Source organism: Aplidium turbinatum, chromosome 6 (genome assembly GCF_918807975.1).
Source record: "Aplidium turbinatum chromosome 6, kaAplTurb1.1, whole genome shotgun sequence".
NCBI classification, from domain to species: Eukaryota; Metazoa; Chordata; class Ascidiacea; order Aplousobranchia; family Polyclinidae; genus Aplidium; species Aplidium turbinatum.
Window position 1 is genome coordinate 18,633,932 of NC_137477.1, and position 144,179 is coordinate 18,778,110.

At 37.3% G+C, this 144,179-nt stretch overlaps 4 protein-coding genes across 4 annotated transcripts; 1 reads left to right on the plus strand and 3 right to left on the minus strand.

The window, feature by feature from the left end:
* The first annotated feature begins 590 nt into the window (after window positions 1–590).
* On the plus strand, window positions 591–7,206 carry LOC145771861 (uncharacterized). Its single transcript, XM_082583606.1, has 8 exons — window positions 591–754; window positions 1,810–1,898; window positions 3,215–3,407; window positions 3,951–4,145; window positions 4,702–4,767; window positions 5,777–5,899; window positions 6,246–6,393; window positions 7,064–7,206. The coding sequence occupies exons 1-8, from the start codon at window positions 688–690 to the stop codon at window positions 7,194–7,196; spliced, it is 1,014 nt and encodes a 337-aa protein (XP_082439732.1). The 5' UTR covers window positions 591–687; the 3' UTR covers window positions 7,197–7,206.
* An 86-nt stretch (window positions 7,207–7,292) lies between these two features.
* On the minus strand, window positions 7,293–14,021 carry LOC145772472 (tripartite motif-containing protein 2-like). Its single transcript, XM_082584349.1, has 8 exons — window positions 13,628–14,021; window positions 12,302–13,246; window positions 11,574–11,806; window positions 11,049–11,266; window positions 9,470–9,628; window positions 8,643–8,845; window positions 8,001–8,141; window positions 7,293–7,587 (listed from the first exon to the last, which is right to left on the minus strand). Exons 1-8 carry the CDS (start codon window positions 13,994–13,996, stop codon window positions 7,438–7,440), a joined length of 2,418 nt encoding a protein of 805 aa, XP_082440475.1. The 5' UTR covers window positions 13,997–14,021; the 3' UTR covers window positions 7,293–7,437.
* Window positions 14,022–50,016: 35,995 nt separating this feature from the next.
* Window positions 50,017–119,008, minus strand: LOC145772652 (centrosomal protein of 290 kDa-like). Its single transcript, XM_082584519.1, has 53 exons — window positions 118,788–119,008; window positions 118,354–118,458; window positions 117,797–117,994; window positions 117,160–117,306; window positions 116,554–116,736; window positions 115,912–116,124; window positions 115,045–115,206; window positions 114,066–114,234; window positions 113,682–113,767; window positions 113,410–113,589; window positions 112,583–112,713; window positions 112,152–112,290; window positions 111,280–111,417; window positions 110,717–110,878; window positions 109,726–109,872; window positions 109,335–109,449; window positions 108,867–108,979; window positions 108,444–108,561; window positions 108,002–108,136; window positions 107,454–107,605; window positions 106,714–106,884; window positions 90,192–90,326; window positions 89,497–89,634; window positions 88,703–88,856; window positions 87,975–88,100; window positions 87,378–87,525; window positions 86,598–86,730; window positions 86,210–86,293; window positions 85,675–85,776; window positions 85,135–85,241; window positions 84,812–84,935; window positions 83,534–83,674; window positions 83,245–83,336; window positions 82,813–82,951; window positions 81,906–82,105; window positions 81,304–81,388; window positions 80,669–80,797; window positions 79,623–79,760; window positions 79,050–79,189; window positions 78,495–78,725; window positions 78,021–78,180; window positions 77,283–77,396; window positions 76,651–76,817; window positions 58,078–58,223; window positions 57,313–57,461; window positions 56,045–56,146; window positions 55,494–55,667; window positions 54,785–54,955; window positions 54,277–54,401; window positions 53,458–53,599; window positions 52,506–52,582; window positions 52,249–52,354; window positions 50,017–52,137 (listed from the first exon to the last, which is right to left on the minus strand). Exons 1-53 carry the CDS (start codon window positions 118,956–118,958, stop codon window positions 51,865–51,867), a joined length of 7,587 nt encoding a protein of 2,528 aa, XP_082440645.1. The 5' UTR covers window positions 118,959–119,008; the 3' UTR covers window positions 50,017–51,864.
* LOC145772617 (uncharacterized) lies at window positions 91,561–98,623 on the minus strand. Its single transcript, XM_082584481.1, has 6 exons — window positions 98,269–98,623; window positions 97,651–97,743; window positions 94,304–94,377; window positions 93,505–93,660; window positions 92,819–92,957; window positions 91,561–92,430 (listed from the first exon to the last, which is right to left on the minus strand). Exons 1-6 carry the CDS (start codon window positions 98,285–98,287, stop codon window positions 92,273–92,275), a joined length of 639 nt encoding a protein of 212 aa, XP_082440607.1. The 5' UTR covers window positions 98,288–98,623; the 3' UTR covers window positions 91,561–92,272.
* Window positions 119,009–144,179: the final 25,171 nt, after the last annotated feature.

The window sequence follows — 144,179 nt, forward strand, 5'->3', positions numbered from 1 at the left end:
TTGATAGAATTTCCCTACCAGACTTTTGAGTAAAGCATAGTTCATTGGTACCATACCGTACTTGACTTAACTCAATAATTCAAAGCAGAGGGTTCATTCTGAAACCAGTCTGTTGCATTATTGTGCTAATGTAGGTAACATTACAAAGTGGCAAGAACATTTGCATTGACTTCAATAGGCTACTTTATTGTCCTGTAATTTAAATCTTAATATCAAGCATAAAATCTAGACTCAATTGAAAATAAAGTTAGGTACAGTATCGTACGTAAGTTAAGCTAATATCCTTTGAATGCAAATGATTGCAGTCCTATAAAACTCTTCTTATGCGAGGCACAGGAAATAAAGATATATCTTTTGATCAACCATAATTAGCGTTGATGTTTGTTTGGACTGTGTCAAGATACCACTTGCAACAAACTAATTTTAGGCCTGACCATTCTAGAGATTTAAACCTTCAGCCCTACTTGGTCTTTTTGTCCATAAATACAGTTGATTTGATAAAATATTTTTAAGTGCCAGCAAAGTTTTTAAAAAAAAGTTGATCAGAAGATGAACTAGTTTTTATTCACTGTAAAATAATTCTCAGAATTTAAAGATTTCTAAACATAAACAATGATGAATAATTGTGGTCAAATTAAGAAGCATTTTTGATGTCACATTAAAGTTATCTTTATTATTTCAAAAGACATGAGTGAATTGAGTGATGCTGAAATCTCAAATTTTGGAAAAGGTTCCAGCACTTCCAAACTTCAAGGTACAGTATATGTCATTGGTTTGCTTGTTGGGAAACATAATTTATGGGTAGTGAAAGTACTAAAATGACATCATATGATATACCTAGTTACAACTCCTGACAAAAAAGCAGTTGTAGTTGTACTGGAGCAGATTTCAGAAGCTTTAACATTAGCTCACAAATGACAAGAAATCCTAGTGGAATGTTGGTTATGGGAAACTTGTTGGCACTGTACTTGGTTATCTACATTCTATATGATCAGAAAATATATGCAAAAGCTATTTTGCTTAAAACAGTCCCAGCAGACAGTATTATAATGTTAAAATACTGTAATCCGAACATAACTGTTCAACACAATTTTTTTGCACCATCCTAAACAAGCTACCCTATAATGAATCACAAACTTATTTAAAGTTAAAGTTCGACCATGCAACAATATAATGTGTTGATGATGTAGTCTTGTTGTGTGCATAGCTTGTGTGTTCTTGTTTCAAATATATGTTGTGGACTCCAAAAATATGTAAAACTGGTACTTAAACATATTTAACCCAAGGGTTATACTTTATTTTTTTGCATAATTTGTGACTAAGCTAAAGATTTGCAGATTTTCAATGTAGGCCTACACTCAGCTGTAGGCTACAATTATATATAAGTTTTCACGATAAAAGTATTTTGTTCAATCAAAGATTTAGTTCAGTTCAGTTTGTGTATTTTTCTGCTGGCAAATAAACAAGAATATACTCAACACAATAAACAAAAATAATTCGCACAGCAAGGATGGCAGCAAAAGACCAAAAGGTCACCAAAGTCAGCTGCTTTTAGTGAGAAAAATAAAACTTTATGTATAGTCTAAGTGTTTTTGAAATTTTCAACACAATATTGTGTGACAGTTAAGATGCTTCCACAACCATTACTACACGTAATTTCACAGCTGTACACTTGTACAAATGTACAGGGTACGCCGGTACATTGTAGCCATTTATTATATTTTACTTTTTTGAGCAAAGGTGTAATTCTTTTTTGGTGATCTTGTTTATGAGCAACATAGTTGAATGTAAATTTGTGCACTATCATAGATGGAAAAGCTGCCATCGTATGCTTTTCTCAATTGCATCCACCCTTTGTGGTGAACCTGGAAGGCACCAACTCTGGAACAATAACGCGGGTGAGATATCAGTATTGTGTGGTTGTATTTGATTAATGAGCTTGAGCAAACTTCACATTCTGAGGTCCTTTTTTGTTGTTTTTCACAATTAAAACAGCACATAAGCAAACACATACACAGCACACACGTGTTAGTATTGACAGATTAGGGGCGGGGTTGGCTTTTTTTAGTTCAACTTTAGCTCGGGTTTTAGAATACAACAGAATATTCCAAGACCTCTGGTAACAGATTTTGAAATTTCTATCAAACGTCCAGAATGACCACAATTTCAATAAAGTTAGAAATTGTTTGATTCCCGCTCAAAACAGCATTGATATCCGCCACTGATGATCCCAAACAAAGGTGAAACGAGTATGGCTATTACTATGTTCTTCTTTCGATCATTGTCTTAATGGCAGAGCGTAGCGTATACCATACGATAGTATGTTTTTTCTGTATTCCTGATGTTGCCGATATTGAATTGATTTTTGTGTGTTGTAACGTGATGGTTTTTGGTTCACTTTTTAAGTTTTGAATAAAAATAAATAAGTTTACTTGTGTTTTGTACTTTTAGTTCATCTGTCTTTTAAAGCGTTTTCAAAATACTCAAAATTTCAGCAATAAAACTATATTATATCAACTTACATTTGGAAGAAGGAATGTTGATACACAAAGGTGATCTTTTTTAACATTAGTTATTCAAAAATAATTTCCTGTAAAACCTGAAAGTAGCTGAAAATATTTTGGCAAGAAATCAAGTTTCATTGAAGCCGTAAGTGATTTTTCGTTGATCAACCAGAATTCTGTTTAAAGTTGTGAATATGATAAATGTATCAACTTACCTTCTCTTGCCTACTTTTAAAAATCAATTTTTGAGATGGGAATTTCAAAAAAATTATACCAGAAGTCTTAAAATATTCTGTTGCATCCTAAAACCAGGCCTAAAGTTGAAATTAAAATTAATCTCCCATTGAATAAAGATGCATACGGTAAGCATTATGAACCATGTTCAACAATATTCACAATAAGGCTGATGGGCTAGTGAGTGATAATAGCTATCATAAAAAGATATTCGTAGTGTTTAATGGTTTTCTTACCCATTTTACTATTGGCTTCTTTCATAAGGCTATTCATATCGCCTTTGTTTAAATAAACTTTATGTAAGTTTTCTCCTGTTAACATCACTTGAGCTTGGTTTTGTGGTTGAACAACTTATGCTCTTTTTCACGCCACAGAAAATTTATTTGCTCGGACTGTACAGAAGGCTATTGGAGAACAATCGATACTTGTCGCACACGTGATGATTTTCTCGTCAGTGTTTCTTTGTGATTTTGCAGAACACTGTGCTATTGAAAGATAAGAGCGCGTATGCCCATTGCAATCAGACTGAGACAGTTGCATTCTGCGGCGGAGTGGAGTCTGATTATATCATCTCGCTCGAGGTTGTCTTCCTTCGCTTGAGCGATTTAACATGCAGCGTCAGCTTTATGAACTTACAACGGATTGGGGCCTCTGCTGTCTTCATTCAAGGTTTTGATTGATTTGATCTTTATCCTTGAACTGGGAAAGCTTCTTTGAGTTATTAATCTTGGAAGTTTTGCATACTTGCAGAGGCTTTGAACCAATGGCGCAAGCCCGGTCACCGAGATTGACAAAGTGAAGTTTCTGCTTGTTGTTAAAAAGTTGTTGCCGGGAAATTATAACATCCACTTGGTGCCGCTGAATGGATAGTAGTCCTGAAATGCGTTGCTCAAGCGCACACTTCGACAGCCGAACCAACGCCGCGTGACCTTGTCAAGATCATCTTGAATAGGGCGAGTATCCACTGAGCTAATGGATTGTTAAAAATTTAGACCACTGCATGGTTGTTGTTTTTATGCCACTCTTACTTGTGACAAACAAGTCCGACTCATTTCTATTGCTTTGGATATTAAATCGTAAATTTCTTGCGACTTGCATGGATTTAAAAAAAATAATTCAGCCTAACCAAACTTGTTCACCTGCATTGACCACAGTAATAATTCAAATTTTATGTTTGTTATCGTCATTGCAATCGGTTGTTGTCCATTCCAGATCAGCTGTTTGTGTTTGGGGGCAGAGTTTGGGGCGAATCTCGCAAGGGATCTGTGATTCCATTCCGTCGACCTCTAGTATTGGCAAATAGCTTTGAGAAGTGCACAGAGGAGGCAGGAGGAAAGAAGAAGTGGAAGCTGTCAGGCGACATGGGAGGAATGCCCCGTTGCTACTCATCTTCCGTTTCGATTGGCAGTATGTTCTATTGAAGTTTGCAAACAATACATGTTAACATTTGTGGCGCGTTCGACAAGTGATGTGTGGTGATGTTTTTGCAACTAGTCCGGGCTAAGCATGGCGGATTGGCGGTGGATACCTCAGCAAGGTATCAAGGTTTGTGCATCACACTTAACGCTGATAGCTTGCCCACGCATGTCCTCTTGCAAGATATGGATTTCTTGCATAGACATTTGCGCCCATTAAAATAAGCACCCTTCAACAAAGACATTAAATATCGATGCTTTCACTCGCACGAAACTTCATTCACACATAAAATTGTTGTCGACTTACAACAGGTAGCCTACTGAAGTAGCTGTCATGTGATCATTTCTCATCATAACAATCTGCTAAAGTAGTGCCTTGATATTTATTAGATTCTGAGTTGTTTATTTTTTATTTACATGACACTTTCACTGACCAATTTAATTTCCGAAATGAGGTTGGTTTGATCGAAACGGTTTCAAACCGCATGATCTACGTTTGAATAGAGCTGTAGTCTTCTGTCGAATCGCTTACCATTGTTATGCCTTAGATTGCGCCTATCTCATTGGTGGTTATTGCGATAGCGCTGAAATCACACAAAGTCCTTCTCCAAAAGGTAAGCCCGGCTAAATAGTTAATCAAGCTAACGAATGCCAGCAAATAACCCTGCTGGAGGGTGAATGCAAGTAATTCCCTGCTCGTCGTAAGGTCACCGCTTGGTGAGATCATTTGTTGGGATGCTGGTAACAACGGCAAATAAATAGAACTTTTCTTGTTTCTCCTGGGAGATCTTCGACTACTACTTAATTTTTTCCGCATCTCCATACATTGAAACAAATGGTAACAGTAAGTTTTATGTCTGTCGATTTTTAGATTTGTAACAAATTCATTGCAGAAAATCGGTGTTTCCATTTAATACATAAAAATCAACTAGCCTACTCGTCGTCGTCGTGTGAGCGTCTGGGGCCGAGGGTCTACCCTTTTACCACCCCAGATTCACGATGTTCCCGGACTACACTGGAAGGCTACTAGAGAGCAGCCAGTCTTTAGTTTCATCATCCATGACACGCAGACCTTCCACTCCGTTAGGTGGCTTGAAGATGGAGCAGTCATTGATGATGTGGTCTGCGGTACCACATGTACAGGAGGAGGAAAAGGCCATTCCCCATTGGTGCATGGTTGAGCGGAAAAGCCTGGCGCCCGTACGGAGACGGTTGAGGCGCACCCATGCCTGTCTTGGTAGTGTTAGACCGATGGGGCGTGTGTCGGCGTCGGGGATGAACGAATAGAGTCTGGTGGCGAACTAGTCTACTAATTTAAGCTGATGGCGATGCAACAATTTCTCTGAAGTTTGCGCAAAGTTTATTAAAGTAAATATTGAAACTGCTGAAGTTTATCGATTATGTTTTCAATCGATGTACTTTACCTTCGATTTCTTGAGAGCCCTTATCACGGTAATGTAGGCTACAGGCCCAAAGACCCCTCTGGAAAATCTACATAATGTTAATATTATGTCGCTTCATCCAACATGATGAAATTTCAGCTTCACTTTATCGCATTTCCTGCCTGCGCTGCTTAGTCTTTGATATTACAACCAATAGTAATTTATTATCAAATACGTGCAGCTTCCAAATCTGTGCAAGTCTACAACACGACAGTGGGAACCTGGAGTGACCTTCCGGATATGAATTTCCGCAGAGCGGAGTGCGGTGCTGCAGCGCTGCATACGTTCCGCATTTTTGTTGTAGGTAAGCCACTAACTGTTTACAGGCCCGACTTCATCACTGTTATGTCACTTTGCATTACTTTTGCTCCAAGGTTGCGACTGACCAAGCAGCTACCGGTACTATCTTTGATGTCACGCCCTAAACTCGAGAAGCTCATTGATATAATTGATCAGCGTTTTGGTGGTAAACTTCCATGCGTATCATTCAAATATAGTTTTTCCTCAACAAAAATTAAGAGTACCAATTCTCTTCGTTATGAGTATTATTAGCCTGTCATTTGCAGTAGTAAGCCTAATATATTTTATGGCTCTGTAGTTTCGAGTTCATGAGTGAACTCGAAACTCCTCTTGATTGATTTACTTTCTAGGCGGTCTAGACAATGGGAATCCCGTCAATGTGAACGAATACATGGACGTAGCCCACTCAATATGGGTCATGATGAAAGATTACACCCCACTGCCACTAGGTCCATCGTCAGCCTGCATGATTGGCACTTTATTATATGTTGTCGGACAGTAAGCGAGGATGCCGTAATTTTTTCCTATTGATACTTTAGGCTATGGTTGCTGCTCTGTCAGGTGTTTTATCTAGAATATGAGACGAAGAATAAGAATTGAAAGATAGACATTGTTTGAAAAAGGTTTATGTCGTAGTGAAATGTTGATAACATTGAATTACCTGATCTGCTTGTCACCAAAACGTTTGTTACGGTAGTTTGTTAAAACGACGAGTAAACGTGCTTCAGTGTGCACTTTCCACTTTTAGATGTGTGAAAGTGACAGTCTGTTGACTGAACGATGTATGTGCGCTGTCATAGAGTTGTTTTTGCTATATGCTGTTAAGTGTTAAGTTATTTTGACAATCCGAAAAGGCTGAAAACTTAAAAATTTCTTAAATTCTGCACTGCTCATAGGTTAACATACAGTATGACTCGCTTTAAAAGCAACCGAACTATGTGATTAAATTATTTTTACACATAAAGAACAAAATAGTTTTGTACCTTCAAAATTTCCTGGCAGCCTGTCAAATTAAACTTAAAAAAATGACTACCTTTCACGTTATAAACCGATATCTTTTGTGTGCACGCAAATATTCGTAGGGAAACAAAGGCAACTTTATAACACCTTGACCATCAACTTATACTGTAGTCTGTACAATAGTATTAAGTTACGAAACTTTGTTCAGAGTCAACCACTCTTTGGTACGCTTGAACACTACCGAGGAGAAGTGGGAAGAAGTCATTCAACTGCCTCATCTTTATGAGTTCGTAGTGCCGGTATCAAAGGCGGAGTTGTTGCGTCGAAATTCGGCTGGATGAACCACAAGATTTACATTTCATGACTCGAAAAATAACTCGCAACTTTCAACGTTAAAAATCTTTTCTGTGTTTCAAAACGCACCATATTAAAAACACAATAGAATCTTGTTGTTTTCATGTTTGAAATTGACAAAGGAGTCATTTAGTATTGATGCAGTTCAGAGACTCGTATAATTCCACGTTTAGCCTGTCCTTGGATTTCCCCTCAGCGTTCTTGTTTAACGCATTGAAAGTCAAGAAGTTACTGCAGAACTTTATAAACTTTCACGCATTGATTTCCTGAATCCGCTACAGCGACAAGTCCTTTTTGTGTAACAGCGACACCTTGCGGTCCGTACAAAGGCTGCTTGGCGTTCACGCAAGCAAGAAATGACTCGTTGTTGTCAAAAATCTAAACACACTTTGTTGTCAAAATTAAACAGGAACGTAAATGGCTTATTTCATTGAAATCGAGGATTTGTAAAAAAAAAAACGCTCAGTAAAACAAGAAAAGTTAAACAAAGTAGGAGGACTGATTGATTTGGATGAGCTGACATGATTTGAAGCTGTAGCGTTGACAGATAAGTACTTTTGGATCCGGGCCTGGGATAATTTTAGGAGCTGTAACATTTTCAAAGGGACTTAGACTTGAAGAAACCGCTGCCACCGCGCATTCTTTGGATGTAGCCTATTGCGCTTTTCTTTGAATTGTCTTGATTTTGGGGTCTGAGAATTTCATTAGCATCGGGCCCAAATTATGCTCTCAACGGCCCTTGTTCTAACTGTTCTTTTCATCATGAAAAATCTTATCCGACATTAGCTTACCTGCACTCTACTGTTTCCCCAATCTGCAACAATCACATGATCATCCTGATCCACACATAGTCCAGTTGGCGCATTGAATTGTCCACACTTTTCACCTCGGCTCCCGAAGCTGCGTAAATACGCACCAGTCTGAGAAAACACCTATCGAGGAATTGATAGAGACGTCAGTTTCATGTTCACTTTTCAACTTCGAACAGACAGCAAAGTCATACGTTACAGGGAACAGGAAAAAAGCGCTACATGGATAGCTGAAGGAGGCTACCCTTATTTTGCGTCACGAATGTGACACTTATCGACAAATTGCTGTTAAATTGATGGCAAGTCTCAACAGTAGGCTAGTTTTTGAACTTTGGTTTTCACATTAGCAAAGCAGTTGGCTAAAGAACATATTCGCTATATAGGGTAAAACAGGTCGTGTTTTAAATTCAACAACACTTCAACAATCGAAAAACTTCACTGTGTCAATCTCGGTAACCGGGCCTGCTTCAAAAGCACCTATAGCTAGTCTACAAGTATGCAAAACTACCAGAAATAACCAATCTATCAGTCCGAGAATAAAGATTCAAAACAAAACCAAATTCAGTTTATGCAGAAAAATCCTCAGTTGCAAAGTCCAATAGTTTCTAATCAAGGTGGTCTCACCTTTACACAGTGGTTATAAAAATCCGTGATTAAAATCTCATTTCGTTTATTCACAGCTGCATAATGAGGACCAGCTAGTTGGTGTTGTTCCGTCCCTCTGATGCCGAACTTACAAATGAGTTTTCCGTTCAGCTGGAATAGAAATATCTGACATTGCTTGTTGTCTACGACAATTAAATGTCCGTCCTGGTCCACGCAAATACCTGCAATGGAAAGGCGGTTAAATGACAATACTTCTGTCGATTTTCAAAAGCTGTGCTTTTTACGTCGTTATAGAAGTTGCAAGGTGTGTTCAAAATGGAACCAGAAGTCCAGACCAGTAGCCTACGCAAAGGTTATGCGCTGAAAAGAAGTTTGGCTTGAATAGATTCTGCAGAGTTTAAGATTAGTCGAGGTGCAATCCGGAGCATATCTGTAGCTGTAGGCTATTTCAATCCTAAAGTTGAATGATGAATCATTTTGGATTGGAATAAATGACAAAGAATTTAGTGCTACAAAAGGTATAGCCTAGCCTACATTTAAAATCTATGCACATTGCACAAAGTTAGTAGACGTAGGTGGTAAACATTAGCACTTAACAAAGAAGAATGAACTGTAAAGAAAAAGGAGTGTGTTTTTTTCTTGCTGCTTATTGTTTCTTTCTGAAATCTTAGTTTCACGTTTTCGTAAACTGCACTTTTTTTTCCTCGGCAGCTCATGCTTTTGTTTCTTTGCTCCTGTTTATGAATCACTGTAACTTAACAAATAATGTAGATTAAGAGACCATGCAACAAATAAAAATTATTAGCTTATGTTATGCTGTGCGCACTGCCAATGCTACAACTTGCCTCTTGGGCCCATAAGTTTTCCGGCCCCAACTCGAGATTTATAAGCGCCACTTCGTGAAAATATATTTACTATTTTGTTTTCATAATCCGACACGGCCAGATCACCCGAGGGCAGTAAAGCGATACCAGTTGGTCTGTGGACTTGTCCAACTCCTCTTCCTAAAAGGACAAAATAATTATCTGCTTTAAAAGAGTTTTCATGATGTATAGCCTACTTATCAAGATTAGGCTTCGGAGGAAACAGGAATACCGGTAACAGATTTAAAAAATCTGGTATTCTTGTTTAGAAATCTCTAGGAGAAAATAACATTTCTTCATTTTGTGAACAACATTTTTTGTAAAAAAAATATCGATCAAGTTAATTGTTTGTGATTTTGTCGCGTTATTTTTTTAATGCTGTAGTAAGGTCTAGCTCCAGCCTAATTTGGCATAGGCCCCTTTATTATAAAATTCTACATTTCCAAGAACATCCTCAGTTTAGAATTAGGCCATATAAAATTCTACATTCCCAAGAACATCCTCAGTTTAGAATTAGGCCTATAGGGGAAGGGAAGGTAATTTGATACACTTTTAACATTTTTGCCTGTTAACTGAAAATTAAGTGACACAAACTATTGATTTTAAGCTGAAATGAAAGTCTGATCCCTTACACACTTTTTAAAAACATTTTCACTTTTGTATTTGTGTTACTTTTTTTTTAATTGCAATTTTAAAAACATCACTCAAATGTATCAATTTACCTTCCACGGAAGGTAAATTGATACACCCGGAAGATAATTTGATATAGTAAAACTAACACAGAAAACCACTTTGACAGCAATGCAATAGGCCTAAATGAAAAATTAATATATGGTTGACGTGCTTGGGTGCAAGCATGACTGTTGAGACCTATGTGTGCGTCGAAGCTTCTGCAGCGGGATGGACATGGGAAGGATGATTGGCTGGAGTTCTTATTCAAAGGGGGTGCTTTGCGCTGTTCTCATTTTTTGACAGCATATAGCGTGTAGGTCTACGAAAGCCTATATAATAGTTGTTTCCCAAAGTAGCAGGTCTAGTTAATAAAGAATAACTTATTTAAATCAACTAGATCAATGACAACATTTATTACAGTCACAAAAAATAATTTAATATACTGTATCAATATACCTTCTCCACACGTATCAATTTACCTTTTTCAAAAAAAGTTATAAAATTCTGATTTTTGTATGCTTGGATGCACATTACAGAAAAAACGTGACATGCCCTTGAAGCCTTATCAATGAACTGTCAAATGAGTTTGGTTTCATCTTTCAGGAACTTTTCTTTAATTTTCCAGACGAAAATAATCATGAGTTAAAAATTTTACGAAAATACTCAAAAAACACACTTTTACAATTTTATGCCACAAAAGCACGAGCTAGCTGCATGGTGCAATTTTTGTAAGCATTATTTTCACGAATCTTCCACCTAATGACAATATTTTTGACTAATATTTTTTGTACATTTCTGTAGAGGGGGTGTTGTATAAAATTACCTTCCGTATCAAATTACCTTCCCTTCCCCTACCTGCTTAGGCCAACTTTCTAAGAAATTTACACACCTTTTTGACCAAATCGGTCCATAAATTTGATCTTTGAGTTTGTTTTTATGTTGATTTGAAAGACTTGAATGCACTGATTGTTGCTGTCGGTGATGTAAATCCGACCTGAAGGATCAAAAGCGACATCTTGCGGATTTGAAAATTGTCCTTGTTTTCGACCTTGGGAACCAACTTTGAGTAGCAAATCGTGTCCGATAGGAGTTGTTAGACATCGTGCACTGAAAAGCAATTAAAACGTTATAAATAAAATCAATCTTTTCAGAGCCCGCTTCTTTTCGCAACATCGTCAGTATCACTACAATTCTTTCAGTTCATTAAATAAATATAAAAAAACACAATAGCCCTATAAACCAAATATCTATTTGAAAACACTGCAAATAGTTTCTAAAAACTAAAGGCAACCTATATAAAGTACAGTAGCCTACTATACAAATTTTGTTTCAATTTGTGCACTTTTGATTGCTTGCATTTAAACACAAAACCGACAATGTGAAAGAAACAATTTTCCATGCAATGTTTTCGCACCTTTGTGGTCTTTTTGTCACTTTCTGTTGTAATCTTTTCGCATTGGGAGTCGAAGTGTTCGTTTTTGAACTTGTTTCGACAAGTGTTTTAGAAATAGAGTTTGTTGATGTTGCAAATATCTTGCATGGGCTATTGACAACATGTCTTCCATACAGCTTGACCGACAATAAATAGTTTCCACAATATGGCGCGGTAAAAGTAATTTTAACAGGTTCATTGGAGCTTAGAATGACCTACAGAATGAATAGCGAGAAACAGGTTTACTTCATGCACATTTTAAAACTTAGCCTATGATTATTAGTTACAGTCTGCAATTAATAAAATGTATCACTATACAGGTAGGCTACCTAGTTTTCCATCCATCAAATCAGACCTTTTTACATTTAATCAACGTCCGCAGGCTTTAAATCAATGTAAAAAAAAGAATGTTTTTTTTGCCCTGGTTAGGATAATAAGTGGGCTATGTTTTTCTTTTGATTGAGTTTAGTTTACCAGTAATCAAGTAAGATTCAAGCTATATACTTCAGACTTCAACATGCTCTAGTCCAAGCATAACATGACCACCATGAGGTACCGATAACCTGACCTTGTTTATTCGGTAACTTTATACCCACAAAGTAAAATAGAGGATTTCTTACCAGCGGTAAGTTTTATGTAGTAGGATATGATACTGAAACTGACCTTAATACGTTATAGCATCAACATATAAGATCACTTCTTTATCTCACCTTACATGGAATAGAGCCATGGTTATTATGTGAACTGGTGCTGGAGGAAGATGACAAAACATGGAATGTTGAAGTGTTACAGATCTCTCCTTTGTTTCCTTGTTCGGTGACGTCAGAAAATGTTAGAGAAGCGTCAACGTCTGCATTTAAACACGTTTCAACGCGTCTACTAAAATCTTTGGTGGTGAGAATGACGTGGGTTTCATGCCCCACTGCACATGTTGAATCATTTTGCAAACATTCTCCGCTTAGTGTGCTTGCGTGCGCCACCACGTGGTTAGATAACAAGCATCCGATTTCACAAGAATTCAGAAAATTGAAGCACTTTTCATAATCAGATCTTTTTTCCCATTTCAAAAATGAATTTTCGTTTGGAGAACTATAATGTTTTACGAAATATGTTCCGCCGTTGTGATGATTGTTGATAGGTGACATTAGTTGTGGTTGGTTGAGCAAAGCGTTCCTTGAGTGACCGCCAGTGGAACCATGACTGGAAAAACGATCCTGTCTTGCTGAGATATGCTTGTGCAGTAAATACGTTCTGATTCCTTCTATAGCTGCACCAGAAATATGAGAGTTGTTTGATATGCTTTGCTTTTCATGATCTTCGTTGTTGCTATCGAACGTCACCTCATTTTCCTCAAGAGCATTGTTTTCAAGCTTTAATGCTTGCCTGATAGCTTCACTGCTCAATGCCATTGTTTTCATGACTTCGTTAAGTTTAGTTTGTTGCTGATCAAGAACAGCTTTTTTAGACGAATATTGAGCTTCGATTTCCAGCAAAGCTTCATTTTGTCTCCGGCGTATCTTGGCTTCCAGCGATTCAAACGCTTCTTTAGCGGACTTGATGGCTATTTCGCGACTACGGCAAAGGTCGTTGGTTGTTTCTTTGATGTCAATTTCCCACTCATCGAGTTGGTCACATGTTTTTTGTAAGACATCTGCCTTGTATGGCAAGCAATATTAGGTTATGGCCTATTTGAAAATCTTATCAAAAGACAATTTCGCGTTCATCAAATCTAAAGATGTGACTCAAAATTGAAGTTGTAGAAATAAAAACTTTGTGCTTTGCAAAACTATATAAACAACAATTAAATTTTCTTAAATTAAATATATGCCTCCCTTGGATAACTAAAACGACACACTAGACTGGAAAATTGAAACAATGAGATTGAGGACCACTGGTGGATTGCACAACATTGACAAGGCATAACAGCTTTTCACTCAGTTATTTCATTATTTTGGATGTCACAACAAGAAATTTCAAAAACGTACACTGAAACCAAATCTATTTTTAAGACAGAAAAAATATTTCTTGTTTCTTACCTTTGACTGAAGATCTTTTCGACAGTTTTCTGAAATTCGCTGTAGCGAAATCACGCCGTGCTCTTGGTCGAAATGTTTCGTTTCGATGCATTCGTTACAAACAAGCGTGTCACATGACGTGCAAAAGTGAGTAAAGGTTTGACCAATGTGACTTTCACACGTCATTGAAGATGTGAAGTGACAACAAGTCAATGCATCTTGCAATTCGAAAAGTTCAACTTCAGGTTCACTTTCCCGGTCAGAGTTTAGAGGGCAAGGTTGAGGTGTGATGTCATTTTCAACATTTGCATGCAGTTTATGACCAACGGTGCGAGACGATTGAATGTCGGTTTCTAATTGGTCGGAACCACTTTTGAGGTGGAGCATCATGTCATAACATCACAATTAAAAATGCTAGTTTCAGATCCTGCTAGTAGGCATTGCTTTGCTTAGACTTGTTAAAACACATCGTTACAAGTTGCCTACCAAACCTAAACAGACATGATATAGCCTACTTGACAAAAAAAGATTGCAAAAATAGGCAACCTTTTGTCTCAGAATTTTGAAAATACATGTAAGTTTATCTTCAGTACATCTTTTTTAGTTAGAAGGTAACCGTAACACATAGCCTACCTTGTAGCTAATTTTGTTTGCGCGTGTTATCAATATTTTATAACAACTCTTCAACCAATATAATGGCAAGGATTTTCACTTAAGTCTACTGTACATTCAAAAAATTGGTCCGTTATATGTCAAACAACCCAGAGCAAGGCCATGCAGAGGATTGCCTGCCAACAAACAACAGTATATAATATTATAGTTACTATAGTGCCTGGTTAGCATATTTTATTCTTAAAGTGAAAAGTAATGTGAAATCAATGTTATTTTAGCCATGGCTACCTAAAGATACGGCCTGATTTGTCACATTTTGCAGAAATTTCCAGATTCTGCTAACTTTGAGCGAATGTTTAAATAAATTTGTCTAAAAATTATATTTTTACGCTTTCTTTACTCTATTCCCCCGATGACCCAATAGGTTTTAACATCCTTAGATGTTGAAAAACAAAGAAAATTTGATTCGAAGATTTTCGTCACATTGTTAATTAAAAAAAAAAACAGCAGAAAGTAAAAAAATCTCAGAAAATGTCAATCAAACACTAGTAGTAGCTGTCATCAAAATCTGCAAAATGTGACAAATCAGGCCGCATCTCCAGGTGGCCATGTTTTAGCTATATGGCCAAAGTTGCTGATAACTATTTCTTACACTTAGCGACAAGCTTACTGTCAATATCGAAAAGATGAAACAAAAATTGACATCATACATGAAAAAGAGAAAAATAAAGATTTTCGCTTTGTAGGTTATTAGCAATATAAAGTCCCTAGTTATCAAGAATTGCTGAATTTTTTTTCATATCCAGGCCTATGCCCGACAGTTGAAAATTTAAGATTAACGGACAAATTTAATTGCTCTTCTCTTTCCAAAATACTGCAATTCACAAACTTTCTTCAAGATAACCAAACAAAACAGAAATCGGACCACAAAATACGAAACCGATTGTGGATTTTCTTATGCTTGTAACTCATGATCAAGTTTCAATACTGAAATTGCTCAATCATGAATAAACGTAACTGCCGCAAACAAAATTTTTTTACTAACATTCTGCTACAATAATGTATCGCGCTACTATTTTGCATTCGACAAAAAAGTCAAACATATTTCTGGATTTGAAAAAAAAACTGTATCAAAAACCCCCATCATGAACAGAAATAGTACCAAAAGCGCTACAAAGGTACCAAAAGTTAATCATATGGTACAATCTCTCAAGAAAGCGTGGAAAGTGTTCTTCTTGTTCCTCAAATTGGATCTGCACTGAAACTTGCCACAAACTAGTAGGCTAAATCCTTTTGTATTGTTACTCTGCTCATCACTTACATTCTAAAAGCTTCAGCTCGATCAACTGCACGAAACCAATTTGAACCGGCTTGAGAACCCTTGTTCCAGCTGTTCTAATCACTCGAATGCCTTTTTTGTTGGAATAAAACTATTGTCGGCCATAAGACCTTTTGATTAAGTGTTTCGTAATCCTGTGAAACGGTTGAAGTGTAGACGACTTTGTCATTAGAGTTCAAAAAGAGCCAGAATATGGAGTACATGAAAGATTATATTCAGTTGACTTAAGAATTTAGCCAGTAAATATTTGACGTGAAAGTTAAATATTTTTCCAAACCAAAACCTTGACAATGCCTTTTGTCAAATTCTGTGTTATCTTTTTGTGAAATTTTCGTTGTCAGCTGCGAGTTAAATATTTGAATATGGATTTAAATACTCTTTAGTACACGCACCTGTATTTATCATCCATTGTTCCTACCTACAAAGTATGCAAAACTGCCAGTATTAAGCTTTCGAAAAGGGTTTCTTTCCTAGAGGATGACTGTGCTCTCAATCATTCAACCAAAGAATAGATTGTTGCTTAATTTGGTCTGTTTAGTTTTTCTGATTCTTCCCAGCAAGTTGTTGAAATATTACATTTATTTTCTTTATGACAAACTTTAAACAAATTAGCGTCGATTAAACAAGCTTACTAGATTTATTTCACGACTAGGCGCGATAATTCTGTGAGCACTCAGCAACTGCCTTTCAAATGACCGATTTCAAATGAACGAAAAAAGCTATTTACATTAAATATGACGTCATCATGCTCTTTCTACATTTGACATGATCACCATGTTGCTGCAATGTCACAAAGCAAACATTGCATTATTAGGACTACCTATCCAGGTATGAAAGTAGTCTTTGAAATTTGTTGATAGGTGATTTCGAAGTACCGTAATTAAACGTTTTTTGATTGCACAATCTAGCCTTGGTGGCTGTGTTACCACGTTATTTGGCCTGCAAGCAAACAGGAGTGTCTACCGTGTAGATTACACTTTCGCTTAGAGCAGGGTTACTCAACAAATCTTAACAAAGGTCCAGTTTGACAAGTTAAATATTTTTAGCGGCCCGGTAAATAAGTTATTTCACACGCGACCACAAACTATCTGTACTAAACCACCTTTTTAGGTAAAATGTAATTCGAATTGGATTTCTGGGAAATTGTTGGGGAGTCCAAGCCCCCCAGCAACTAGGATAATTACAGTAAAAATTGATCCTCCCAGTAGAAATATGTTTAAAGAAGCCCTGAAACGTGGCAAATGAGGTTATTCTTTCAAAAGCTCAAGGTCCACCGTCAGCACCCAGAAGGTCCGGATTCGGACCGCGGTCCGCCAGTTGAGTAGCCCTGGCTTAGAGTAAGGCACACCTTTCATTACTGAAATCACACTTACTGCATTTAAGATAAATAACCTATTCTCGGCACCTACTGTAGTTTTGGAGTATGACTGAGTTTTTTTTTTCACTTCTATATCTAAGCTGCATTACTAGTTTTGTAGTAAAAATCCCAGGGGATGCGAAATTACCACAATTGATTTATTGCAATTGACTCTTTATACGTGTAACTAGTCTGCCTCTATACCTTTGTGAAATTGCATATTATAGAGTTAAGTTAAGCGGTTTAAAAGGTGAACCACAAAAGACAAAGATCTACTGTAGGCTGGAGGAAATGAGGTGAATCTTCAAGGATATTTGCAGACTCTGCAATGACGTTTTTAGGGCATAATGGGAAGCTTGTTCACTCAGCATTGTAACTGACGTGGTATAAAGCTATGCAATGCATGAAAAGCTAAAATTGCACTGTAAAGGTATTATGAAGTGCAATATGAATATGGCTACTATTTACATTATAAACTCATAAAACAACTAAGTATTTGGTTAGTGGCATCAGCTTTCAATCAAGTAGGCTAATCCTATTTTTAGCTGGCGTTATACAAATGCCAGGCTTACTCCGTTAAAATGTTTAAGTTAATTGCTGTAACTTTTGACTGTTATGTGCCAGACTAAAAACTACAGTGACTTCCTCATTAAAATATTAATATAATTTTTCAAAGGCACAGAAATCGACAGAACGCAGTTTCCGCTTGTTGAAGTGTTATCTTTGAAGTATGACATCTATCAGATACCGTTGAATGCAGAGCAGTCCTTAAAAGGCTTTACTCAAACGCACACCCCAAGCGTCGAACCAGGGCTGCTTAATCTAGCAGTTTCTTCATGCACAAAATCAGGCGCTTAACCAACTGAAATATCTAGGTGTAATAGATTTTACCTTTTAGGGAAGGAGTTGGCAACTTTTATTTATATTCGCTTAGCGATAAAAGTGTAGTTCAAAGTGTTGGTACCATGATTCATGAACATGTTTTTACACATTCAATGATTGTTTTAGTAACCATACCCAAATGAGTACAGACTGTAGCCTACAGTTGAAAACTTTTATAGCTTCAAAGTAAAGTTATTGCATGAAATCAAATGGAAATTTCTTGAATTTAGTGGATTTTTTGAATTTATGTTGTGCATGGTGATTGAACATCAGTGGAAACAGAACAACATCACTTTGTCCACTTCTGCTTGGTGAGGAAGAAGAAGAGCAGACTATTTGCACCTTTTCCTTCTGCAGAAATTCCATTTAATGTGAGACTAAATAAAAAAGAGCGAAATGTATCTGTGCACCTAGTTTGGACTTCATGTAAATTCAGAAGTGAAAAACAATTTGGCAACACTTGTCAGCGGATTTTTTTTTAATGCATGACTGTATTTTTGTGTTCTTTTACAACTTGCAAACATAAGACAAAAAAGATTAAAAAGGTTAATTGTCGTTCATGATGATGATTATGTGCCTGATCTGATACAGACGTTGGCGATCATGGTCTTCCAAACTTCTCTGTCATTTGCCATTCGTATAAAATCGTTCGTTTTAACTGTTGTGTTTGTGGCCCATTGATTCAAGCTGTTTAAATAAGTTAATCTTTGTCAACCTCTGCTTCTTTTTCCCTGTATCATCTCCAATAGAGCTAATTTTTCCAAATCTCCATGTCTGTGAATATGACCTACAAATTGCATCTGACGCCTTCTAACTGTTGTTATTAATCTCCTTTCTGCATTTGCCAATTTCATAAACGTGGTAAATGAAATCTTTTGCAACAGCTGGAACCAATTACGATCGATAGACTTTCTCAAGCACGGTCTTTAGGCTCTCGCTCTGCGTAAAAAATCGAGTCGCGGCGGCGGTTTGCAACAAAATATTCTAGTTTTGTTCACACCTAAAGGATGAAAAATAACGTTCTAACTCATACAGGTGAGGTTCTCTACAGAACTGTCTTCAACCTCTAAACAAACGAACGCATTGTAGAAAATCTGTGCATCAATTTATTTTTAATTATTCATATGTTTTATTGATTTTTTTGAAGCGTTGAAGAATGAAATGGTTCAAGCACAATAAAGCAAGCACATTTCAACCATTAATTTAAAAAAGAGTCAAATAAATTCTTTGATTCAGCTCGTTAATTCTTTTAATTCAAATAGATTTTAAAACAACAGTTTTCACAAAAATTTACATTTGTTTCTAAATAAATTTTATCACTCGTTATTACAAATGCAAAAAAAGCGCCAGGCTTGAAAGCGTAAAGTTCGTTTTATCGGCATTGTTATCCCAAGTGAAACCAGCCTTGACTAAACGCGTCAATATCAAGCCATTTGTTTTTTGTATGAGTTCACTTCTTTATCAAAGGCCGATGGACCACCTTATTCAGGATCTCTGAGAGAAATTTTCACTAGGGGTACGAAGAGTCATTCCGGGCCCCCCTCTCACTCCTGTCCCCCTTTGTCTTGGGCAAAAAGTGTGATGTTTGCTTATAGGCGTATTGCACACCACACAACATTTTACTGCAGAATTGGACATCTGTGCGCAAAAACAGTATCAGGCTGCAATAAAACTATTATTTTGTGTTGTGCACACTGCACATTATGTGATCTGATCCTCGCCAATTTCTGTATCCTGCATTAAATTTGTGTGTCAGTTGTTGATGGTGCTGTACTGCTGTTGAGAGGTGTCGCTTATTGTACATCTTTAATGTAAAATTTTTAAATTCATTTTTTTATTTCTCTTAGATGTAGCTTATAATTATTTCTGAAGAGGACACCACCGGTATGTGATGTCGAAAACGTTGGGATTTAGTAGTTTTTTTATGTTTTTTTTTTGTGTGTTTAATGTTAAATCCGTTAACGTTACTGAGTGTTAGCCTATATGTATCTGGTAGCCTACAAGCCAAACTCTCTACCAAGGCTCAAACATAACATCTTGTTAAAACATAATCAAGTTAATCATCTGACCAATCCTAACCTTTCTTCATTAACTTTTGCATTCACCACATGCCCAGCACTAGCAGAGGTAAAAAAGAGAAGTCACTTTTTTTGACTCCGGCTCCGGTCCTGCTCCGAAAGTATTCTCCGGCTCCTGCTCTAACTCCGAAATTCATTTTGAAGTGAAATAAGCGTGAAACTACCTTTGTCAAATAGTTTAAAAAAAAAACACCCGGCTTTTTGCCTGGGTTTTTCTCAAACCTGCTTTTGCTACACTATGCCCCTACCCCCCAGGACAGGAGAATAACTAACTTTGGGTCCTTTTGCTAGATTACGGGCCTCCAGGACTAAAGAATAACAACTTTTATGCTTGAAATCAGTCGTTTAGGATGGTTTTAACCAAAAAATTTTGCGCGTAAACTGTAAAACCACAATTTCGGGCCCCCCAACAAACACAGGCCTGGGCCCTCAAGGGTACGCCGTACCCTCCGTACCCCCCTCTCATAGGCTCTGCCACCTTTAAGAACGATCCCAGCTAGCGAATGTAGGTCTTGAAAAAGAACTAATTTCGCTAGCTGGAGTGGCGGTGACATGCATTAAGTGTGTAAGCACTGTGTCTGTATCCCTCACGGGTGTAGCTAGCTATAGACGTCATGGGAGAGCGACACTTTCCTGAAATTATCGTCTTTCCGTTAAATCGAACCTCGGTGATTTGTATTCATTATCGCAGTGGCGTAGCCAGGGGGGGGGAAGGTTGAGGGTTTCAACTCCCTCTTTGGCACGCGTGTGACGTCACGATATTGAGAATGATGCTTTCAGTCTCTTTATGTCTCTAAACAAAGTTTGCCTAATTTTAAACGAAACTGCAATAAATAAGCAAGTTTTGTCAATACCAAACATTCAAATATCTCAGCCAGGAATTAGCAACAAGAAAGCATAGAGACTTAGCTTTATTTCCGAAAAATGCCAAAGAAAACAGGATCTTATCCTTTTGCTACGCCACCGGACAGCACCATTTTACAGGAATATTCATACCCACATTTTTGTTGAAAATGCTCTTAGAATGCACCAAATCCAAAGTAATTTTTGAAAATTTTCTGGGGTGTCCCCCCAGACCCCCCGCCGCTGGGTGTCGTCTTAGGAGAACACGCCGACGGGCTTCGCCCGCCGGCCATCAAAAAAAAACCTTCTCAAAATTCCTGGCTACGCCACTACATTATCATGTGCACTATCATTCGCCTATTCATTTGTTGTTACAGGAAAGTACCTTTTCACTTGGTTGTCCTTGTGGTCTTTTGCTATCAACCTACAGTAGTATTACCATCTTAATGTTGTACCTTAGCTAGGGCTTTTAATGCCATTTAATCTCCGTCGGCTACGCTTTTCCCTCAAGTGCGCGTTGATTGATTGCATCTCTGCCTGACACTCATCTACATTTCATCGTAATTACATCTTTGTTGTTATGCGCATTTTGAAATTATTTTGTATTTAAAGCTTTGGTAGAGAGTTTGCTTTGTTGAACCATAGAGAAATAATTTTATATTTTATATTATTTCTCTATTTTATATTTATAAGTTTAAACATTAGTTGCACTTTGATTTATGCAAAATGTGATGACGCGACGACTACAAAGAGAGAAACAGAGTGGTCACTAGACGTCAGTATAGATCATAAACTCGTTTATAGTTTTCACAAGATGTCATGGAAAGGAAATGTTCTTTAGATTCCTGTGGAGCGGAACATAAGTTACCAGGATGTTTACTTAAGCGATCAATAATTTCTTTGAAAAGACATCTATTTTCAAATATGCTAAAAAGTTACCATACAAATCGGCTAAAGACATTCAACAATTAAATGAAACAAAGGCAAGCATTTCATACAAAATTGGGGGCTGTTTGAACTTCATTTTGTTTGGTTTTCAGTGATGCCACGAAATCTATCATCCGGCTGTGACAGAGTTGTTCAACGCTTGCGGCTTAGTAAATAAACAGGTGGATTTGCAAAAATGGAGCTGAAAATCAAGCGACAATGTTTCAACTTTCGGAAAGTGTGTAATGAAGCAGCTGACTTGCAGTAGGCTACAGCTACGCAGCGACTGCTAAACCATTTTTAAGAAACTAAGCTTCGAGAGGAAGAAACCTAATTGTGTGAACCTTAGTGACCGGGCTAGCGTCATTAGTTCAAAGCCTCAACAAGTGGAACTATCATAATTAAGCCTTCAAAGCTTTCTCATCTCAATGATGGAGATTGAAACGGTAACTTTAAAAAATCCCTGTTTCTATTCGAAGACCTTCCGTGACATTAAAAAAAAGTTGTAAATGTTTTGCACAATGTTATATATACACTACAGTACATCAAGGTTGATTAAAGATTTTGTTGCATAATAGCAATAATCAAATAGCGATGTCAAAAAAAAAACGGTTGATTGCAAACTAGTAGGCTACCGTTTAAATGAGTCTATCCTGCAATTGCTGATCATAAAACAATTTGTTACGTAGGCCTAAATTTCCAGTGCGTTTTTTGAAATAAGATTATTATTGGCTTATCTGAAAGGCAGTTAGCCTACGTGTGTTTTCGGGCTCATATTCAAAGGAGCAAACTTGTTTGTCATAAAGATTTAAAAACTCAAGTAAAGCACCATGCTTTATAGCTCACAATTGTCATGCAAGGCTTAAAATACATCATTAATCCTGGGTGCTGAAAACTGATTAAAACGTTACAAGGATTAACATTAATAGACAGTTTTAGCATTTGGAATGCAAGTTTACTTGAGTACCCATAGAAAAATTACATTGACAGTTTAATGCTGCCTTCATTTTCTTTTATGTGTTTAGGTCTCCATTACATTACGCGATGTGGTTGAGATGTTATTAAAAAAAAACATGAAACACTAACTTGCAGCATTCAGTTGACGTCACAAAATTCATACGTTTTAAAACATAACAACATCACAAGATTAAAGAGTGTTGCAATAAAGTTGTCTGTCAAGTCACATGAATATTGAATAGGCCAAAAAAAGGCGAAGACAAAATACGGTTGTTTCAACGTTATTCAATCGATGCATTAAACCAGTGCTTCCCAACCTTTTTCAGTTTGCGACTCACTTTTAATGCAAGTTTTATTGTGCGACCCACAATGAGATATGACATCTTTATAATGGCTTCTTTACTACTACTGGCGTACGTACTGAAATAGTTAATGCGACACAACACACCTATTTGTTACATATTTGTTTCATTGTTGCATAATTGTTACGTAATGATAATGCAATAATTTCCCGATCTACTAGAAAACAGGGTGCACAACTGCATAATTCATGAAAATGGAAAGTCAACAAATGAAGTGAAGATAAGAGTAGCAATGGCGAAGGCGCAGTACTGTTCAAGACCAAACTGGGCCTTTGGGATCCATAGTAATGTCGGTATTTTTTAGAAAATTTTAACATTCAGTAACATTTAGAAATGTTTCGCGACCCACCTGAAATAGCTTCTCGACCCACCCATGGGTTGCGACCCACCAGTTGGGAAGTACTGCATTAAACGATTAACTACTAAATGATATGAAGTAGTTGAAACACTACGAAATTCACCACCCCTCACGCCACTTTCTGATAGTAACGTACTGTTATAGATATTTGTTAGGAATGACAATTATTCAATCAATAGTTGCATCCTTGTATGTTCGAATCGGTTCGAATTATGAAATTCCGGTTGAATGTGCAATCGAAATTCATACCAATAAGGCAAAAAAATTAAAAAAGAGAATACTGCTGAAATGATTTAATTGCCATTCCGATAACGGTACTAATCAAAATAAAACCCCATTCTCTTACTGTGAGAAGACATTGGGACGTGCAGTAGGCCGCAAGTGTTTGAACACCTTCGCTTGCTCAAGCAATGAACAACTGGCTTTTTCAACAAAGAAAAAGTTGGTTCGGAAAATTTGGTTCAATTCATGCTGTGTTAGAACAAGCGAGCAACGATTGAACAAGACTAGGCAACTGATCATTGTCTTGTGTAAACGCACATACCAACATCATCAACATGATACAGTGATAATGCTTTTTATTTAAATATCATATGGTATGAATATAACCATGTAATCTGTTGTATAATAAAATAAGGCAATATTTATAAAAATAAACATAAATAAATCATAAATTTAAATTAATTCTAAACATATTGCACATAGAAAAAACAAGTTAAACTTTAACATAAATAAATGGAAAACAAAATATAAAGACAATAAATACATCAAAAAAATCAAACGGTAAAGTAATCCCTTCTTATAAAAGTCAAATTTACAACAGTGCTTACAAAGCGAACCAAGCACTTGACATGCTTTTTCAACTTTCTGCATTTCAAAACTAGAATTAGCAAAATATTACTGATTTTGTTAAAGAAAAATTAACGCATAAAGCAATATTAACAAAGTTATAATATCTCTAGTGCCAGCAAGGTCACTTCTTTGGTAGACAAATTATGGTTTTCAGTTTATTTTCATCATCATCATCATTATGTTCCTTCCTGGTATTGAGGGTTGGATACAATGCGCCATTGTTCTCGAATTTTGTCCATTTAGTGATGTTTGATGTCCAAATCATTCTTGGTCTGCCTTTGTTTCTTTTACCGTTCATTTTCCCTTCTATTAATGATCTTTGTAAAGAATTTTGCCTTATTGTGTGTCCGAATTTCTTTTTTTTACTTCAATTTTCGATTTTGACTATTTGTAAGAGAATTTTGCTTGAATTTAATTTGGATAATACAGTACTTCATCGTTAGTGATCTTTAGTTTCCATGAAATTTTTAACATTTGCCTGTATGACCAGAGCTCGAAGGCATCGATCCGTTTTTCCATTTTTTGTGACACTGTCCAAGTTTCAGAGTTGTATAAAAGGGTTGACCAAACATAGCATTTTACGATCCTGTGACGAATTGATAATTTTAAACATTGATTGATTAAAACATTTTTAATTTTTCCAAATGTAGGCCTAGTTCTTGCAATTTCTATCCGTCTTAGAATTTCATGTTCACACCTCCCATCTTCAGTTATTAAATGTTCAAGATAAGAAAAAGATTTTACTTTAATTTGATTTTACTTATTGTTTTTTACTTTGATTTTACTTATAGTTGATTTTACACCTGGTGAATGTGTTACGTTTTTTAAAAGTATTCAATATTTGAAGTAAAAAAACAATACCGTTTCTAAAAATTAATTCAACACATACTAATCTGGGGCGCCATAGAGAAATTACAGGAAAAAAAGGAATTGGGAAAGCAAGTAGGCAACAATGAAAACGGATAAGCAGTTCTTTAGAAAAGCTTGTTGGTTTAGAATTCACAAATATTCCGCACCTACTTAGGTAACTTTAGCATGAATAAGCCCACAATGCAAGTCATTGCTTTAAAATAGCAATGTTTTTCTATACGATGTAGTGATATCAAAATAAAAAAATCTTTATCTCTTCATCATGTTAAAATCTTTAATGAGTCATTGCACGTAGGCAATATCGTGCAAAAAACGATTTGTTTCTTTTTTGAACGGTCGGGATCGCTATTCAGACAATAGCTTTGGCGATTTCCCTTTTTATAAATTATATCATTTGGTGGGTGAGCAACAACCATTATGCATGTTGTTAGCTTTGCAGAAAAGTGTGACGTTTATTTTCTTGTTCTTTGTCTAAATTTAAGTAACATATATAAGCTAGGAGATTCCAAATGGGCTATACTTGCTTTCAAAGCTAAAGCCGATAAGCAATTGGTAGGACTGTGGTTTGAGAAGGAAGCAATGTAATGTTGATTTTTAGCCTGGGTCGGTCTTTTGAACATTGATTTGATGGTGAAAAACTATTTTGTTGCATCTTTCACACACTGGGGGGTCTAATCTTTATGCACCAGTTTGCCGCATGAGAAGGGTCCGTGCTAAATGCTAGATTATTGGATGAGTTCACTCCTAGATATAACTGGCTAAAAATATGCTTTAAGCTAGAAAACCCATTTTGGAGAAGAATTTCATAATGAAATAAACGGTTATCTGTTTCCTCAATTCCTTCTTGTGGAAGGTTTTTGGGAAGCAAGAGCAATCTTCCTCTAAAGATTGCTATGAAATACCATTGTCCATTTTTTTCCTTTCCAAACATCTTTAAATTTTCATCCATTGTGTTTTCAAACAGAAACCACCCTTCATAGTTTGATTCTTTCTGAATTGATACCGAGATATATCTTCTCACTCTGCTCACCCACAGTTGTTTGTCTGTTTGGCAATGGTGAACATTGACACTTCTTGAGATCCACTCGCCTTCTAGAGGCGCAGCATTGGCCAAGTTTGTCAGTGAATCAAGGCACAATAAAAGCGCAGCAAAGAAAGACAAACTTGAAGTGATGCGAAAGCTTGCCATTTCGAAGTAGATTTTTTCAGGTGAAAACTTATTTTGTATAAAAGATTTCTTGACTTTGTTTTGCTTTTTGCGTAACTTGGTCTTCGTTCTTTGAAATCTGAAAAATAATTGAAGAATTACTCAGGCTGTATTAAAAATAACAACATTTTAGTTTTTAGGGATATGTTATAATCTGGGTGTAGGGTAAATCAGTCCAAAAGACTATATATAGTGAAAACAATTCTACACCACATGACCTAAAAACGTGATGAATAAGATTAATAAAAGCCAGACAAAACTGTAAAACTTAATGAAAGTTAGAAAATAGACATCCGCTGAGCTTTATTGGCAAAAAGTCATGAATTATTTGAAATGTACAGCTCTAAAAAGTATTATTGTATTTCAAACATAGGCTACAAACTATCGCAATACTGTAACTAATACTGGATGAAATAACATACTGTAATTGAAAATGGTAGCAGGCCTATGACGCGGTAAAGAGCTTGAAGACTATTTAGTTCTTTTTATACAGAGCACATTATTTTTGTGTGCTGATGTTATTTTTGCACAATTAACCTTCATGCCGACAAAACACAATAAAAGACACAGGGAATAATATTTGTTGGAGTTTTAATCTTTTTCCCGGAAACTCTAGAATTTTGTAAATGTGCGAACTTGATCACATTACCACACATTTGACAATCAACTCTTTTAAAATTTCAAAAATTGTAAAAAATGTGTGTGAGCTTTATCATCAATCTTAGCAAGAAAAACGCTTAATTCCACACAACCACAACAACTATTTTTACAGAATTGAAACACTTTGCAAATTTTATTGTGTTTGAAAAAGATTAAAGCCATTTATAAAAAACTCACCGTTTATGCAGCTGTTGTATTTCTGCACTTTGCTATGAAGTCTCGCTGGTTTGATAAAGCTTTATGAATGCTATTGCTTTTATACAAGAACAGTGGAAAGTTTATTTCAAAATTCACAAAGATAGAAACTAAAAGTTGCAAATGCTTCCGTTATAATATCGCTTCCAATAAGCTACTTAATGTATACGCTCAGACGCTATGACTGGCAGTTTTTCTTGCGTCATTACGTCAGTAAGCCAATTTGCGTCCGACCACTAATCTCTATTGCTACGTGTGACTTAAAAGAGCAACTTAATCGACTGTTTAATCTGCAAGCTATCAAGTTTCAAAATATCCTGAAATAGAGTATTGTTGCCTGGAAAGTAAATCATGATTTTCAATCTTGCGTTACAAAACAAAAATACTTGTATAAAAACATTTTAGAGGGGCAACTTGCTGCAATAGTAGTAACAGATAGTGAATTCCAAATTCTGATGTTTTCGTCAACTTAGTGTTTTTACAGAACATAGCCCGATGAAAACTATTCTTTTTCAACGTAAATCCATCATAGCTTGAGATTGAATAATTGTAAAACAGTTCTAATTTTAAACATTAATCTATCTTTGGTAACGCAAATCTACCGTCAACAACATCTGACAAATATGCATATGCTGATGACCTGGCCATCTTGTACTCTGCGAAAGACTGGCAATCATTACAAACGACGTTGAGCCAAGACATGACGACCATATCTGGATACCTTCATCAATGGAAACTGAAGCTTAGCGAAAGTAAAACTGTGACGGCAGCCTTCTATCTCAACAACAGGGAGGCAAAACGTGACCTGAAAGTGACGTTAACGGCAAAATTTGCGCACTGCAACCCTGGCTCTGGTTCACTCCACTACTGAATACTGCGCCCCTGCCTGGTGCCGCAGTGCCCACACCCGCCTCATCGACAGCCCAATCAACGACGCATTGCGAACTGTGACTGGATGCCTGCGCCCAACTCCAACAGAGTATTTACCAATCCTTGCAAGCATCCAACCTGCTGAGCTCCGCCGAAAGGGAGCCATCATACACCTGGCTCGCCGGGCGGGGGATCCTAACCACTTGCTTCATGCAAAACTCAACATCCCACCTCAGGAATCCCCCCGGCAACTAAAGTCAAGACACCCTTTGTGCCAACTGCTGTTGAATTACTACATCCATTCAGCGATCATGCCATCAGCGCAGCACACTTCATGGAAGATACTTGGAATGCAGCGTGGTGCGCCACCGACACCAAACTACATGGTTTTTATACCCCACCCGGTGGCGCGCCCCCCTGGTATGGACCTGCCTTGGCCGACTTAGGTCAAGCTCAACAGAATCCGAACCGGAGTCGGTCGCTTCCATTCCAACATGCACAAGTGGAGTCTGGCTCCCTCATCGGCCTGCGAATGCGGCGCGGAAGAACAAACTGCTGACCATGTCGTTCTCGAATGTCCCATCTACAAGGCACCAAATGGAACGCATGGTATAGCAACACTGGACGAAGCTACACTCACCTGGCTCTCCACCACCAGTGCCGGTCTTAGGATATTTCGGGCCCTGTGTGGAATATTCTTTGCGGGTCCCAATGACAATTATCCAATTCAGTAGCGCAGCTAGGTATTTTGAAAGGGCAATTTTTGAAAAATTACTTTGAATTTGGGGCATTCTGAGAGCATGTTCAACAAAAATTTGGGTATGAATATTACTGTAAAATGGTGCTGTCCGGTGTCATAACAATAAAAGGATAAGATCATGAGCACTTTCTTTTGGCATTTTCTGGATGCAACCTATTTTGTCCCCTGAAAAATTCGTACCTCGATAACGTACCCTGAAATCGTGTAACAAAATCAAATTTCGACCTATTTCGTCCCCTGAAAAAAATCGAGAGAAATTTTGAAATGTTTGCGGCAACTCCGATCAGCGACTTTGGCTCTATTGTTTTTTTTCTCGATCTTTTTAGGGTACGAAAAGTTCAGGGGACGAAATAGGTTGCACTCGCTGAGTCTCTATGTTTTCTTGTTGCTAATTCTTTTGTTGATTTCACTTGTTGAATTTTTCTTTTGGAAATGACAAACTTACTGCATTTTCTGAGTAAATTACGGGCCTCCTAATTTGCGGGCCCTGTGCGATCGCATGGTTTGCACACCCCAAAAAACGGCACTGCCACCACCTGCTCTGAAATTTGATCTAATCTCAAACGAAAGAGAGGTAACGCAAATTAAGATATTCTGTCAGTCTCTTACTGTACGATCAAAGCTCAAGAACTAAACTAAGGTTAAGAAGTAAAGATTCTATTTAGAAATTCAAATTTTTGCAAATCAAACGCTTTGTGGCGGTTAATTCGCAACAAAATTTGTTTTCTGGTTAGACATTTTACTTCTACTTTTTATATTGATTGTCCAAGCGGTGTTTGTCGTTCGTGGTTATGTTGTTCTGGCCAATCTACTGTAGCTGCGTAGCCTACTAATCACACTTATACAAATGGCAGTGACTTGACTTTTTTCTTACCATAGATGACTTTAAAATTGTTTTGGCTGTGTTTTTGACAAGACACTTAAAGGCATGGCGTCAATTGTGGAGTGGTGCCCGTTCGACTATAGCCCTTGATTTCTCTCATGATTATGAACAGTACGCTGCTCTATGGAGAAATGACTACGTCCCTTCTTAGGTCTTCTAAACCTTCTAATCTAAGCCTTCTAAATTGAGCTTCTACGAAAAAGTATAAAATGAGTGATCGTGCAAAATTAGAAGTGTGCACCTTTATTTCAGTGTATCAAAACAAGAGCTCTTGCAAGTCCATTCAGAAATTAATGGACTTGATCAGTAGAAACTAGGAAGCAAGCTGTGCGTTTTGGCACTGAAATTAAACTTGTTTTCGTCAAACCATCGCAGTTTTTCATTGCTCATGTCCTAAAAGCAAATAGGTTCCCGAACTTGATTTCAAGCAATTCAACCATCTTGAAATGAGAAGATGAAGTTTTCATTGTACCAAGTTTGGTATTAAGAAAAGTAAGATATCCTCTTTCTCGGCCATCTTTTCTTCATCTTTTCTTCTTTTCATCTTTCAGTAATTTTGCTTTCTTAATTTTATCACACTCTGGGTGGAAGAAAACGAAGTTTTCACTTCTTCGTCGTGTGAGCCTCTGGGGCTGATGGTTTATCCCAGTGGTTCCCAACCATTTTTTGGCTGTTACCCTAATCTCCACCCTGAAGTGAGCCAATTACCCCCACGATCAATTTTCAAAAACAAAAGTGTTTATTGCTATGTATTTCAAAGGGCTAACTATGACAATCAAAATGCAATACAATACTGAATACAAGATAACAATGCGTGGTAAACATTCAATGCGAAGGTCAGGCCTGGACTTCAGGCGCCAGCTTTGTGATCCTGGGCTTTGTTTTAGCCTACTGTGGGCGATTCTTGTGTCGCTTTCGACATCCTGGCGATTGCGCTTCTTTGTCTTCATTCCCAAGACAGTTGAAAATCCTTGTTCACAGCGATACGTTGTTGAAAAAGACGTCAGGATATATAATGCCCGTGTCGTTAATGATGTTGCGTCCTGGAGTCAGCTAAACCAGAAGGGTTCCAACCTTTCCACTTGAAATCAAGTTTCAACTCTTCGTTCATTCGGAGAGTGATAAATTCTTCTTTGGCCAGAAAGTCGTCATCATCCACTTAGCTGTCATCACATGTGAAGGGCTTAGTGCACCATCGGAGACGAGCCGTGTCCAAATTCGGAAGGTAGTTGTCCATCTTCTTGGCTAGCTGACCTAAGTGGTCAGTTATGTCCTCCAACTCCGCTGTCAACTCAAGTCCATTGCCTTCGAGGTACATGTCAAGCGTCTGAAACTGCGCCACTGTGCCTCTTCCAACTCGCTTGTTTCACACTTTAACCTTTACGATAAATGCTGCTGCGGTTACTTTGGTGTCCATCACAATTACATTCTTGCCTTGAATTAAAAGATCGCCTTTGTTCAATTCACCAAAGATATCAGCCAGATAGAAATCCACTGTTGGTTAGAGAATTATTCAGCCAAGTCGGACTTCTTTTCTATTAGAAAAACATGGACAGCCTCACGAAGTTCGACCAGGTGGGTTATTACTTTGCCACGAGACAGCCATCGTACTTCTGTGTGGTACAGTAATGCTTCGTATCTTTCTTCCATCTTCTTGCACAGTTCCTTGAAAAGACGGCTGTTCATTGTTCAATTCCTTCGCGTTTATAAAGTTCACAACCTTCACTGTTTCTAAATCGGGTCTCGTTACCCCCCAAAAACAGGCAAATTACCCCTCGGGGGTAATTTACCCCCAGGTTTGGAACCACTGGTCTATCCTTTTACAATCCCAGATTCACGATGTTCTCGGACTAAACTGGAGGGTTTATGGTTATGCGAGGAGACGCACAAGCATACGCCCTCTAGTTAAGTCGACTTGAAATCAGTTTATGCGTGGAGACGAACTAGGACTGTGTGATTGGGAAGCGGCTGCCTTATTCGCTGCACCATCCCAGCGCTATGAGCTCCGCTTGTGTCGTAGTCAAATGTTATTGAAGCGATTTTTTGATGAATTTGATTATCTTACCTCTTAACCACAATAAAGTGAGTCGATAAAAAATTTTTCGTAGTCAAAACATAATTTTGACACAACAATTTTCATTGGTGCAATCATTGGTTAAATACTGCAATGCTTAACAAATTTCCTGTTTCAACGACAAACGTAACAACGCGGTTACGACTGTATGTAGGCCTATAGTTTTACAGGGTGTATGTGTAATTTCATTTGCTATACCATCTTCCTTGGTGAGATAGTCTATCAAAATTTTAGGTATGCTTATTCTATTCTTGTCTTTGTTATTTTCAAATATGTACTTTCGCTTATTGAAGAGTAGGCTACCGTGTTTTCAAAAAAAAAAAATTTCACAAAGGCGGAGTTGCGTAACTAAAAATGTACAATCATGATTATAAGAAACGATGAGTCAGCAGTTTTTTTCCTTGTGATAGAATCTTAGCCGTTCCTTTTGACATCATGTTATAGGTTGACGATTAAGAATCGGAAAGCATCTTCCAGAGTTATAATTAGATTCAACAAAAATTGGAAAGTTTGTTTAAAATAACACCGTTGTCATGTTGCCATGTTAATTTATTGGAAAGTTTTCGGCTCTTCCACATCCGGCACTTGCATGGCTGCAGTGCTTCTGTTTCTTATTTAAATATTACGATGACTTTTTAAATTGAAACGAAACAATTTGCCATTTATATTTTAATTTTAGCTGCACGTTTAAAGATGTTGGAATTACGCTAAAGGTCATTAGTTGTCTGTTTCATGATAACAGCAATCTATTTTTTACGACAAAATTCTAAACATAGTGAAAGAAGGAAGTCAAATTATAAAAAAAATTCTTACGATTTTTATTTAGTAATAGCACGATGGAAAGCGAAGACTGTTGTGTTACAAACTGCTAATCATAGATGAAACAATGTCTTCTTTTTTGACACAAATAGCCTTAAAGGAAACACAACCTACCTCCAACCAAACAAAACAGCAACTAAGCAATATCGTTTTTAGATGCGCTTACGTAAACAAGCGTCATCTTGACATCTAACCTTTGAAGCCTTTTTTAATCAGGTCAGACATACACTCAACGATGCCGCTAGTCAGCCGGAAGATATTCTCACGCTTTCCCATTGATAAAAATTAGTAATTAAATTAACACACTTTACGTCACTGATAAATGCAACATCCTTTTACAGTATCTATATACTGAAGCAACTCGCAGATGACCCGAAGAAAACCGGATGCAAGAAATTCTTGGATGCTTATTGCGTACACATTGGAAAGTTTTATTCAGTTCTGTGTTTTCGGTTTTCATACGTAACTTATTCTCGACAAAAATAAAAGCTAAAAACAAAGACTAACGTGTCGTGCCAGGAGGCAAACAAAGCTACGTTTATACTCCCCGAGGTTTACAAATATTTTTCTGCAGTTGGGCAACTAAACTAAAATTGTGTTTCTCGGCAGTCGAGTGTAGCAAGAACTCAGCGATAGACACGTGGTTCGCCCATGAGGCTGGACTCATCAGTACCTCACCACTAGTTCTTGCCACATAGTTCTCAACCGCTCTGGGCGAAACACGTGTCTATCGTTGAGTTCTTGCTACACTCGACTGCCGAGAAACACATGTTTTTGGGAGAAGTCTTGATGACTAGTGTGGAGGCTACACCGGTATGGTTTGAAACACAATGCTCGCTGTTCTATAGTGAGTAGTCAGGTAGTGCTGACGCCAGGCAGATCCCTCCTGCTCAACTAAACTAAAATTGGTATGTCTGTGATCCAAAAAGTTGATCAATCTAAAGCTGGGAAAATGATTCACGCTTTTTAGCAAAAAAGGTTAAAATGATTAAACTCACACGAACGTAAAAGCAAACCCTTGGCAATGCAAACTCATACTGGAACAGAGGGCCTCTTTGTTGTTGGGGCTTGGGCCCAAACGGTTCTTATGTTCAGAATCACAAACATGGGGTCACATTAATGGTCATGAGTTTGACTCCAGGCCTGGCAGCTTGAATTTTTAAAGATTTTGAAGATAGCAGACAGCGCACCAGAAATTCAAGACTCAGATACAATCGTGAAAATAAATGACTTTAAGCTGAAGGACTTCTTCCACGTTTACATCCAAATTGTTTAATGTTCCAGAAAAAAACTTACTCTCTTCATTTTTGCATCACCAATCCAAGTTACGAAACGCAGAAACGCAGTATACGAACGCGAAATCTGCTATTTATTCTTTTTAGTAAAAGGGTAACTTTTAAAAATTAAAAACAGACTAGTTGCCCTTTATTGTACACAGCTAGATTTATTTTTTCGCTTTGTAGTGATTTGAAATCTAAGAAGCAACATCCTAAGTTATTAGTTATATATAACTATATTAACAGTAGTGGTATCAAAGTTCATTGCCGCCGCCATCCATTGCACTCACCGCACCTTTCACTATACTGTATTACAACACTTTATTCCTCACTTAGCTACTAAAATTACACCATGACCAGCTATTGTTTTCACGTCCAAGATTTATTTAAAAAATGCTTTCCTGACCTTCAACGTCTACAAAAAGTGTTGGCTTTTTTGAGCGAAACTTGCACAACCTGAAACAGAAGATTGATGATGAAACAATTAATGCTTGCAGGTCATGAAGCAACAATAATAAAAATGTTATGATATTGTCGCTGGTCATGTACATTTATGTACGCTGGCATCGAGGTCTTTGCCAAAGGCAAAATGTGCTGAAAAGCAGAAGAGCTTACAATATACTGGCATGCTTCTTTTTGGAATGAAACAAAGATTTGATTAATTTAAAATTTTGCATATTTACAATTTATAAATATAATAACTTTAGGATTTTCATAGTAAATAAAGATGTTGAAAGTTAGACCAACCGTTTTCAGAAAAATCTATGTTACTCCCAAATAGTGACTTAGTACATTTTAGCGATGCCAGGAAATAAAAAAAAAATTTGTTAAATTTTTCACTTCAGTATTTGGAAAGAAAACTTTTCAAAATGGCTACCACTTTCCACAATTGCATTTCTAAGCCAGCTTTGCTAATTCCATTACTTAGCGCAATACCCGGCAACGCATCTTTCATGCGTGTTTAATTCGGCAACACGATGGGAAAGTTTATCACGCTTGTCATCATGTTTCTTAGATTTTTGTGCCAATCCGGATGGATATGCGCTAAAATGCAATACTACATGCAATAAAATATACGCTGCATAAATCATATAAGAGCAAGTATCAATTTATAGATCAATGAAAATATTATCCCCTCTGCAGTACGCCTTGTTCACAATTGGCCATTGCTTGAATTGTTCGAAACAAAAAAAATCGGAAATACGTTGGAATTTCGAAATACTTTGGTTTCTAGACAAAATCCCCTTATTACTGCCTGTCCCCTTAATGATAATACTGTACTTAATTTCCCTTAATAATACTGTCACTGTCTGCAGACGTTGAATTAATATAAAAATGACCAATTTTGCTGTCTGGGGTATCATACTGCACCGCAACAACCATAAAAATTAAATGAACATGTTGGCTTTCGATTTCTCCGATCTAGCTTCAGGTGCAGACACATAACTTTCAAGGATGATATATTCAGGGTACAACCCATCTTTGGTAACATAGCCCCAACCAAACTACTAAAGCCGTTGAGAGGACAATTTGGACCCGGTATCAGTTAGAAAACCTGGTCCCGTGGACACGACACATCTAAAGAAAAACAAGGATGCAAAAATTGTTGTGTTTTGTTCCCAGGGCGGCTTAAAAGAATTCTGGTCCACTAAAATGATCTCCAGGCCCCGGTCCAAAAGGACCACCTGGATAGACCCTAACTATTAAAAGTGCTGCAAACAATAACAAGTTAACTCGTCGTAGGCAGTTGACGTATTCGGCAGCATCGCTCTGGAATGATGGTATTTGTGTGAACACTTGAATAATCAATTAAACAGTCTGAGAAACAATAACATTATGTGGCAGGATGCAGAGCGCTTTGAAAAGCAAAGTGCTAACTGTGATAACAGGATTACGTGATGGTTTGGCGTGATTTGAATAGAAGAAAAAAACTTTTATGATACAGTAGAACTTTAAAGTAAACTTTTAAAGCAACTAGGATAAAAAGTTGATGAAACAAAAAAGTGCTGTTTCCATTTGTTAATTTCTAAATTAAAATATAAGTTAAAAACAATGCAATAGAATGTTGTCGCATATAAAAATGCAGAAACCACAACATTTGCAAATCGAAGAGGGCACAAATCTTTGAGATGCACATGGAATAAAATTTCTATTATGTAAAAATGAAATAAAAGAAAATCTTAGGATGGAAGATGGAAAAAACATCTTCTATTCCATCCCACTTGTGAAACCAATGGTTGGTCACTTGATTTTTTCAAACGGAATACATTTAGCTAGCAAAAATTACCCCTAACAATTTTCTTAGACCGTTTGCAATATGGCTGATTCACATCAATCAGAATATACAGCTAAAAGTGAAAACTACAAACTTTCTGAGTTGGCAAACATTAAGTTAAAATTTTAGTGACAAATGTTTTTGAATCAACGTAAATTGAGTGATGGTATTGAACTAAATTGAGAGTAGCTTAATACACTGTACACTAATCAAAAAATAAAGAGCCCAAAATGTAGATACCAAACTCATGTTCCGCAAACAAACGTTTCAAAAACTATACTGTGTTCATCTTCAGTGTTATAAATGTAAGCAATCCCTGATGCCGCTTAGATTTAAATTAAATTGCGGCTGACAATGTACACTGTAAAGTATAAAAGGGCCCAATATAATGTCAAAGGTAGTAGCATGGACTTCTAAATAGTAGCATCTATAGATGCTACTATTTAGAAGTCCATAGTAGTAGTCGTTTTTCTAACACAGGTAGAGTTCTCTCATACAAATAAATTCTAAGTGATATAATACAATCTACCTTGCGCTAACAAATCATTACGTTTCTATTGTTTTTCTATTTTCTATTGACGGAGACAAAGTGTAATGCTTATTTGATCCGTGTGACTTTGCATTAAATGTAAAGTTATTTTCTTCAACAAAAAGTTGTCTACAAAATGGAAAAAAAATATTAAAAATAGAAATAGATCCGATGTTGATTAAAAAACATACTGCCAACGTAGATTTATAATTAAAATCTCCGGAAATGGTTTGTCTCTGCACATCCATGATCAAATGTAAAAAAGTCCAATTGCAATGAGACATGCTATACGGAAAGTTACGAAACGTGTTATTGCCAAATATGAGCAATAAAATCCTTTACAAAATCCATCAAATTACGATTGACTACTCCATTATCCAAAATTTAGCAAAATATCTGGCTTTGTAGCCTATCGCCCTTATTCAATAACAACGAGGTTTAGGAACTCACAAAAACCCCAATGCTTGCGCGTATGACGTTAAAACGAATGTATGTTGCCGTGTTAAGTTAAGTAAATAAAGAGTATTTGAACAGATTTCCGAAGCAATACATTGACTATAAATGTACATGTGTCTGCAATTTAATTTTTGGGATAATGAAACTTTTAAAAGCATATCAGAAACGGCAAAAAAGGAAGACAGATGTATTTGCTTTCAGAAGCAATTAATGATTTCACGTAAAAGAATTCGCTGTTCTGACGCCACGACACGACATGAAAACGTTTAAGATTTCGAAAAAAAACAACCTTTCCATGTAAATGATAAGCTACTGGAAGGACTGCGAACCAAGAAGGATATCACAGGAGGCAGAAAATAAACCGCATCACAGAGGACTAAATGCAAAACGCGTCCACTGTTTTTTTTACACTAATTCAACGTTTGCAGACATTGAATTAGTGTAAAAAAGGACTGATTTGCTTGCTGGTTAATTAGTTTATACAGTACAAAACGATGACGTGTCGATGACGTGGCCCTCTGAAGACCAGTTCAACCTGCCTGGAGCAAATTTTTTCTTCACTAGTTACAAAGTTTAATTTCTTCTGAAATGTAAATCTCATTCAGCTACATTTCCTATCAATCTCCATCCTTTTTACATCAATTCCACGTCTAAACACAACATAAAAGGAACGAATGTTTCTATACGGGTTTAAGTTTTTTTTGTTACGTGTCAACTTTAAAGGTGCGATCAGTTACATTAGGATAATATTTCAACTTACTGTTTCAAATCGTAAATCGTCTTTCACCAGATGCAAAGTTCGTACACTAAATAATGCAGACTACGGTATGCAACAACATCACATTTCAATATCACTTGAAATAAAATGTGACCACGTCATAAGTATTTTTGGTAAACATACTTTAAGTAAAATATGCAGAGCAACTCTTAATTAACATTTCTTTTTAAATGTAAGGCTAAAAAAATAATTCTTCGAAAGCTCATTTTGGGCAAGATTATTTTAAAAGTAAAATTTGTTTCATCCGGTTACAAATAAAAAGCTTTGATTAAGCTTGTCCTGGGCAAGTAATTTTTATTTTTTTATTTTGCAGCTTTTCATATATTTTTAAAATTGGCAACTATCGATACAAAGCAATGATTTAAAGACGTTTCATCACCTGAAGCTCACTCAATGAGAGTTTATAATTCAAAAAATCTTGATATATTTGCCTATTTGCATTCGCGCGAAAGTGGTTACAGTAAGTTATTCAAATAGACCAAAATAAAGTTAATCAGTCTCAATACGACTTCTTTGGTTGCTCAAAGACTCGGAATTTGTTTCAGTTGTTCAAGGCGACTTAAATGTCAATGATGAAGTGCTTGTTCACCCGAAACAACACCCATGCTTGATGTGATGCTATAGGCGCTTTGTTTTCTGTTTTAGCCGATCTTGTGGTCCGAAATTTTGATTATAAGTAGGAAAGCCAAAGAATCATCCTAATGCTTAAAACTGTTCAAAGCTTTACTCACAAACTGTCCTTAGTTTTTGTTTATGACCCTACGGTTTACTTTTTTCTCCTCAGTGCGCGGTTTTGGTGAATGTCTAATTGGTAATTGACATACCCGAGCGTGGATTTGACGCTTTCATCATTTGTAAAACTGCGTCAGTACGTGGAAACGTGTGGCGTGAAGAACGACGAAGTGCTGGAGATTTCTTAAGTTTCAGTAGTGGCCTGCATGCCTGGCAAATGGCAAAATTTCAGAATGAGGTGGTAGAATTCCTACTCTGACAAAACATGTCACCCCTCATCACTGACGTTCGGTGGCTTAAACCGTTGGTAAAGCAACTTGGAAATATGCTGCAGCAAGGTAGTAGGCACGAAGGCCGTAACTGTCGGGCGAAGCCCGAAGGCGTGTTGCCGAAGGCAACACTTCCAGCGGGGGGTGGGGGGGGGCCTCCCCCAGACATTTTAAAAAAACACTTCCAATTTGGTGAGCTCTGAGAGCATTTCCAAAACAAATCAAAAATAAAAATCTGTCAAATTGTGCTTCGCCTATGTCGTGATCATACATCCATTTAATGTTTAGAAGTCATGAACAATCTTAATTTTAACGTTGCAGGACCAAAATCCAGTGTTAGACATGAAATAAGTTAATAGTTGTCTAAATATTTAATTCGTCATGAATGTTCATTCTCAGATATTCAGTTAGGCCTACACTTCAAAAACTAACACTTAGGCTATGCTGTTTTCCACCAACTCGAATAAGCTACAATGTGACTAAATTTGGAGCTACCCAGTACTCGCCATCTTTTCGCCTTTATGATGCTGTGCTGTGTACCGTGACGAGAGACCATTCTGTGCGTATGACGAGATAGTCTAGCGATTGTACGCATTGACGTCACTGGGAAAGCAACTCTAACCATAACACATCTGATTGGCTAAGCAGCTGGTGACGTTTTGCAAAACGAGTGAGGATTGGATAAAACGAAGGCGTTTTTTGACGTTTTTGAACGTGGGGAAAGCAACTTTGAAAGTTGATTTCCCTGGAGCCTCAGTGGTTGTTTCTGACAGGAGCGTTTGCGTTAATTGGCATTTATAGGCAAGACATGCGGTTTGGTGAGGACTTAGACTACTCACAAGCGTTACGAGTAATTCTAGTCACGAACACAGTAATTTTCATGTTAAAATAGACGTGATAAAAATAATAAGAAGTTAAACCTAGAGTTCAGTCATTATATTTTGCATAGTTTTCGCTCAGGTAAGCACTGCTTTCCTTGCTTTCCCTCACCGATCGTCACTGCCCCTCATCAGAGCCGTTGGGAGGATAATTTGGTCCATTACCGACAAGATAACACTACCAATAAAAACGCACTTGGTATGTCCAAAGAAAAAGCTGTGACTTTTTTAAGTTTGCGGGCCCCTCGGAAAGGTCACAGGCCGATGAAATTATCCTGGGCTTGGATCTAAGAGTATTCTCTAGACCCCCTGTCAACGCTACTGCCCTCCAGTGTAGGTGCTTCTGGCTTTTAATGGCACGACGACACACTTTTATTTGGAAAGCGACAGAATGATATCACTGTAAGGATAGTGATGAAAATGTCATCATCATCATCATCAACTACTATTTTTATGTATACACGTGATAGATTAAAACATGGAAGCGATGGTGACATGACAAAAGCTTTGTAATTTCGAGAACTGTCTCGAACATTAAGCGTTCGGTATTTGCATATGGATAATGTTTACCACACATGATTTTGAAATCCCCCTTTTTGCAATTGCGCTATATCCTGTGTTGCATAATTCCAAACAAGAAAAAAGTCATTTTTTGAGTGTGCATAAAAGTGTCTTGCCAAGACATAGAAGCTTCAATGAGTGTTGAACTGAGGACTTTCCAAGAATGAGTCAGATTATCTCGGCACGTGGTCACGCAGCCGATATAAGAATCACGTATGAACAACGACGCAATACGTGAAGTGTTAATGTGCGTAGATGCAATACGTATAACCTTTGAAAAAGTGTTTTGATGTGACATAAAAAATGCTGATTTCACAATTAAAATCAGCTGATCGAAACAAGTATGGTGACGTCACAGCAAAGCAATTGCTATATCACGAGCAGAGCGGCACAAAATTAAAAAATAAATGAAATTGTAAAGAACGAACTTGTGTCACCCTGGAAAAATAGCAGCTAAGACAATTTCAAATTTTAAGAGATGTGACTACTTTCACAAGTGTTATTGTTTACAGATTGAAAGTGATATGATGTTTATAACAATATATTGTAAACGAATCAATGGCGTAGGCTACCAACCGTGATCATTTTTTAAGTGATTACTTTTTTAAAAGAGTTTCAAACACACGTGTGATTTGCCCAGTAACTCTTTATTTTGATATGATCCAAACAGCCAAGAATGGTGTAGTTTCTCTAGTTTTATGTTGTTTAGTGGTTTTCATTAATTGCCTTAACGTTGTTACAGCTCGCTATCTTGTCTTGTGACCACACTCACGCATAGTTCATAACAGAATGTTAACACCTTTCGTGTTTGTTCTTCAGTTGTATTTATACGTAGCTCAGTGCAGATTGTAACTTCAGTCATTTATTATTAACATTTCACGAAAATCTGTTGTTTTGTTTAGATGAATTAAGTTATTTTCCTGACGAGGGCTGAAAGTTTTGCGGAAAACGTTCGAATTTATGGGGTTATCTTTGAATTTTATAAATTGTTTTTGAATTATGCAATTCAATCTATTAAGTTGGTATCAATTGTCTGTCTATGGTATTTAAGAATTATCTCTCTACCGAGCTATGCTATTTTTTCAATTGTTTTTTAAAATGCAATAATTGATACGACAATCGTAAATATTTGAGACTTGGTTGCCAACTCTGTGTTTATAGGATGCCGCTTATCAGGAATTCGATATAATTTTCAGCAGTGTGTATAAGTAACAGCAATGGTTTTATAAAAATAGTTTCTCATGTAGATAAGATAAGTCGTTTTAAACTAGGAATTGGAAAGAAATATAATCGTGTTAAATTTTGTTTTTATAAAACGTCATATAGCCTACATTGGCAGATGTTATTGTTTGCAAGGCGTTATGCATCAGCATCAGACACATTAGCAACATCCAATATCGGTGCATCACTGTCCTGCCAAGAAATCAATCTTCATTACATTAAATCAACGTATGCCGATGTTAAATCACCGTAAAAATAACAGAATTGTTGATTCGGTAATTGCTACAGTTTTAGTTTTTTGTAACATATGTTATTGCATTGTAACATTTCATGCCGATTGGCTGCTAAAGTTGGCATATGAGTCACGTCGCCACTGTTTCCTCATCATGACATTTTAAAAATAACCTTCAATTACTTTCCCCAATGAAAAGCAAGCCACTTGCTTTTATGAATAAACTCCAACTGGCTTAATATAAATACCAATGCTTTAAGTCTGGTTGACACAGTGCTTCGATTGCCAATATTGCTTGGGACATTCTCGGCTCGTTTGCAGTCTTGTTTGTTCTAATCGAACTTATACCGATTCAGGTGTTCGAAGGTTTTAATGAAGTGGACAAGAAATCTTTGCGTGCAACATCACCTGCATCATTTTCTTATCACGATACAGAAACTTGCTCTAGTAATTGCCTTCATAGCGATAAAATTCATACGGGCCTACATTTAAGATTGAATTGTTATTCCATAGCGCCATACAAGAATTGAACGAATCTCTCCAAAGTTTGAGGAAATAGTTGCATAAGTAAATTGTTTGCTACATTACATCATAACCTAAACTGCAAAACAAAACCGAAAGACACAAGCGGCCATTTAGTCAGCCTGGCAGAGTTGTTTGCGGATCCAAGATTTTTAGGATCTTGATCCGATCTGACGTTTACGTTTTCAGATTCGATTCCAAAATTTCTAGATATCTCAGATCCTTATCCAAAACAAATCCGACATAATTTTATTTTTAAAATTAATTAAAGAAAATTTCACTGCAGGACAATTTAATATGTTTATCGCCTACTTTTTGCTAAGAAATGTTTGATTTGCAAAATGAATTTGTGAAATTTAGTAGCTTAGCCTAATATAGGCTACTTTTTGTGTTCTAAATGTAAAAAAAGTCATACAAATTTAGGATCCGGATCCGGCTTCTGTAAAAAAAAGATCAAGATCCAATCTGGACCTGTTGAAAAACAGTACTCTAGGCCTAAGATCCGGTCCGGATCCTTTACACCTCTGTAGCCTGGCCACCCTACAACAACAAGTTAATCACACACTCAAATAGATCTACGTACACCTGTAGAGATACACTTTGTCCATAGTGCATCACTTTGGGCCAGTCTTAGAAATTTAGGGATCCGGAGATTGATGATTCTTTGAAACCAGCTTGAACACCAATGGGTTGGAAATTACTGGTATTCATTCAATAGCAGTGAAATTGGTTTTTCATGCACTTCCTGGACAAACCAGGAATGATGCCAACTTTTCGTAGTAGATTCTTTCTGTTTTATATTTTGTGGCAAAGATTCACGCAAGCAGCCAACGCAACAAAATGAAACTAACTTTTGCTCTGACATCATTCTGGAAACATTACAGCTTCCAAGTTTAGCATCATAAAATGAAAACTAAGCTGAAGAGTGAAGTGTGAAAAAGTCCCCATATCGGTGCAAACTAGGATCATTAGCCTATCGAAACTTATCTTTTGACACAGAACCAAGTCGATAGACCTATAAGTTATGTAGGCTATAAAGTAAAAATGACTACCAGCTTCAAAGTAGGCTAGCCTATTCGTTATAAACCGACAGTTTTAACTTGTTATCCGCTACGTTTCAACGCCAGCCTACTTGGCAATGTAGATAGCCTTCAAGATCTTCGACTAGTGATTGTCTGGCTGGAACATTCCTGCAGACTAACAGTCAACTATGTATTTCCTTATCTTATTGAACTTTCGCTGTTTTCACAATTTCTGGGAGCAACTCAAAATATTTTATTAAAGTAACTTGCGCTTTGGATGGACAATTGGACATAGATGAAAAAAGTTTCCGCAATGATGACCACCAACTCTTCAAAGCATAACACGAAACTAATGTGGTTTGTTAAACCTGTTAGCTGATAAACACCACAGCCGATATCGAAAGCAAGTCAATGTAGACAAGGCTATGTCGATAACCAGCTCCAGTGAGTAACGTTTGAACATGCTTATTCATTTCGGCATATATTTCGCCACTATCCAATAATTATGACCAGTGCAGGATTAAGGTGGATGCTATTGATGCTGCAGCATTAGGCCCATTCCTGAAATAGGCCCAGACGAAAACAGACGTAAATTTTCCGGACGCTGAACAGTTTTCCTTTGCTTAATTAACCCACAAATAATTCTTATTATGAAATTTGTAGTCCGACTTTCGCACGCCTAGGCACAGTGTTACGCCTAGGCACGTAAGATAAAGCAAGATTTTGGCATAGACTACTTATTTAAGATGAAAAATTATAACACTTTTTGAGCTGTTTCAGGGCCCTTCATTACTTCAGACGCAGATAAGATGCACGGCTTTATTAACTCTTCCCCAATCGTGTATGCTTTTTTTGGTTTTAACTATTCGTAGAGAAACTAGATAGGATTCATGAAGAAAGGATTTTTCGGTAGTCGTCATCTTTTCATTTGCTTTTTTTAATCGTTCATATCAGAGAATATTCGTCCAAAATATTCAAGTGGCTTGCCTTCAAGATTGTTGTGCTTTGAATGAAAGTGACGAACAACTTTAGAAGGTTTCATAACGTCATTTGGCAGAATTTGGGAGCACACCAAACATTAGGGCCGTGACGATTGTTCACTACCCGGAACTATTGTAAAACCAAGCTCCAAGTATTTTTATTGTATTGCCTGACAAATTCCCCTTTTCGTTTCTTACTTCCCTCTGTGACACTCAACTTATCTGCATATGCCCTTTTCGTAGTTTACATTTGCACCTACTGATACTTGGTTCATTTCCATTTTGAGAATTATTTGTTTCAGAAGTCTTAGTTTTTTCCTTCTTGTTAAAATACACTTGTTGGTTCGGAGCTAACGTCATTGAGCATAAAGCAGATCGAGAATAAAGCTCAAAATCTCGTTTCCTCGTATCCAGATGACTTGGAAGACACGCTGGTGGCTGAGCTCATACAGTTTGCTGCATTTATGCGCACCCAGAAATCGGTGAGTGTGAACGAGTCAGCAGAGCTTACCATGTACAAGCTTTTGTCGTCGTTGAACCTTTCTCAAACATTTCCAAACGTCGAGATTGCTTTGCGCATCTATCTGTGCTTGATGGTGTCTAATGCCTCCGGCGAGCGGAGCTTCTCAAAACTGGGAATAGTCAAAGGAGAGCTGCGGTCCTCGATGAGGGAGGAAAGGCTAAACATGCTGGCGCTTATGAGCATTGAACATGAGGTGCTGAGCAGCCTTGACTGCACTGACATGATCGAAGATTTCGCGCTTGCTAAGGCTCGAAAAACAGTAGTATAAGTAAGCAGCACTAGCGCAGCATTGACAATATGCCAACGTTAAGTTGATCTGGATTAGCCTTTTCTTCATTAACTCCGCTTTTCAGGCAATATTGGTATTGAATTGTGTTGGTGTTACATAGCCTGATGTTACTCTCAAGTTTTTACGATAACACGTCGTTATTATTATTCATGTTCATTAAAATTTGGCTGACTGCGTCGAAAGCAATAAAGGCTCTTTGGTCGGTCTGATTACGCGTGTACGGTGGAGTCAGAGTGTCGAATGCATATGTACCAATGCCTAGAAAAAATAGGCCTGTTTTTGCGCTGCAGCATCAGGCCCAGTTTCGTCTTAATCCGGCCCTGATTATGACTATTTATCAGCAATGCTGGGACATAACACGTAGTAGACGATACCACCACCTAACGGAGCGTTTTAATCTTTCCGCTCCCCGATTGGCGTTATCTTTCAGCGTAAGATGTAGAAGGTAGCTATTGACAGGCCCGATTAACCATGAGGCACACGAGGCACAGGCCTCAGGCCCCTTGGTTTTGGGGGCCCCCATTTTTTTTACATTACTAGGGAAAGTAGCCTACTATAATTTAGAACACCTAATGAAAAATCTTAATATTTTTAAAAAGATCCACAACATTGGGGTGCAACTAACTTTATTTGGTTAGTTATAGGCTAGTTGGTTTGCAAAAACAGTTCCAATCAAAAAAAAAACAGAACACAAACAAAAAAAACTACAGTATTTTTTTTTTTTATATAGTGGTCCATATTATCAACTCAGTTTCTAAAATGGACCACCCTGTTTCATAATATGGACCACCATACTGTAATATGGACCGTTATCATGTGAAAGTAAATATATCAAGGAAGTCAAACTTCAAAGGCATGAAATAGAACACAAACACTCAATAAATAAAAATAGTCTGAAACGTTCATGATAGTCATCTCAAACAAGTTTCAAATCATTGATCGTCGGCACATTGTCACAATAGTAAAAATGAGCATTTGATATATCAGCACAACTTTCATGGGCCAGTTTCTTGCACTGACAACACTGAATCCAATCCTCATCAGTGGACTCGTCACACACAAGACAAGTGCATGCAGAAGCAGCATTGCTTGGAATAACTCTCTTTTTGAAGACTTAAAGGTTAAAGCCTTTTCTCACTTGTTTTGCTGGTTTAACTTTTTCTGTGAACTTGATTTTATGTTTGTGTGGCGTACCTGTCAGCACAGTAGCCTTTGTAGTTTTTCTACGTTTTCTTTCCTGTGTAACTTTTTGGAAATGGGCTTATGTCCTCGACAGATACCCTGCATGAAATGCTAACTGAACATTAACAAGGTTGTAAGTTCTTAACACTCAATGACGATGGTCCTGGTGCTTGTAAGATTGCTTCATATGGTGCATCAGCTAAAGTTCCAGCATTTAATTCTGTTGACATGATAGAATTTTTGCCACTTTCTCAATGTTTACCACATCTTGTGACAAAGGTGAAATGTTTCGAGAAATTGCATCTTGAGTAGACATATCTTGATCATCAATTATCAGCGGTGATACATTGATTGGAGAGGTGTCTACTTTATGAGGCTTGTCAATAACTTCAGCTGAGTAAAAATCACTTTCATCAAATACAAGAGGATTAATGGGGTAAATTCCTGCTCTTTTAAATCCATCTTAAATCCAATTTCCATGCTTAGGCATGTCGTCAGAGCTTAATTAAATTGTTTATAATATCAAAGTGATTATGCAAATTACTGGTAGTAGCTTTTATCACTATAGGCTAAGACAGGGTTTCCCAAAGTGGGGGTCGCGACCCCTTGAGGGGTCGCGTAACGAACTTCGGGGGTCGCAGAAAGTATACAAATTTTTGCACACACACTGCATATTAACACTTGTGTGCAAGATGCTGTGAAAGTTATTAACTTTATTAAGAGTCGTGCACTCAATAGGCTGCCCGTGTTTTGTAAATTTATATAGTGAAATATGGAATAGGAGTTTAAAATCCTCTTTGCTGCATTGTAAACGTGGATTTCAAAACTAAAGCTAATGCTTTAAAAAGTTATTAGTGTTAAAAAATTCAGTCGTGATTTTTTCAACGAAAAAAAGTAGAGTTTTTCCGCCGTTTTAGTAAAAACGTTTTTGGAAAGAATTTTTAAATCATGCTATTTGTCAGGTTTGCTTGAAAAAGAGGAACAAATTTAATTTGTAATTCCAAGGAGAAAACATCTATGTTTTTACATTGAAATTTAAAGTTGGAGCGTTCATCAAAAAATTAAACATCTAGAAACAAAGATTGAAAATAATTTATCTTAATTATTCTCATTTACTGAAAAGTTTTTGGCTAAGAATGGCGTGGAATCAAATGTTATTAAGCCACTGATTAATTATTTATCGACGCTTGTCAACACTGTTGAAAGAGTTTAAAAAGTATTTTCTTTTAGAATTGGACAATACCAATTTAAATTGGATCCAAAACCCATATGCAATGCAAAAACAATGTAGGCCTACCAAGCACCTCTCTTTAAAATCTAAGAAAATATTTGCAGATTTATGTTTTAACTCTTGAATTTTTGTGGCTTGAATTTTCTGGAAAAAAGTTTCACACTTTTTGGCTTAGCCAAACGTTATAAAGCGGAATATTCACTAATTTATGGCTTAGCAGTAACTGCACTCCTGCCGTTTGTCTCCACGTATATGTGCGTGTCAGTGTTTTCAACCTTGATAAAATACCGTTGCAACGTAAGTAACATTGAAACCGCCTTGAGACCAGCATTGACAAACATCGAGCGACTTGCTTTGAAGCAGAGAGAGGTAGCACCCATCACATTGAATAAATGTGTTTACTTTTTGGGTTTGTTTCCACAGGCTACAAGTAGTTAAGTAATAGGCTTCGAGTACGGATAGCTTGTTTTTAGTTTTCGTTTAAATTAAACCTTTCAATAAATATCACAAAAGTATATTTCGCATTGTTGATCCTTTTAACCGTAAAGGGGGTCGCGGAAAATTTTAGGAGATTAAAAGGGGTCGCGAGCAAAAAAGTTTGGGAAGCCCTGGGCTAAGAAAGCAAGTTACAAATATATTTTATGATGTACTCTAGAAAGTTTGAAAAAAATGCATAAATCTCATGGAACTTCATTTCTATGCCTGTCTTCATTACTGAAAAACAAATTTCTACCAATTGACCATAACGTGGACCACTGGTCCATATCACCAAACAGTTAGGTGGTCCATATTACAGTTAGCATATAATCTTATGTTGCTTGGTGTCATTTAGAATTAAACAGTGGACATTTCTTCAAGATTTTGGCAGATAGTCATTAGTAATGCCTCTCCCGCAGATTACTTTTGTATAATCTTTTGTAACAACTGTAGCAATATTTGAAAAATTCTCAATAGTTTAGACCAGCAAAATAACATAGCAGACCCCCAAAACACAAAACCTCTAGTACAGTAGAATTCGCCTATAACGGCTTCGTTTATAACGTCAATTCGCCTATTACGTTACATTTTGCTCGGTCCCGGCAGAATTCCTATCTTTTACGTACATTGTAGTTCGGCTATAACAGCATCGCCTATAACGTCAATTCGCATGTAACAGCACCCTTTATTGGTCCCCAGTCGTCTTTTGTTCGTTTATAACGTCACTTTAAGCCATCACCTTCACCAGGAACGGTCAGTCTTTTAATCCAGTTAGCGTCGCTGCTTGCAAAATGTTTTCCCTTTATTTTGCTACGTCGTTCGCAGCAGGGACTTTAATTAAATGAATTAACTTTTTTCCCGCGTGAAAAACTATCACCTGTAAAAAGCAGCTCTACAGCTGACCTTTAAACAACTCAAAGCAACAGTTGTACGTGCAGTACTGTATAAACTAATTAACTGAATTTACTTTTTTTTCCCGCGTGAAAAAATCCGAAGTCACGACGATAGCGAGCAAATCCTACATTATTTAGCAAAAGCTGAACGCTATGTGGTAGAGAAATCCGTGTCAAAACCGAAACAGCTGAAGATCAATGCCTTTTTGGCTAATAAACAATGAACTTCTCTACTACTGTATGTAACGAGCTGTATTGCGCAAATTTCCTGTACCTTTCGCTGTAGGTTATTTTTTTTAAAACAATTTTTTTGTTTATTGTATTTTCTGCGTGACTTTTGTCAGTTTGGTGGTACACAGTAAACCTGACTGGATTATGCACCTCTTTCTTTAATCAAAAGACAGTTTTGGAATAGTTTGCGGTAGTTCGTCTATAACGTCAATTCGGTTATAACGTCAGCTTTGGCGAATTCTACTGTAACAAGAAAGAACCGGCTCAATCCTTTGAATCTGAAATAGTAAAAACTAGGTCAGTAAGAAAGGTTAATTCAAGCTGTTCACAAACCATGAAATTATTTACTTCATTCATTGAAAAAACAGCAGTGGTCCAAATTATCAGCCGGTCCACTTTATAGCACTTTCCCCTACCGTAGGCGTAGGTAGTGAAAGTTGTTGTGCCAGTGTGTGCACTGTTATTTTTGAGTAACAATTTCAAATTGTGTAACGATTTTGCAGTAACAGTTGAGCACTCCTGCTCTGCATCGAAAGCGATTGCCAATAGGGGCCCCTAAACTTAGCTGTGCCTCGGGCCCCCGTGAGCCTTAATCAGGCCCTGGCTATTGACACTACTGAAATCGGCTGTAGCTTTAAGTGACAACCAAGAACCAATTCATAGCCGCCGAATTTACGAGTCGCACATGAAATAAGATCAATCGAAAATACGGAATGCCTGTGATGTCATGCGAAATCAGTATTTTTCGCTTTCTTTGCTGGTGCTTGCTTGCTTTCTAATGAGGATATTCGTCTGCGGTGTGGAAAAGCGTTTCTTAGGCTTTAATCCTGGCAACTTCATTCCCAAATATTTCATTAAAGGGGTGGTTTTAAAAATATGTTTCTCTAAGATTAAAAGCATGAGCATGATGAAAAAAGATCTTTACACACCTCCACCTTCAAACAAACTAAGAAAACATATTTTTTTATTCAGTGTAATGCGAGCGTGTCAAATCAAAATGTAGCAACAATATAAATATGATGCATCCAAAAATATAAATTTTCTACGTGTATATAAAACACAAACACAAGTGGCTCCTTGCCAACACTAAGGTTTCTCTACGCAGTGGCACAACTGAAGTGGTTGCTAGAGTGGGGGGGAAATTTTCATCGAACACAAATCCAAACGTCACATGTTTGATGCAAATACAGTTTTTTAGACATGGGCAAAAATACCTGCAACTGGTTTTCGTCTCATGTAAGTAACGCCTCTGACTTCATGACCTCAGGCGAGAAAACCCTTCACAAAGACGTCGCTTTGCAACCAGAAAAGTGGATTAACAAAGCAATGTTTTCGAAATTTCACAACATGTAATTAAACGTCAATCTACGTAAAAAACCTACAAACTTGCAAGTGGTCGAATAAGTTACACAACGACAAACTTTTGCAGCGCTACAAATAAAAATAATGTAATGTCTCAGATACTGACTTCAAAACGACGCAAAGTCTTCCATCTAGATTAATTTTGCAATCAAGCACAATCAGTTCACAGCATAAACCCTCACGTTTTAACAATCTCACGGGTTGCAGCTAAATTGGATTATTCGGAAAGTACTTAACCAATAAGGTTTTCCATCCAATAATCGGATATAATTCTGTTTGTTGACCAGATGACAAACAGGCAAAGTTAATGTTATGCTTTTATATCTGCTTATTAAGTTTGCGTATCCTTAGTTACTAATAAGTCAACGGGCAACGCAAAGCTGCTAAAGCTGCACAATTAACTTGTGGTGATAGCTGAAGCGAATGAATTCTTTTTAAGCTTAATTAAACGTTTATAATAATTTTTCCAGTGCTTTGTTTTGTATTTGAATAAATTGAATATTATCTTCCAGCAAGAAAATACAAGAAACTTGTATTATTACGTCATATTTTTTTCCTTCATAAAAAGCAACTATTATTTCAGAAGATGCATGCATTGTGTGGAATGGCAGACTACTCACTTGTTGACAGGATCGAAAGATTGTGGTTCACAAGAAACGAGTTTCAGTTCTACACAATTGTGATTTTATCCTCTTACAGCGCATGTGTACACATTTACGATACAACTGTGTTACAGCGGAGTGATTTTACAACCGAATTATTGTGATATAAATTTCGAAAAAGTGATTCTTTGATTTGATCAATTACATTACCCGGTTACAAAACGTAAAAAATATCCGGATGAATCCGTTATCTGGACAGAAAAATTTTCTAATATCAGAACAACTAACTATAAAGTTCTACATGCAAGGAAGCCAGCGCTAGCTTGTGTCTCTAACACGGACGGCGATTCTCTCCAGGGCGGCTTCACTGCGTCATCAACAACGCAGCTGGTTAACGGTTATTTTATCACAACTTACGCGATGGACTTTGCGATGCCCATCTTGCACTAAGGAGTTACATCAGCAAGTAACAAAATAGCATCTAATCCTCTGTGAGGAATATCAAAAGCAGCGAAACCTTACAAATGTATGCCAGGACAGAAGTGATGTGTTTCACACACTGCAGTTATCAATTGGCTTGAAGAACCAAAACTAGGCAATAAACAAACGAAACAATTTCATCCCCCATGTCCGCGTTAAATTAATGTGATAAGCCTAGTTCCGTTTCCACCGATTACCAAGGTGGGATCATCAGTGATACGTTCAAAGATGTAGAAACGCGACCAAAATATGACATTAACTTTATGAAAAGTCTAACATTGAAATTTCACAATAATTTGGCACTTGAACTGAATACAACAAAACCGCATAATTTTTTCGATCAAGATTTTGTTAAATATTTTCACCATTAGCAGGAATGTCTACCGCCACTCCGAACTGTCGCGATAGGGACCTCAGCTGCTCTTCATACAAGACGTTCCTCCTCATGCTTTCCGCATAGTTAAACTTCAAGTCTTCTATTTCGTCAAAGAAATCCGAATCGAAGTGCGAAAGCTCCTCTTTCAACTTTCTAACTTCAGCATCACTCTTCTTCTTTTCTTCCATCAAGACTCGCAGCTGAGTCGATCGCTGCAGCTCCTCTACTTGCGTCGCCACCTTGCTACCCTGTGACGTCATAAAATTTTAAAATTTCATTAAATTGATGCAGGCGTCTATGATACAAAACTTATGATAACAATCTAATATTCACTAAGGTTCACACACTGACAGGTTTACCTGCGTGTCCATTGATTTGGTCACGTCATCACTCTGCCTCGACTTCAATAAGTCGATTTCATGACGTAATTCAGCCTTTTCTGTCTCCAACCGCGCCACTGTCAATCTGTGGAAGAACGTGAGCATAAAGGAGCATGGTGGTATGGCGAGGAAAACGTCGGTGGTACAATGAGTCGAAATGCATAGTTTCGATGTTAATCGAACGTTGATAACCAGACAACACTCCTGAAGCAAAGCCACAATATGACGTCACTAACCTTGTGATCTGAAGCTCTCTCACAGTGTTGGGGTCGGCACCCCCAGCTTCGGGGGGGAATCTCTCCAATACCTCGACCTAAAAAAGTCAGTTGTCAATGAAAATCGACGCAACGTAAAACACTAATTTGCTAGACGTGGGTTCGATTCCTGGTCGAGTCAGCTTCTTATAAAAGTGGCACTGAATCTCATTCCTGCTTAATTAACACTTTGGAATCGAGTTTATGACAACAAAGTACTCGGCTGCTCCTCCATATTGTTTGCACATTTTTATCAATATAATGAAACCAATGCATTTAATCAGAGTTTCCTAAACTGTGTGCCGCAAGTCCGCCCCGAAAGCTCAATTGGTTAGCGCGTCACTTCTGGAACGAAGAAGCTTCAAGATCAAACGGCGCTGGTTCGACTCTCGGGGTGTGCGTTTGAGCAACGCACGTTAAAGACTGCTCTCCATTCAGCGGCATCTAATGGATGGAATAGTTCCCCGGCAACAAGACTTCACAAATCGGAAACTTCACTCTGTCAATCTCGGTGACCTGGCCTGCGTCAGTGATTCAAAGCCCCTACAAGTATGCGAAACTGCAGAATTAAGCTCTGCAAGAAGCTTTCCCAGTCCGAGGATAAAAATTCAATCAATCAATCAAGTGTGTCGTGAAAGTCTGGTAGTTTGAATGTTGCAGTCGCAGCGTAAAGTTGCAAAGTGTCAAATTCGTATAGTAGCAGCCAGAAGCTTCGATCAAAAACTTAAGTGAAAAGCAACATTTAAAAAAAAAGATTCACGTAGTAAGTCAATGTGCCACGGTAGATGCCAAAATTATTTAGAGTAGGATACGCTAGTCCAAAAAAAAAAGTTTGAAAATCAATGCAACAGCAAATATAATTAATTAATTATTATACAAGCAATTTAATCCAAACACATTATCATTGTGGTCACAAAGCCATATGACGTCATACTTGTTCATGAAGTTTTTCATTGTCTTCCTTCAATTCGCGTTCCAATGAAGATTTTTCTTCCAGCATCTTTTTCAAAGCGTTGGCCTCGGACGTGAGTTTTTTTACTTCACCTTCAGATTTATTCAATCTTGACTCCAGCATCCTGGAGTAGGAGAGTTGCATTAGCTGGACTGCTAAACTTAAGCAAGTATCTTTGAATACAGAGATGATAACAAAGTCTTTTAGACTTGGTTCTGGGTTTTAACAATAGATTGGAGACGAACAATTGAAAAATCAAATAAAAAGCACGCAACCTCAGGAAATTAGAATTGTATTAAATCTTTCGCACCAAAAAGTTGATCCGCAATCTTATTCAAATAGAACTTGAGCAATGGATGAAGAATCGTTAAAAGTCTTTATTGAATGCAGGGTTGATATATCACAACACTTTGCACGACACCCATACACCGTAATGAATAGTATGACATTCCAATGTATTTCTGATTTGAAACTGGTTATTTGTTACACTAGGACGACTAGGTATTTGATTTTGACTTATGCCTCAAACTAGTGCCTTGTGCATCATTTCATCATAGACTGTGTTGTATATCACTGCTATTCAATAAATCAACTTTTTATCAAATTCACATTTGTCAAGACTGAACAGTTGTTCCATGAAACATATTTTTCAGAACTCAAGTGATTGCAAACGCCACTTATCCCCAGACAACTATGGCGAAAATTAATTAAAAAAAACAAGAGGATATTACATTTCTTGTTTAATTAACATTTCCCACTTTACATACAACAAAGCTTTCGCACGTCACTGTGACGTCATACTTAGCAGTGACGGCAGAGTTGTATCCCCTGCTTCCGCTTCCAGCCAGACGCGGTGCTTTGCTTTCTGCGACAGAAATTCGCTTCTTCAGTTCTTCGACTTCCTTTCGCAACTTGTCGTTGTCCGACTATGCACAGAAGCAAGATGTTAGTTTGGTCAGAAAATTTAACGTCGTCGTCGTAAGCACGTGACCGTGACGATCAAGTGACGTTTCATTGTAACGTCACAATCTTCATTGTCAACTTAACGGCACATGCACTTTTTATCAGAGGTTTAAAGGTTATTAGAAAATAAAATTAAACTCAAGGTGTAAATTTTTCACAATATACTTTTATTATAATCATTGCTTAGAACATAATTAGTATTTTATTTTTATAATTTATATAATTATTACTTTTGTTTGTGCGTTGTGGACTACTCACTGTTGTTTGTGTTTTGTTCAACAAAAAGTTTCTACCGAAGCGCTGTTGTATAATTTATTTGGTAAATCGCAACATGCATTCCACCTACTTGTAACGTTAGTTTTGCGTTGAGCAGCTTGTCCTTAGCAGTGACGTGTTTGTCCAGGTCTTTACGAAGTCTATCGTTTTCTTTGACGAGTCGTTCCACCGACTGAGTCTTGCTCTCATATCTCATGCTGAGTTGGCCACCAATTTGCTGAGTCATCTCATTGATGCGATTCTGCGAAGGAATAACAATGCTGACAAGGCATATTTCTACTGCATACCTAAACACATATTCCGTTTGCAAGTGACTAAATAATTTAACTTTATCAACAAATCAAGCACTATTCACTGTGCAGACTACCCGATGGTGTGGAGAGTCAACTTTCCATTGATGATGGCACCAGGCTGTAGTTAACCAACGGGTGCCCTGATATTTAGCGACAATACGAGAGAAGTGAGCACTGGACCACCTCATCCAGGCATATAAATTGAGAAGAGAATGCAAAAGCAAGGAAGTTGTCGCTTAAATTGTTAGTTTAATTTAGAACAAGTTACTTGGCAGACGACCATCAATGAGAGGCAAGAGTTGTACGAAGCGATTCAAAGAACGAGGCGGTTACAGCAAAATACCACCACTAAGTTGTCAACTGACTCCGCTGAGGAGGGGTTAGGCGTGGCATTGACTGGTGATTTTGACGCAATACATCAATCAGCGTATACAATACATGATGTCATTACAATGAAGTCATAAAACTATCAAGAAGAAACCTCACTTTGAGTATCCGATTTTCCTCTTTTGCTTGCTCCAGCTGATGGTTGGAGACCACTCCAGGAGCCTTCTTCAGCTGGTCATTCTCCCGTTGGACACGTTCAACCACTTTCTTCATCAGTACTACTGTTTTCTCCAGCTCCTTCGTACTCTTGCCGCTGGCACCAACCGGTTGCGACTGGTCAATCAACACAACACAGAGAAAGAGTAAACGACCGGTCACTTGCGCAAGGTGGTTAAACGTTGGACGTATGTAAATCTTTAAGTAACATTTTTAAAGCCGTTAGCATAAAATTATGGAAAAGTGAAGTCGAATTGTCGTTTTGTAAAAATGTTGGGAACAGCTTCGAAATCGATTAAAGTAGGCATATTTTCCATTATGACTGCGTGAAGAAGTTTACTTCGAAAGCTTTAACCAGTTTTCGGATGTCCTTTCATAGGTCTTACTCATGTGACAGAAGGTCATTATACAGAACAAGAGATTGTGTAAAAAAGTCAGATAAGCTGCATGCGAACTAAAAATTATAGACAAACCATTAAACCTTCTCAAATCACCTTGTTTTGTTGTTGACCTTTGACACGATCCAGTCGGGTCACAACCTCTCTCTTTTCGGATTGCAAAAGGTCAATATACCGCTGTTGGTATTCCAATCGTTCCTGGAATGCAGTTCAATTTATCTTGCATTACCAGAATGCAAATACGAATATAGTGTGTTGACAAAAATAAACAAACAAAAAGCAACAATCAGATAGGTGGTAAACTGAAACCATTAGCCTACCTAATGCAAAATAGAATCGCATTGATAACCACGTACGTGACAAAAATTGAAATGTGTGAAACAGCGGTGAACTAAATGTCTACAGATGGGGCAGTAATAATTGGGTTATGGTTTTATTAATTGCCGCTCTACAACAGCTGAGGTCTTTTAGCGACAGGGCCCATTTTTAATTTTATATTAGGTTTAAGATGTCATAACATTATTACCTGACATATTCTCACTGCGTTACGCAAAAAAGAACACAATCGGTACCATTTTTAAAGTCTTCGGATTGACACGACCTGGAATCGATTTAAGATCTACCAACATACACCCGAAGGCGCTAAGCACTCGGCCACTGAGCTGGTTAAGATGAAGCAGTGCAGACATTGGGAGATAACTAGTGGATTTTTAAACCAAGGAAAAATTGTATCAGCCAGCTTGTTCCGGAGACTCATTTGCCTTAAGCATTGCATCAGATCTGCTTGTGAGCTCTGGGCATAATTTGTTATGTGCTCGCGCCTTGCTTAATTTCATTCATTTCAAAGGAAATGCAACACTTTTTAGTTTTTTCAGTATCAGTGCAATGTTAGATGCCATCCGGATGATTGAGACTTTATGTTCAATAGTTTGGTGGTATGAAAATCTCTTCTTAATTTAAAGCGTCCCTCAAGGCTGTCGAAGCACAGGATAGGAAAACTTAGTTAAACAAGTTCTCTAAACATAGCGTAAAGAGTTCTTCGACAGCCTTGAGGGACGTTCGAAATCATTGAGAAGGCGCCTTTCTCTGCAGGTAAATGCAATGCTTTTTAGTTTTCTTCAATTTCAGTGCAATGTTAGATGCCATCTGGATGGTTGCGACTGTATGTTAAATAGTTTGGTGATATGAAAATCTATTTTCAATCCCAGTTCAGCAAACAAAACAAAGCATAAAGACAGTTGGTGATTGTGTCAAGTCTGCTAGAAAGGAAAAGGGAAACATAGTTAAACAAGCTCCCTGAACATAGCGTAAAGTGTTCTTCGACATCCTTGAGGGACGCTCCACAGCTGCAGCGGCAAACCTACCTGCAGTCGTGGCAGGTCGAGCTTCAATTGTTCCAGTTCAAAGATCAACTGCGTGTTATCTGACGACTGTTTTAGAATCCGAGCTTGTAGCTGGTTCTCACGTGACTTGAACTGTTGCGCCAACGCCTCATCCCCGTCTTGCCGAATTCCTTGTCATGATTAAAAAACATTTTGTTTGCAAAACAGTCTCGGTAGAGCAAGAGTTACTCTATCTCTTCTTGTGCAGCACACATTCTGTACAATGTACATGCAAGTTTGCAGGTTTGTATAATTTTTACTGCTTTTTTTGCATTTATAAGTCATATTGCCAGAAAAATCTTGTCTATCATAGGGGTAGTTGCCTTTAATATGACTGAAACTCTAAAATAATCACTTAAAAGCTGGTATGAGAATACTTAGACTATTTCTTGTGACAGTTCTGTGTATCAGGCAACTTATCACAAAACACCTCACATCGTTTACGGCGACTAAACTAATCCTGCTCCAGTAACTGATTGTACAGCTCTGCAAAACGAAACAATGTTGGTTCATCTCGAGGATATTTCTCTTTTCAAGGACACTCAAAGGAAGACATAATTTACAGCCAACGACAGCTCAACAAGTGGAAAATTCATTATTAAACTTCGGTAACAAATTTTCATTTTCAAACTCTCTGCAAAACCGACAAGAATGATAACATTCCAAGATTGAGCTTTTAAGAACATTTTTATTTTGACTATAAATATTTCACAATGAATTAAACATGCTTACCGCTACAATACCAACCTGAGGTTAACATCTCCTTTTGTAGAGCTTCCAAGTTTTCGGATAATTGCTGATTCTTTGCTTCAAGTTCAGCCGCCATTTTGTATCTTGGTAGAACGTTCATCTTTCGTAGTTCACTGTTCTCCTCACCGAGTTGATGCAAACGACTGCAAAGAAATTAATTTCATTCTCTGTTTCTCACAAATCAAATTGCAACACTTCATCATTGGTGTGGCTGTGAGATGTTGTTAGGTTAGCAGTAGAAATGCGAGTTTGTAGGTCTAGTCATCATGAAAACCTCACGATAAAATGTCGAAAAGTCACTGTAGCCTATTGTTTCGGCATCTAGTCCGAGCAGACCACGCACACCATTTGGTGCGCTGTGGATGGCGCAGTGTGATGTGTACAGCAATTAGTTTCTCATTGCTGCACTCATACAGCGTTGATGATGCCATATATTTATGCATGAAGAAGCAACTTAAAATAGATGCAATGTTTTAACATTGAATTGTCCACCGCCAGAGTAAATGCATTATTTTTACCACATTCGAAGACACGTGCATTGAACGAACAAATGAATATTTCGTTCATATCAAGTTGCGTGTGACAACTGATCAAGTAAAAATATCGATAGCAGCAGTGGCGGCTGGTGCTGTTTGTGATCAGTGGGGCTGCAAACGACTTCGCGGGGGTCTCCTCACAGAAAAATGTAAAAAATCGCATTAAATTTGGTGCGTTCTGAGCATGTTTTTATCCCAAATTTTGAAAAAATGCATTCAAACTTTGTTGAAAAGTTGATATATTCCTAAGGTGCATCATGGCCACCTGGAGATGTGGCCTGATTTGTCACATTTTGCAGATTTTGATTACAGCTACTGCTAGTGCTTGACTGACATTTTTTGAGATGTTTTTACTTTTTGCGGTTTCCTAATGACATAAAACTTTTTTGTTGCCTTGGGGAAGCAGTAGCAAATGAGAAAAAGGAAGTTGAAAAATGCAAAATCAGACTGTTATTGAAAATTAACAGTCTGACTAAAATATTCGAAATCGAATTTTCTTTGTTTTTCAACATGTGAGAAGGTTAAAACCTATTGTGTCATCTGGGAAAAAGAATAAGAAAGCGTAAAAATCTAATTTTTGGAAAAATTTATTTAAACGTTCGCCCAAAGTTAGAAAAACCTGGAAATTTCTGCAAAATGTGACAAATCAGGCCGTATCTTTAGGTGGCCATGGGTGCATTTAAAAAAAAATAACAAGTATTGCTTTGGAGACAAACTTAACTAATATTGAGCTTAGTCTTGACTAGCCTAGCCGTTGTATACAAGGTTCAAGTGATTTTGAGATGCTTTAGCACTTCCTATAGGCTAACCTGTTGAATACCCTAGTCCCTAACTCTACAGCTAACACTTCTACATTAATGGCTCATCGCTACTCTGCGAAATAAAAACTAACTTTAAAAAGTCTGTAAAGTTATTCGGTTAGGTGGGGCTGTTTTCCATGCAGCTCCAACAGATTAACAAATTGCTGTAAAATACCAAAAGAGGTGGAGCTTTAAGGATAATTTTTAGCCAATCAGAGCGCTTGAAATCCAGAATCTCGGGCTGCGAAGTTTGCCCAAAATCGGTGTTGCCAAATGAAACTTTTAATATCTCAATTTTTGATCCGCAATTCTTAAGTGAAAAAAAGTAACCGGGTCGAACAAACACAAAGGAAAACGTATTTTCCCTCTTCTCTTTTTTTCAGGTGGGACTGCAGCCCTGCAGCCCCATGGCACGAGCCGCCACTGGATAGCAGTACTAGGAATGGTGGTATATATGCATTGCAAATGTAATAGTGTTCGCATGTTAATTTTTTACTGAGGACAGAGTGATTTAAAATACTTTACAACGGCAAGACACATCTTTGCCAAAAAGCCAAAAACATTGTTTCATGAACAGATATCATGTGGAACGCTTTTCTGCCAATCTTATTCCATGAACTCAAATGGACGATATTATATAAGAAAAACATAGAAATGAAATAAGCTTGTTGATTTCAAACATATCATTGCAAAGTTAGATGTTTGCAGCAAAACGTCATTTAAGCATATTATCTTCGTCAATCGCAATCTCCGCTTGCAGCAGACGGGAAACATCTAATCCATGCTGATGCGCAAACACTTAAGCACGATGATGTGGTATTAACAAAAAAAATTAAATTGCTTGATTTTTGGTGAAGGAAAGTTATTTCAGTGACATTGTGTTACTTTTTGTGTATATCAAAGTCGGTGTAATAACTTTCGTACATTCATTAATCATTCACGTATTGTTTGCAATGAAGCTGATGACATGCTGCCTGGTTGTGCAAATGTTTGTGTTGTTCACGTAAAAACATATCAACTTTTGATTCAATTCTTGACACTTAATGATAATTGTCGTCATAGACACAAACAATCGATCAAATATTTTCGGTATATATTCACTGGAAATCTCAAAAAATCACAAAGCAAAAAAGTATTCCTTTTCCTTATCTAGTATTTGCTTCACGAATTAGTTCATGCAGGCTTGTTTTAGCTTTCGCTATCAGTGTTCCCATAAACTTATTCTGTGTGCTTAAACAGCTTTTAACTTTCCGTTCAGAAAGTGGTGTCGGGTAAATCAGTCAGCAGAGTTTCGAGAGCAATGTATGTCAGAGTTCGACCGCTTATGGATATAGAATAGAGTTTGGCTTCATTACTAAATATATATACTAAAAACTGCTCAACAAACGTAGGGAAACATGTAAGTGAACAAAACTGAAGTTAGAGAGCAAAGACGCAACGTTTGAAACTAAAAAAGTACTCATTATCATTTAATATTGATTTTTTTCTCAGTAGTTGTATTGGTTCAGGTAAGGAACACACTCAGAAAACACCATACAAACTCTAAAATAGAATAAAGCCTTGAACATTTTTGTACCCTTGTACATATTGTTAAAGTGGCGCACCCTTGAAAAATTGTGATACACACAAGGAGTACCATACACCTAATTGATCGAGGCAGAGTGAAAGCAGTCAAGCGTGAAAAAGCCCGGACGGGTACAGTGAGCAAACAAAGATGTATCCGTATGTTCCGATAAACCAGAACATACAACAAACTGGGCGAACAGATTTTAGCTTCAGAAACCTAGTCAGTTTTTCTGAAACTGTACTGCATAGACCGACCGGGTTAAGTTGGTAGTCGATAAGTTTGACAACATGAATGAATTGAACTAATACTTGTAACTCAACCAAAGACCAAAAGTTACAGCAAACTGTTTGTGTGCAGTACCTTAATCAAGGCAAGAAAACATGGGAGGGAGTTTTAGCAGAGAATTGGAATTAGCAAAGTGTTTGCAAGATCTTTGTGATGACCAAGGCAAAGAAAAGAACCCAACAAAATCAGCAGAAATTTTGCATGAATTCGGATTGTTATACCAAGAGAAAAGCCCGGATAAGATCAGTTTAGTGCAAAGCGCAACGTTTTTCAACGCAGCTGTGGTGAGACAACCAACAAATCAAGTTTTCCAGAAAAGCCTCAAAGATTTTTGCTCTCATGTGTTGCTAGCTGCTAAGGCTGAAAATCTGCACGATGATTTGGTGAAAACTTCATCTACAGTTGCAAAGAAAATTGACGAGATGAGAAAACACACAAATCAAAGTTTAGAAAAAGTACAAATTGTACCTTCTGGCCTGTCATTCGAAGAGCAACTAACATCAGAAACCAATCAAGTGAAACACATCAGGCAACTTCAGGTTGAAATCAGCGAGAAATACACAGAAATAATGAATTATGTTGCACAAGAATGCGTCAAACTGCTGGGGGAGCCCCCTTGTCGATACTCTGTGACAGGCATGGGATCACTTGCTCGGAAAGAGATCACTCCATACAGTGACTTTGAGCATGTTGTGATCTTAGAAGAGGGAGTGCAATATAAAACCAATTATGATGACATACTGGAATATTTTCGCTGGTTCTCAGTAATATTTCATATTATCGTCATCAACTTGAAAGAAACCATCATCCGAGCCGTAGCTGTCAAATGGTTGAACGACGATTCCATCCAAGGTGGTGACTGGTTCTTTGACGCTCAGATAAACCCTGGTATTAAATTTGATGGAATGCAACTTCCTGCTTGTAAGTTTCCACTCGGCAGACCATGGAGGACTGACAACAAATCGTCGACTGTTGAATTGATCAAACCAGTAAGTGAGATGGTGAACTACCTGAGTTTGGATGAAGATGTCAAGAACGGATACCATCTCGCTGACGTACTGACCAAAACCTGTTTCGTATCTGGATGTAAAGAGATTCACAAACAATACCAGCAACAAGTCAAAGAAACTTTGAAAGAGCAGAGTGAGAACTTGCAACCTTTGCTTATTAAAAGTATAAAATACGAAATGAATCACGACTGGAAAGATTTTGATCCTTCGAACGTAGAGTGCGAATTGATTATGAGTTCCAAATGCAACATTAAAATGTCATTGTATCGAAGTATGACCCTGCTGGTATCAGCTTTGGGTCGGATTCATTCTATCGATGAGTATTCATGTTTCGACATTGTTGATGTTTTGTTTGCAAGAGAAGATATTGACTTTGTTGGCACCCATGACCTCCAGCATGGCAGGCATAAACTCCAGTATGCCCTTTCCATTTCTTGTTTAATTCGTCTGAAAGTTTACATGTCAAAAAAAGGCCAAGATGACTTTATTGGTGGAAGAAACTTTGAGTATAAAGATTTCAAAACAATCAAGAAGATTTTGAACCATATTGGTGAAGAAAGTTTGATAGATTACTTGTGTATTGCCAGAAGCTTGTGGACAAATTTCAAGGCAAATGACATGCTGAAAATTAGACTCCGTTTGCGGTTTGGCGTCTTATTGATACTGCAATTCCATGATAGATTCATCAAGGAATGGGAAGCTTATTCTAGCGGGAGCACTCTGGAACCTCCAAAAGATGATCGTTCCATTAGGATGCTCGCAGCAACCGTTTACAGCATCAAACAAAATCACGGTAAAGCCTTAGAACTACTTGATGCGCTCGAACAGCAAACAATGACCGACCCACTCACGTGCATGTTGATCATAAAGAGCAAAACTGAGTGCCTAATTGCTTCACAAGACCACGTAGCTGCTAGCGAATACATCAAGCAAGCAAAAATAAAAATAAAAAATTTAAACGTAACTCCGCATCGACAAAACGAAAGCTTAGGCTTTCTGTGCTGGAGGGACGGTGAAAAAAAACTTGAAGCAAAAGAATACAAACAAGCAATAACATCCCTTAATGAAGGTTTGAGTTATTACAGTCAATGCGCGTATCTTGAAAGAGAAATGGGTTTGGTTCTCTGTCACGGCCTTATCTGTATCCCGTTGATAATGATTAACAGAGAAATCGAAGCGCTAAAACACTGTGAGGCTGTGCTCGCTTTAATGAAAGACTCATCATCTGTCTCGTTTCCCATTGCACAAGTGCACCAAACCTACGAGATAATGGAAAAATGCTACAAGAGGTTAAAACAACCGAATAAAGAACTAGAATGTAAAGAAAAACGTATGAAAATGCAAAAGCAACTTTGAAAAAATTTAAAATCAAATTGCTTTAATACTGTAAAACTGCAAATTTATATTGAACTTCAAATTTTGGTGGAGAGGTGATTTTTTTAACCATAAACTAATAAAACCTAACAACCAGACGGCATTTAACACAATAGCATGAAAGTAAACTAAAAATTACAAACGTTTTCGGCCATACTCATGTTAGCCCTTTTCAAGTAACCAACTGACTGATGTTCTTCATAAATTGAAATTACAGATCTGGTCTACATACACAAAAATCGAAAAAAGAAACGCATAAGAATGAAACGACAAGGTAAAGGAGAGGCAAAATCACATGACGCTTAATTGCCTAAGAAACCGGAGATACAACTTGCGTTTTTTGCTGGGAAATTAAGCGTCATTTGATTTTTCCTCTCCTCTGCCTTGTCGTTTCATTCTTATGTGTTTCTTTTTTCGATTTTTGTGTATGTACTGTAGATCAGATCTGTAATTTCAATTTATGAAGAACATCACTCAGTTGGTTACTTGAAAAGGGCTAACATGAGTATGGCCGAAAACGTTTGTAATTTTTAGTTGATTTTCATGTTATTATATTAAATACCGTCTGGTAGTTAGGTTTTATTTGTCTATGGTTATATTGAACTACAATTTAATCGTAATCTTTGTTGAGAAGTTACACGCACAGTGATCCACCCACAGTAAAATCGTAGTTGGCATAGATACAGTGGAATTCGTGAATTTTCTGTGAAAAGTTCATTTACTTTAACATCACAAAGTATTCTTAATTTTTATTGATACTCTGTTCATGGTTTATTTGCTAATATCGTATTCGCATATTCTTCATCATCAAACGTTTTGTCTGTTAGCCTATGTTGTTAGGCAGCAAGTGACAATGATGAATGGTTCTTTGACATCCTGATGTGAAATTTTTCACGTAGCAATGAATTATTTTTAAATAGCAATGGATTTCGCTTTGGTAATACATACCGTCTTTCCCAGCAGCAACTTTAAACATAACAAACTTTAAAATTTATACCATCCAACGCCCGAGTAGTTGCATCATCCATAAGTACATGATAGTAAACTGCGTGTATCAATGCAAGAAATGAATCCAATCTGCACACATGATACCTGACTTGTCTGTCAACGGTACCACTAGGTATGGTAATATGTATGCAATGCAAATGAAACATTGTTTGTAAACAAAGGTTAGTCGATTTTTTCCTCTATCAGAATGGTCTGAAATAGACCTTGACAAAATGTGGGAAGACTTTTCTTGGAAGCATGAAGTGGTGTTTAACTTTGTGAGATCAGGTGGAATGGTTTTCTATCCGCATAGTTTTTAATAATTATTGATTAGTGCATGTCAGTTCATTTTGAAAATAGCACGAAACATTTGGATGTCTATTGTCTACTGTACATCAACACCTCACTTTAATATGATGATGATGACATAAAACAGCCAAGATTCCTCTTGAATAATGGTCAAACCTTGGAAGAACATCACTTGAATACACTCACTTTAAGCTTTAAAGTGTAATGTTACTTTTGCGTTTGAATCTTCCGATTCGTTTTGTTCCGAGCGACGAAACAAAATTTTTCTTATTTTACAATAAAACGAATTTCTTCATTTAGATTTTAGAACAAGGGTCTCAAACACGCGCCCGTGAGGACGTTTTGGTGCGGCTCGCGATGCATTTTTAGACTTTCAAATAATTAATTAAAATTCACTTTAATTCACTATTCACTTAATATAAGATCACATTCAATCTAAAACAGCTCAAAAAATCTGACAATGCCCATCCATCTTCACAGGCTTCTAGGCGGTAGCCTATTGTTGCACCATTTTATTAAGTGCGAGAAACCCGTATTGTTGCATCACAATCACATTGTGACATTGCCTGTTCACTTTTTGTGCCTTTATCGCAAAAGTAACCTTGGTAGTATATTTGCGGCAGTCAGTTCTTCAAGGATTTTGTGTTTTTCCACACTTTTTGAGAGTCGGTTGGAAAGTTTTTCACTCCAGGTCTAAGTCGTTCTGTTTCATTTTTTGTTTTTACAGTGTTTTTTATCTCTTTGTTGTTACTACTATTTATTTCTTTTTGCGATCTTACGTTCTTGATGCGTTCTTACCACATCTTTTATTGCCTCCTTGCTGTGTTATTTTGTTTATTGAACGGTAATGAAATGTTTTATCAGCATCCACAACCCACGGGTACAAAAAAGTTAACACGGCGAGAACACAATAAACATAGCAAGGTCAGAGACTTCAAAGAACCGGCCTGCTACATCCACGGCATCGGAAAGCGGAGGGATTTTGGGGTGACAATGCACCAGAAGAAAGGTCCACCAGCTTAGGTCGTGGGGGACAGGCTGTGAAGTTGAGGTGCCAGTGAAAAAAGAGTGTGGAATGGAAACATTGCGGACTGTAGAACCCGTCCGCAAAATTTAGAATGGCGGAACGGGTCAGGAAGACAGGCTTAGCTTTCCGCAATGCAAAAAGTATTGCTGCCCTCGGGTTAATTCACAAGTATTCATTTGGCCCTCAGAGCAATTTGAGTTTGAGACCCTTAACTTAGAACGTCATTCGGTAAAACAAAACCAAAACATGGATTTTTTGCATTGAAACGAAAGTTTTTCGTTTCGAACAGCTCTAGTCCAAGGTTTTCAATTATTTTTGTTTTTGATACTTTATAAATTTGATGCTTTCGTAAAATTCATCTATTTTAGCACGAAAAACAATAAAATTATTCCTTGACGATACTCCGCATGCAAATAATGTCATTTTTGGGATGTTGCAATCAAGTTTGTATAGTTTGTATTACTTAGCGTGTTGTGCATGACTATGGGGATCTAACGGTGGTAAAAAACATCGAAGTTAAGGGGTTCTTGAAGTTTATTGATCAGCATCGTGTGGGTCTTGTGATGTTGTCAAGGGCAAAAGAAAACAAAAAAAAGCGTAGTAGTGTAGTAACACCGGGGTATGGGTGTTAGTCGCACTGTAGATTAGAGTGCATACAATTGACTTTACATGATTACAAAAAAGGGCATGCAGAATCCCTCTATGGATTACATATGGCCTTTATGAAACCTGGTCAAAACAAAACATATGCCAAAACATTTGGTTTCATCATTAAATCAGTTATTTTGGGTTTATTTTGTTACAGTTGGAATTAAGTTTCTAAAAAAAACAATTTTAGTTTGTTTCGTTTCGAAGTAAAAGCAATTTGTTTTGTAATGAACCCGAAATGAAACAGACGAGAATCGACAAGTGCACTAACTGCCATCACATCAAGCTTGAGATTGTTAAAAAAACACTGAACATTTTTCCAAACAAAACAAACTTTTGTTTGTACGCAAAATTTCACTTCCTTAATTTCGTTTCCATTACTGTACTTTCACTTTCTTCGTGAGAGCTTCAACCACCAAACGTTCGGCATCAAACTGGCGAACCTCTTAGGCTCTTAGCGTCCCATAGACGCGAATCGACGATTCAATCATCATAAAATTTACAACGTCATAACAACATGGATAAAAGTAAACAAGGAAGTTGCTGACCTCTCTCAAGCCACAGTCTAGCTAAAACAAACGAAAAACAGCGGTAGAGAGAAACCCAGCTAAAAGCAGTCAAGCGTGAAAAAACTCGTGACATACAATGAGGAACTGTTTACACACGTAACAAGGCAAGGCATCAGCGCATTCAACTTTCAACAAACGAGGCGTATGAAGATTCACTTCAAAAGCCTGATCATGTGCAGTTTTTCAGAAACTGTATTGCATTCGCATTGACTTGGTAGTCGACAAGCTTGATAAAATGATTCAACCAAAGTCAGAGCAAGCTGTTTGTGTGCAGTGGTTTGACTGAGAGAACAAGACTGAGCAAAAGCAATATGGGAGGAAGTTTTAGCAGAGAATTGAAATTAGCAAAACGTTTGCAAGATCTTTGTGATGACCAAGGCAAAGAAAAGAACCCAACAAAATCAGCAGAAATTTTGCATGAATTCGGATTGTTATACCAAGAGAAAAGCCCGGATAAGATCAGCTTAGTGCAAAGCGCAACATTTTTCAACGCAGCTGTGGTGAGACAACCAACAAATCAAGTTTTCCAGAAAAGCCTCAAAGATTTTTGCTCTCATGTGTTGCTCGCTGCTAAGGCTGAAAATCTGCACGATGATCTGGTGAAAATTTCATGCAAAGTTGCAAAGAAAATTGACGAGATGAGAAAACACACAAATCAAAGTTTAGAAAAAGTACAAATTGTACCTTGTGGCCTGTCATTCGATGAGCAAATAACATCAGAAACCGATCAAGTTAAGCAAATCAGGCAACTTCAGGCTGAGATCAGTGAGAAATACACAGAAATAATGAATTATGTTACACAAGAATGCGTCAAACTGCTGGGGGAGCCCCCTTGTCGATACTCTGTGACAGGCATGGGATCACTTGCTCGGAAAGAGATCACTCCATACAGTGACTTTGAGCATGTTGTGATCTTAGAAGAGGGAGTGCAACATAAAACCAATTATGATGACATACTGGAATATTTTCGCTGGTTCTCAGTAATATTTCATATTATTATCATCAACTTGAAAGAAACCATTATCCGAGCAGTAGCTGTCAAATGGTTGAACGACGATTCCATCCAAGGTGGTGACTGGTTCTTTGACTCTCAGATAAACCCTGGTATTAAATTTGATGGAATGCAACTTCCTGCTTGTAAGTTTCCACTCGGCAGACCATGGAGGACTGACAACAAATCGTCGACTGTTGAATTGATCAAACCAGTAAGTGAGATGGTGAAGTACCTGAGTTTGGATGAAGATGTCAAGAACGGATACCATCTCGCTGACGTACTGACCAAAACCTGTTTCGTATCGGGATGTGAAGAGATTCACAAACAATACCAGCAAAAAGTTAAAGAGATTTTGATGGAGCAAAGTGCAAACTTGCAACCTTTGCTTATTGAAAGCATAAAATATGAAATGAATCACGACTGGAAAGGTTTTAACCCTTACAACGTAGGGTCCGGGTTATTTAAAGCTTCGAATTGCAACATAAAAAGTTCATTGTATCGAAGTGTGACCCTGCTGGTATCAGCTTTGGGTCGAATTCATTCAATCCATGAGTATTCCTGTTTTGACATTGTTGAAATTTTATTCTCGAGACAAGTCATTAGCGTCGCAGCAAAGCATAACCTCCAGTACGCCCTATCCATTTCTTGTCTGACTCGTCTGAAAGTTTATATGGCAAAGAAAGGCCAAGATGATTTTATTGGTGAAAGAGATTTTGAATATAAAGATTTCAAAACAATTAAAGAAATTTTGTGCCTTATTGGTGAAGAAAGTTTGATAGATTACTTGTCCATTGCCAGAAGCTTGTGGACAGCATTGCAGACAAATGGTAAATTGAGATTTCAGCTCTATCTTCGCTTTAGCATTCTCTTCATGTTGCAATTTCATGACAGACTCATCAAGGAATGGGAAGTTTATTCCAGCGGGAACATTCCGGAGCCTCCCGAAGAAGATCGTAACATGCGGATGCTGGCAGCGTTTATCTACAGCTCCAAACGAAACCACGAAAAAGCGTTAGAACTGCTTGATGTACTAGAAGAGCAAACAGAGCAGGCCAATCCACTCATGTGCATGTCGATCATAATGAGCAAAACTGATTGCGTAATTGCTTCTCAAGATCATATAGCTGCAAGCAAATACATTCAACAAGCGAAAGTGAAAATAGAAAAGTTAAACTTGACTACAGAAAGACGGAATGAGAACTTGGGCTATTTGTGCTGGAAGGAAGGCGACAAAAAGTTTGAAGAAAAACAATATACGGAAGCATTAACACCCTTCAATGAAGCTTTGAACTATTATAAGCAATGTGTTGGTCGTGAAAAAACAATGAATATGACACGTTGCCATCACCATATGGCCATGGCGTTGATCATGATTAACAAAGACACCGAAGCAATAAAACATTATGAAGCTGTGCTCGCGTTGACTAAAAACTCGTCACTTTCATTTCCTGTTGCAGAAGTGCACACAGCCTACAGGATGCTACAACTATGCTATAAAAGGTTAAAACAACCTGATAAAGCATCAGAATATGAAAAGAAAAGCCTTGAACTACAAAAACAATATAAACAAATTTAGAATCAAGTAGCTCTCACTAAAATCTGCAAACTGACATTAAAGTTTAACAGTGATCTCACTTCCGGTACTGCAGTACATAGCCTGGGATACTTCTCCTCAAGCTATGCAATGGCAATGAAACAGATACTTTGATGTTTGGCAAAACAGCTCGTTCACTTTTTACTGTTATTGTCCTGGTTGTGCGCAGGATTGTATCGCTTACAGTGGTGGCCCAACAACGACTTATTTTCATGTCGAAAAATACACTGCTTTAGCACAACAAAAGCAGTTTAATATCCCCACCAGCTTTATTTTTTTGCATTAAAAACAATGAGCAGATGCAATGCGTGGTCTTTTTTAAATACTCTGTTAATTTCTTGTTTGCACTCGTTATATTAATATTGCATACAATGCTGTTAGTTCTTGTTGTAGAGTATACGTTCTTCATAAAACGTCATAAAATTTTGAAGACCCTCACCTCTCACTCGTGTGTCCACTTCCGTACATTGGGTTATATCATTTTCGATCGTTGGTCTATTTCAATGACTTCTTTTCATATTATGAGAATTATTCTGATTAAATATCCTACTGTCTTCGACTACCTTTATTTTATTAAAATATGTGGTCATTTTTAATGCTCTGTTGCTTCTTCGTTGTTAGCCTATTTATTGTATTTTCGCCACGAAAAGTCATAACACATTATATCGTTTGGTGGAGGATGAAGGCTTAACATTGTTCATTGAAATAAGCAACGGTTTCGTCTTAGAAACAGCATCTTCTATCTGAGAAGTACCCTAAAGTGTAACAAATGCATTGCTTCCATATTTAAATCATTCATTGACCGAGTTATTGCATGATATCCGACTCCTCGTCTAACCAGGTGCATTATAAACAAAATGAAAGTTTCTTTATATGAAGTCACGTGACACAACCGACCAAGTACGTCTGTCAATGGCAGTATAGGTAGGCTACGGTACAAGAGCAAACATACATTGCAAATGCAACAGTGTTCGAAAAGGCCGATTATTGCCTCACAGACGCAAGTAAACCAAAAAAGTTGTTGAAAGTTTAAATTATTACGTAGGCCTACCAGCCCTACCTATTTAAGTTATAAGCAGGTACACTTCGACTACAAGTGGAAACCTTAAACCATCACTCTGACTCATATGATATGTGAGTCATATGATCTTTGAGTAGCTCTTGGAAAATACAGTTAATCCAGAAATTTGGGACAGTACCATATTTTAACCTGGGAATCCACTAAAACATGCCCAATTCCTGAAACTTGGCATTAAAACCGCCAATATGGCAACCGGTTTGAGCATAACCGTAGGAAAATAAAACAAATCGCAAATTTGGGCAAAAATGTCTAGTTACTACGGCAAATTGTGAAAAATTATAGCCTAAATTGCTGCGTGTTTTGAAATATAGGCTATTTGCAAAAACAAAATTTCGTTTGCATCCCTAAAATGTTTTATTTTTCCGCGGCTATAAACAAAAATCATCCCTGACAAAAACATTTCAAAATATTAGGTTTTGTCACAAAATCAGTTATTTTGGTTTCATTTCGTTGTATTTGGAATTGAATTTCAAAAAAACAATTTCGTTTTTTTGTTATGAAGCAAAAGCATTTCGCTTTGCCATAAACCCGAAACGAAGCAGACAAGAATCAACAAACGTACAAAGCGTAAACAATCTAAATTGGATGACCTTGAGCCGAGTTTTAAGAATAAAAACAGATTATCACCTTATACATTTTGTGATAGTTCAGCTTAGTTCGCGCTAGGAGAACACATATCATGTCATTTATAAAAGATGCTTCGTTGTTTAGCCTTTCTCAAACCACTGTGGTCTCTAGCTTAAACAAACAAAAAACAGCGCAGAGAGAAACTCAGCTAAAAGCAGTCATGCGTGAAAAACTCGTGACATACAATAAGGAACTGTTTACACAGTAAGTGGCAGAATGAGGCAAGGAATAATTGCATACCGTATTCTGACAAACCAGCGTATTCAACTGAATGAGGGAAAGATTCACTTTAGAAACATTGTCGTGTGCACTTTTTCTGTAACTGTATCGCATTGACTTGGTAGTCGACAAGCTTGATAAAATGAATTGAACTAATACCAGTGATGCAACCCAAAGTCAGAGCAAGCTGTTTGTGTGTAGTGGTTTGATTGAGAGAAGAAGACTGACGAAAGACAATATGGGAGGGAGTTTTAGCAGAGAATTGAAATTAGCAAAACGTTTGCAAGATCTTTGTGATGACCAAGGCAAAGAAATGAACCCAAAAAAATCAGCAGAAATTTTGCATGAATTCGGATTGTTATACCAAGAGAAAAGCCCGGATAAGATCAGCTTAGTGCAAAGCGCAACGTTTTTCAACGCAGCTGTAGTGAGACAACCAACAAACCAAGTTTTCCAGAAAAGCCTCAAAGATTTTTGTTCTCAAGTGTTGCTCGCTGCTAAGGCTGAAAACCTGCACGCTGATCTGGTGAAAATTTCATGTCCAGCTGCAAAGAAAATTGACGAGATGAGAAAACACACAAATCAAAGTTTAGAAAAAGTACAAATTGTACCTTCTGGCCTGTCAATCAATGAGCAAAAAACATTCGAAACCAATCAAGTTAAGCAAATCAGGCAACTTCAGGTTGAGATAAGCGAGAAATACACAGAAATAATGAATTATGTTACACAAGAATGCGTCAAGCTGATGGGGGAGCCCCCTTGTCGATACTCTGTGACATGCATGGGATCACTTGCTCGGAAAGAGATCACTCCATACAGTGACTTTGAGCATGTTGTGATCTTAGAAGAGGGAGTGCAACACAAAACCAATTATGATGACATACTGGAATATTTTCGCTGGTTTTCAGTAATATTTCATATTATTATCATCAACTTGAAAGAAACCATCATCCGAGCCGTAGCTGTCAAATGGTTAAACGACGATTCCATCCAAGGTGGTGACTGGTTCTTTGACGCTCAGATAAACCCTGGTATTAAATTTGACGGAATGCAACTTCCTGCTTGTAAGTTTCCACTCGGCAGACCATGGAGGACTGACAACAAATCGTCGACTGTTGAATTGATCAAACCAGTAAGTGAGATGGTGAAGTACCTGAGTTTGGATGAAGATGTCAAGAACGGATACCATCTCGCTGACGTACTGACCAAAACATGCTTCGTATCGGGATGTGAAGAGATCCACAATCAATATCAGCAAAAAGTTAAAGAGATTTTGATGGAGCAAAGTGCAAACTTGCAACTTTTGCTTATTGAAAGCATAAAATACGAAATGAATCACGACTGGAAAGGTTTTAACCCTTACAACGTAGGGTCCGGGTTATTTGAAGCTTCGAATTGCAACCTAAAAAGTTCATTGTATCGAAGTGTAACCCTGCTGGTATCAGCTTGGGGCCGAATTCATTCAATCCATGAGTATTCCTGTTTTGACATTGTTGAAATTTTATTCTCGAGACAAGTCATTGGCGTCGCAGCAAAGCATAACCTCCAGTACGCCCTATCCATTTCTTGTTTAATTCGCTTGAAAGTTTATATGGCAAAGAAAGGCCAAGATGACTTTATTGGTGAAAGAGATTTTGAATATAAAGATTTCAAAACAATTAAAGAAATTTTGTGCCTTATTGGTGAAGAAAGTTTGGTAGATTACTTGTCCATTGCCAGAAGCTTGTGGACAGCATTGCAGACAAGTGGTGAATTGAGATTTCAGCTCTATCTTCGCTTTAGCATTATTTCCTGGTTGCAATTTGATGACAGACTCATCCAGGAATGGGAGGTTTATTCCAGCGGCAACGTCTCTGAACCTCCCGAAGAAGATCGTAACATGCGAATGTTTGCAGCGTGTATATATACCTCCAAACAAAACTACGAAAAAGCGTTGGAATTGCTTGATGTACTCGAGCAGCAAATAGAACAGCTGGCCGACCCACTCATGCACATGTCGATCATAATACAGAAAACTATATGCAAAACTGCTTCTCAAGATCATATAGCTGCAAGCAAATACATTCAACAAGCAAAAATGAACATAGAAAAGTTAAACTTGACAACAGAAAGACGGAATGTAAACTTGGGCTATTTGTGCTGGAAGGAAGGCGACAAAAAGTTTAATGAAGACAAATACGAAGAAGCATTGATATCTCTTAATGAAGCATTGAGATACTATAACCAATGTGTTGGTCGTGAAAAAACAATGAATATGACACGTTGCCATCACCAAATGGCCATGGCGTTGATCATGATTAACAAAGATACCGAAGCAATAGAACATTGTGAAGCTGTGCTTGCGTTGACTGAAAACTCGTCACTTTCATTTCCTGTTGCAGAAGTGCACACAGCCTACAGGATGCTACAACTATGCTACAAAAGGTTAAAACAACCTGATAAAGCATCAGAATATGAAAAGAAAAGCCTTGAACTACAAAAACAATATAAACAAATTTAGAATCAAGTTGCTCTCACTAAAATGTGTAAACTGACATTAAAAGCAGTGATCTCATTTCCGGGACTACATGGTCAGGGATGCTTCTCCTCAAGCTATGCAATGGCAATAAAACAGATGCTTTGACGTTCGGAAAAACAGCTCGTTCACTTTTTACTTTTATTGTCCTGGTTAAGTCGGAAAATACACTGCTTTAGCACAACAAAAGCATTATAATATCCCCACCATTTTTATTTTTTGCATTAAAAACAATGAGCAGATGCAATGCGTGGTCTTTTTTTAACTACTTTGTGTTAATTTCTTGTTTGCACTCGTTATATTAATATTGAATACAATGCTGTTACGGTAGTTCTTGGTGTAGAGTATGTGTTCTTTATCAAACGTCATAATATTTTGATGATATTATTTTTGCTATGATTTTCGGCTACACATGTTGAAAATATAGTTTCGGGAGAGAGTTGCTTGTTTGTACCAAAGACAGGCAAGACACAACAATACAACAGGGTTGAGCATTATGCTAATATATTTGACATATTTACAAATAGTTTTAACAGTTGAACGTTTTCTGCTCAACTTAAGCCCTCACTAAAAATCTAGAAATATTTATAAAAATGCAATAAATTTCAACTTCTTGAAGGTTGAGAGTTCTAGAAGCTTCTAATGTTCAACTCTGTTGTATTGTTGTGTTTCGCCTGTCTTCAGTACGGTACGTGTTAAAAGTCTTCACATCCTACCCTTATAGCCAGTCCGGTACATCGGGTAAAATCGTTTTTGACCTTGCTCCATATAACGAACCTTTCTTTCATATTGTGAGAATTACTTCGATGAAACATCCTACTGTCTTCGACTACTTTTATTTTATTTTGTGAAAATGTGTGGTTATTTTTCATCGTTTGTTGCTACTTTTCTATTATTTGTTGTATATTCGCCACGAAACGTCATAACTAGGGCCAGTTTTTATGACCTAAAAATTGAAAAATATGACTTTATTTTTTGAAATATATGACAATATATGACTTTATTTTTAGAGCATCAAATTTATGCGAATCTCCGTAATTAATAACTTGTATGTAAGTTTTTACATGTATTTTGAACAATAACACACTCGAACAATTAACAAAACACTTCTGTTTCACTTGAAAATCACTACAAAAATTCAAATGTACCTACCAAACCAGCTACTAAGTAGTAAGAGTCAAAGCTCTGAGCTCGAAAAGTACCCTTGGCTCTAAAGACCTCAGCACTGGCTGATCTACCGCAAGTCTTCATAATATTCAGAGACTAGATTGTGTGATGCAAAATAATGTGTCAAGATGATGTCACAATGCAAATTAACATCAAACAGCAAGCGCTATTACTAGGCTACAGAAAATAATGAAAATGTTGCTTCCAATGCTTCGTGAAACTCAGCGTGAGAACTTTCACTGCCTCCCTTATTCACAAATTATCAAATTTCAATGTGTACACAGGAGCTGTTTGAACTGCATTTACGAAGTTACTAGGGTTCAATCTTTGCAATTTAAATTAAAAATGAAAAGTCATGTTTTATGAGCTAAAATAGAAAATATGACTTTTTATGACTTTATAACTTCTTAAATTGACCCTGCAACAACGTCAGAATCGCTTGTTCGGCTGATACATAGACTACTTGACATGATTTGTTTCACTGTCATCGGTTTGACAACTTTTTGCACCACCAAAAAATAATATGACTTTAATGACTTTTACTGGCCCTAGTCATAACACATTATATTGGTTGGTGGAGGATGAAGGGTTAACATTGTTTATTAAAATAAGCAACGGCTTCGCCTTGGAAACAGCATCTTCTATCTGAACAGTCCCTACCTAAAGTGTAACAAATGCAATGCTTCCATTTTTAAATCACTCATTGACCGAGTTATTGCATGATATCCGACTCCTCGTCTAACCAGGTGCAACGATAACCTACCAAGTACGTCTGTCAGCGGAAGTATAGGTAGGCTACGGCATAAGAGCAAACATACATTGCAAATGTATAACAGTGTTCGCAAAGGCCGATTAGTATTATTGTTTCTCACGAGGTGCAAACAAACTAACTACGTTGTTGAAAGTATCGAATTATAATTAATTCTTTGAAGAAAAAAATCATCAGGACCAATTTTCAGAAAAAGCTTTGTCAGCCGGGAAAAACTTTGTTAAAAAGCAATGAGATCTAGAAGAATTAAGTCCCCATAACATTCCAACCCGCGTCAATGATTGCACGCAGTGCTTTGAGATCGGACCAAACTACCACTCTGATTCCAAACTCAGCAATATATTAAGCACCGACTCTGGGCATGTAAAATCTTCTCCACTCCACTGGTTGCATTTTCCGCAGGTTTAAGATATAGCCAGCATCACGTCTAGCCTTTTCAATAACTAAAACAACAATCTAACCAGAATAAGAGTTTTCTCTATCACAACTTACCGGCTTAAGTCTTCTATGTTGTGGAGATGTTGTCTTATCACATGATCTTGAGGGGGCACACTGTCTTCAGCAGTTCCTTGGACGTGGATTGGGGGCCCGATAGGGGCGGCAGCTCTTCGAAGTTTATCTCGCTCTAACCTTGATATGGTATCTCGTAATTGGGTGACCTAGAAGCATGAATTAAGAATCAGCAAAGTTGTCGTATCCAGAGTTACGCCCGGTGGTTGAAGATTGAGATTAAGTGGACGGGAAGGCAAGGAAGCCAATCTTCGTGTCCACCTTCAGCCATGCCTTTAAGTGTTCTGCTGAAGACACAGCTGCATGTTCACAAGCGGTGTCGAACCAGAGCCCTTTCGAGTGCCATAGCAAGGCTCTCACCACTCGGCTATGCAGCCGACCGTAAAGTACATCATACCTTCCACATAAAATGCACATTGCAGCAAACATACTTAATGATACACTGTTGATATTTATATTGTTTAACTCCCTTCAAACTAGTCAATAATTAGGAAACTATTCGGACAACCGCTAAATTTTTGTACTGGCAACTTTACCCTTAAATTTTGTGAACTACAGTACATTGCAAAGACAATTGGTTCAGAAATTGACAAGTTAAAACAAAAATAACTTACCTGCTTCTCGTGGACTTGAATTTGTTTTTCCTTTTCTTGCAACTTTGTTTTAACTTGCTCAACTTTTCCTTGCCATTGTTTCTTGACCTCCCATTTGGCAAGTTCTATGGTGTTCTGGTGCAATGCAAAAAGGTTACTATAGGTTACCAATAAAGGTTACTATTGTTTAAATACATGGCAGTAACCACTGCACTGTTATTTTCGTTTTTATATCTATTAAACGATTGCTAAACGTAAAGCCTTACTCGCTGACTAAGCGCTCAAATCTGAAACTTAACTTTAAACTTTATGCTGCGGCAACAGTAGAACTGAACAATTTAACATTCTTTCCAGGCTGTTGATATAGAAGCCCTAAGACGAAATTTCGGTAAGTTTTAAGTAAAACATATGATAGTGTAGCAATTAACTATTCAAGTTAAACTATAGTGTCAGTGATGCTATAGTGTTCACTTTGTAATCCTAGTTAGCTACGCGCATACCAGTAGTCACTGCTACTCGTTGGTTGAAAAAAAGATAAGCTTTACACACATTGACAAAGGGCTGGATAACAATAGAAACAATAACCGGCTAGCGCCTTACAAACGAAGTATAGCCTGTCAATGAACAAGTGGCTCTTCAAACAGCGGCTGTGTGATCAACCAACCAATTCGTGTCATTCTGTTGTCTGCGAGTTAATTACATGGTAATGATAGTGGTGAGAGAAAAGCAAGCTTAATTATTGGAAATAAAAATCTATACCTTCGATGGCTCTTCAGTTTTGAGTTTAAGTTTTTCTTTCAGGCTTTCGTTTTCTTCTTTGATCAGTAAGATCTCTGTTTTTAGTTTGTTTATTTTATCCATGTCAGAAAGAGATGAAGCTTTTGAACGAGGTAGTCTCGAAGGAACCCCGGCTGAGGGTCTGCGTAATGAAAAAAGTTCATAAGTAAAGTTAATGCACAATAAGGTCATTAAAACCATCTATTCAACCTAACTTTTTTTACCCGATTTCAAAGAGATTTGACAACTTATTTATTTATCTGTGAAATGTGAAAGGATTTTAAGACTTAACCTACCGGTTTCGCCACGCTTGTAGAAGCTTTGAAGCATAGCCGCAAGCCCAGTTATGGAGGCTGACAGTTTGAAGTTACCGCAGATCACTGACGACTTAGTGACAATGCAACTCTTCAATGAAACGTTTATTGAAGAGACATCTTCACTTTGAAAAACTTTCACCTCAAAACTTGCTCCGATGTGGATTCCACGGGGATGACAACATCTTCTACCACTGGTTGCTTCTTCTCATGGTCCTCACTATCAGAGGAAGAAGATGGGGCATTCAACTTCACCGGTTTCTCATGCACAAACTTCAAGCCAGCATCCGGACCTCGGGACTTCACTAGTCTCTTCACTTTATCGCGGAGTCGGGAGGCTTCAGAATCCTTTCCACGAAGATCAAGTTTCAAGCTGAAATAAGACACACATGACACTCAAATTGCAATTGTATTTTATACAGCTTGCAATATGCAAGAAGGAACAAACTGCACATTGCAACATTAACTGCACTCTTTCGCAAGCCAAACGGTTACAGGGTGACAGAACAACACTATAGCTGCTCAACATTTGCTTCGGTATTAAGGCTCAGTCACAATAAAATTTAGCTGAAACTAACAAAAACCAAGACAAGCCTGAAGAGACGTTGACATAAGCAAAACCTACTGCCATAAAAGCACAATGCAATCATTGCATCTCGCCACAAAGCCAAAAATTCGTCAAACACAATGATCTCACTTCTTTATGACTTGTTGCCTTTTCTCCGACTCTTCCAAGACTTTTTTCAAGTTTTCGTGAAGAGTTTCTATCGTTTCTTTTGACTGTTTGGCTCCTCGTTGAAGTTCTGCAATCTTGTCCTTCAGTTCCTCAATCTGATACTAGAAATTAGAGATGCTCGAATAATCAAAGACGAGATTTCAAGAACGCATATCCAGTATGTAGCGTACGTATGTAAACGTGTAGCCTACATACAGGCATACAAATAATATTCAAAGAGAGACTACTTAAATAAGAGCTTTCTGTCTGTGCTTTGACAATGAAAAATACTCTAAAATTTGTTGATTTATAGAGACTTTATTCACGTTATGCAGGGTATCTTGCTTTATGCCTTGCTTCTGTTGAGCACTTACGCTATTGAATTGATACTCAAAGTTGCATAAACTACCGTAGATAGCATGCCGTAAATAAATACTATATAATTTACCGTATATTTGTATAGCATGTGTTGATGACATAGGTACACAATACCTATACACAGTACAATCGTACAGACATCAATCACAGTTCTTGTAACTTTGTAACGAAACCTACTTTATAATGGGACGTTCTCTTATCGACCAAGATCTTAACGTTTCCTGCATCCTCCTCTTCTGCGGCGTGGATTCTAATGTTCTCCTGAGCTTGATGGACAAGGTCGGATCGAAGTTCAGTCAAGGCATGGGAGAGTTTCTGGAAACAAAGTTGAAAACTAATTTGTTGGTCGAATAATATACGGCAGTACCTCGGAACGAAGATAGCAGTTTAAAAATCACGCCATTTGCAAGCCCTCTTATGGTTAAAAAGTCCAATGCGTGACTGGCGACAGCAGTGATAACATGTAAAGCTGCCACCGGTGATGATGGAAAATTCCGACGGTTTTGTCTATTGCGACGCCTGTCCTCTTGGTTGGTGATACGCGTTTCTTTATACTGATCGAATAAAAGAATGTATGGTATACCACAACAGATGAGCAACAAACATGAAATCACATTTCTTCTTCTTAGCATGAACCTTCTCACTACAGGCGAGTGGTACCGAGAGAACAATAATTGTACCCAAGTAACGTACTCACTATGAAAAAAGCGCAAACGGTATCAATCATATGATGGCGATGGTAAAATCAGCTATAATGATCACTACTAGGACTAAGTCAAGGTTATGCATACCAACTCTAAAACAGGAACATGGGTTTGGTAGCATACTTGAATAACAGGTCTTAACAAGACCAAATAGTCGATTGTATACAAGATATATCAACATTTTATCTCTGAAATATTTTATATAATAATATATAAATTATTATGAGGAGACCGGAAGGTCGAAACGGTGGGCACTGTCTGCAGTTATGTTATTGTAATATAATTTATATATTAATTATACTACGATAAATGGTATTAATACCACGAAAGAATATTAACTTCGTGCACTCTTTTTGTGGTATTAATGTCGTATCATTTTGCCCATAGCACTGCGCTATTTGAGCACTTTGTATTACCGCTACAATCCCATCACTATAAATAATATATTATTATATAATATATTTCAGAGATAAAATGTAGATATATCTTGTATACAATCGAATATATCATAAAATTAACCTGCTGTTGTTTTTCTTTCTCTTCCAACTGGATCTTGAGCCTCGACACAAGCTTCTTCATGGTTGTCATTGGAGCCTTTGTACCAGCATGTTTTTGTCGCTCTAGTTCCTCCTTCAGATCCGACACTTCCTACAATTTACAAACATTTTAATCAAACGTCTAACTAACCTAGTATGAGAATATGTGACTATGGAAACCTCAGGAGATATCCAGCTTCCCAATCAACAAGTTGCCTTTTCATCTCATTTCAACGTTTGCCGACGTTAGGCAACGTAAAAAAGACAAGTTTTGCGTCACGGACCAGTATAAACAAAGGTTCTAACCAACAACTAGTAATTATCAATGTAAAAGTGATCTTTTTAAAGAAAATTTATTTCGTTTTGCAAGAAAAATATTGGACAGATCTCCATAGTGAAAAAGGCACTTGAACATTGAACAATAACTTGATTTGGTTTCTTTATTGCCGCTCTACAATGGCTAAAGTCCTCCTTCTCCTGGGAGAAGTGCTGCAGGGAACAAGGCACTTTAAGTGACTTTAAAAAAACTTGCATTGGAATGACAGGCTGCTTTGGTACAAAGTGTCTCGCCAGCAGTTACCACGGTGAGATTGAAATGTTGCTCTCGGGTAACTTTACCTTCTCTAGATCTTCGGCTCTCTGATGCTTCTGCGCGAGTTTTAATCGAATGGAATTCATCGCTGAATCGTTATCTTCAACCAACCTTTGAATGGGGATTGTTACACATGGCAAGTTTTTAATAGCAGATAAGATTATATAAAAATCTAAACGTTTCAAAATAGTTACAAAGAGTTCTGCCAACTTTATGGTAAAAATTAAAATCATAAACATAAAATTTAAACGTTTAATAAAAAGTTAAACTTGACATAAAAATGATAAATTTTTCAAAATAATTAACAAGACTTCAATTGCCCTCGCGTTATAGTAATCATCATCATGACATTCACTATTACGTGAGAGTTGGTCACAAATTTTCAGAAATGCGTCTAACATACGTTTTTACAATTTCTGATCTCTTGGAGCCACTCCTAATTTCGAGGTAAGAAAAAAGTTGAGAAAAAAATTTATGACGAGATGATGGAATCACAATTGATAGTTACAAAAGTGAATGAAATGAAAAAAATATATAAATGGACAGTATAAGTACTAAGTAGTTAAGTACCTCAGAGTTACATCAAATGTTGTTGAAGTTAGGTCAAACTATGAATAAAGTAACTCACTTGGCTTTCTCTGATTCTGCATGTCTTCTGGTGTCCGCTATGATCCTCTTCTGTTTCGTCACATCCACGTTTGCCGCCCGAACCCGGTCCATGAGAGCAGACATCGCTGCATCTTGCTCTTTCACCATCTCCTCCAGTTCGTTGAGATGAGCAAGATCGCTGGATGATAATCCTCCTCCCCTCGTGGGAGAAACTGCGGCCTGGAAAGATGAAAATTTTTGAATTCATAACTTTTCGGAGTCTAGGATCACCCATCTGATGAAGATATCAGTTATATCGATATAGTCAAGTTGACAACCAAGACGTTGCTGGTTCAACATCAGCTGGCGACATTGTCAATAGTGTAACAACGACACTACGCAGTGATAAAAAGTTCGGCGACCTTCAGAGATACAGAAACATCATAAATTGTTATGCATAAAAGCTATTGCTAAGATTGTGTGCTTTTATACAAAGCATGGTCACTTGGTCAGGTAGATTATTAAGATCTCTACAGGAAACTGTGGTTATAAAGAGTATGCGAGCGTTTTTATCCAACGTTTTATGTTTTTAAACCCTGGTCACGCCTTGGTTCAACTTTATGCCGAAGCAGTCAAGTTGCTGGAGACTTTTTTTGAAAATAAACACAAGCAACTATTACTTGGTAAGGTTTTGTGACGAAACATTGTCTGATGAAAACAGAAGTGAACAAGCAAATTCAAAAACTTCTCATCACGAACACTGTAGTAGAACTTACTGTATGTGCTCTGTAGTAAAGGCAGTTTAATTAAAAATAGTCTGCCAGAAGCACAAAAAAGCGATTGAATTCACAATTCTAATGGAGTTTACTGTGCACAGTTGGCATCAAGAAATAAAAACATTAAAAAATACTGCTAATATCATTATCATCATTGTTATTATTGCCTACCGTCGCTGCTTTCTTGAACCGATTGAAAGTATCATCAGTTCTCTCATGCACTCTCTGTTGCATCATAATTAGTTCTTTTTCGTGGCTCGCCGCTGATAATTCCTGTTCCTTTCTGGATTCTTCTAAGAGCATCTTGTATCTGAAAAGCAAAACACTACGTAGGCCAAAAAACAAATAACGTGCGAAAAACTCTGCGATTACTGAACAAAATCATTATCGTGCTTTTAAACAGAAAATAACCGCTGGCAAGAAGACAATAGTATGTAATCGTGCGATAGAAACATTCCTTATCCACCACACTCAGGTGCGTGGTCAGATAAGCCCTCATAAGTTAGGCTTAGTAGTTGAGTTGTCAAATCAGTCAAAACGGTCAATGTATAGCTGCAACCAGAACAGACGTAAACACGTAGGTGTGACTACGCCGAGACTCACCTGGACAGGGTCTCCTCCTTCGCTTCCAATCTTTTCTTTAGCGTCTCTATGGAATCCATGGCAATCTTCAGTTGGTGTTTGGACTCAGTGTCCTGAATAACAACAGCTTTTCAGCACAAAGATCTTACGCAAAATTATAATCTTACGCTAACGTAAAACCGTAAATAGCACGTCAGCGCAATGCGTGACATCTTAGTCATGACTATGTTACAAACATCCATCCATCTTTCGTTGTTTCTGGATAGGACGCAAACTCATGAACAAGACACAAAGCTGAAACAAGAAATACCATGTGAGCTGCCGCTTTCGTGACAGATTGTGTCGTCGGCATGTTGCGTCTCAGTTCGTTGATCACGCGATCACGTGTCGTGACGTCACTTTCAAGGTTGTGACGTGTATCTTTCAATCGGTCGTTTTCATATTGCAGAGCCTGAAAACAACAAAATGTAAAAATGAATCAAACTTTAGAGGTCCATCAGCTCGTGATTTCCTCTTTTTTCTGATCAACTTTATTGAAATCTTTCTTCAAGCCATTCTCGTAGGCCTGGGTTCGAATTCCAGGTCGAATCGTAGACCTACCTAAGACTTTAAAAAATTAATAAAACCGACTGTGTTTTCTTGTGTAAAGCCGTAAAGAACATCGACCTAATAATGCGGTCACATGGTGAGAATGACAAAATGTAAACGCACAGTCGCTCTAAAAATACTCTTACTTGTTGTACAACGACAAAAATAAATCTATAATGAATCTTACTACCATCTTCGTCACCATGGGTACGTCGAGACTAGACAAAAATATACAAACTATCATACAATATATTTCAAAGCGATTTCGGGTGTTGTAGTTTGTTTAAAGAAAAGTATCAAAAGAAAAGTTTCTAAAATTACATCATGAGAAACATGACCAAGAAAAGGCTACTTGACCACATGAAAATAAAAGGCCTATTGACTTTAACGAAGCTACACCCAATTGCAGCAAAAATAAAATATTCTAAAACTGTTCGGCCATATTAAAACATCAATATACGGAGTCAGCAATATCTGCATGGAAGGTAGAGTTAACGCAAAGAGACAGACCACCAAGACGATGGCATGACAACATCCAGGCATAGACCGAACTCAATTTGACGAATGGGCGAGCTAGGTAAAAACCGTGACTCATGGAAGCAGATAACTCGCGTTGAGGTGCAATCTGCTTCAAGCGGAGATGACGATTGAATATATCACGACAAATCGTGCAAGCGACTGGATGGCTTAGTGGTTAATGCGTCCGCCTCTGAATCGGTAGGCATGGGTTCAATACCCTGTCGGGTCATACCAAAGACTTTTTAAAATGGTACTGAGTCTAATTCCTCCTTGGCACTGAGCAATGGAATGGATTCGGGTAATAATGTACTCAGTTGCGCCTCTATACGGCATTGACACTGTCTGCTTTGTAAAGCGCTGAGGAGCAACGTTCTGTTATTCTGCGATGGTTTCTCAGCGCTTTATGATTTCTGCGATATACAGCGCTATATAAAAACAAGCATTATTATTAAGCCACGAGTTTCCACTTAGAGATTCTTACCTTGAGCTGCCCATGAGCATCCTTGATGACTTTAATTTGCTCCTTGATTGTTTCCAAAGCTTTACCTAGTTGCTCATCCACGGGTAAAGTGGGGTCGGGAAGGGTCTGGGTAATATCTTCTAGTCTGCAGGTTGTAGCTATGTTGAATTTGTGTTGATACAAAAAAGTGATGCTGTTCACGCAGCACAGCGTTGCTTTACAGCAAACAATCGCATTATTAACGTGCACTGCAATTCAAACATTAGTAGATATTTAATCAAAACCTCCATTTGCAAATAAATTTGATTAAAAAAAACTATTATATGTAAAACACAAAGTAAAACCTCTTCGCCCTTTTTGTGACGTCACGCTGTTGGGTTTGGAATTGGTCCAATAGGCGTTCGAGTTCCATCTCCCTCAACTCCCACTCCACTTGGTGCTCCTCTTGCGCCTGGGGTCACCAAAGGTCAAAGTTATCGCATCAATAACAGAAAATGAAAGATTGGGAAAGTATTTGTTCCTGGTCTGAGTGATTAAACCTCCTTGGAAGCTTATTCGTAGCAGTAGAGGGTACTTTGACTACTTTCACACTGATTAGATGCGTTAACTATTGACACGTACGCATGATTAGTTAGAAATTCTGTTAAATGTTTGAACTTTTAAATAATATGCACAAAATATAAAACACCCCAAAATATGAGCGATGTGCTTACAATGTCACGCCCTTAAAGTACGCTGTTACGTCATGCTGTTACGTCATCTTCAAACAGGTTTCTCGAGTGGCGAATCTTACACACAACATGCGATGGGCCCTGGATTATGTTAATTGTTATAACAAATCAAACAACTTTCAAAGCAACATAAAAAAGACTTAGTGTTCACACCTTAAGGAGCTGCACGATGTCCTCCTCTAAGCTGGAGATTGTCTTTTCATGTTGCTCGTTCAATTTCTCGATGTATTTTATCTGTTCGCTCTGTCGCGTGACCTGCCAGAGGAAGAGCATGATCATTGATCACAGTTTGTTTCAGTGGTATGGTTACGAGTGACGATGACGGCCAGGGTGAAAGCAGAGCGGTTTAAACTGCCATCACAGAAGTTGTTTTTAGAAGTTAAAGAAAATTTTTCAACTTACAATAAAAATCACAACAAACACAAGACATAAACAAACCTATCACATCAATATACCAACTGAGAATAAGTAGAATGATCAGTAAACCCGTTTCATCAGCGCCATGAAACTAAACATGGTTTCCGGTAGCACCTCAACTGTCCTCTGCTGATATATTTTAAATTGTTTTAGTAATCAAAACAGTGGCTTTTTCTACAAAATAAAGCGGTGCTCCCTAATCGTACTAAATAAAGCAACATGAGATATAAAAAATGTAGCTTGAAAGTCGAATTGGGGGTAACCAACCGACCTGTCGTTGTAGCTTCATGTCTTGCAGCCGCAGTTTGTCCATCCTGTGAGACCACTCTGTTAGTTTATCCGCGCCTCGTTTGTCCTGTCACCGAAAAGTTTTATAGTTATTATACTGCTCCATCTTTTGTTTTCGAAGAAAAGGAAGGTCAACGAACGCGTAATGGACGAAGAAAGCATTGGTTACATGGTACATAAAAAGCTCACACCAATTGCAGTGGTGACAACGGTCATTTTCTTCGTCAGTGCGATGGCCAAATGGTGTTACTTTACAGTGGTGTGCGGTCTAGGTCCGTCTTTAACGGCATTTGAAAGCATTAAATTTACAAATTAAAGAAAAATTTATTTATGTTTTTATTATAATCTGAATCGTATTTTCACAACATTACCTCGATGGCTTTCCTCAACTCAACCAATCCTTCCATCTCGATGCTTGCTTCCGCTAACTTATCTTCCAACGTTTCCCGCTCAATCCGGACTCTTCGGAGCTCTTCCTGGGTCATAAACTTATCCTCCTGGAGCCTGATGGGGAAAAAGAAACGCGTATATGGCGAAGGCAATTAAATAATATGAAAGCAAAACCTATCCGTCACTTCTGATAATCGGAGGTGTGTTCTTTAGTCAAAACCTCGACCATTCCAGTGCACGCAACCGCTGGGTGGCGGCCTGGTGCCCAGTTCGTAAAGCATATTTTTTTATGGAGTCACATGAGAATAATACATCAACATACGCTAAACCAATTATTATACTTGAGCTATCAATACCCACTTTTTGTAACGCATTGTCATAAAAACAGTCAAATCGGAAAGGTGTTTTGCTATACATATCAGCAACCATTAAAAAAATAAAATACACGCCTGGTATACGCTCTGGATAGCAAGATATATCTTTTCTATATTCAGGCCAAGGCTTATCCTTTGGCCAAGAAGGTTTGAGGAGCGCTACGTTATGTCATGCCACAATACAGCTAAAGCTTTTCCTGGTCTAAAAATACATTTATGCTTCAACAACCAACCAACAACAAAACATCAATACAAACCATCCTCCAAATAAAAATATCATCAAATTTCTTAATAAGGAAAGGTGCATTTTAGTGTAGAAAAAAAGCTGCTATGGCATATTGTGAAGAGAACATCACATCACAGAACCAACACAAAACCAAAACCAGCCTTAGCATGGCTTGTGAGAACTTTTCTTGCTGTGCGAGAGGCAACGCTCCGCTGAATTGCTGTCGCAGGCTCTGTATCGTCTTCTTGAGCTGACGCACTTTGTTGTTCGATTCAGTGCGGACCAGGTAGACGTTGTCATCTTTTTCATCTGTGACGTCAACAATATGAGACAAGGTTGGGAAAAACGCTAGTTGGTGGCAAGGTATGTTTTACTTTTGTTCGCCTTAATTTGTTCAGAAAGTAAGCAATGGTTCATCACATACAAAAAAGATTCATTACTTTGAGCAGTTTCAATAAAGCAGAATTACTCTCTGATATCTGCTAATTGGCCCATGAGTTCTGCAGCTCAGCAATGATTTAGCAATCGTTAGACAATGATTAAATGTCCCAACGATAACATGCTTGAGACTTTGCAAAATAATGTGATGTTCACTACCACATCACACATTTAGGGCATATATTTTATGTCAATCTAAATACCGTAATGTCCAATTGGCTTTCATGATCCCTTGATCTCCATTTTAGAGTTTTTGAGATTATCAAAACCTACCATATAACAAACGTAAAAATACGTAACGCTTCAAGAATAACACTCACCTATTTGTTTTTCTAGTTTCAGCACGTACGCCTCTAACTTCTTTACACTTTTCTTGGTCAAATTAAGTTTTTGCAAAGTATCAGCTTCACTTGCTTGTAAGTTTAAGATTTGGTGATGGAGCTGACCTGGAGAGAAAATAAACCATCACTTGTGTGAAGAGGTTGAAGTGTGTCACCAAGAAGACACATTCGCAATTTGTTTAAAAGTATTTCCTGCCCAGCCAACGGTAAACAAGTCAGCACCAAGTTTTGTCAATCAAAATTTACATGAGAATAAACAGTATAGAAGTCTTGACAGATACAATTGAACAAGCGCACTTAAAAAATATTGACAGCTCCATTTTCAGGAAAGTTCGGTAGCGAACATAGTTGATACTAAAAATACGTGAAAACCTCAAACACCTTCTCCTCGAAGGGCAAGCTAAAGACGGTGATTGAAACTGCTACAGGTGTAAGATTTCCGGTAAGCAGCTTGTCTAACCGTTGCAGACGAGACACATTGACACACCAAGTGCAGTCTATAGGGACATACCACTTTTTCTAACCGCTCGTATAACTTGCAACATGAAAAAGCGGCTAGTGGGTCACCTTTAACCCATGTTGTTCACATGACACTAACCTAAAATTACAGTACTGCTTGACTATGTAGAGCATGGTGTATAAATATGGAAAGACATTCTTTGTGCATTTTTGACACCAGACGTTCAACAGTTGTGGGATCAACCGACCTATCAATCCTTGCTCGTCCGTTTGAACTTGGAATTCTCTCAGTTGTTGCCTCAGCGATTTAATTTCTCGTTCCCTTCCTTGCTGCTGGGACTGCACGCTCTGAAGTTGGTTGTGCGAAATGTCGGCCATGTCTCGCAACTTCGATACTTTGACCTGAAGATTGTTGGGATATTTGATTATACTGAGTATTATAAACGTATTGAAGAATTAGTGACTTCTCCTCAGTGCTGTACGATACAAAGATGTTTCCAGAGCGGGCACGGTGACACTGTTGGATCAGTATTTCACAATATTCATTGAATCAACATTAAACAAGCAACGGGATATACCGTAGCTTCTTTAAAAAGGTTCCCATTCAACCGAGCAAGACGATTTGTCCCTTTGTTTTGCAATGATATACTAATATGTCTCATATTGCGTGATTTTGCAACTGACGTAAGGCAAAAAATAGTGCAAGCAATTTTCCAGAAACCGCAACAATAAAAAATTATATTTAAACTGAAACCACATGAGTTGCAGCCATCTAGACTAGATACACTAAAAACATGATGCTTTTAATTTGGATTGGAACTAAATGTTCCCATACACGTGTATTGCATTGATTTGACATGGACAAGGATTTTCCTAGATCTAATTTGATTACACTTGTTGACGCTTTGTTTTCTACTTACAACTGAGGAACAATTAAAAACGGAAATTGCGTGATAATCGGCAACAAAAGTGCATGGCGGTCGATGCTTGAACACTGAACAGTCATGGCAAATGGTACCCCGCATCTACCCTCTTCGTCTACCTTAGCCTTGGCAAGTTCCTCCTGCAAGTTATTGATCTTCTTACGATCCGCATCACTGACTGTTCGTGGGACAACTTCAGCCAACTCGTCGCGCAGCTCTCGCTCCGTTTGTTGTGCGGCCAAGTTCAACTTCGTCAGCTAAAAATGAACTGTTTTACCAAAGGGTGTGATATAAACGTTGCGAGACATAACGTTTGCTCTTGTATCCGTTGTAAGTGGCGATCAAGTCCGCATTCGTTTTTTTATTCCTGGTCACTCCCACCTAGGTCCAGGACGTTTCAATACGTTTTAGAAACTAATAGCAAGGCTGAACAACATAATGCCATGTTTTTAAGCATACGGGATTCATGTAAATTGACGCCATGAAACAGCGGAAGTTCCACTAAACTACAAATCATTAATTATTATGAAAGACGTTAAATTTTCAATCGCAGCTGAAGGAAAACACTTCAAGCGGGGTTCAGAATGATTTTGTCACAAACTGGCAATACGCGTGCCACATTATTTATAGCATTTGATATTTGCAGAATTTTCAGCAACACTTACATCAAAGCAACAAAGACATGCGTTGTCACGCAGTGTTTTCGTATTTGCATTGTGTAATTCGCAACATTCATTATTGTTGGTGTAGACTCTGACCGAGAAAGGTTCACAAACGACACATATACAATAGAGATCCCGTTCCCAACAATCACCTGAGCAAATTTCAGCTCCAGCTCCGCGTTTCTGTTCTGCACCTCTTCGAGTGACGTCATCAGCTGCTTGTGCATTCTCGTCGCGTGTTCTGCGCGTTGGCGTTCATTCAGTTCTTTCATCTCCAGAACGGTGACCTGGAGGAAAATAACTTATTTGTGATATTTCTTTCACGTCGCAATTTAATCCGATTTTATGGATGTTCAGCGTTCATGCAAAAGGCAGAAATACATTTTGAAGGGCATGTAAAGACCTGTGCCCTTCAACGTATAGATAAATACGTAACTGTAGCAGGCTTAAGCAGTTATTTGTAGCTGTCAATGTAAGCTGTTGTTCGTGGCTGCCAACAGTGAAGCAAAACCCGTTACTGCCGTTGCACTCGGTAGTAACGGATTTTGCAACAACGGAAACATGAAAGTGAACAAGGGCCTTTGCCTATTGTACCTAAATTCGATGTTTGCAAACAACTAAAACTATACGTTTGTATTTCAATAAGTTTCAAACATTGTTTAATAAACCTACCACGATCAAACCGAAAGCCTTTCGACTACAATATACTGTGTTGGGCTGCTGCGTTTCTTGACTTGTTTCAAGGTTTACTATGGCTTTCTCAAGATTTATCGAACAGCATTGATCTTGTACATGCTTAGGTTATTTCCACCCTTCCACCAGAGTTTTACGAAAAATGAGCAATTGGAAAACCTTTGTTTTTTTCTTCTACGTTTGACTCCTCACCAACTATGCGATGTTTTTTTTTTTACGATGTTTGTACTTCTTCGTGGCAAACATGGTCCACCATTTACGCCAAGTTTGGGTCGGTGTGTGACGATAACCAAACAGCCCTACAAGCCGCTACTCAAACAATTCCAAAGTGCGAAGGCTTTAACACCTTTCCGGTTCATTGTCGTGCTGACCTTCCGTGTAGTGTTGTAGCCTACCTTTTACTTCAGGGATAATGATTACTAATAAAGATTTGAGTTATTGCAGTCTCTGATGTAGCATAGATGGTTAATGAAAGTGGTGTTCGAAATACGGCAACATGTGCTGCCTGATTTATTGCTGCATATCATCCATTGAAAAGTGGAACATCCATTCAAGTTTTACGCTTCTTGCGTTATCTAATTGCTAATGGTGAAAGTTGGTGGATTGCGCAACGATCGACTGTTGAGCCTCTGGCACATAGTCCTACACCACGTCTTGTTAGTTCATTGATCGCGTATTGCAGGCTAGGAAAGCAACAAGAGCAATTTAGGCTACTCTTAAAGTTGTGGACAACAGCTGGAAATAAACATATAAAAAGTTTGAAATTTCCACAACTTCGCCATCAACAAGAAGTCATAGCGACATTTGTTGATTGCTGATCTTCAGACAGACACAAAAATAAATTTATTAAACATCATAAGCAAATGTAATGCAGATTGTAATACGCAACAACACACGAGGTAGAGAGACTACTACACTGCAACAGCAATTTCGACTTGCAGATCTCTAATTGCAATTCCTAGGCTAATACACCAAGGCCCTTTTAACATATGTAATTACTGTGCCACAAACTAAAGAGTCTAACTAAAAACTATACAAAATGTGCATTGTTTTATTTGGTACAAAAACCTTTAACGAAAATCGAAAGGAAAGATTTGATAAACTAATCTACCTGAGCAAGTGCAACGTAACCTACATAAATAACATTGCAACCTCCTTTCATCGCCGAAAGAATCAAAACAAGGTTTCTTTCGAGATCAAACATTTAACATTGTAACTTGAATACCAAAAAGGCAAACTACGTCACGTTTTGTCACTATTAAATATTCAAGGAAAAATGAATGACATGTGGTCATACAATGGCGCTCGTCGCAAGGTCTTGAGTATTTGGAAATGAATGACATGTGGTCATACAATGGCGCTCGTCGCAAGGTCTTGAGTATTTGGAAATTCAGTTCAACTTCAATGTTTTAGTTAGTCAGTGGGGGAAGTGTTGATGAGTTAAGAAATGACTCCATTAAAACTGCTGTTCCACTTCGCGTGCGAAAATAAGTAGCACAACGCAGTGTTGTACTGCAATATAGTGCGGCGAGTGAAATGATTAGTAAGGTAATAAAAAGGCAGGGATGTCTTTACTCTCCGACAACAAAGCCGTGTTCCAAAGCTTCACAACATCAATATCCGGGGTCTCTCCTCCGGACTCTTCCATCTTCATCCTGTATTCCGTGTGGCTTACCAGTGTGTGGAATAACCGGGCGCCTAGAAACCAGATGCAAGGTGAAATCAAACAGTAAAATATTCTTATTATCATGTTCGAGAGTTCGGGACAAAAGAAAGTACCAGCTGATAGTTGCTATATAGAAATACCTATAAATTTACAATTTTGACGGAAAATTGACTGTGTGTGGTGTTCAAAATCAAGAATTGATTAGTCTGAAGATATTGAGAAGATGGTTCGCAACTCCAAATAGCCTACTTTTCGCCTGGCTCTCTTCGGAGGCTTGTCGTCAGAAACAAGCCGTAATTGGTCTCATTTACTTCACTCTGACGATCAGCTCATAAAGAGAGTTAGACGAAACGTAGCGTAAGTCCTGACTCCTGAACCACCTTCTCGTCTTCGTTAAAGTGAATGGAAGTATCAACTAACTTTTTTTAGACTTGGCACCTTTCTCCGCCCATGCCAGCTTCAGTTGTATAGCTAATATGGATCCTGTTATGGCTGGGAGTACGGTAGCCATGGAGTTTTTCAAGTCGGTCTGAACTCCAGGTACTTGAAACAAGATAACCTGAGATGAAACATAGACATGTTGAGATAAACACGGTCTCTGAAAGTGGCCATTCATGCACCAGAAACTGGATTTCACGATTTGTTGGTGACGTCATAAGAACAAATGAGCACGTGATGACACAAAAGTTATTGACGTCAGTTTCATTTTTTGTCATTTTTTCAGCCAGTTTCTTTGAAGTCTTTCACAGCATCCACCAGCATGGTAGCTAGAAAAAGCAACGCTGGTTGAAATCTCGAGCATGAGCAACGCGTTTAAAAAACAGCTCACCATTCAGTGGCACGTAATCGATGAAATAATCTACCAACAACAACACTTTAACTAGAGGGAACTTCATTCTGTCACTCTTGATGGCCGGCCTGTGTCAGTGTTCAAAGCCACAAGAGGTGTGCAGAACTGCTAGGATAACCTTTTGATGAGGCTTTCTCAGTCCGGGTGTAAACATTCCTGCAATGCTCTTTATGATTTTAGGTAAATGTCCTCTTTGGGGGTCAAGTGAGCCCAGACGGCAGCAGCCTGCACAGTGCACACTCCTGACATCTCTTACCTGTGCTAGCTGTATGAGAATGACGGTCAGGGTGACCACTAAGTTTGCGAACTTAAAAATCTGTGCACGACGCTTCCATTTCTCAAAGCTTTTCACAAATCTTTCGTGCATTGTTTGCAAGAGTGTAGCTTTGTCCACATCTGTTGGATTGGTGACCTATGAAAGAAAAGGAAACGTGAAGTAAATTCAAGTTTGTGAGTAACATTTATTGCATGAGGCAAACTGAAAACATTGTATATGTTACATTTTTTCGACGTAAAATTTGGAATGCAGAAGATGAAAAAAAAATTCTGTCAAAAACAAAAACCGGTTTTATTTTTTTCAATCTTCGAATAATTTTAAAACAAAGTACAATTAAAAGCTAAAAGTGAAAGTCTACATCAAATTTAGAATGTTTTGCTCTCATCAGCTTACGCTTCCTGGTACTAGTTTTCTTAATTTTCCTTAAAAAAACATTTTATTTTATCATTTTTATATATTTTGTACATGAGCTGTCGGTTATACCAATTAAAATTACAAAATCTAAGTTGGTCCAGTCTTGTTTGTTACATCGCAGCTCTCAATATACGCTAGTGGTCCTATCAGCCCTTCGATGCTTCTCGGCTGTTTCTTGCGGCACCATTTTTCTATTAACAGCCGCTTATTTAAAGTCGATTAGTCTACAGCTTTTTATTTTGTGTAGATTACATCACATAAAGCACAAAAATAAGTGGGGTTGAAAAACTTTCTTTGTTTTTTAATTAAATGATGCTTTTTTCTGAAACGTGGATAATAAAAATCATAAAACTTTACAACTCACCATTATCTCCCTACTAAGGAAGCCAGGCTGCTTCTTCTTTGGTGCCTGTAGCTTCAGTTTTTCCTGAGGAGGGCCTGAAAAGCATCAGCACAATTATACCACAACGTATAGTGATGGACCACTCTAAGAAACATAACCAAAAAAATCAATTCGTTATCAACAGTGATTGTTGGATTATTACTGGACTGCGTTTATTTTTATTGAGCTCAATTTTAGGTTTGCTCCATGAAATGCAAAACAAGAAAACAAACTGGAAAAACGATTGACCGCAAGCTAATTTCAGCCAGCTGTTTAAAAATGTTTGTTGACACATTGCAGGATGTAAGCCAGCGCAGACACGTGAGCTAAAAATGGACAGGAAGAATATTTGTAAGGTCCGAGAATGCATATTACAAACAACAGTACTTTTCGTCATGTTTCTAGTGGTGACAAAATTAAAAAGAGATAATATCTATTTTCTTCTGATGAAGACAATAAACAGTAGGCTATGTATCAATTAATATATGTAAACAATTAAAAACAATGAAAACTATTAATACTACAAAAAGTGCTCAATGCTAAGCAAAAAAGCAAAGCAGAGCGAATTAAATCAAATATAGTTATTCCTATCTGAATCCTTAACAGCCTGTTTCACCTTTAACGGATCATCAGAAGGTCTTATTAAATAGAATCTATTTGAATAAAACCTTCTGATGATCCGTTAAAGGTGAAACAGGCTGTCAAGGATTCAGATAGTAATAACTATATTTGTAAACAATTAATATGCGAAAGGCAGGGTAACGTAGTTTGGAATCTATGCCCAAGGTGAGGTGTAACGTCACAATTGCGTCTCATTTTTCATTCAAGTTTTAGGAAACAAACGGATACAACAAATTGAGTCATGACGCCACCACATGCACAAAACTGGTCAGTTGGTTCAAGATGGTTTGTGCATTTTCAAGCCTCTGTTCAACGAATTTGTATTGAACTACTGCGAAGAGAGAACCATTCTAACAACCGTGACTTTAAAGAATAAAAAAAAAAAAACATTCGGTAGAATTTGTGGAAATCCACAAAGTGCACATTGCTTGTCAGCGACGAAGAAGTATGACGTTAGGCATTGCAGTGTATGAACTTTCATGAGCTGGTAACATGCAAATAGACTGAATTGTCGTCACGTGTAAGAGGAAGTCGTCCCAAAGTATTGTATTGACATCCTCACAGATCCCCTTTGACTTTGCACAAGTTTCCTGACTATCTTTATTGTATTTTGTAAGTATGTCTCGGCTTGAAACTCAGATCAACATGATTTATGTCAATGTTGCAGTGTATCGTACAAAAATTCAAATTCTCATTTTTGCCCTCTTGAGTTTTACTTAGACCAGGCTAAACAAGCCAATATTCTTCCTCTTAACAAGCTGTGCAGTGATCCTTCGCTTCGGTGTTTTTCTTTTATGTCAACTCGTTTGTGAACATTACATTGTATCAATTGTATCTGCCAGTGTTTGCGCTGAATTGTCTTCTAACTATTTTTGTGCCGCTGCTGTTTGTGTTAAACTGCATGCCATTTATTTTTTGTGTATTTCTTTGGTTTGTTAATTCAAATATGGACATCCTTGTCTAATGCAAATGAATAATAATTACGAAAACTTGTAGTCCTTCGAAACTACACAGCTTGCTCGTCTACAGCGATGACTCATCGGCATCGGGCCGTGAAATGTTTGCTGAACGTATTTTATTTTTGGCTTAAAGTTTCAGCTTTTTGAACAATTCAGATGACAATTTATGTTATTTTTTTCACAAACTTTAAAATCAGATGCCGTTGAAAGAACGCAAATAAGAGATCCTTTTAGGAGAGGAAAACTATTTGCTGTTTCGTGATAATTTCGTCTCTTCTAGACACTATGATAATGATGATTCCACATAATATTTTTGCATCAAACTGTTGATTGCGAATTAAACGTACTAGTCTTAAATAGCAAACTATTTTTGGTTTGGTGTGCTAAACTAGAAACATGAGCTGAGCTGAGAGCAATTAATCACGTGACAAAAGAATCAGTCGTGTGCTGTAATTTGAGCGGGCATTGGGAGCCGATCTCATTCGGTCAAAAGTCGAAATGAAAAATTTTACACAGAAAGTTAATTAAAAATCATATCGAAATGAAGACTTTTGTTTCAAAAACGGCTAGTGAGTATCTTTGCTTGGAACGCGTACAAACATTCCAGAAGTGAAGTAAAATAAACGAGAGTAGCGGAGAGAAGCAAAATATGTGACTGTTTATAATTACGACCAACGGCAATGCAATTATGAGCAAAAAGACTTTTATATTGGTATAAACGCTGAAATATAAAAAATGTGCATTTTAAGCAGTTGAACTCTTTTTAAGTCACTCGATTCAAGGAACTTTTTCATGCGGCAAATCTTTCACTAGTTCAACCATCACTAATGATAACTGTATTATTCGCAAGTTATTTGTCAGTATCGCATCGAAAATAGAACGAATCCTGACAGTGAGCAGTAGATAAGTTTTCTAACAACACGAACCATCAGTTTAAACGGAAAAAACAACTTTGACCTTCGCTCATGACCATATCGCACTTAATTAGCAACGACTTTTGATTCACTTCTCGTCATGCTCAAATATTGATTCATCCACCAAAATAAAGATAATTCAATAAACTTGCGTTGAAATATGCAAGAGCTTAAAATTATCGATTGGATAATAATAATCGTTTGCTGGTCAACAGCCAATTTGTCTACGGAATGAACTGAGTCAATCTTGGCTAATTTCAGGTCGCTCAACATGAATATCACGTTGAAATTTGTCGAATAGCTCTGGTTTTCGAGATATAGCAACATGCCAAAGTGTGCATTAATGAGGCAAGTAGCGAGCGTGTTTTTACTCGGTCAGTATTGATCGGTGGAAAAAAGATGATGCGTCTGTTCATATTGTCTTTGTTTCGGCATATGTTTGAGTTAGATTGTTGGCTTGTTTTTTTGTTTTTTTTTCATTAAACTTCGAAATAGACTTGATGTGCTTAGCCTTTTCTACTCTTTCTGCAATACTTTACAACTGCATAGCTAAAGCGAATAAATTCTGCTACATTTGTGGTGAAACAACTTTTTCTTCATAAAAGTATGATAAAGTAGCTTTGATAAAAAAAGCATATTGCATGCATATTGGATGCAAAATTGATGGTCAGAATAAGAGTTGGGTACCCCACGTACGCTTTGATTCTTGTGGTACAAATCTTCGGCAATGGTAAGGCAAATATTGTTTAGCACAACGTTAAGTTTTATCTCTGCTGAAAGCTACTGACGAATAAAATTTTGCTTAGGAAATACCGGGCTTCAAAGGTGAACTCACCTGATACCTTTTCTGGGTTCTCCAAGTCCTGGCTTGAACCAGGACCAACACAACCGTAGGATGAACCACTGCCCTCATTTTTCAAGATTGGTGCTGGAAACAAAGGGTGTGAATTATGAAACAGCGACCTTCAAAAATCAAAAATCCACACACTATTTTTAGACGGCAATAGGTAGGGTACCTTCAGAGTGTCATTTAGTTGATGAACAAACCACATAGTCTATATATCAAAACTTACATTGAATCAATGTCTGAAGAGAAATTTTTGTTAACGGCTAATAACCTCGTAACCAAGTATATGCAACAGAATGTGGTAAGGAAATAATCTTGATGCAGCCTTTGTCAGTCGATTTAATTCAATTTATTTTGTAAAACTATGATAAACACTTTTGAAAGTTATTGCAATTTATACCTAATTACAAAAATACACCTAATTATGCGCCTAATTGCAAATACAAGAGTACCCCGAGATTGGGTGCATTTATAAACCTATATAATGCCAACAATACTCAAAACGTTAGTTTGAGACAAGGCATCGCAAAGACACCAGAAAAGTTTAAAATATGAATATGCTGGTCTTTTATGGGATAACGCAACAAAATAACGAAACCCACTCACCTTTAGGATCGTCGGTCATTTTTCACGGAACTTTGGCAGTTTTCTTGTACGAAATCCACAAAAAATTTTACGAAGTTACGAGAAACTCTTCAGTACAAAGCAACCTCGAGAGCTGAAGAAATCCAGTGACTTTTTAAACAGTTTTGTCCTGAGTTAAGGCTTTATACTTCAACCTTCCAATAAATAAACCTCGAAGGCTTTAAAGAAAGAACTCGTCTACAAGTTGCGGAAATCAAAATGCAAAAGTTAACGTTGATTCAACGTTTATGTCCATTGTGACAGAAACCAAAAAAAGGCATATGAAATTTCATGGCAAACGCTTAACCTGCCTTGAGGGTAAATTGATCAATTTTGTCTTCTGCTAATGAACATTGCAACTGCAGCTGACGCAAGACCGAAAATACAAATAGGTAAACCCACGTTTAATCTCTCAACGTTGCGCTTCCACAGAGCAGTCAAATGATGACGCTAACATTTTAACAGCAATACACAATGTAATTGGAGCGCAATGCCAGCCACAATTCTTTGTATTGTCTGTGGCTAAGTGGTAACTTCTGGTGAGAGATTAAGTGCAACCTACATTTTCTCAGAGATAACTTTGATCACAAAACTGGGCTTTGTTCTTTGAAATGCGTTCCGACATTATTTTACTTATTCTGAAGCAAGTTTAGTCAAGTTACAGTTAAAAAAACAAACAAAAAAAACAGTAAACTGGGTAAGTTTTTGTTGTTTGCCTGCTTTTCCATCAGTAGGGTGCTGATATGATCGAAAATGAAAATCATTCGCTATTCCCATGAAGAGCAGAATTCACTGATGACAAATTACGAAAGGCAGGAGCGCGTGTCGACTTAACTTCACTAAACTCAGCGATAGTACAACTTCTCCTTCCACACACCGTCGTTTCGTTCGGAAGCTCTGAAATTTGCACAGCACTTTGCTACGGCCGAGATAACGCACTGTGATGACGTTCAATATTCATAGCATCTGCTTTCAAGTTGCACAGTACCTCTTGAAAACGCGAGTCCTCGAACTAAGTATATACAACAATCATTGTTCATGTGTTTCTCGGCAGTCGAGTGTAGCAAGAACTCAGCGATAGACACGTGTTTCGCTCATGTGGCTGGGCTCACCAGTACCGCACCACTAGTCCTTGCCACATAGTTCTCAACCACTGCTTTTGCCAGTCAATTAAATTCTTACCGCTGTTCTATAATGAGTAGCCAGGTAGTGCTGACGCCAAGAAGATCGCTCCTTCTCAGTCATTGTTCATTTAGTTTTGAAAAGTTTTTCAAAACGATTTTCTTGGATAATTCCACAGCGGAGCTGCAGCTAAAACTATTTCCAGACCCAAGTGTGCAACGCTTAAAGGTCGACATTCATCACAACTCTTGGTAGGTTTTAAAAGTTCAGTTTCTGGCCGTTCAACACCTTCAAATCACCGTTAGATCAATCCCTGCGTTCGGTTATACTTGCAGGACCACGGCAGTTCGTTGAACAACGTTGAGGTTTCATCAACTTCATACAGGGCAACTTGATACAAGATAAAGTATTGTGATCGTTTATTCAGATTGTTTATTGGAACACGCAATAGTCTGTGACCAGAGATTGCCTCTTTCAAATTATCCTGACCTGGGGACGCATAGCATTCCAATTCCATGAAGGTATTTTTTCATCATTTTCCCTCCATAACATGATTGAGATGCTAAGCAATCATTTACATCAACAGTCAACACACAAGCAGCTGCAAACGCGAGCTAACACAAACTGATGGTCAATGCTGAGAGTTCAATAGCCACTTTGAAACTTTTGGTGTAGGGTGGGTTGGACGACACTGATTTCGAACTTTTAAACCAATTTCTATCTTTTTAGTCTTACAAACTAGACTATTAAATCTATGATACAGTCTACTAACAAATCTATGATTCTTTAGCTTTTCACATGTATTAATTACTTAGACGTACAGCCGGGCTGAAGCACCCACAGTGCAGTTTTAAGAGGGATTCCTTTTAATTTCCTTCATTTTTCTAGATAAGCTGACATTCTACAAATTTCATGAATGATACATATGCAAGCGAAGGTACCCCAGACAGCGAACGCCAAATACGATCCATTCCTCAAACTGGTACTCTGCCAAAACTGCAGCACATAAGCAAAATCCGTTGTAGAGCTTCCACGTAGAGTGACAGTGGTATTGGTACAACAGAAAAACGAAGTAATGCACAACGTTGTCAAATCAAAACAAAAACCTCTCATTTTTTGACGCCTCAATACATGAGCGTATCGTGCTGCACATCGCCACCAGGAAGGAATATTATTTCACAGCGGATATGGCTACACGGCTTCTAATGTTATGATAAACTATGTTATATTGCTTAAAATGATATATAAAACAAAAACAACCTAAAGTTTTCTACGAAAAATTTTCTTTGGTGTATGCTCATCGCCTGCAATAACCCAGACAGCAAATCAATCGTTTTTTTTTTACATTGATTCAACCTCTGCAGACGCTTTGAATATGGAAGTTGCCCACAACTTTGTACTTGATTGTAGATCACACTTGTATCGCTAAAATTTGCAATTGCAGTATTGCTTTGAAATTCATTGTCATTACTAGGGCAACCAAATTTTTGACCTAAAAATTTGAAATTTTGACTTTATAATTTACAAATTTTGACCTAATTTTGACCAATAACATTCTGCGTTTGCAACCCAAATGCGAAATACAAAGCATATTAGAAATTGTTTGTGTTTTGTTTTATTATCTTTATCCTGCATTGCGGGAAAGCGGACTTGAGCGCTATGCATCGGTGTACGCCTTCCGACGTACACCTGACCCACGCTGCAGCCGACTGCAATGTCTGTTTCCGGTTGTCTACTCTACTTAGGACTTAAATTTGGTACTACCCATTACTCGAAATCGATCACTGGGTAGAGACAATTATCATAAAGTTTCTTGCCCAGAGAAACAACAGCAAGTGCGGGTGGCTGGAGTCGAACATGCAGGCTCTCGACTGCGAGCCCAACGCGCTAACCACTCGGCCACTGCTGCCGAAATCAAACCATTAGGTAAAGATATCTTCTTTTTCTAATGAAATAAAAGAAAAATGTGGAAGACTCAACGACACCACAGCTAACGAACAGGTAATGAAAGTCACTCGAAAAACTGCAAAAGATAAATATATTATGGAGTGTCTTTAAATATCCTGAAATTACTGAGAGGGTTCTGCAGCATTATAGGCTACTTCAACATCAAGGAATGTTTCACATTATCGCCTTTGAAGTTCCTGTCTCTTGCCAAATTTTTCCTAAAATGGAGAAGCTCCTTTCTACTGATACAGAAGTTGCTTGGGAGTTTCTCAGCGGGCTATATAAATGTGGTGAAATATCATCTCGTCCCATTTTCACAATGCACTTGATGTCATTCCTTGAGATTCTTACTTGAATATATTTTCCAATTTGGCAGCCATCAACACCAAATTCAAGGGACGTCATTTTCTGGTATGCTTCTTGAATGGTGTAACGGCTGTCTTCCATCTTCTGAATTATATCAAACTGCACTGTACTGCTCCTCCATTTCTACAAGGTGAGTAGCTAAATTGGGAGCTTTGACAGCATCTTGAGCACGCCGCATCAAGACACCACCATCATGGAAGCCTTCCACAATATTTCTTACTTCTGATAAACTTTTTAAATAATAGAAAGCAGCTTTCAACCAAGTGCCCCATCTAGTTACAATTGGCTAGAGAGCTGGGCCAATGGAAGTAAAACTAGCTCTTTTTGACCTGTTTTTAATGGTCACTGCTTTTACCCTGGCAACCAACTCATTAACAGCAGGGTAGTTGGGTAATATTCAATCGTCAGTACTGGGCGAAACAAGATTATTACCTCAGAAATTGCAACAAATGGATAATTACGTCAGAATTGCAACAGAAATTGCAACAAAAAATCAGTATCTGTGTAGCTTTAATAAAATATCAATAGAGAGAAGAAAAACTACGTTAAAAGAAAATTTTGACCTAACCATTAAATTTGACTTTTTTTTTACTTAATAACTTTGAAACCTCTCTTCGTATCAGCCTGAAATTTAATTTATGGACGTTTTATAAACTTTGAACAAGGCAGAAAAATTTTGACTTTATTGACTTTTGGTTGCCCTAGGAGTCGGCAGCCGTGGCCGAGTGGTTAGCGCGTTGGGCTCGCAGTCGAGAGCCTGCATGTTCGACTCCAGCCACCCGCACTTGCTGTTGTTTCTCTGGGCAAGAAACTTTACGATAATTGCCTCTACCTAGTGATCGATTTCGAGTAATGGGTAGTACCAAATTTACGTCATAAGTAGAGTAGACAACCGGAAACAGACATTGCCGTCGGCTGCAGCGTGGGTCAGGTGTATGTCGGAAGGCGTACACCGATGCATAGCGCTCAAGTCCGCTTTCCCGCAATGCAGGATAAAGATAAACAAACAAACAAACAAACAAAGACCAAGTGCGTGTGTAGACAAAATTAGACGAAGCGGTGACAATTTTTCAACACAGAAAACTTTTCTACTCAATAACTTCAGCACAAGTTTCCAACAAAGATAAAACGCAGTCAACCGAAGACTTGCCATAAATGAGAACAAAGATGAATAAAAATTGCGAGAGCAAATCTTTTAGTAACAAAAAAGGTGTCATTGACTGCGTTACAACCAGTGCTGCACCACCACGTATAGAACAACATTCAAATGATTTCATCCAATAACGCCTTTTCAAATGAAAGACTCTTGCGATTGAGCGTTTCTGCATACTTACACTATCTATCATCACTTTGAATTCTTAATGCTTCAAATACTTTCAAATTTACTAGACTTGAGATAACTATAGTTAGTTAGATACTCAAACCATTATAGGAACGTATGCAGTTGATGTTTGTATGAAAGCTTTGTTGCAAAAATAACACTTGACTTGGTACACAATGGAGCACAAGACCTAGGCTAACAACGGTGGTTTAACTCTTGTGTGCAATTGAGCAACTTACAAGACAGCTCTCCACTCAACACCACCCAGTAAATAGATTAGTTTACAGTCAGCAGCAGTACAATTACAATCGAAAACATTAAACCGTAAACCTGCGTCAATATCAAGATTTGCAGACAACTTTTTCAGTCTGTAAACACAGCGGTTTGGGTTCCACAGAAGCCACATACCTTCGGGTTATTTCTTTGTAACCTAGTTATTGTTGCTTCAATAAAAACTGCTAAAGCTTGTGCTGTAAATTAGTTTGACATTTTTAGTGCAACATGTAGCGTAGCCTAAACAATTAAACAATTTCTTGTTTGCTGCTCTACCCTGGCCAACTCTAAACAGTAACCTTACATTTCAATAATCACCTAATCATAAACAAAACCTAATCATTAACAAAACACAAAAGCATTAACTGTTAACCCGCGTTTTAGAACACGCTATATTGTTCTGATTAACCGTGTCGCACAATCGCAAAATTCTTTTAAGTGACAATCTGTTTATTCTAACGTTTCGTTAAGCAGACACGACTGATTTCTTCAAGGAGTTATGTCAAGTCATGACAACTTGTCTAGCATATGGCACAGTATATGAACACAGCCATGCAGTCAAAAACAAACAAAACATAAACAAATGAACTTCACAATCAAAACGAAATATTGCATGAATTACAGTACAAGAGAAAAGTTAAGTGGTTACTAACCCAAACTAAAAAGAGCTGAAGCACTGTAAGTTGAGTGAAAGGCGAAAATTATGAAAAGTTAAAATCTTCATGCATCGCTGCACGGTTTGCAACCAAAATTAAACAAATTAAGCCAACCGACTGCACGTAGGAGTTTGTAACATTTTGTTGTAAAGCGCAGGTAATGAAAATTAACCATTCCTATTCATTGCAGATGAAGATTATTTTGATTGATAAACCCGTTTTACGAAACCAGTCGTTTCATACCATTGCTGTCAACTTAAAATCGTTGTTTCACAGCATTTTATACGGACACAGAATACTGGCCGAGAGTTTTTTGGTGTTGAAATTGAAAAGTCATTCTGCACTGATGAGATCCAGATTCAAGATCTCATTTAGTTCAAGCATAGTTCATGATGATAGATACGGTAAGGGTAACATATCTACAAGACTACAACACAACTAACTTAAAATCCTCACAACCCAACTAGCAAAGTTGCCTTTTTTATACCATTTCGTCAAACGACGTAAACAAGCCACTTCTAGGTTGGAAGAAACTTTAGAAAACATTTTGTTTTCTTTCATGCTTAGAGCCATTGATAGACGTCTGCAGACGTTGAATTAGTGTAAAAAATGACTGGGTTGCTGGCTGGGAAGAAACATCACGCTTTCTGTGGATACGCATACTTTTCGGAAACCGATTGAAGTAAAACCATTGGTCAGTCTGCGTCGGCTCTTGTCTTGCGCTTACCGCATCCTGACGTTTCCATCGCTTTTTTTTTTTTAATTTTGTCGGCTTTTTGGCCTTGTTCACTATGTGAAACTTGTTAACTAAGTAAATCAGCTTCTTTTACATAGATTCAACATATTCAGGCCTTCAATCAATGTAAAACAATTTTTTTTAAAACTAGTTGTAAACAAACAAGTTTTTGCCCGCTTTTGATACTCCTTCAATGCGTCTGAACTCACGTGACACGAATTCAGCTCAGCAATTCAGTACAACGCTTGCCGTAGCAAACTGGAAGCAGTGCCGGTCTTAGGGTATTTCGGGCCCTGTGCGGAATATGCTTTGCGGGCCCCAATGACAATGATCCACTTGAGTAGGGTAGCTAGGTACTTTGAAAGGTGAGGAGCAGTGGTGGCGGCGTGATCGCCGAAGGCGACAACCAGCGGCGGGGGTCTGGGGGGCCTCCTCCAAAAAATTTTGAAAAATTACTTTGAATTTGGAGCATTCTGAGAGCATGTTCAACAAAAATTTAGGTATGAATATTACTGTAAAATGGTGCTGTCCGGTGGCATAGCAAAAGGATAAGATCATGCTTTCTTTGGCATTTTTCGGAAATAAAGCTATGTCTCTATGTTGAGTCTGGATGCAACCCATTTCGTCCCCTGAAATCGTGTAACAAAATCAAATTTCGATCTATTTCGTCCCCTGAAAAGATCGAGAAATTTTGAAATGTTTGCGGCAACTCCGATCAGCGAATTCGGCTATGTCGTGTTTTTTTCTCGATCTTTTCAGGGTACGAATTGTTCAGGGGACGAAATAGGTTGAATTCGTTGAGCCTCTATGTTTTCTTGTTGCTAATTCCTTTGTTGAATTCACTTGTTGAATTTTTCCATTAAAAATGACAAAATTACTGCATTTTCTGAGTAAATTGCGGGCCCTGTGCGATCGCACGGTTTGCACACCCCAAAGACCGGCACTGCTGGAAGACTGAATCATGTGCTTCGTTGCATTTGACTCTACAATACATGCATATAATCAGTGAAATTGTTTGCTTAAAAAAAAATTAAATTTGACTTTTTTCTTTTGTTGTGATTTATGAGATATTTCGCTTTCAATCATTAAGTTTTGCTTGAGTTTGAGTTTTGCTGCTTAGTCGTTTTCAGTAACGTGGATGATTTGCATTCAAAGATATGCTGACAGTTATCATTTCCTGATGTAACTTCTTGAAGAAGTCAGTCGCATCCTCATGAAACATGAGAGCAAATTTAGATTTGTTACTTACAATATCTTGTCATTTCACCTTGATTACACCAAAAGAATGTAACATGCTTATAAAAAAGCTTCTTTATTGAAACTCTTCTTGAGGACTAATCCAAAGTGACTTCATCCGTGATGAAAAAACCCAAAAAACTTCAGCTTCCGTCCACAATAAAACATGTCACCTCTTGCTGTCTAGCGCGTGAAATAACGTTGCCGATTGCACCGATCGATCCAGGTCGCAGCGATCGGCATGCTTTCTTCAATGCCGATTATATAATTGTAACAGAACTTCGTAAAAATGTGGTTCTACTACATCTACATCCTTCACAGCAGTTTCATCTCATTTGTGGTAGTTCATCATACTGTTGTCCACTAAGTATTTTAAATCGCAAGTTCGTTCATATTTTGATTATTTTCATTAATAGATTAGCTGGTCATAATCCTATGATATGACGAGTGCGTATATCAGTGCAGTAGAAGATTATTTCATAAGAGACTAGTTTACACCTGATTAGCCTATATTAGATTAATTTTGTGCCAGTTCAAACTTACGGTATTACCGCCAAAAACTAAATCAAGCACCGTGTCATTCAAAATTTTGGTTTGTATAATCTTTGTGAAGTCTTGAGAAATAATTTGGCATGAACACACGTCGTGAAGCATTATGCCATTCCTGATATGCAGATATGATCACAATCCTTTCAGTTACAATCAGTTTATGAACCAACAAACACGTTAGAGAGCGCAGCTCAATACATAAACAACATCAACCAGCTGACCTTTTTCAAAGCCGATTCTACATCTTTGGAGATGGAGGTGTTACTTCTTGGTGATAACGAAGAGATGTTGCTCCTCTTCATTGCTTCCTCCAGAGCGTGTCTCTTTTCTTTTTCTATTGACAACTCTTCTTTAAGGACTTCAGAGCGCTCCATGGCGATCTTCAGTTCCTCCTAAATGTAGAATGAAAATATGAACAATGGACATGTGCAGGAAAGATCTTCTGCAGAACAGCGGTCACCCCTGTCAGTAGCATGAAAATGCGAAACAAGGACTGTCGAAACCGAACCTTGTATTCACACGAAGAAAATCTGCTTGATTGGTTAAAAAAGATCAATTGGCTGCATAGGTGGTCGCTGTGTGAATATAATCGGTGGTACCGTTGACTTCTAAACCTTAGATACGATATTATACAGCTTACATTTTATGTATGAAAATGTGGCTTTTATTGCGTTTTTCGTTGATCGACCAAAATCCTACAAGCGCTATTAGGCTGTTAAGCGACACAGTTACTGAACAATCAGGCAAGTGTCCAAAGATCACTTGTTCATATAAAACCCTTTCAGAATGTATAAGCTGCTAGTGTGATAGTTATAGTAATTTTTAAGGATTTTTGTCACTCAGTTATTTGGTAATATTCGCATCATACTACGCAGTGCCATCACACAATATTAGTGGATTTATGGGGAAAATCAATGAACAGAAAATTCCTCAGGGAATTTTTTACTTTAAAAGAACTTGCCTTCATCGTTTCAATTTTAACGTTCTTTGCAACAAAATTGTTTTCTTTCTGCAGAAGGTCTCGGTACTTGGCGGTCAGTTCATCGAACCTGCGATTCATGGTGGACAGCTCCACCTCCGGTATACTTCCTTCCAACGCTTTCTGCATCGACTCTGTGACGACAAATGCGTCGCTGCCATTATGACGTACTTTCTTGGTATCATCTTAACCGAAAGAATATATTCCTAGACTTAACGGTGACGGCAGTTCATTCCTCATAAAGCGGTGTTTTTTTCGTTCAAACAATGCTCGTAAGGCTTTTAGTTGCAAGACTCTCACCGCAGTTTAGAAAACTTGAAGTTACTTAGACGGCCACAACATAGTAAAAAAGCCTTTTGTTTCGGAGTAACTGGGGCTTTGCATCAAATTAACTCTCTTTTCATAAATAAATTAGCATAAGTTTCTGCTGCATCAAATTATCTTCATATTCACGAGGCGAGCCTATTTCAGCTTCGACCATCATAAGAAGTTACGAACACTGACTGTTAATTTAAAATTAACCAACAAACCTAGTTTGAAGGAAGCCATCGCCTTGTATCTTTCAAGGTATCCAATCCTTTCCGATACTGCTTTCTCTATCAGCCCAATTTCCTTCTTCAACCGGTTGTTGTCATTCGTCAGTAAGTCCTCAGACGCTTCCAACGCTGGAAGTTGTAAGAAACAAAACGTCATCTTTGCAACAGCGCATGGTTGTATACAATACAAGGGAGTTGTATCCTGAAGTCTTTGGGAGCAAAACAGGGGAAAATGAAAGTTTGCAAGCAACAACATTGCAACTACAAACGGGAACTTTACACTGTCAACTTCGGTGACGGGATTAAGGTCACTGTTTCAAACTTTTTCAAGTGAGCTTTTTCAAGTGGAAAGCTACCGTCTGATTTAAGCATCAAAAGAGGCTTTCATTTTGAAGGAAATTATTCCAATATATAACGATGGCAGCAAATATCTTACTCTTGTGACGCCTGATCAAAGTCTTCTCATTGACGCGGAGGAGTGAGACTTTGCGGGATGTTTCGGCCAACCTCCTCTTCATATCATCCGGATTGGACTGTAAAGAAGACAGTAACCTCTGGAAAAAAAGTCAGAGTCATAAGGTTAGCTTGAAACTGAAGGTTTACAGTACATGAGTTAAAACTTATATGGTGACGTCACCATCCTCAAACATCTGTTTGGTCTTCACTAATGGTGGTGGCCGATTGTTTCCATGTAGCGATTGTTGTGAGGTTAAGGGAATACACTTAACAACAATAACCTGCGAGTGAATTTCTAGTTTCTTGCTTTTAAAATCAATCGTAGTGACACAAAACATCTAACTTTGTCAAAACTTTCACAAACGTTACTTAGATGTAAAAACAACCTTCAAAAAAGTTTTACCTCGTATTCATCCAAACGGACAGAATCCCTTTCAATCCTCTCTTGCATTTTCATCTTTCCGTCTTCCCACGACTTCTTCTCTAAGCTCCATTTTTCTCCTTCAGCGTGATGTTCTAAGAGTAGATAAGTTAAGTAACGGAGCCATTTGGAATAGCTTCAAAGTACGAAACAAAATCTAGGGCACAATTAAATATATGATAGTCCACTGCCATTCACAACGAGATAACTCGTCTTGAAGCAATAGGAGTCCGGTGAGTGCAAAACTACCAGATCAAAAAGATCCCTTTTCTATAAAATTTATCCCAGCAGCTTCAACAAGGAATAAACTTCTGGGTCACGCTTCATGGTGAGAATTTGACAAAGCCTGGGCTAGTGTGTAGCAACAACTTCTGTACCCAGTGTAAAGGAGTATTTTTAAGGCTTTAAATGGACAAAGAATTATTCTTTAATTAAACTTGAAGCACTAACCTTTGTAAAGCAAATGTGTTTGATGTCTGAGAACCTGCAGTTGTCTCCTGGAGTTCTCCAAGGCTTCTTTCATCGACGAAGCATTCTTATCATTTTTGTTGTTGCTTTCTAAAACCTGTAAAGTGAATTGAAAGTCTCTTTAAGTTTGGAATATTAGAAGCGTTTTAAACGGTTTGTAAAGCTTAGATAGACTTGCTTATTAGGTAATGAGTAGTGCGACAAAATAATATCTATCAGGGATTAAGGTCGATTTGTTTGCTGAACTGAACTAAAGTGACTATTGTCAATATTGCTGCGTAATACACAGAAAGACATTAGGATGTGCTGCTTGGTGGCGTTCAGGCATCGGCTTTAGTTGGACAGAAGGAGACGTTTGAGAGAAACTTCTTACCTGTATGAGCTGCTCGTTCAACGCGTTGATGATGTCATCTGAGGTGTGCTCGCCGTTGCTCGGCAACGGTAGGGTTGCCATGGCAACGCGGCGCCCGTTTTCGGCTACCTTGGAAACCAGTTCCAGTTCTGAGCGCATTTCCTTCACCTACACAAGCCGAAACATTATAAAGAAACCTTTTCGAAAAGAAGAGTTAAAAGTTCGTAATTCATACTAATAATATCCCAAGTTATTTATTGAGGTCCAATAAGCCATTAACTTTAGTCATTCGACTCTCAACCTTGCCTTTGCTTTTGCGCATTGTCTCTCATCATTATTTTGTCTAGTAGTTAGGTTCGTGTAGCTTAGTTTCAATTTGCTGTAGCCTATAAATTTTTAAGCAGTATTGTACCAGTTAGTCTTGGTCAGTTTCTTAGTTAGGCTACTGCAGATTCATTTACTTAGTAATAGTTTTAGGTAATGCTTGCGTATGTTTGCTTTTTATGCACTAATGATGCTCTACAGTTGTAGAGCGAAATGCATATGCCATGAATAGGGCTCTGCTGATTCTCCATGCCTTTTTAATAAATATTAAATACCCCAGGTCTAACCAGTCATCTACCTACATTTGCTGTTGGCGCAATACTGTAGTCGTCCAATCTAGATTATTCAAACAATAACGCAATGATGAGGTTATGTTGTTGATGTTGACGCTTACATCTTATACCCTGTCAGGTGTGGTCACTTCCGTCTATGAGCGATTGAGCGTGTTTGGATATTAGAATTCTTTCTTCAGGAACAATAAAACACTATGGCTACAAAACGTAAAAAGACAGGCAGGGCAGGAAATAGGTGGAGACATGAGTAGAGATGTCTTCCTAAACGAGCTGCTTTGTTATAAAAAAAACTTCTTGGGTCTGTGTGCATAGTTGGGAACACAGCATAGACATCATCAAAATAGAGACAAGTGTAGTAAATAAATTAATTAATAAAAAACTGTAAGGCAACTTACTTGTTTGTCCAAGGATTTGTTATCAGCTGACAAGGTCGCATGTTCATTTCGCATGTTGCGTAGTTCACTGCGTAACTCTTCGTTGCGTCCAGTCAGTTGATCAACCTCCGTCTTTAGGAAGGTTCCTCCTCCGTGCTTGCTGGCCTGCCGAGCCTCCAGTGCCTAAAGAAGGAACGATATAAAATAAAATGCATCCTCTTGAAGCGATCTTTATCGTTTGTTATGGATCGCGCAGTGAAATAGATTTTTGCAATTCAGTTTTAAAAGTATAGTTTACGACTTCTTGTGCACTTACAATTTAATGTCAATCATGCCATTTATTGTGCATGTGGATTCCTAACACACAAACAAACTGATCCGTGACATCCTCACCAGGAATTAAAATACCAATTAATGGTTTTGTTAAATTAAAATAATGTTAAAAACTGCGATATTAATTACTTTTTGTGCTAGGTGTCAATTTTTTTTCAAGTTGTGTTATTTTTTAATCAGTTGGAGAAAATCTATCTGTTCATATCAGGAAAATTAAGAACATCAGAAATATCAGAAAACTTAGAACTCGCATCAACGAGCTTCTCTAGGGAAGGGATGCGGACGATCTCTCGGGAAACGTTAGCAGTTTGCGGTTTCCTTAACTCTTCCAGAATGTCCTTCATGGCTTGCTTCAGCTCAGAGTTTTCAAGCATCATTTCCTCCTTCTCCTGTAGATGGTGAATGGGAAGTGAGGAAATGTTTGAAAATAAATCGTGCACCAAAAAGACAAGTTCTGCCACATTTTGTCTGGTGGTCTTGCAAAAGAAATTAAAAAACTCAGAAACTAGAAGCCAAATTAACGATTAGAAAATCAGTGGATAAGAGTGATCAGTGGATTAACAGCGATTTTAACAGTGAGTTATCTTTGCCACCACACTAGAACGCGATAAAACGTTCGTGCGTTTATCTCTTCCTTAAACACTACGCCGATTCCACTCATAATGTATTTCTTTTATGGCCTGATGCCAAACCAATATACTGTATAAATATCGCTTATATCATGTATTGCTAATATTGTTTTATATTACTTTATATGTATATTGAGTCAAAGGTCTATAATCCGCTATCAGCATTAGTTTTAACGGTGCAGCGATTAATTCAGTGTTGACTGTTAGAAATTGCGAAAAAAGAAAGCGTAGCGTACTTCTCGTACGTAGGTACAATTACCTGACTCTTAACCAATGACCTGCACTTCATCAGTTACTTGAAGTACGTTTGCTTCGATGCGACGTTGATTACGGCGCATTTTCGATGACGTCATTTTTTACGCAAATATTTGTCAACAAACCACGCAATTGAGATTTTTGTACAAAACTGCCATTAAGAATAACTCAGCAATAGATTGGTTTACGTTTTATTAAACATCAGTAATCGTTGATATGATGTTGTATTAAGCACTCACTCGTTGCAATCTCAAATTGTCCATCCTTTCCTCTTCGACTCTCCTTTCCATTGCAGCAATTTCCACATCTCTGCCATCTGATCTCATGGAACTCCGATGGACGCTGGAGGAGCGAAGTTTTGAAAAAGTTCTTGATGGCCTGCAATGACACACTGTCAGCAAAGATTCTTGATAAAATTGCCTTTTTACTTCCCATTGTTTAAAATCATAATTTGACATAAAGAAGTGTTTTAATTTTAGTAAACAACGGTGATACAAGGATTGTATTGACTCAACGAAAATAAAATATGTTGCAAGCAGCTGAACATTTTGAATCGAGCATCCGCATTGGTTTGACACTAAGCAGAAGATATTACGGCATGTCTTGCAGTTTTTGGGATCCAAATTAACAACTTTATAAATATTGAATAGACTTAAATAACTCATCTTACCTTCTGTCAACTATTCCTTCTTTCCTCATCTGTACTATTTCTTGTATGAACTCATCAATGACGTCCATATCATCCGGACTTAATCCTTCCGTCATAGCTTTTTGCGTTTGAGTTTGTGCTTGCCGACGGATCTACGTTAGATCAGGTGGTGACATAAGTGCAGAATATTGATTTCAAACTTACTAGAGGTTTGATTAACCGCAAGGCTACTCTACCCAAGTAAGGTGGAAGTGAGTTTTTGGGGAAGCAAGCAAAGACTCTAGGGATGTTGAATTTTCATCATACAAAATGAAGAGGTATTGAAAAGTTCTTCGTCAGGCGTGAAACATATTGCGTCATCCTAGCCTATGTATTACAAATTCAGCACGCAAGACTTTTTTCTGGAAGCGAGTCACGTTTAAAAGGTTAAAAACCACTTTCTAAGGCTTTCTTTATAATGGATATCAAATTATGCCATTGAGATAGGAGCTTCTACATTCAACTTTTATCCCATAGAAAAGCAAAAAGAATATCAACCACCATATCAAGAGTCAACACTGGTTTTCACTGTTCCACGCTAATTTTTCAGTAATTAGAGGCTTTCATTTATGTATTTTAGCCAAGAACGGCTGGGCAAGAAACTAGATGTGACATCAAGGCTACAATGCGTGCCATTAAAACACACTATGCCAGTCTTAAAGGGAAGCTTTTAAAATGAACATTGAACAGGCAACCATTTTTATACAAATAATTGCATACAACCTATATTTTGTTGGATTTACAAAAGTTTTATCTCGGGGACATGGCTCTTAGAGAAATCACTAAAAAAAATACTGTAGCTAATTAACCTGCTTTTTCAGAGTAATTCTCTCTTCTTCCAAAGTTTCAATCTCCTTCAAGAGGACCTGATTCTCGGCTCTGAACTGCTGCTGACGGAGAGCTCTCGACTTCTTTAAATCGATGATGTCATCCATGTTTCGAGGATCAATTCCCAATCGTTCTCTGTATTCCTCATTTTCCTCTAACAACTAAAGGAGGAAAAGAGCTTTGTCAAATGAGTTACAAAAATTTGAAAATGGAACAATCATAAAGACGTTGCAGAAGAACAACGAAATCTTACGTCGTTAATCTTCTCTTCCAGCTGGTTAGTGACTTTGGTCAAGTCCCGGATCTCTTGGTTGCGGATGCGGATCACATTCTTGCATTCTGGAGTAAAATGATGATGATCATACGACGGTAATCACTATTAATCAGGTGTTAGTAGTTACAAATGAAAATCTTTCTACAGAAGACGCAACACTTGGAAACTTTTACTGCCTGTCTGTTATATTCTATAAAAACAAGTGCTGCAAATTCACCATCGAAGGCATGGAGAATATTTTAAAACAAAATCGTCAAAACAAAAACTTGAAAATAAAGAAACAAAGTTGGTTAAAGTAATATTATCAATAAGTATGAAGTGAGTCAATCGCTTGAAATTAATCACGCGTGACGCTGTCATCACCTTTAATCTCATTGACGGCTTCGGTAAGGCCGTACTGGCCAGACTCGAGCAACGATATCCTCTTGAGTGCTTCAGTAAGTTTGAGGTCGTTGTCCTGAGCGTCGGCCTCAGCAGCCGCTCGTCGACTCTCCGCTTCTCGAACCAGATTTTCGTGTTTCTGCACTTGAGCCTGAATGATAAAAGAAATGGAAACACTGAAACCTAGGCAAAGATTGAATTTGTGTTGCAGGATTCTCGCATGTTAATCTCAACTAGTAAAATTTTCCATTTCTTAAAGTCGTTAGACATTAAAACGATGCAAAATATTGTGACTTCAGCTAGCCGAGGTAGTTCCCGTGCAGTATGGCTATGGTCAAAAACCCACTCGCTTTCCTTATGCCCAATATGGAGTTCACCATTACAACAGTTACACAAACTCTCACACTGAGAATATCTGTTTGAATTTTGGCGATACCAAATGACTTGTTTCAATCTCGTTTGAATAGTAATCCAATAGTTTGTGGGTACCAAGATGGGTTCCTCTAAATTCAAATCACTACAATTTTATTGCATTTGTGGTAGTTATTTTGTAAGTTGTTTATTTCAAGATCTTGTGGCCTTAGCCAGGGCCTTGTGGCCAACAGACATGTACCTTGCCCCCCAAAAAAACATGCATGCACTTCAAAAACTTAAGGTTTTGCCATCACTTCCAATTCAATGGCTTGCTAGAAAACAACTTTTGTAGTTAAAGTTTTTTTTGTCCGAGATATATGTCAATAAAAAAATGGAAATGGTGTAATTTAATAGAGGGACTAGATTTGATAAAATGGTTTCAGCGACGCCAGGTATGACGATATGCTATAGGAAGGATAAGTAAATAAATCCACTGAGTCAGAATGTCTGCATCTGAAAGTCTAACACAGAGCATCGCTGTGCAGTGTGCAACAAGGAAACCAGAAATAAACACCTAGTCCTAAAATAAACATGATTCTCTTTTTACCTGCAGATTGCGGATCTGGGATTTGTAAGCCAAGGTCTCCCTGCTGGTACCCTTATCTTTCCTCAAATCCTCAACAATGGCAGTTTGCTCCTCCAGGTCACCAACGGCCTGGTTCAGGCCAAGCTGCAGCTGCTTGACCTCCGCCTTGCTCTCTTCCAGTTTCTGAAATTTAGTTCAAAAATGGTTGAAGTGAGGGAACCAAGGTAAAGAAAGCAGAAGGTTCACGCAGCAAATAGGAGAGTTTAACTCATACTGACACAACTTTAATATGAAATAAAAGCATGGTTTGAAATCCTATGGATGGAATATTCTAATGGATGGAATAATTCCCGCCAACAAGACTTCTCCAATCGGAAACTTCACTCTGTCAATCTCGGTGACCGGCCTGCGCCAGTGCCTCAAAGCCTCTACAAGTATGCGAAACTGCCAGGATTAGGCTCTGCAAGAAGCTTTCCCAGTCCGAGGATAAAGATTCAATCAATCAATCCACATATTTCATGACAGTCGGTTAAACCTCAAATTTGTGTTGATACACAACACTACCACAGACAACCTTGAGTATATTGATAAGATGAGAATCGAATTTGCAGCAACAAACCAGTTAAGTTGTCATTTTCTCGTTCTATGGCGTGCTGGTATATCGATTATATTGCATCTGGTATAATACTATCTTTTTTCGTTTCCAACACGTTAATGACAAACAATAAAGTTATATGACAACATAAAGAACATCTCCAGATGCAACAATCATTGGGACGGCGCTGATACACCGACGAAACTTCGTCATTGAAGTTAATGGCTGGAGCAGATTGGTGCAATACTGTAAGTTCTTAAAAAAAAAAACTGGGTTCACTTGGAGTCATTCACCTTTGTTAATCTTTCAACGTTCATTCGGTCTTTCGTGATACTCGCTGTGGCTACTTTCCCGCGCAAAACTTCAATAACACGAAGCTGTTCAGCGTTTTGTTGGTCACGTTCCCGCAGTTTATGCGACCACTCTTCCACTTTGTCGTTCACGGCTTGAGCAATGACGTCATCCTCTTCTGTCTTGCCTTGAAGGCGATCGCGCAAGTCCGAAACCTGGAAATAAAACGGAGTAATTGTGCAAGCAATATCGCAAGATATTGCTCGTCGAGTGATTGGAAACTTTGGAAATCGCCTGCAACAATGTGTCGCATCTCGAGGGCACCACCTAGTGGATGCAAATATTTAAAACATAAATGCATCAAATGGCAATCTTTTGACTTTGAGATAAGGCAATAAACGTTTTGATTGCTCTTAATTTTGGGCTGTTTATCCTCGTTTGAAACGTGGAGGTTTTTTTCTCCCAGACCAATATACTCATTCAGGTACCTACTTCTAGGGAAGAACGTTTCCTAATCTTTTGGACAAACACCCAGTAATAATTTTCAAGTACTGTAATGCGACTGTTAAAATGCATAATATATACAATTATACATATCTCACAAAGTTTCCTTTAAAATTAAGTCATTGTATCCATCCACAAACCTGCATTTTGAGTTGAGCATTTTGTCGATGAAGGTCATCAGTAAAGTGATCTGATGCCCCGATCACTTTCCTCATCTTTTCATATTCTTCGGCCATTTTTTCCATCTCCTCTTGGCCACTTTCCATCTCTTCCTTTAATTTTTTAGCATCCAACTCCAACTCACGGTTCATTTGTTCCAGTTTCTGAAAACAATACAGTTGATTTTTTTTCCTTAGAAATTTTTTGGAACAGTTTTCAAATCAAAATTAAGGTACATGTATGAGGTAACAACATGGACTTTACGATACCCACCGAAAATATTAATAACGTATAAAATGCAAAAATATAAATCCGTAGTAAATGTGAAACATTAGTGTCTATCTCATACCAACTTTGGTGCATATAAATCTGTTAAAGACATTCTTCAGCTAACTCAGTCGGTAAGATTTGTTAAGTTAAGCCTACTTGTAATTATACTCAGTAAGATATACACGATGGCCATCCATTATCAGATTTGTATAAGTTATTTAATCACGGCTTTTCATCACCAAAGATTCAACAAAGAAGTAGACTAAACATCTGTCGTTTATATTTTACAAGTAAAAGTACAAAAATCATTTGATTACCGTTATCTGAGTCAGCAAGTCGGCAACCTGCTTGTTCCTTTCATTTAACTTGCTCCTAGGATCTGAATCACTTCCACCTATCTTCTCAACCTGCTGCTTCTCTATGATGCTTTGGTAGTCCCGGAGGTTCATACGAAGATCTTGATTCTATCGATCAGAACCCAAATTGCAATTTTAAAAACTCAACAATCTAAAGTCATCATGAAGATGTAAATGACTCATAAAACAATAAACATACAAAAAGGCCAAAAACGATTCAATTTGAATGAGTATATATATCGACGGACGAAAACAAAAAAGTCGTAAGTGCATTTTTACACTTTGGAGTAAAACACCAAAAAACATTTTTTTTCTTGTTTAAATTTCGTTAATGCTTTTACTTTGAGCATTAATATCTGTGACTATAGTAGTAAAATAGTAGTAGGTAGCCCTAAGTGCATAGGTTTTGAAAATGCAAAAAAGGGAATTTCTCAAAATGTCACTTACGACTTTCTTGTTTTCGACCGTCGATATATAGTGTGATACATATAGTTTAGGGTGAAACAGTTTTAGTACGGTACCGTAATTATACACATTACGATAAGAACATATAAACACAACGAGTACGTCATCTATACACAAGCCTCAATTCACTAACCTCAGCCTTCAGATCCTTAATTTCAACTCTTGCTTTTTCGACTTCTTGTTCGAACCTGTTACGTTCCTCATTGACTAAAGCAATTTCTCGACTCAATTCCTCATTCTGGTTCATGTAAGAATCCTTTTGTTCTAACAGCCGTCGATTCTCAATGCGATAAAAATCTGCATCGCGTGGTATGGTTCCACTTCCAAGCTTCTGCATCAACAAGATAGAACAATCAGTTAGACAAAGATTTATCCAAAAATAAATTTAGACATGAGTTCGGTTCAAAACTTCTTATTTGACATCACAATCTTCGATAATGCGAATCATGCCACATCAGTGACTGACCAGCACACAGAGATTGACTACAGTATTTAGTAATTAGGCATTGATGAAACAATACTCATTCTTTTTTCAAAACCTTTATGTGATACCCTACATTACACTGGATAAAAACTCTATATCTCCACTATGTTCATTGAGTGGAAAACAATATGCAACGTTATACAGGTAAGAATGGTTAAACTACAGGCTTAACAAAAGCATGATTTGTTAACTTCTAATCGTCTCACTCTCTCATCTTCCAAATTTCTCTTCAAATCTTCAATTTCTGCATCTTTGTCTTCCAACTTTTCCTCCTGTTCTTGTAAAATCTCAGTGACAGCTTTTTCACGATACTGTAAATATAAAGAATATTTAGATTAATATTAGATGAAACTATACAGGTATACATAATTTATTGCTTGCCATAAGAAAAATTTAATTTAATACTGCATTGCCAAGCGTAAAAACAATATTAAAAGACCTAAAATGTCAGAATCCATGTTTCCCCATTTACTTTTCTTTTTAACCTGAAACTTTCCACCAAGGTACAAAACTTATCAGAATTTCCAGAACTATAGAGATATAATACTGTACCATCAACTTTAACCATGACAATTTGAATGAAAAAATAAATCAACAAACTTTGTTTTTAAAATCTGATTAAAAATATAAAAAATCTTACATCAAGGATCTTTTTAGCACTTTTGAACAATAAAATTAATTTGTCAGGATCTTCACTGTACTCAGATTCATTCAAATCTCGAAAAATATCTGCAACTTCTTCAAAATCTTCTTCTTTGTCCGCCCCTTTCAAGACAGCATCAATTTTGTCCCAATTTACATCCGGTGCCATGATACTTTTTTATTAACAAGTGCAACTTCAAGAATTTGACCCAGCATCAATTTTTCTAAATATAAAAAGCATTTTTTATTATTTTATGCTTATTACAAGGATTATATTTAACATTAATTATGTTTACCATCCAAACCTTCCTCTGTGAATGATAGATTCAGTAATTGTAATGCTTTTGTGTGCTCACGTGACCTTACCTCTTTACAAGTTTTGGAGCCTTTATTCTACTACAGTACTAGATTCTATAAGCTTTAGGTCTTGTGGGGTTTAATCTTCTCACCACATTCACATTTTATCAGTAGCATCAGGAAACTGTTACACGTTGCTACACAATACATATTTTGTACTTCATGACACTTTCTGCATTCTGAGACTCTTGTGCATTTTTTCCTTTTTTTTCAAAGCCATAATGAAGCAAAATATCTAGGATTTTTAAATTAAGGAAGACTAAATAATTTTGTGTCAAAATGAAGCAAAACGTTTTAAAAACTTGTAGAACTAGTTCAAAAAAACGAGATGACAGCACAACTAAGCCAAACTGATCTGATTATTTTAAGTGGACCCCTGATCGATAGAAATTGATCAAACTTATTGAAAATAAGTTGGTTGATTGATTGAAGTTTGATTTGAAGTCAAGTTTGGCACCAATTAAAAATAGTTATAGTTATTAGTTATATCCACCTTTGTTTTGAGAAGTTCAATTTCACTTTAAACAACTCAACTAGGCTTAAAAACAACAGAAGTGTAGTCTGTAAACTGTAACGAGCAAAACATTTAGAAATCTATTCTCGAAAACATCAGAAGTGAGATAGCTTGACAACAATTGGGAAGATCTGCGGTTGGAAACTTTTGTTTCAGTTAACTCTTAAGGTGGCCTGTGGAAAGCTACCAGACAAAATAGACATTCGTTGGCATTGAAACCTAGCAATACGGGAAAAAACAGATGTTTAATCATAGATAGAATGCTAGCCAGGCTAGGTTTCTTTGTTCATTTTTTAATCTATTATAAACAATCTATTAGCCATATAACTGAAAAAATAAATCAAATATAGTTATTACTATCTGAATCCTTAACAGCCTGTTTCACCTTTAACGGGTCATCAGAAGGGTGTTATTCAAATAGAATCTATTTTTTATCGGATTCTATTTGAATAAGACCCTTCTGATGATCCGTTAAAGGTGAAACAGGCTGTTAAGGATTCAGATAGTATATAATAACTATATTTGATTTAATTCGCTCTGCTTTGCTTTTTTGCTTAGCAATGAGCACTTTTTGTAGTATTAATAGTTTTTATTGTTTTTAACTGAAAAAATATGTCTAATGACCTTAAACAAAAAGTATGAATATGGTAGATTGAGGAGAAAGAAATTCTAAAATAACTAATATACACAAAATTCCTTAACCACTTCAGCTCGAATGATGTACTTGTACGCAAAGAAAAAGTATTGCTGGAAGACGGCGGACGTATATTTACGCATTTTGGTACATGACGAAAAGACGAATGGCAGATATATACGTCTTTTGAAAATTCAAATGTTTAAATTATTTCTGGAAACACTATGTCTTGTTCTTTAAGGAAAACACCGGAAAATGTTAAACTTAACCCCGTCTGAGCGACATCGCTGTCGGTAAACAATTCCGTCCGCAAGTGGTTAATAAAAAATAAAACATTTTACAAAATTAAGGTATCACTAAGGCAACCAAAAGTCAACAAAGTCAAATTCTTTCTGCCATGTTTAAAGTTAATAAAACGTTTATAAACAAAATTTCAAACTGAAACAATGAGAGGTTTCAAAGTTGTTAGTCAAGTTTTATAGTTATCAAAAATTTCTTTTGGTGTAATTTTTTCTCTTTTTGATACCGGTATTATAAAGCTTCAACAGATATATATTGTTTTTTGTTGCAATTTTTGAGTTAATAACCTTGTTTTGCCAACTATTGGATAACAGGTTAGGCATGAAAAGTGGGTATTTCACCCTATTTGCTCAGCCTGTCAATAAACAACCAGCGACATCTGTATCAAGACAGAAAATCTTCTCCAATTAAAATTTATTTTTAACAAGAGACAGAAACTTCAAAGGGAATAACATGAAGCAGTGAAGCAGTACTTGAAGTCAAAGTATAACTTGGAACCCTCTCAACAATTTTAGGATACTTTAAGTGAAGATGCTGCATATTTATCTCTTGTGGTTTTCGAATGGTGTCACTTTTGTTACCGCTAGAGTTATTGAGTTTTCTACATTTTTATTTTATTAATCCATCAGGGAAAAAATCTGACCTCATGTAACGGTTTGATTTCTAACTATGCTTTGTATATACAGTAGAACTCGCCTATAGTGACACCTGAAGGGACCGCGGAAAAAGTGTCACTATAAGCGAAGTGTCACTATAGACGAATGATGACGTCGTTGATAACGTCACTCGTGCAGTGTCTGCGCATGCGCATCCCATGTTGGTTTAATTCAAACCCAGTCAGCAAATCAATCTTTTATGGTTCAACCTTTGCATACGTTTAATCAATGTAAAAAGATGGATTTGCTGGCTGGGAACTGGCAAATGCTGATAAGGACAAAATATGATTCCAACTTAAACTGGAAATACACCGTAAAGTGTCCTTATACGGAAATTTTTGAGCCCAAGGGACAGAAATGTGGTGTCACTGTAAGTAAAGTGCTGTTATAAACGAAGTCACTATAGGCGAAGTCATTTCTATGCAAAACATATGGTTTGCAAACGGGACTTTGCAACAGGAGTCACTATAGGCGAAGTGTCACTATAGCCAGAGTCACTATAGGCGAATTCTAGTGTATTTCATCTATTTTGAGTTACAAACGCAGCAAGTGATTGGTCAAAATTTTTTAAATATAAATCCAAAATTTCAAGTTTTTATGTCAAAAAATTGGTTGTCCTAAATATCACATTAAATTGAGTTATTGAATCTCAAAACTTTCCCTTTGCATGCCACTGCCAGTTGTTAATGTAACTGAAGGATATCATACCATTTTATTTTTAGTCAATCAAAAACTACGGTTAAGTAGGTACCGTACCGTACTCTAAACACTAAAACAACATCACTCATGTGAGAGCTCTAGGTGAAGTAGGCCTGTGCATTACAATCATATTGCATTAAAACAATGCATGGCAGGCATTTTAGGCAGTGATGAAACAATCGCCTTCCTCTGCTTCTTTCTACTACTGTCCAGTGTTGATGATTACGGTACATGTACCATAGATCAGGCAAAGTGAAAAAATTTCCTACTGAAAACGAACTTAAATTTGTTAAAATAAAAGTAATTTTCTATCCAAAGTTCATGCATAAGCAAAAAGAAAGAAAGTGGCTATTTTTCCACACTTAATGCCATGGTTACAATCATGTGTTGCCAGAGTTAGGATTAAAGTTAGGAAGGGTTAAGGTAAGGGTTACATGTAGTCTTAGAGTTAGGAATAAGATTAGGGTTTTGATCTTTGCTCAGGACTAAAAAAAATTCCAAAATACAAGTTTTTATTTTCCACAGCTATAAACTTTTCTCAAATTAGGGCAGAATTTCTTGTCTGGCAACACTATTGAGGCTATTATTACACTATATAGTGTAAATATAGACACAGCCAAAAAGAAATAAAGTACCGTATCAAAGCAGACAAGAGATAGGCTACATTGGCCTACTTCACAATTTTTTGACAATAAAACCCAACGTAGGTTATTCAAAACGTATATTTGTAAAAAAAAAACAGCTTTGGGAACAACAGTTACTATAATTCAAAATTTATTTCCTATAAACCGTTTTAAGCAAAACATTTTTTAAATGAGTAACATTTCGTTCAACAAAAATCAATCCCTGCACAACCGCTTTCATGTTTGAACACTGTTGTTTTCATGGTTATTTACAACAATCATTGCTTTGTCGCCACCAAGTGATGAAAAGTTATTTTATTTTTTAAAGACAATTTATTCAAAGTACAGTAGAATTCGCCTATAGTGACACCTGAAGGGACCGCGGAAAAAGTGTCACTTAAGACGAATAATGACGTCGTTGATAACTTCACTTGTGCAGTATCTGCGCATGCGCATCCCATGTTGGTTTAATTCAAACTCAGTCAGCAAATCAATCCTTTATGGTTCAACCTCTGCATACGTTAAATCAATGTAAAAAGATGGATTTGCTGGCTGGGAACTGGCGAATGCCGATAAGGACAAAATATGATTTCAACTTAAACTGGAAATACACCGTAAAGTGTCCTTATACGGAAATTTTTTAGCCCAAGGGCCAGAATCATGGTGTCACTGTAAGCAAAGTGTTCTTATACACGAAGTCACTATAGGCAAAGTCATTTCTATGCAAAACATATGGTTTGCAAACGGGACTTTACAACAGGTGTCACTATAGGCAAAGTGTCACTATGGCCGAAGTCACTATAGGCGAGTTCTACTGTAGTAGCGCAGATCAAAAAAAAGTGCTAAAATGCCAAAACTGCTACAGTGCTAAAAAATGAATTGACTTTCAGTTTAGTTTGTTTTTATTTCTGACCGTCACAACAAAAAACAATATACGCCAAAGATAGCAGAGGTTTAGAAAAAGATAGTAGCGACAAAACGTGAACGTTGTAATGTGCTTATAATTGATACTAAAACAAGACAATCAGTTTAAAACATAACACAGTCACAACACCTCCTTTGTTATTCATTTTATTTTCTTGTCTGACAGTGGCGTTGACAGGGAGTCCAGTGAGTAGCCTACTGTAGCCTACTTTTGAACCGAGGCCTGGGATGGCTTTGGGATGTACGCGCATACAAAAAATATTGACGACGTCAGCGCAAACGTAAACATTCGAAAAAGCATAGGCCTACGCCTATGCGTCAACGTAGGCTAACTTGTAAAAAAAAGTTGGCGGCGTCAGCGTTAGCGCATGCACTAGCGTAAACTCATTTTGTTTGCTAGGTGCCAAATATTTACACGGTAGCCTATAAGCCACTCGAAACAAGCAAGTTTTATTTTGAATTTCCACGAAGAAACACAAGCATCTGAAAGTGTTCATCTGACGTTTTGCTGCGTTTTGGTTTCAATATGTCTTTGCCCATTGAAAACATTCTTTTACATCTTTCAAAAAATAAAATGCAAACAACAGCTAAGACGTTAAAAAGTAGCCTATGCGTTGACTCTGTGCGCTAAAAAACCGCGAAAACTTTACGGCGTAGCCTCAAGCGACAACTATCCAAAAAATGTGGCCGCAAGCGTTAGCGTAAAGAAAAATTCTACGCCGCAAGTCTACGGCGTAGAATTTGTGGCGTATACGTAGCCTACATCTCTTGGTTTTGGTGATCCGTATCATTTCCAAAAGGCGCCGGAACTTAAGGAAACCACTGTGTATCGTTTGGATAAAGTGCGTTTTTTTCAGTAGGCCTAATGCCTTTATTTGAGGCTCAAAGATCTTAATTGTAAGCTACCGGGTCCGAATTATCCTCTCAACGGAACTGGTTATAGCCTAAAAGTAGGGGAAGGTGGGGTTAGTTGAGTCATGTTTCAGATTTTTCCTTATATTTTTTTACCTATTGTAGATACACCTATGAAACTCTAAGTGAAACAAAGATAATGAAGTATGCTTGCTACTACCCATTTATCAAAATGCTATCTCATGTTTAATTGCCATTTTTATTACCTCAAACATAGAGCACCGTTTGACTCAACCAACCCCACAGGCAGGGTTAGTTGAGTCAGTGGGTGGGGTTAGTTGAGGCGCAATGGCATTTATGAGATGCATAAGTTTTTGGGTCTATATTGGGCACCGCCCCTATCTGACACCTCTAATCTATACCATCAATGAACGTTTATTGTATTCAGGAGTGGGGAATAACCTACTTTGTACTGTGGGCCGCAAAAATTATTAACAATACCAGGCAGGCCACATGGCCCCAAATTCGCCCGTTTCCACAGTCTTTCCCTGAAAAAAGAGTCTTCACTGCAACCAGACCCAAATTTTCCTCGGTTATTTTACCCGACTTTATGTCGTTTCTCTAAGAAAACAAAAATAGGTCTTTACCGCAACCAGGCCCTAATTTCTCTCGATTTCGCCCTACTTCATGCCATTTCTCTAAAAAAAAGTCTTCATACCGCCTAGACCCAAATTTCACACATTCTATCGAAATTCGTGACGTGAAATCTAATAACTTACTTTTCATGCTTTTTCCGCGGGCCACATTGTATTGCTTCGCGAACCAAATTTGGCAAAATTGGAAGTAGGCCTATTTGCATTGGAGACACATAAGTGGTCTCTGAACTAGCTGAATTCCGAGCAGAAGTTACGTTGGAACAAGCTTGATGTGCAGCACTAATATTGGTGTTTCGAAGGTTGAGGACAACTGATCCGTGTGTTCATTGATTTCTGAAGCACAGTTTTCAGCTTGAATCCGAACACGTAGGCCTAACTCTAAAGGTCGGTTGGTCATTTCTGTTGGAGCAAAATCTATGTCAGTGAAAATGTCTCTGTACACAGGATATATCCCTGTTGTCTCAAAACCGGCAGCAATATTTTTGTGGGAAAAAGCATTTTCATAGGCTTGGTTTGTAATGCCAGCCACATGATATATACTATAAACCTTTCCAGGGTTATTTATTTGCCAGGAACTCAATGCTCTGTTGTAGTAGGCCTTATCGGGCCATACACAGCCCTGTCCAAAGGCTGTAATTAATGAGATGTGTGAGGGTGTAAAACTAAACAGAAAAGTAGGCATAATGGATAATTTTTATCAAATAATAGCTCATTTTGTCCAAGTAACTGATTTAATAATGCACGTTTAGCAATTCAAATTCAGAAGTAAGATTTCAGCAGCCTGAAACTTGAGGTAGGGTTAATTGAGTCACTGCCTCAACTAGCCCTGCAGCTATTGACTCAACCAACCCCAATCCTTCCTCGTGACTATTATTGAACATATTATCTATACGTAAAGCTTTATCGGTCTTACACAAATGTACTATGCTTAAGATAGCTATAAACTATATGAAACTTTGACGCTATCTTCGTTTACGCCTAGCATAGCTTCAGCATCCCAATCAACTTTGAGCTGAAAATATTTACTTTTTAGTCCAAAAAATGACATTTTGGTGACTGTATAACCTGTATAACTTGCACGGCTGCTAAAGCAAGATAGACGCAGTTACCCATAATGCTTATTGTTTTTAGCAATTAATCTTCACGAAGTCATGCTTGGTTAGTCAGAAAACAATGGTGACTCAACTAACCCACTGACTCAACTAACACCACCTTCCCCTAAGCTTATTGGTTAAATCATACCACAGCAATGGCGAACGGTGACCATGTTTTTGGGTCACTTTTTTTTTAAGTTTTAAACACATGTTTGATTTGCACAGTGACTAGGCTATATCATATCACATCAGTTTATTTTTAAGCTTATATAATCTGAACAGTTATTGAGCAAACTGCAAAACTGGTGTGTGTTTAAGCCTGCTGAAAAAAGCGAACACCAAAAAATTGTCACCGTATACCTTAGCCTACGTCACTGTAACTTGTAAGAGAAAGGCGGGACCTACGAGCCGATTTTTACAACATCTCATATATTCTTTGTTTAATGTCTAAGATTCATCTCAAAGTTTACGTATATCTTCCTACCTACAGTCTTCATAGGCCTACATGACCTACTAGAACAAGTCTAGTTTTCTGGGAAAATTCAATATTAGCACGGCAATATCTATTTGTGGCACGACTTTATGCTACCCCAATCACAAAAACAGCCTACCAGAGATGTTCGGAATTCAGAATTTAAAATCCAAATCCACTGCCGGATTTCAAGTTAAAATTCAAGTCTATATTATAAGCATTGTAACATCCAAACCATGTTATGAATTCGACAATGAACTAACATTATTATTTATAGGCCTAAGTGTAAAAGTAAAATTCTCGCAGTAAAAGGATTAGGTTACTAAGGTTTGAGGTTTAGTTATCAATACAAAATTTAAAAAAATTATTTGCAGTACGTCTTAGAAAGAAACTAAAGTAATATCCAAATTAACAAAAGTCCAAATCCATATCCAAATCCGGTTGCTCAAATAGCTTAAATCTAAATCCGATCCAAACCCGGTTGGATTTGTCCAAGTCCTTGTAGGCTACATCTTTGTCGCCTACAGCCAAAAATAGTATCTCTTTCGTTGGCTACAAATTTTCTGCGTGAGGCACGGTTTTCGACTGCCATAGTCATAAAAAGAAAGTACAAAAACTGTGAACAATCAGAGAATGACCAAAGATGTCCGATATCATCAAAATCACTTCTTCAAGAACTGATCAAAACAATTTAGCGCCAAAGATGTCACGGACCAAGCTTATAATGGTGTTGCAAGTCAATTAACAGCATTGTAAGAATAGCTTCGTTTTTACAACCATGAAACATTATCTCGTCAATGAAAATCTTCTTATCTCGTCAATGAAAACAATGAAAATCTTTTTGGGTGGCAGCTGACTTTGGCAACCTTTTGGTCTTTCGCTGCCATCCTTGTTGTGCGAATTATTTGTGTTTTTGTGTATTTTGTTTTTTTATTTTTCGCCAACAAAACAAAAATAAACTGAACTGAACTTTACATTTGGTTGCATTGATAAAAGGAAAACCATTATTTTTTAATGTTTTGCTTCGCGAAAAAGAAATTTCATTTCAAACTAAAATATCTGTGATTGTGAAGAATTGTGATGATACGGTATATAGTGTTTATTGTAGTTTTAACTAAAGATATCGTTAACTACTAACTAGTCAACCACAAGTAAGATCCAATAGAATGCAATACGCAGGAAAATAACCTCGCAAAATAAACACTCGTTTTGCATAGCAAAATTTCAATAACTTTTTTTAAACAAACGGTTAACACAACTCCCATTGTCCTTCTATTCAGTTGCTGCTGGCCAAAGTCTTATGTCATACTTTGGAATTTTCCACAGAGCAGTATTTCCCGAATGATCATGCGTATTCACAAAAAAATCCTTTTTTAACTTACTAAAAATACGAATGATCTAAATCTCTTTATGACGCACATTCTCCGACACTCAAGAACGCTCTAAGTCTAAATTAGCGCCACTAATGCGTGATTGGTTATTGTGCCGGCATTATACCGGCTGTGACGTCACAAATGTGGGCGTGAAAGTACAGCCATCGTTGGGCAGTTTTGGCACCTCTACCAGTCAAAAAGTGGTGATGTTGCAGACAAACAAGCTATTGGCAGAAAAACAGTAGTATTACGTATATTTTGGTGTTGTCAATGAACGACCTACAACCCTACTCTACATGCTATGAGTCTGGAAGCATGTGTTTGCTGAGCAAATAATGGATACGATCAATTTTAATATTTATTCACTACGTCTACGCTTTGAGTAGAGGAAATATTTCAACAACCACAGTTGGGCTATGTGCCTGTTTGAAGTGGGGCTGCACCAGAAAACACAATTGCAAAAAGTCGGAATATCTGTTGAAAGCGCGTTGCTTATTATTGCAAGCTTTTATTTTTTGCATAAAATACACCAAACAAAAAACTCGATCTGACCATGGACTCAAGAAGGTGTCATCCTGAAAGTGTAGTGTGGTTAATTTGACCTAAACAAAGTTAAGTTGCAATTTTGTTTTATAAAAGCTAAAATAATAAAAAATAACTACCAAAACGTTGTCATCTATCCATGTAGAAGCTATAGGCTACTGCCCGCCAAGAAATTCAACAACAAAAAATTCAGCCTGCAGTCACTAAAATGTTCGCAAGCTTATGCTATCTTATTCATAGTCATGTGAGTATTAGGCTTGTTTTAATTATAGTTGACGGTGCCGATTATGTTAGTGGACTTCTTTAGCAATAAAAATGACGTGACTTAGATTCGTAGAACATCGTGAAAATTGCTTTTTTAACAGTTTGACGTATTATAAAATATAATTCTTCGTCATAGTCAAAGTGGCTTATCAAGGTTTCCAAATATTGATAACAATATAGGCCACATCTTTACCAAACATTTTTCAGATAGGTGACGATTTTAGACTACTAATACTAACAATATCTCCAAGAACCCTACAACAAAATATAAACTATGCAAAGCTTCTTTGTATAAACTTCTCAAAACAGTCTAAACAAAAGGTTCCAAATTTATTCTACGCCTGCAAAGTTAACTTTCCATATGAATTTTATTCAGCAAGATATTTAAAATCACAATTCCATATTATAACTTATTTACTTACACAAGTCAATTAAAATTCAACCCAACTTTAAGAAACTACCGTTATCGAACCATGCAGTAGGCCTATAGGCTATATGCGGTCACCTGTCGTTGCTTTTGCAGTCAACGGCATAACTGCGGTTTCCAAGCCTTATGACACTTTTTGCGTACCCTGATGAGAATGTGTGAGCCACTGGTGCTATGCATATAACATTTAAATTTAATTTTCCCAAAGACACACTCCCCATGCAAAAGCACAACAACAATAAGAAAATATAACGCAACAAAGTAACATTCTTGGCAAGCGACTGCATTTGTGTACAGCGTGTCAACTAAAAATACCGGAAGACAGACTCTTCTTGTCACATTGCTGGATTAACAATTAACACCAAATGTAACTAAACTATTTACTAAAATTGAAATCCGGCTTTCTGTAATTGTATGAAGTTAAAAAAATATACATTTTAAATGGCAACATTGCTGAGCACTATTCATTGCATGACGTCTTATAATGGCAAAATATAAATTATACTGTGCACGTCAGCAGTGCATACAACAAGCAGTATCGGTTAAGAAAAATTTATATTTTTATTATTTTGTCAATATACTCTGTCTTCGTCATTAGATTGCTATTGCACGATAAGTTAATAGACAAATCACACGAGGTAATTTCCCGAGATAAACAATTATCCATTGTTTAAAAAGGAAAGATCTGGTTGCGATTATACAAAGAAAAATTTTATTCCAAAGTTTTTTTTCATTTTGCCCTCATTGCAGCCCATTGCGTAATAGCACGTGTCAGAGCTGTTGTATATAAGCTCGCTCAGATTGGAGTAAAGTCATAACAGAAAGTAGCATCTAACACATAGAACTAACACATAGAAGTACAAACCTGCAACAAGCTAAAGCTTGAACTGTATTGGTAAGTTACTCAAAAAGTATTGCTTTGCTAATTGTGTTTAGTATTAGGACTGCAAACTTGCTTTGAATTAAATTTAGTAAGATGGTTTAAAATCATGGTATATTTTTTAACTTTAAAGAACTTACAGTAGCCTACTGCCTACAGCATATGCCATGTAAAACTTTAACAACCCTCTTCTGTCCGTTTAATTTTATTCATTGTCCACAAAACGGTGTAGTATAGGCTATATGACTTCTCAACATAGAATTTATTCTTATTGTAATTTTTTTTTATTTACACAATTTTACTATCCTTTTTAATTCATAAATCTTTTAAGATTAGTAAAGTTGTGTACTGTAAGTACGGTATTAATTAAAGTAAAATTATTTTGATTTGTAAGTAGATTAACTGGTAGGCTACGTGTTGCTTGTTTTCTATTTGGAATATTTTCGACAACTGCCATTTAGTTAGCGATGGTATCTTTTTGATCGTCAGAGATGTGTAAAAGTTGGGTTTGAAAACAAAATAACTGTCCGAGATTGTTTTTCCACAAATGATATCATCTAACTCTTTTGTATGTGCAAATCCCAGATTTTCAACCATGAAAAGGTCGCATACTGAAACAGATACAAACGCAAATTTTACAACCAAAGGTCGACCGCCTGATTAAAGGTAAGATAAAACAAGCCACAACAACTGTGTACAGTGGACGTTTGAAAGGCCGCCGGTTCGACACCGCTCAAGAGCATGTGGCTGTGTCTTTGGCAAGACACTTAAAGGCATGCCGTTGATTAATTTCTCTCATGATTATGATCAGAAAGCTGTTCTAGAGAAGTGTCCACGGCCCTTCTTAGGGCTATGGCTTGCTGAACTGAACCTAAAAAGTAGCGAGCTACTGCCACCTTAGATTACGAGTGTACCATTTTGGTTCTTTTTTGATCTATTTTTTTGCCACTATGCTTTTTATTCTTCAATTTGATACGCTTTATACAACAGTTTCCCCGTGTTCTGGGGGCTCGTGCGACTATGTCTTTGATCTCCACAAAGAAAATCGTCTCCTGAATGGCTATTCTTCGATTTAACAAAATGTTTTTGTTTTATGCAGTTGCAAATTTGTTGAAATTGCTACAAAAAGTTCAGAAAACTTGTACAAAACGTAAATTTGATGGTGCTGGTATTCATTCTTGTCAGGTTTTTTTCCAATTTCAAGAACTAAATTTTTAAAAAAAAATTATAAAAATTTAGACAAGGCTACTTTTTGAATAACTTCCAACTAAAAAGTGAACAAAATATTGCAATATATTGTATTTTAGTGAATGAAATTGTTTTCTGGCATTATTAATCTTTTTGTGTTTTGTTTTCAGGTTCGAAACGTCTCAAGATATAGACTAAAACAAGTTGGCTGTATCCGACCAACAGTGAAGTCAAGGTTCAACCACCTTTAAAGAAGAGGCTTCTTAGTGTTTTCTAAAATTTCTTTTGAAGGTTTTAACTTAACAGCAAAATGGCGGGGGTTTATTTCTCCACGTTTTTAGTTTTTTGCTTCTTCGTCTATGTTGCCCCAGCCCCTTTGTTGAGCGGGCCCTCATTCTGGAAAAACACAAGTGTGCACATCCGGGACTGTCAAACTCATGAGGATTTGTTGGTGACCAAAATTCAAAGCCGAAGTAGAGCGAAGTTTGCCGCCGCCATCTCTTTTGAGGGCTGGATAATGTTTGAAAGCCCCAACGATTTCACCATACGAATGTTTGCTTTACAAAAGAATCAAGAATTTCTTTTCCTTCAACGCCGCAGAAGACGACTGACATTAAAAAAAGGCTTACCGCCAAGTGGCGTCATGCCACCAAATGACAATCGATTTTTCAAATCCGTAACCCTCATCCACAGCAGAACAAACGTGATGAAGCACGTTGCTTCAGGAAGGTTCATCGCAAAAGACTCTTTGAAAAATGTTTTGTTGACGAGCAATCCAGAAACTGCCGTTAATTTGTGCTTGGTAATATTTTAAGCTTTATAACTTTGGATATCGATAGCAGTAGGCCTAACTAAATATTCAAGAAGCGAGTGTGAACGCGCCAATCTCCACTGAATACGTTGTATACTCTTGCATGCTTTGATATAATTGTTTGCTCCTTTGAATTATCGATGTCTACTCCTTGCTCTTTTTTGCGTATTTTACTGTATAACGTAAGAAAATATTCTGAACGTTTATGTCAAAAAAAAATCAAGATTGAGAAATGTTCTTAAATGTTATATAAATCATGGGCCTACCCGGTAGCGGATCCAAAAAACAAATCGGAAAAGGGAGGCACAGATATTTCAAATAAACTGTGTATTATTTAAGTTATTTATTTATTTATTTTTTAACTGTTCTTTTAACGTTTAAAAAGTCGTGTGTTTTTATACAAGAAGCATTTTGACTCCAAAACCGCAAGGTTCATTTGTGCTTCCTGCCTAGGCCTACATGTTTTCTCATTATGTATTTGACTGTCTTGCAATATTGAAAGGCAAAGAAATAATCTCTCTCTCTGTAATTACAATTTGCAAGATAAAATAAACAATTTAAGGTTTCGGTACAAAAAAGAAAATAGTGCAAGAGGGAGTGTTGAGCTTAAACCCAAGCGTAACAACCAAAAGTTCAATTAAAGAACACATCGCCTCTTGTGTAACGTGCACTGACAATGTCTCGATCGACCAGTTTAAAAATCATTCTTGTATCACTTGTTCAGTTTGTGCTTTTCAGTCCGGAGTGTCGTTCCAGTTATAGTGCATAGTGAGATATATCTTATAATTTTCATTTTATGTATATTGTAGATTTAAATAATTTCTGCTGATATGTACGTGTCGAAAACGTTTGAATTGATTTTTTTTAGTTATTTATGGCCTATCTCTTTGTAATAAAACATGTTGAATCCGCTAAAGTTACTTTGTTTTGTTTGTCTATGGTTCAACAAAGCAAACTGTCTACCAAGCTTTATTATTAAAAAATATTTATTGAATTAATAATTGTTTCAGACGAAATCTGAGTGACACAATACCAAAGGGCACTCATTGGTTAGAGATTATTTTTCTTAATTGGTTTCATCAAAAAATTTTTTTTGCAACTAGGCTAAAGTTATAATTAGGTAATCGTTTCGTTTCTAATTCGGAATGAAATAAAAAAAGCTTTTCCTTGCAAACGCGATCATGGACCTCTGTCGTACGTCATGACACAACCAAGGTAAAATTTCTTGTCGAAACAAAATATTATGAAATGTTGAAGTGTATTTACTTCGAGCAGTCTTATTAACAATATTCTACCATTCTACAACTAATACAAAATATGGTGCTTTCCCGAGCAATAATTGCAGTCGCCTGTCTTGCAAGGTGGGTGTGTGCAAAAACACGCAACGCTATAAATAAAAGAGAAAGCATCGTCAGTTACGTAAGGTAGGCGACGTAACGTAACGTGTGACAAATTGCCCATGCCACATTATGACGTGAACTAACTTGAATGAGTATGATTACTACCATAATACATCGGTGGTCACGTCACAACAAAGCAAAAACTGAAACATTCCTAACTGGTGAAATTGTTGGAAAGCAGTCACCTGGCAAACATAGATAAAATTAAGTGAAACAATTTGAAATCAAGGCAGAAACGAGTGTCCATATGTCATACAGAAGGGAAACTTAGACAAAATATTTGTCTGAAGCCGTCGATGCCTGGTTCAAACACAACAATTCAAGAAGCATTGGTCTTTCTAAAATTTGATTTTCTTTACCCATGAACGCGTCGTATTTTATGAAAATATTGAAAATATTTTTATATAATTGTACGTCTGGTGATACTTCGGCTTTTGACAGCAATATATGCTTTATAGTACCTAATGTAGTATTTAGTTAATCAAAACATTACGATTAATCTTTTTCAAACCATATAAAAAGTAAAGTGCAATTCTGGATTTTTTTTTATCAATTTTTGACAAAAACAAACAATATGTGGACCAAGGCCGCCATGCGTTGTTTCATTTCATATCTGCGAAGCCAATAAAATTGCGTCACAAAAATCCGAGTTGGGTATTTAAGTTATTGTTGTTGACCGTGTTGTTGACCCAACTGGGAAACCGCTGTACATACTTCATGATGAATTACATATTTTTGCACTGGACCCAGAAATTAACAAAATAATGCTTTGGAATTCACGAAAGCAAAGTTTGAAAGATGTTACAGTATTATTATGTGTGAGTTTTTGTTTGTTTGTAAACACCGCAAAAGCGCTAATCCAGAAAGCAACAGTGAGCATCTAAGAACACAAATTGTGTTGCGCGGTGTAATTTCTGATTGCAGCGGTCTGGAAGCATCTTGCGAAACAGGAAAGGCTTCAGGCGAGCATGCATTGTCATCACACAAACTCTCGTATCAGCCAAGTCATCTTGACCGAGTTTGCCATTACAGCGAAAAAACGTTTGTTTTTGGGAAAAGAAATGACGAAAACATTGTGCAACATTCAATCGGAACTATGACGTTATAATCGGAATTGCTGACGCATGTGGGCGTTGTGGGCAAAATTAACCAATGACAAAAAGTGCTTTTGAAGTCATATTTCGAAGAAAAAGGCAATTTTGATCAAGCTTTTCTGAGCAATACCTGTAAAAGGGATTTAATCACTATCAATTTGATCAGAGTCTCAAAACCACTAAAATAAAAAAAAATCATATTTTGTGTTATAATGTTTATTATCAAAAACAGTTAGCAATCTCAATCTCAACAACAGCCTGCGCCTAAAAGTTGGTACCAGTTTGGCCAAGGGTAGGTGAAATGAGTTTGTTAACCACAAAATTGAAGCTAATACTCTGATTTTAACACAAGTCATTGTCAACACCCCCAGTTATTAGTTGCAACTTGCTAGAACCCCCTTCCCTTTTTCATCTGTTACAACACTTGGTCTAAATTAGGCGTTTGTTAATCTTTGACGAACTATTTATAGCGTCTTTCTATCAAAGTTTCTTAAAAGTGCATTTTTATGATGCTCTACGTCTATTGATCGAGGTTTCTCAGATAGCCAAATTTGGGGTCAATTTATTCTATGACAAACTTTTAAATACGTAACATTTTGTGATTTTTGTTACAAATGACATCACTGAAGCATCGATGCACTGCTATCGCCATGTCTCATTAAATTTATTTACTATTTAAAACGTATTTTACGCTACAGTCAAACCAATACAAAGGAAAGCCATAAACGGAGATCGAATAAAAAATGTGTATTTGCCGTAGAAGGAAGTTGCAAGTGTATTTCAAGAGCTCAAGAATGTTGCGTATGCAATTGTAAATAAGCAAAAAAATAAAAAAACAATAAAAACTATTAATACTACAAAAAGTGTGCAATGCTACGTGTGATGAATTTATTGATAAATATTCATAGACCTTAAGAAGGTTTTAATTCATTGAACCATTGCTATGTCTAAATTCAAATAGAATATTAATTGAACTATCATAAACATAATTATTACATAATTAAACGCTATAACTTAGAATGAAAATCTTTAACAAAACTGCTCTGCAAGATAACTGCCACTGCTCACTACTCTACGACTTCAGATGAACAATTGAAATGGAACCAGCAGTGCGACAGAACTACCAAAGGCACACACGCACATACAATTATGACGTAAGAAATTATGCAGGGCTTCTACAAGACAGCAGTTCAAATACATCACATTCGCCCTTCCAAAAAAATGAGGAAATAAGAACGAGTACTATAGTATTTTAAAGCAGCAGTATCTTAACTATTACAAGGGCTTACGAAATATACACCACGCAGGGTACCACAAATAAAACACAAGGTTCCAGTTTTGTACGCTCAGCATTCAATGAGCCAGAAGTTCAACTCAATGAGGCACCAAGTCACCATATCTGTCTGGTGCAAAAAAGCAAAGCAGAGCGAATTAAATTAAATATAGTTATTACTATCTGAATCCTTAACAGCCTGTTTCACCTTTAACGGATCATCAGAAGGGTCTTATTCAAAAAGATTCTAGTTGAATAAGACCCTTCTGATGATCCGTTAAAGGTGAAACAGGCTGTCAAGGATTCAGATAGTAATAACTATATTTGATTTAAGCAAAGAAACATATATACCACATGAACTTATAAAACCTGTTTAACAACGCACGTTTCTGTTCTATGCAGGGGCGGATCCAGGGAGTAGCTTTCATTGAGCGATTTTAACAAAACGCAATGATGATGTCTACATTAGTCTGACCTTGCAAATACACAATGTTACTTATCTGAACAAAGCTACTTATCTGTGTTTTAGGGGAGAGCGACAGTTGCCCCTCCCCTAGATCCGCCACTGGTTGCATGTACGTAAACTGATTCCCCAGCTTTGCTAAAGATTAACTAGTGAAGTCTTGGCCTCTTACCAGAAGGTGAAATCATAAAGCTTGGCCGTACTGCACTGGTTGTGACTTGTGTTCCCTAGATTTTTGTCATAATTTGCGCTATGATTGAATAAAAATATTACTTTGAAAGTAAACATGAAACAAAGAGACAAAGCGCAAATGCTTTAAATAAGCGTCAAAGTTTGATAAAACGCGAAAACCTTTGCAAAGCCACAAAAGGAAATATCATTTCTACGTGCCTTGTTTGTACAGGCGGAATTGCGACTGTGACGATTGTGCGATATTATTGTATTTTTAATTGTAACATGCAATGCCACAATTGACGTCATCATAGATAAATGTTGCATAACTAATTTTTACGTAGTCGAATCTTTGATGTAATGACGTTAACTTCTCCGAGAAATTATTTAGAATTTTTTTTTAATTGCTTAACAATAAAATTTCATAACAAAAGAAGTAAAATGAAGATGAACCAGGCCAATTCAGCATCACTTTCTTTCGAACAATTGCAAGCTGGAGTCAAACTCAGTTTCTGTTTCACTTCAAATTCTAGAAACAGCACGCTTTGCAAGTCACGTTGCAATTGCTGCGTCATGTCGGATTAATTGTTATTTGTTTGTTGCAAGAGCAACGATCTCCGGCCAAATGTACATCTCCTTTCGTGACGTAAGACTTTCTGCATTATCGCATTCATCATCATTAAGTTCCTTCCTCGTATTGAGGGTTGGATACAATGCGCCATTGTTCTCGACCATGAGCTGTTCGTACTGCTTTTTCGTAACTTAATTCTGTCCATTTAGTGATGTTTGATGTCCAAATCACTCGTGGTCTGCCTTTGTTTCTTTTACCGTTTATCTTCCCTTCTATTAATGATCTTTGTAACGAATTTTGCCTTATTGTATGTCCGAAATACTTCAATTTTCTTCTTTTGACTATTTGTAAGAGAATTTTGCTTGAATTGAATTTGGATAATAGGCTACTTCATTGTTAGTAATCTTTAGTTTCCATGAAATTTTTAACATTTGCCTGTATGACCAGAGCTCAAAGGCATCGATCCATTTTTCCATTTTTTGTGACACTGTCCAAGTTTCAGAGTTGTATAAAAGGGTTGACGATAATGCATAATTATGACATCGTTGCCTTTTGCTGTGAAAGATATGCTTCAATTCCAAACGATTGTTTTGCTTGTTGAAACGAGATCCTGTACAACAGCTGGTTTGATGAAAAAGTTTTTCATGTCATATATTTAAAAAAATAAATTTTATTTGCATTAAAATATGTTTTGATAAAATTTCATCAATGGATTTCGCTTTTTCCAAAAAAAGCAACTCAGTTATAGACTGCGAGACTACGTCGTTAAATCACTAGTATAAGCGAAAATGCTAGTAATCAAAATCTTTCTTTGTCTTACTCGCAAGAAAACATGTGCTGCTCAGCACCGTAAATATTTTTAAAGGTATGATCATGGTTGGTGTGACCTTACATAGCGCTTATACCTCGCGAGAAGACTCTAGATTTGAAGACTACAAAGTCGACTTTTAACAATTTGCTCATGTTTTTAACCTTCTTGTTGAGAATATTCCAAATTTCTTTGAAATAGAAAGAACAAGCTTGCATGAAAAACGTTGAATTCAAATAAAAATAATACAATATAAAATAAAAAGGTTCTTTTTACATTTTACGGAAGCTATGTGCAAGCAAACTGACACATGAAAACTTGAAAAGTCGCGCAATCAATTGTCATTCTTTTTCGAAGCAGTGTAAAGTGGTAGTCTTTTAAAAAGTGACCTACTGTTTCTAAGGGCATAATATCAAAATGTTGAAAACTTGTCTAGTAATCTTTCAAGTATAATACGTGTATTTGTAATAATTAGGGCAAGTTTTTGCAACTTTTGAAACTTTTTTTACAGCTTCGGCAGCTTCCTAAATACTCAGAATTTATGTAGTATGATGTTTTAAGCTGTTTGTAGGAATTTTATATTGCAACTTTTTGCAACTTATTTCTATTTTAAATGCAACTTTTTGCTGCAACTTTTATCAAGTATTGCGCAAAATGTAAAGGTGTGATTTAAAAAACATGCAATAAAACTGTTTCTAGTATGGTTCTATTCTCTTTGATTTGCATAACAAAGAAATATTTGGCATTATATATGTAAATAGATCGCTTGAGTAAATCACTGTCGCTTAAATTTGACAGTTCTGCAGGAGCTGGCAAAATGCTGTGATGTAGGTTTCAAATCTCAAGAGCATAAAAATGTATGCACGATCGATAGCGTACAGAAAAGAAAGTCTTGGGTTATACAGTTGTTGGGTTATACAACAGAACCTTTCGAGTATTTCATGTCTTAACAATTTTAAAATACTTGTGCATAAATGCAACTTTTTACTGCAACTTTTGTTAAAATTAAGTGCAAATTTCTCACGATTATAATGCAATAAAAACTTGCCCTGGTAATAATACATACTTTTAATATAAAAATAGTTGTACCACCCACCATACACGTTGCTTTCATCGTTGACAAAGTGCTTAATGCCAATGCAACTTGTAAAGAAAGGGGCGTTCTTCCCGGCTATCAGCACAAGGCTGAGCACTCACTAGTACAGCGAGTAGTTGCGATTCGCTAACCATAACGGTGTAGCTTCCACGCTAGCCATTCAGACCATCCAATCAACAATATGGTTCTCGGCAGCCGATTTGTAGCAAGAATTGACATTAACCATCCATCCCCTTAATACTGGGTGCTTTGTCGGAAAGAAACAGTGTAATTTCAAACAGTTTTGGTATGACCCGACAAGATATAGAACGTACACCTACCAAGTTAAATTTCAATATTGAAAAGCTTGGGTGTTCAATGTTTATCAGGATAATTATCGTTTCCATCACTAAGATTTAGTAAAAAAAAAAACAGTTTAACAAACCACTCAAACCACTGGCCCAGAGCTTCATCTCCTCATAGCAGTAGCTCTTCACAGTAGCGTAGCCAGGAATTTTAAAAGGGGGGGTTTTGACCAGCCAGCGGCGGGGGGCCTGGGGGGCCTCCCCCAGAAAATTTTCAAAAATTACTTTGAATTTGGTGCATTCTGAGTGCATTTTCAACAAAAATGTGGGTACGAATATTCCTGTAAAATGGTGCTGTCCGGTAGCATAGCAAAAGGATAAGATCATGTTTTCTTCGGCATTTTTCGGAATTAAAGCTAAGTCTCTGTGTTTTCTTGTTGCTAATTCCTGGCTGAGATGTTTGAATGTTTGGTATTAGCAAAACTCGCTCTTTTATGCAACTTTGTTTAAAATTAGGCAATTTTTTTTTAGACTGAAAGCATCATTCTCAATATCGTGACGTCACACGCATGCCAAAGGGGGGTGTAACCCCCAACCCCCCCCCCCCCCTTGGCTACGCCACTGGCTCTTCATGTGGTCGGGAGAAGAGCTTCAAAGGAAATGGAATTTTGTTATGCATCTCTGAGTCTCTGTTTTATCGCATAGATGGGTTTAATAGCATGATTTAACAATAGAATGTGTTAACTGTGGTGTGTCAACCAAATTTAGAAGACTTATAGCACAAGAATAGCATGACAAAAAAAAAACTTCAGACTTACAGTGTCTGATCAAAATTTCTTAAAATACTTTTGTAGTTACAAATAGACAACCATTGTTAAATTAGTGGCGGATGACCGCAAACTTTTTTATGGATAGTTCAGTAAATAACATTACTCTTCTGGTGTGATTTGCATTGACAAAATGTTTGGGGATGGCTCAAGTATTACAGATATCTTGATGTGTGGGTCAGAGATCTTTCGAATATCGCGCGCCTGAACATCGCACGATAAGCTACGTTTTTTTCAGTGGTGCAACAGATCACTCATCCTGCGTAGGCAATTTGTTCATGCACCGATTGCAAAAATTGTTTATAAGCTTGAGGGAATCTTATAAAAAAAACTGCTCTTTTAAACTTCTTTTATTGTCGAAGCGTTTTTATTACATCTTTGTAATATTTGAGTGGTGTGGGCGCAACGCTGGACAGTACGGGAACGTAGAAAAAGTGTCTAGCTGGTACAAAGTGTTATGTTTTGGCGTGTTATACCCTGGTTTTTACGTAGCCACGTGTAACTAGGCCTTGGTCTAGGGCTAGGCCCTAGGAAAATCTAAGCCTGATCTACTTAAAAACAGAAAAATATTCATAAAATTAATATAACTGATTTTTACATAATATGTATCGTTTATCTCTTACCCAGGTGAAAAATTGACCAATACACTCTAGGAGGAGGGGGAATCTTAAAGCGACTGCCTCTTTTGCAGGGGCATGTTAACCGTTCCCCGTATTTCCCGGCCTGGGGAGCCTACGGCTGATTAAGGACCCACTCGTTTTAGTCTGTTTAATGTTTTTTCACTGATTAAAAATTAAAAAAATACTACAAAAGCTGGATAATCAATAGTCAGTTAAATCATGCAAGGCCGTACATACTGCTTTCCAAAACTTTGACTGGGGGCCTACGTCTAACTAGGGGACCACTCATATTTAGTTCGTGCACTTTTTTTGGCTTGTAATTTTACATGTTTTATTATTTTTGTAAAAAATTTTCTCGCTTCTCTCGCTCAATCACATTTCGTTCATCTCGGAGATATTGGCCGAACATAGTTCGGAATTAAGGGTTTATGTCTAAAAAAAAAAATGATGCAAAGTTTCGAAGTAAACACTGCTCACTCAATAGCCTAGTTAATTAATTATATTTAAATTGGTAAATTTCAATGTGCATAGAGATAGGTTATGAAGTGAAAATGTTATTTGTGAAGGTGGGAACACCTCAAGTAAAATTTTCGAATCCTAGCCTGCTAAATGCTAACGCACTAGGCTATACAAATTTTCAGGAAATAAATTATTGCAATCCTTCTGTAGTTGTAAATGCAAAGTTTTTGAGATGGTAGGTTAACTTAAATTATAAACAAAACGTTTACCCCAAGCAAATTTTAATTTGATAAATTTGGTTACATACAAAGTGTGCATCTTGATAAAAAAAATATTGCTCTTAAAAATGCTTAAAAAGTGACCGAAACAAGATTATATTTGTCAAAACTTTCTGGGGGGCAAGCCCCTTACACACCTTTTCCGTTTCATTTATTTTGACATTAAATTTTGCATTGTATTGTTCATTCTATTATAACTATTACTTTGTTAAAATTCTGGTCCTTTTCCAACGTTTTTCTTGATCTCTTTCTGCATTGTCTGCATAGCCTTTAACTATTTTTTTTTATAAAACCTTAAAAGTAGTTTACTCTTTACTAAAATGATGAATGTAAATTTTTTCCCCACATTAAAAAATTTTGCCGCCCTAAACGCTTTTTGGTCCTAGTTTTTTAAGAGCAATCACTAACCGTAGAGGTCCACTAGTGGATTTAGGGGGGCCCTAGATGGAACTCACACGGCCCTGCTTGTTTGCACCATTTTGCACAACAATATGGTATTTACAGTAAATTACATTTGTAGCGAACGGACGCGTTTTGTACAAAACCTTAGTTAAGTGACCACTCCGAAGTGCAACATTTTAGACCACTATGTTTAAAGATGTTGTTCCATACCATGGGGATCTTTATACACAGGCCATGACAAAATGCAGCTTAAAACTTTACTGAAGCCCGATCTGTTAGTATAGCCAAAATCGCTAGTATAAGTTGGTAGTTTAAGCAGTAGTTAATAAACATAGTCTTTGTGTATTTTTTGTGTGATTTTGAGTTGCTTTTGTGCTCTAGTTACCATTCAAATAATGGAATAGATTTTGGCACTTGTGCTGAAAATTCTAAAAACGTCTGGCAACGCTGGTAATTGGGGGAAAATTGTCATTTTTTAACGTAAAATTAGGAGTTTTACAGTGCTTTAAGATTCAGTGATCATATTTTGTCAATTTGAATTCTCAAAACTATTATTTTAAAAGGATATAAAGTGCATTTAGCTTAAATTTCAAAATCAGAATTACATCGTTTTTTTTTTTATGAGGCTTCCAGTTTGCAAGTTGTCAAGGCCTGTGTATGCAGATCGCTATGTTCCAAACCTAATTCGACCACCCAGACTTGGATTCGGGTTAAATGAAAATTCTAAAGCATCGATTGAAGACAGAGCATCTCTATTTGATGACAGATATGCAAAGAATTACTTATATACAATTCATTTATAGAACGACTGTTACTCATTCCTTGGACACATGACAGAATTACTAACAGCAAAAATTACGCAGAAGTGCGCGGCCAGAATGTTTACCAGCCCACTACATCAGTCAATAGCAGATTACAGAATTTCCTATTGTGTTATATAAATAAGCTGCATTCTAAAAAAAGAGTGTTAGTTATTTGTAGTCGCCATGCGGTAGCGACCTCTTTATAAAGTTGTAGTTGGATCTCATATATTTTCAAGTCAAAAATTTAAAATAACCAATGTTTGATGAAAAAAAAATCACAAAACCCATCAAGTCTGATTAGTAGCCGAATACGGAATTGATAAATAACTTTGACGTCTCACTTTCGTCAACAGTATCGAAGATCGTTTTCATGCCACAAGAAAAACTAAGCGTGAACGCATATACCTGGACTGAAGCTAGTAGCGTCGTCCACGTTTAATTCACAATAGAGAAGAAATAATAACAAATCTACATTGTGTAATGGTTCACAATTGCATTGAAGTATAAAAGTAAATAAGTTGATACAGAAATGCTATACACAAGCACTTTTTCTGAAAGGAATGCAACTGATAGTGTTTAAAATTTCATTCATTGTTAATATGCTTCCAAGCTTTTATTCAGCAATTTCGTTCCCAGTAAAGACGTAGGCACAATGATGTCATGTAGAGACAAAAGTAGTGAACTGCCCCTGACACAAACCTACACTCTTACAGTATAGTCTAGTTAAACAGGCCCGTAGCCAGGGGGGTTCTCGGGGTTCCCAGGAACCCCCCCTTGAGCCGAAAAGGTCCACATTTTTGGAGTAGGTGTAGTGTAGCCTACATACAATCACAGGATCAGCTGAAATCTTCCAGATGGTGTTTCTGGAAGATAAATGGAAGATTGTACAATAGTAAAGTCTTAAACTGTCTTCACAATGTAGATTTTAACGACCTGTTTTAGCCTGATGCTGCGAGTTCGCTGTGGTAATAGCGAATTGCACTAGCTTTTGGAACACAGTTCCCTAGTCATGTGCTATGCCGAATAGTGTTGAAGTTAGTGAGTGGTTCTTTAATGTGGCTCTTTTGTTTGGCTTGAGGCTGCTGAGTTTCTGTGTGGTTAGACGTTATTGCTGTGAAATTTTGTGGTGTGTGAATTGTATGATGATGATCTTCCAGCACCTGAGATGATGCAGCAAGAGTTTTTCGCTGGCAATATTATTGGGAAAAAAAACGTCGCGCTAGTACTCAAGTGTAGTGCTCAGCATCCAAGTATTGACAAATTACTAAGGATATCAGCAACAACACCAGTCACTTCGTGTGAATGCGAGAGGGCAACAAGCGTTCTTCGGATCTACCAACAGATCTACCATGAAAGAAGAATGCTTGACCTGGCTTGTTCTGCTTCATATTCACTACAACCGAAACATCGACCTGAACGAAGTCTTTACAGTGTTTCCACAGCAATAGGTTACCCGAGAAAATGGAATTGGGCAACATTCTTTTATCATAGCTGCTGCCTGCTAGTGATGTTTTATTAAGTGCTCTTTTGATTACGTGGAATCTTTGTTGCTGACCACATCGGTTCCCACGGGC

Coding starts and splice junctions, on each gene's coding strand:
- LOC145772472 (XM_082584349.1), bottom strand. CDS start 13,996: ATGATGCTCCACCTCAAAAGTGGTTCCGACCAATTAGAAACCGACATT. Junction 8,142..8,642: donor TTTATAACCACTGTGTAAAG/GTGAGACCACCT, acceptor ATTCCTCGATAG/GTGTTTTCTCAGACTGGTGC. Junction 7,588..8,000: donor GGGGAAACAGTAGAGTGCAG/GTAAGCTAATGT, acceptor AAGTGTGTTTAG/ATTTTTGACAACAACGAGTC.
- LOC145771861 (XM_082583606.1), top strand. CDS start 688: ATGAGTGAATTGAGTGATGCTGAAATCTCAAATTTTGGAAAAGGTTCC. Junction 4,146..4,701: donor ATCTTCCGTTTCGATTGGCA/GTATGTTCTATT, acceptor GTTATGCCTTAG/ATTGCGCCTATCTCATTGGT. Junction 5,900..6,245: donor GTTCCGCATTTTTGTTGTAG/GTAAGCCACTAA, acceptor TTTACTTTCTAG/GCGGTCTAGACAATGGGAAT.
- LOC145772617 (XM_082584481.1), bottom strand. Junction 94,378..97,650: donor GAACCCAGAAAAGGTATCAG/GTGAGTTCACCT, acceptor GATGCTTTTCAG/GCCCTCCTCAGGAAAAACTG. Junction 92,431..92,818: donor AGGTGCCAAGTCTAAAAAAA/GTTAGTTGATAC, acceptor TCTGGTTTCTAG/GCGCCCGGTTATTCCACACA.
- LOC145772652 (XM_082584519.1), bottom strand. CDS start 118,958: ATGGCACCGGATGTAAATTGGGACAAAATTGATGCTGTCTTGAAAGGG. Junction 117,995..118,353: donor GAAATTTGGAAGATGAGAGA/GTGAGACGATTA, acceptor TTGTTGATGCAG/AAGCTTGGAAGTGGAACCAT. Junction 82,106..82,812: donor GGTTCAAGAAAGCAGCGACG/GTAGGCAATAAT, acceptor TCATCTTTCCAG/GCCGCAGTTTCTCCCACGAG.